Below are 144,179 nucleotides of genomic sequence, written 5' to 3'. Positions count from 1 at the left end.
ATAATTTGACAGATAGTGATGATGAGGATGAACACAATCAAACACCACGTCCCAAGCAATCAATAACTAAATTGTTATGATAGAACTAAAAAAAAACATACAAAATGTGAAAATGCTGTAATACCCAAAAAGTGCTGTAGCATAGAGGCTATCACTGTGTAATAAGCCCAGTAGCAGTCAAGTGGATTTAAGGTGATAAATGCTGCATTTTTAGATTGAAAATGGCCACCATAGGCAGGTATCGTATAATATACAATTTGGGTGGAGACAAATAATGTTCGCAAAAAGGGCATTTGGCAGCCATTTTGAATGTTGAAATACAGTATTTATCACCTAAATTACATAAGATATGATATATTTTGTTATAAATCATGTTTTCAGACAACATTACACTTATACATCACCATTTGACCAAGGAAAGCCGAATTCTGTTGAAATGATTTGTTCCCATTCATATTGTGCATAACACCATAAAGGACTGTAGCGGCCATTTTTACTTTAAAATAACCGTATTTATCACCTAACTGGCAGAATAAATGATATATCTTAATGGAAATTATGCTTTCAGACAATATTTTACTCATAGATCACTATTACGTGCATTTATAGTGCTCACTCCTGTGAATATTGGTTTCCCACTTTGCATTGTACATAATACAGTTAATGTCGATGGCGGCCATTTTGAAAGTCGAAATACAGTATTTAACACAAACATGAAACCTGAATTATATATTTCGTTAGAAAATACGTTTTTAGACAGTATCCAATTAATTCATCAGATATATATGCATTTTAGCGCTCACTCCTTTGATTTCTTTTCTCCCATTTCTCATTGTACATAATACTTTTAGGGCCTTTGGCAGCCATTTTGAATATCAAAATACAAATTCATCACATACATGGCATATTAATAATATATTTCGTTAATAATTATGTTTGTAGTCAGTATTCCACCTGTTTAATCTTCACAATAAGCATTTTAGTGATCACTGTTGTGAATTTTTTGATTGCCATTGTACGCAATACTGTTTTGGCCAGTGGCGGCTATTTTAGATATCAAAATACAGCAATATTCCCATATATGACATTATTAATGATATATCTCGTTACTAATGGTTATTTGCATACATTACTTCGTTCATACATCGCGATTTTTTGCAGTTTAGTGCTCATTTTTGTGAAAATTTGTTTTCATTCATTCATTTCGGTTTATTGTACACAATACTTCCTTGTTAAAACAGTTGGGAGACTGATACAAACAAGGATTACAATGTTAGCATAAATTTCATAGTTACATAAGTGAAATGAAATAGTCAAATAATATAAAGTAACAATTAATTAATTGATGTTGGTATTTTGCACTTACAAGGTAATTCTAGATGAGAGCACGTTACAAAATTATTTCCAAAGATATTTATAAAAAACTACAATATGGTAATGATAACTGAAATACATGCACTAAATTCAATAAACAAATTCATAAGTTGTGGAGAAGGTTGAGATTGGGATATAGAATTGAATTAAATCGCAAAGTGGAAGGTTCACATTGAGAAATAAAAATGGAATTGTGTTTTTGAAATATACCCTATTCATATTGCACATAATAGTGTTTACAATGGCCTATGGCGGCCATTTCGAATATCAGGAAAATAAATATTTTGTTACAAATTACTTTTCAGAGAGTATTTCACTCCTGCCACACAATTTCATGCATTTCACAGCCAATGTGCGGACAATTTTATGATTTTCATTGGTAATTTGCATATTTTGGCGGCCATTTTGGATTTTGCCAATTTGCAGAAAATGCTCAGGGTTACACGAGTGGCATCATTCAGATTCGTAATCAGCACCCTCGAATTGACAAGAAACCATGAAAAAATATTGTAAAAAAACAAGGGAATGCCTCTTCTATCCTGGACTATAGTAGGTTATGTAGACTGGTACTTTATAGTTACATGTAAGTAATATTGACTTTTTAATGTATGTTCCTCTGGCCATGTCATGCATGCTTCCTTTATTTCATCATATTTATTTAATTTTTTTTCACCAATATCATCCAAATGATAATGTTGTTTAATGGTACAGTAACTGTTATCAATTATTATTATTATTATTATTATTATCATTACAAAGCATGACTATGTATTTCGTTTTAATCCTTATTGCTTATAACAACACCCTTTTATTCACCAATTTTGCTAAGCTAATCATATCCTGGTTGGCATCACAGATTATGAATAATATTAGTTTTGCATTAGCTTCTTTTTTTAATACAACATTAAAATATCATAATTCCTCAAATGGATAGGCAATAATGTGCTGGCTTTTGTACACTTTCACACATGCATGCATTATTCTGAGTAGCTAGTGAATACGACAGCATTTTCTCATTCTTACTGGATCCTTAATTGTTTGACCCTTTCCGGTAATTAATGCCATTTAATTTTTTTTTTTCATTATTGGAATTTTATATTTTCTTCATGAACACTTATTTCATTTCCCCTTTTACATTTAGATTAGATTTTGTGCATATATAGCTCTAATAGCCATAGTAGGTTATGTGACTGGTACATTTAGAGGTAAGCAACAGTGACAATTTCATGTATGTTCCTCTGTCATGTCATGCATGCCCTTTTTATTTCATTTTATTTACTTTTTTCCCACCAATATCATTATCTAAATGGTAACGTTATTTGTAACTGTTATTACTCATTACAATGCTTGATTAAATTGTTATTATCTTATTTTCTTTTTAATCCTTATCTTTATTTCAACACCCTTTTATTGACCATTTTTCGCTATGCTAATCATATCCTGGTTGGTATCACAAATTTTATATTGCTACCTCAATATTTTGTCCTAATGAACATAATGAAGTAGTTCACACCATGCATGCATTCTTTTAGTATTTAGCATCCTTTTATTGAACATTAAAATATCATAGCCTCAAACGGATAGACAATAGTGGGCTAGATTATGTACACCTTCATGCATCCATTATTCCTCTATTGTATTATATCTAGTGATCTACTCTAGTTATTTACACGAGTTCCTCTTTGTGTGGCCGAAACCTAGCCTGGTATCATTGCATATATTTTTCACCTTCTCTTCACTCCAAGTTGAATGTTGATTCTATCATGCATGCCCTTTTAATAATTTGAAATGACTGTTTTTGTTTCGTTGTTTCTTTTTTTTCACCTACATTTGCAATACCAATTTTACCCAATTATAAAAATTAGTTAAGTCCTGTGTTCATTAGCTCTTGATCATGCCAAGCATGCTTGCATCATTATTCAACATTTTTTGTTAGCCCTTGCAATAACTATATACCTAATTAGAGAATGAGTAAAAATCTGTGTTTAGTTGTGAGCCCGTGGCCATGCTTGCCAAACATGCTCGCATCACTATTTATTGTCTGTTCTACTATCAATCTCAACAAGTTGAATAATCGACATTTTGTTTTAAATAAAAATAGCTTTCTATAGTAATGTCTACCCTTTTGTGATAATAGCTGCCAATGATTGGTTTAACCAAAATGGCATTTTTTCCCTATTTATTTGTGTTTGAACATGTTGGGCATGATTCTTCTTTCAATTCTTTTGTTCGCTCTCGCCGACCTATAAAATAATTACTGAGAATTTGGTGATTGGTATTCCTGATTGTTTATCAAAATACAAAAAGGACTTTGTGCTTAATAATTATATTCACTTATCATGTCACGCATGCCATATCCCTCACATGTTTTAGTATCTTGCAAGATCATAAAAGAGCGCCAAAGACATGCAAATCATTAATTACAAATGTCTTCAGTTTCGATTAATGCCATACTTGATTTACTCCTTTATTTTTGTACCATTAACATTACCCAATTGTATGAGTGAAGATCTGTGTTATTAGCTCTTGATCATGCCAAACATGCTTGCCTCATTATTCAACATTGGTCTATTTTACTTTCGATTTACTATCGATTTCCAATTAAATAATCAAACTCCTTGTTTAAAAAAAATGCTTGATTATGGTAATGTCTGCCCTTTGTAACAACTTCCACTGGCTAGCTTCACCAAATGGTAATCTTCCTTTTATATTATCCATTTGGTGTTTGAACATGATGGACATGACCCCTTCTTTCGATTCGTTAAGTCCTAACTTTTTGTTAGCTCTTGACACATCTATAAAATAATTACTGAGAATTTGGTGATTTGTATTCCTGATTGTTTGTCAGAATACAAAAAGGACTTGTGCTTAAATAATCTTGTTCACTTATCATGCCATATCCCTCACATCTTTAAGTATCTTTCGAGATCATAAAAGAGCACCAAAGATATGCAAACCATTAATAACAAATGTCTTCAGTTTCGATTAATGCCATGCTTGACTTACCCCTTTGTTCTTGTAACATTTATACCCCCTTTACACCAGACGAAGTTCCCGCTACGTTCTTGAAGTTCAGAAGAAACCCTGGGACGTGGCGCCAACTTTGTTTGAATTTCTCGAAAGATGTGAAATTGTCAAGTGCGTGCTACGTTAATGCGTCCTTTAATCTTTTTTTGAATATAACTAATGAGAAATAAGACCTGCATATACCGTTAAAAAAAGATAAGCGTAATACATACAAAACGATTTCTAAGTCACCATGGATATTGCAATCTATCTTACATTCGATTAATAGAAAAAAATAACTTATTTTATAAATTCAAAATGAAGGGTACAGAACAATAAAAAATAAAATACACATCTTATAAGAATACAAGAATACACTTACTAAAATATTACGCACTGAAAAGAAAAATTACTTTGCGAGGCAGTTGGCTCTATATAAACACGACAAGCAAAACACATGCCAAGGTTCTAAAACAGACCATGAATCGATCCAATGATAAATCAAGTATTTCCAAAATTAGATTTAATAATGTTATTGTTGATGATGGTGACAACCTTTCAAATATTTTTAATAACCATTTCTCTTCCATTGGCGCAAATCTGGCTAAAGATATTCCTCCCGCGACGAAAAGTTTTTCGGACTATCTCGGCCCGCCTAACCCAAATTCAATATTTTTGCTCCAACATAATCAAGAAGTTATTGACATCGTATCTGCTTTGAAAAATAAAAAAGCCCTGGCTTTGATAAATTTTATAATTTTATTTTAAAATCCGTAATGAATTATATTGTTTCCCCGCTGGTGCATGTATTCAACCTTTCCTTAGAAGATGGTACAGTTCCAAATCAAATGAAGATAGCCAAGGAAATTCATTTTAAAAAAGGTGATTAGTTGGATGTTGGTAATTACCGACCTATCTCAATTTTGCCCACATTTTCTAATATCCTTGAAAGAATAGTATACGTTAGAACCGAAATTTTTTTGTCAATGCATAATATTTTATGTGATGTTCAATTTGGGTTTCGCGAAAAGCACAACACCACTCATGCCCTGATAAATTTTGTCAACAAAGTAGTCAATGCTCTAGACAAATCTAGTCACCTTGTGGGTACTTTCCTGGACTACTACAAGGCCTTCGATACCATCAATCCTGAAATCCTACTTTAAAAAATGTCTTACTATGGTGTGCAAGGGAAGTCCTTGGAGTGGTTCAGGAGCTACTTATTCAACAGACAACAATACGCGTTTGTTAAAGAGCACAACTCCAATTTGAAATATGTTAACTGTGGAGTTCCCCAGGGTAGCTTATTGGGCCCACTTCTTTTCACAATTTATATAAATGATTTCTGTAGATCATCCAAAATATTGTTCCTTATTTTGTTTGCAGATGATTCCACCTGAATTTTTTCTCATCAGAATCCACAAACTTTAGTTGATGTTATCAATTCTGAACTTATTAATGTTACTGAATGGATAAGAGCCAATCGATTATCTTTGAACCTTAACAAAACAAAATGCATGTTATTTAGTAATTCCATAGACAAGTTACCGATGAACATTATGTTTGATAGTACCCCATTAGAAATGGTACTTTACACTTAATTTCTTGGAATAACAGTTGACCGTAAACTTTATTGGAAAAATCATATTGAAAATATATCCAAAATAATTTCACGAAATATATAGGTATCATTAATAGGCTAAAACTTTGCATTCCCTCCACATCATTAATCATGCTGTACTCATCCTTAATCTTGCCTTATTTAAACTACGGGATTCTTATTTGGGGTGATACCCATCAATATTTATTAGATAAATTGTTGCTTTTGCAAAAGAAAGCACTTCGTATTATTTATAATACATGTTTCCATTCTCATACGATCCCACTTTTTCTAGAAAGTAAACTGTTGAAAGTCAAAGACCTGTATTTACTACAGTTAGGGCACTTCATGTATAGTTATAATAATAATGCACTTCCCCATATTTTTCATGCCATGTTCCCTAAAAATCAATTTTATCATAACTACCCCCACGAGACACTCTGACGAACTTCACATTCCACTTTACAGAACTTTACTGGCCAAAAATACATTCCTATTCAACGGTCCTAAATTCTGGAACTCACTAGCTAATAATCATTCCTCAATTAAGGAACAAAAAAATTTCAATAACAATAGCTTCATTCAATGAGTACAATCTTCTTCAATATTTTCTTTCTATCCTTAATGATAATACGTTCATTGTCATCATATAATTATTTTATCACACTTTTCGTTTCTAAGACTTCAATAACTGTTCAAAATATTTTTCGGCATTACTCATGTGTTGAAGATCGCATGCTCGATCTGTAATGAAAGTCATAAGTCAGAAAAAACTGAAACCAGTGGGATTCGAACCTCTCATCTACTGCTTGCCGGGCAGCGACTTAACCACCGGGATATTCTGGTGGTTCTGGTGTGTTTCGTGTTCTCCTTCCTCAAACCAAATTGCCCTTAACCGAATTTTTAAACCTCGTTGACTGTAATCGTACAACTTGTTCAAATTAGATTATCATCAATGTTATCAATGATATTTCTCAATGGCTGAGGCAAAAGTTGACTTTCTAATTCTTCTATTTCTTTCTCTATTTCTTTTTAATTTCAACTTTCCTAAGCTTTACCTTTTCTTCCCGCATAAGTATTAATAAACTGTCTCATGTTTATTAATCTTTATCCTTATCTTGGGAATCCACTCTTTTTATCTTTAAATATTCTAAAAAAAACTTTATCTACGCACAAACTGTCATTTGATTTCCAATAAGAATTCACAACGTGAGGAGCATTTACATAGTTCTGTAACTGAAGCAGTACACCTGAGTGATCTGGTGTAATTGATTTGAAAATATCACAACAGTTAAGAGAATCATGTAATGCAAAGAAACGAACCAATAATCCAAGCGACTTTGAACAATTGGCCATTTTTTTAGCTGGACTCTTCTCCATAATCTATCCAGGTCTTCAAACGTTTCATTAAATCGATTTCTAATAAACTTTCGAGGCCCCATAATTCCCCCTTCATTATCATATAAAAATTTCCACCTAAAATAATTGTACCTTCAGAACTGTAAAACTTTGAAATACGATTTTTCAATTCATCTAAAAATTCCATGGCATCTTTCCTTTATCTCTGGTAGGAAACTAGCAATTTACTAGTAAAAAGTAGATTGTTGGTATTCTAATTTCATATAAGTCTTCCATTTTCACCAGTACTCATATATTTCATTTTTCATATTCAAATTTGGAGAAATCGAAACTAAAACACCTTTACTATGATTTGTTCCATTGTGATGACTAAACAATAATTTGCCATTCCACTCTGATTTTCATTTTTCTTCTACCTCTATCGTACTATATATGTTTCCTTAAAATATGTGACTGCCTTTATCTGTGCAAAAATCAAAAAGGCTTTTCCTTTGTATCTCTTAACCCTGTGACATTTAAAGTTAATAAAGTAAAATAGGAACTATCGAATCGGGTATCGAAGTTTCAACGCCCTATCCCGAAAAATATTCAAATGAAACTGACCAAATAACAGATTAAAATGTGAACAGGCATCACCACCCCGAGGGGGGGGGGGGCACTCAGTATATAATGCATAGTGGGTAGTGCCGCGGAGGGGATCCCTATTTTTACACTCAAATTTCCGTTCCAATGCATAGCATTTTTGCCTTGTTGAGAAAAAGAACAAAGAAAGCCGCTCCAAGGCATAGCATTTTCTTCTTATCGAGAAAAAGAAGAGAGAAATCCGCTCCAAAGCCCCCCCCCCGGGGGGGGGGCACTTCCATTCACGAGTGGATACCATGCGCGACCATGGGGTCTCGAAAAGCACCCTAAACACGTAATTTCCATATTCTGAAAATGCACCCCTTAACAAGTATTGGCGTGTGAAACCCAACCCTTAACAAGTATTGGAAACAAAACGATACTCTTGGCAAATATTCCCTGAAATGAACCCCTAAACAAGTACGGGAATGTTTTATTGTTAGGGGTCCTTCGGTCGTCAGCTTTACCTTATTTGGTTTAGTACGACCCGACCTTCTACACCTCGCGCAAATCGGATTCTAAACACGAAGTGTTGGGGCAAAAAGGACATCCTTTATAAAACATTTTAATTTTGTTTTATCGTCCCCGCAAATTCGACCCTAAACACGTAATTTTCCTAGCGAAATAGATACCCTTTTTCATAATTTTTGTGTTTTTGACACACTTATCACGTTACGTACGTAACGTGCCCTATCATGAAAAAGACATCCTTTTTACGTGTTTTTTTTTGGTCGCGAATGGTATCCACTCGTCAATGTAAGTGCCCCCCCCCCCCCCCCCCGGGTCCAAAGCTTCGCATATTTTTCGTTACGCCGCTCCGATCGCGTCGAATGAGCTGCAATTTTGGTGAAAAGCGGCCGCAGAGCTCCCGGCGGACTGGAGGCCGCGCTCACACGCTGGCGATCCGTTCCAAGGACCCCCGTTTTCACAAACATTTGTCGTTCCGAAGCCCGTTCCGAGGACCATCCTTTTTACAATGTGCCCGCTCCAAGGCCCCCGTTTTTTTTGTCTCGCCCGCGGCACACCCCCACCACTTTTTTGGTCGAGTGCCCCCCCCCCCCCCCCGGATCACCACGCTCCAATCACTTTCACTACACCACACGAAAGACACGTCCATTCACCAAACACAATTGCACTACCCATCGAAACGTTGACAGTGCATGTAATAATCCGTGAAACATTTGATAAACCAATTCATAAGGAAATATCTTCCACGTGAAACATAATACGCACACACACACTGTTGCTCTCACTCGCACACACACACATGACTGATTGTCTAATAGAAATGAGCCATTTACGCTCTAAAAGCGATTTCGAATCAAATTCAGAAACATCAACACAATAGAATGCCAAACTTATATATCATTTTCAGGGTGCAAATTTTAATTTCTAACAAATTAATTTAAAAGAACAAATGTAATCATTCTGAAATGACACAAAATTTTCAAGGCAAGATAGAACAAAAACTCCCGCTCTTTAAATTTACTAATCCCGTGGGATTTCTATAATCACATCAAATCAAAAGAAGTAGTATGCACACGCATACATTCTAAATATTCTACATTTAACGCCTTAACTTCATTTCTGAATTGATTGAACAAAATATTTTTAACTTTTACATCAGTCAAGCGGGTATTACGCATTCACGGTCCGGTTAGAAATAGCCTTTGTGTCAAATTCGAGAGTACTAATGGGTGTCAAAGTAAAATTATTGAATTATTTCTATCTCCATGGTAATACACTGTTCAATAAGCATTGGTAAGGCATCAATTAGGCATCGAAGCCGGTGATCGGCCGTGGGTTCCTTCAACAAAAAGTCTAAATATTGTTAACAGTCATGTACTCTGTAAACTGATGTAAAATGATGGCATTTAATAATCGTGATGGCTTCAACTATGATTGCCATTATTTCGAGTGTATGGTTGTGAAGCGGGTGTTCCTGTTTCCTCGTAGTTACATCTTTTCCACATATCTGTGACGTGTTTCTTCACATGCGATTAATAATCCTTAGAGCTTTTGAAATTAGATTACAATGTTTTTACTTGTTTTTACATTTGACAATAGAACCGGAACTGGTAAATAAGAGTTCAGTATATGCTTACAATAATACCTTTCCATCACCTTTCTTTGCTGATGATGCAATATCATGCCTCATATTGCATTTTTTCAATAAAAAGACGGGTAACAGGTGGTCCGTTCTAGCAAAGCTACACCCCTGCCCCGCCTAACCATGCTAACAATAATTTATCTAACAATGTCACCGCAAAAAAATGAGGATGATCTAGAGCTATTTGGGGGATGGAGCTGAGCAAATTTTCTTGAGATATTTGCAAATATATTAAAAAATGTACACTGTTAGAAAAAATAGAAGAAGTTCCCGCAGCAGAGTCTCGAGAACACCTGTAATCTTACCGAATTGCGTAATCTCACAGGAAATTGGTATTTGATGTATGGAATCTTACAAATTTCCTTGAATAAAACACCCTTTTCCCCCTTTTTAAACAGACCTGTTCTGTTAAATTGCAGAAAAATTATTGTTTTATGAATTTACAGAATGATCATTACGCAATTCGGTAAGATTACAGGTGTTCTCGAGACTCTGCTGCAGGAACTTCTTTTATTTTTTCTAACAGTGTAACGAATGCTTGAATAACATAATATATATCTATTATAGGCCTACTAATCAAACTGGAATTTTGGCTGCATGGACCTCAAAAAGATCTTGTGGTGCATCATTCGTACAGCGATTCATTATAAAATGTGACTATGAGCCATAATTGCATTCGTTTCAACCTATATGGAGAAATTATTCATAATTCAATTTGCTTTCAAAACATTCAATGATCTAGAAGATCATGATGAAATATACACGCCTATAAAAAAAATCTTAATCATTCATACAAGTTTTTATTAAATAACTATTTACATCAAATTGAATGATCTTAGAAAGGAGGTCTCTTAGATCTCCTAAAGTTATAAATTCACGCAAACTGGCAAACTATTATTTGAAATCGAAACAGTGCAATAATTCTAATCCTTACGTTATGAATCAAAATCTATAACAATTTTGGACGCAATCTGACTAATTGATTATATGTTAATAGGTTGAGAAGAATGCATGAATTTGCTTTGTTCTGAGTATTGCATCAAGTCGGTGATCCGGATGGCGTTCCTTACAAAGACCTCGTGTATCCGGATCCTTGATAACTTGACATACGCAACTGTATTTTGTTATACCAGAGTAACTGGAATAATATAGAATTTTAGAAAATACATCACTATCGCATGATTGCTAAGTTGACTATTTAAAGGGATGGTCCGGGCTGAAAATATATCTGTAAAAATAAAGTAAAATTCACAGAGCAAAATGCTGAAAAATTTAATCAAAATTGAACAACAAATAACAAAGTTATTTAATTTTAAAGTATATCAATGTTATGTGAAAACAGTTATATGCACACCGTCATGAATATTCATTAGGTGGGCTGATGATGTCACATCCCCACTTTCCTTTTTCTTATGCTATTACATGAAATCATTAATGTTTCATTTTTTTTCATACATGTGTATGTGTAATCTGTCTCCATTATGATGAAATAAGTTCCGGCAATAAAATAACTAATGCACTTAATGAGTTGTCAATACAATTATTTTAGTTCATATCTTAAATACAAAAGATCAAGTGGGGATATGACATCATCAGCACACCTAATGAATATTCATAAAGACATGCCTAGAACCGTTCCACTGGAATAGTGAAAATCTTTGAAATTCAATAACTTTGTTATTTGTTATCCAATTTTGATCAAATTTTCAGCATTTTGCTTTCTGAATTTTACTCTTTTTATTGAGATATGAATATTTCCAGCCTGGACCATCCCTTTGAGGTCAAGTGGGAGTGAACCAATAAAAAAATAAGTAGGCAGGAAGGTCTTTAATTTCTTTTTCAATAATAATAATAATAGCCAATTTTTATAAAGCGCTTTTCCCAGAATTATACATTTATCTCAAACTGATATAATTATCCTGCACACCAATCTAACACCGTCTAAAATTAAACGTAGTATTCGTATGATTTGATAACTCTTTAATATGCCTATTTTTTTTACCGAACAAAATTGAAGAAAATGTTTCACTTTTCAGGAATAGGGAGTCCAGTCACGGTGGAATGGCACGAGTTTGTCCACCATTCATCCCAATCATTGACCAACGGTTTCCTTCCTCTCTTTCCTTTTTGAACCCGATCCATTTCCTCGTCTTTTAATACACGATTGACAACACGATCGCAGAGAGCCTGGGGTTGCATGTTTTCAAACTGCATATTTGTTGTAACAGACCCTTCCTTCTTCCATTCAAAATATTCATTATACAGGGCATCGTTTTCACTGAGCTTCACCAGGTAAGCTGCCAGCGTTTCTATAGATGAAAAATCTGGAACAAATATGAAGGAATTGGGTGGAGCTACTCTGAGATAGTTTTCCTTTGGGGCTCCAAACACGATGGGTATCAAACCGAGAGTAAGCGAAGTGTACCAAAACTTTTCAGTGATGTAATCGTCACATTCCGAATTTTCGAGCGCTAGGTAAAACCTGTACTTCTGCAGACCACAGGTAGCCAGATCCTTACAAGCCATGGTTCCACAAGGGCCGTATTTACCAACTTCGACATGTCGCGCCAATGCATTCACAAACCCCGTGCGATCATAGCCTAATGTTCGAGGGTAGCAATTAGTAGATACCCATGCAACCATTTTGTCTTTATTTGCCGCCCAGTTCGTGTTATCATTCTTCGGAACCAAAGGCGTTATTCTATCAAAATGACCATATCCACCATCAGAGAGATATGCATCTGTCTCCGTTGCCCCTTTCCTATATGTCATGATGTAATCATAAGTTTTATTTCTATATTCTGGTGGCGGAATGACACGGTGGTTGGTGTGGCGTGGGCTCTCCGATGTCCAGAAAACCCACTTCTGTCTGTCCGACTGATGCTTAAGGAGGTCATACCAATTCCATTCTGACTTGTAAAACAAAATTACGACGTCACTGGCAGCAAGTCTGGTCAGGTTGCGACCATGTTCAATCTGAACACCACAAGAAAGTCCAGGACAAGAAAACCTGCCAGTTTCCTTGAATATCAGATTGACATGAAATTTATCACGTTCATCCAGCCAAGTATAAACAACTTTATAGCATAATGGATTTTTCCCTCCTGCAGGCGTGGCTACCTCGGAATCTACCACGCCTGAAAAGCGCCGAGTGAAGTTGCCGTCGAGATCGGAGCGATGACGATGTAAAAGGTTTTTCTGGGGATGCGGAGGTTTGAATGTGCTTAGTGACATGAGTGAAATTACAATCCATATTACCGAAATGTTCAGTCCAAAGATTATGAATATCTTCTTCCAATGCAGCATCGTAGCGATATTATAAGGTTTACATAAAAACAAGTCACATTAGCATGAGATACGTACATGTATATGCACGTTATCAGCAGCAAGTGAAAGTACGTAGATATCAGCTACATTAACCCGTATATTAGTTCCCGCGGATCATTAATATGGTTGGATAAGCAGATTAGAGGGATGCAGGTCAGCAGGGCTGTAAAATACTTTTATCAAAACTCAGTCAAGCTTTTCGCATTGGAATGACAAAACCACGACCTTTCATGGTTGAATAGGGTCCGATTATGGTTGTATTTTAGAGCAAAAGAAGTTAACGAAATTCGATTACAGAGACCAATTACCAAACCAATCGATCACGTTGATTTGTTGTTATTTTTTTTAACTTAACCATGTTGTTGATTTAAATTTTATTCCTTCAAGATTTCATTTACACTGTTAAAAATAATTTAAACAACGCTGTTTACTATGTAAATAGCACAACAGTTTTTTAAACAGTTTTTTAAATCTTAAACAACCATGTTTGCATTATTGATGATTCCATATTTGAATTCAAACTTTGTTGTGAAAGATTATACTTGTTTAATGTTCAAACAAATACTATGTGATTCATTTAGTAAACAGCGTTGTTAAAATTATTTTAACAGTGAAGGGTTCTGACCATTGTCAAATTTCATTTTAGCCATACTGTTCTGTTGTATACCTGCACATGCTTAAATACTCATAAGGGGTAAAATAAGTAAATTTGAAGCAAAGGGTTTATTATTCAACTCATTTAGATGTGTAGCTTTAGAATACTGTTTTGAACTTTACGTTATTGAGTTATCTTCGTTTTTTTTTAATGAGAAGCTTTCAACGTTGACCGAATTGGTATTGTTTGTCCCCACCTAAATTTGAGGTGGGGGTTGCCCCCTAATTGTTATGATGATAACCTTTTTTTCCCCCTTAATTTTAGGTGGACCCTATTAAAATTTTTGTGGTTCCCCCCTAAAATTGGGTCGATGACCTTTTTTTTTGCTTGTTAAACTTTTTAACTGTGGCTGTGTTTATGCGACCTCGACCCAGAATCATGATTTGAATCACAATTTGAATCATGATTCAAAACAGCAGCATGAATCACGATCCGACAGAATCAGCGTTTATACGACCATCTTTCTAACGCTGTTTCTCCCTGAATTAGGGCCGATCCAGTGCGCATCACAGCGCGCAGTTTGACCCAGGAAGTATAGGTCAACATTTTCGCACGTGTTTCTAACTTCACGTCGGCTGCTAGATTTTGGCTGCCGCCGGAGCTAACGAGCAAACGTTTGTGCAAGTGCAACGCTTACTCGGCTTCCGAAAAATAAATCTTTTACTTCCAGAATTCCGTGTATTGTACCTCATATTGTTTTTGATCGGGAACCAGAAGGGGTCATTATCCTCCCTCCCACCTCCCGATCGATTTTTCTTGTCTATGATGGTCCTGTACTGGGCACGAATTCTGTTAATTTTGTCTCGACAGGCGGTGCCACATCTCCGTTGAAATCCCTCCCTCGAAAGCGCCGCTGAAAAGGATCGTCTTATTTCTGTGAATCCCGGTAAGGGATGCTTGTGCTTCAGGCTGAGCCCAAAGCACAAGCAGAGCCCTGAGTTAATTCATCGTCGATCAGTCCAATTTGTGCCTTTGGAACTTGAAGAAATGATTGATGAAAACAATGAAATATACAAATGACGCTACAGTACAACCCCGGGGGTACAGGTACAATACACAGAATGATAATTCCTAAATGCTGGCAATACTGCTACACGAAAATTAACCTGCACGAAACACAGCGCGCGCCTTTGAGTCGAACCCGGAAGAAGCACGACACAATGACGTCATAGAATCATGATTCAAATCACGATATCGTTTATACGACCTTTTTCGTTCGTGATTCTACAGAAACGTCTTTCCAAACGCCCCTTTTTTCGTGTTTCATGTTTGTGATTCTAATCATGATTATATTCAATTTCGACTAAACGCAATCGTGATTCTGCAGAATCGTGATTGGAATCATGATTCTAATCATGATTCTAGGGTAAAAAAGTGTCGAATAAACGCACCCAGTGTGTCCATCCCAAAATTTCAGAGGTACCTGAATTTTTGGCTTCCGCCGCCAATGACCGACGGTAATACTACAGTCACATTTCCCCTATGACGGCCGTACGGCGAGTCGAAAACAGCCGCTTTATTCAAACCACTTATATGTAGCTGATACAAAAAAATAAAAACGGCTGTTTTCGACTTGCCGTAGAGCAAATTTGACTGAGGTATAAACATGGTAATGAGTACTCCATTATGTATAATGCTGCCATTACATTCGGGTCGTCGGGTACTAAAGATGGATATTTCAAAATTTGTTTCATCTATATGATTATTGAAATGTATATACTTTTTTATTACATGATATATTTTGGAAAGTTGTACTACTTATGAGTGCAGAACATACTGACATTTTTCAAGCTAACATGGATTTAGGGTCTTTCGCAACAATTCTTATTTCGGGGAAGACCTGTGGAATATTATGTGTTGTGACATTACGAAGCAATCAGTCATATCAAGTGTCTGAGACATTATTGACAATTTTCATTTAATTTGTGCACCTTGACCCTCTGTACAATATCAAACTTCACAATGGGGGTATGATATGTCCTGATTCCAATTGATATTTTCACTGACCCTATCCATAAATCTGTGGTTTTGGAAGCCAGTTATTCACCTCCAAATGAACTATGCCATTCCCATTGCTCGAATAAAATTCAATTTTTTTTATTCAGAATCGCACATGTCACCTCGAATCAGTGAACTATTGTCCGATTGTTACCACATCCTTTGCTCAATATGGCCAACTTGACCATTCGCTCAAACGGTAGGGGAAAGCGGGGTAAGTTGAGCATAGGTGCAAGTTGAGCCACCAGCCCCAGGCCAATAATGAATGAGTCAGACATTGTGGTGGTGTCATGTATTGATGACCCATTACATAACCCTTAACCCCATCACGGTGTTTTCAACTTTTAAACAAAAAGTACTTTTTAGAGGGTAAAATACAAATTTCTGCCAAAAAAAGGAAAAAAAGTGTGAAGTAAATCAGTGCTTTTTACCCACACACGTCTTTAAATGTAATAAAGCAATAAGATCAACATTGCTAGTCCAGGTATGGATTCTCATTCTTGTCATATTCTTGACATGATGGATGCATAAGAAATGTGTGGATGTGAAAAATGGCATTAAGTTCGGACTGGGGTAATTTGAGCCAGCCAATATGGAGCAAGTTGAGCCATGGTAATTTTTCTGAGAATGTATAAGAAAAAACAAATAAACCTTAAAAAGCCATTGATATGCAGGCAGAAAGGAGCAAATTCATGACAGTTCTTTTACTTTTAGAGGATGTTTAATAGCATTTATAGAAAATTAGTAAGTGAAAAGAATTTAAATAAAAATTCACATGTTGGTTCTTCCCCTATCATACATTTTGTACATAGTTTTTGTGACTCAACTTTCCCCAGAAGGTGGCACAACTTACCCCACAGATGGGGCAAGTTGAGCCATTTGACATCGCTTTTTTCAAAGGTGACAATGACTTTCAGTGTGGGGGTAGAAAATTATATGTAGGTGAAAAATATTTTCCAGGAATTAAATTGAAAGGAAAGGTACTTATTTCTACAAGATTATTAGTATATCAATTCTAACATGCCAAATGCAAAAAGTGTCACAACTTACCCCGCCTTCCCCAATAGTTTACATGACCATTTTTAAATGAGTGTCTCATATTGTTTGCTTGTGTGAGTAAAATTGTGCTTTGATTCCAAAGAGGCAGCTACACTCAATATTCAGTGACGTAACTGTGGTCATTTTTGTCACTTTTGATCCAAAATGAGAAATGTTGTTTGTCACGTTTGGAAGTGTCACGTTCAGAGTCCTGACTTGCGCCTTGTAATCAGAGGGTCGTGGGTTCAAACTTATCTCATCGCGGACTATACAGTGCGTATCAAAAAAGTTTACACTTTGAAAAAGGTATGGGAATTAAACAAATATACAACGTGTGGATAATATTTTCACATACAATCTTGGATTTGGGTCTAATCTATCAAATGAAAGTAAAAGTTTTGACAGAATGTTATACTTGAGTAAGCACTGTCTATTTCTGCAAAGCTCGATGAAATCTGTTTGCGCAGAAATGATCGTTTTCACGCTGTGTTAAAGGAAAAGGGCGAAATCAAACTTAATCTGCGAAATATTTCTCTTACATCTCCCTTGCACTTTAGTCAACTGAAATAAAACGGATTAATTCAAGCATTTTCTAACAATTTTGCCACCCAAATTGAAATTTCAACACTTAGTAATCACAACCTTTATACCCTTTTTGTGCCAGCTGGATCTGAGGACATTACTGAATCTGAACAAAAGTTTATATCAGACATTTCCAGCATCTTTTCACTAAGTTTTTATCATTTAAAGTGGGTTTACATTTCATTTTTCATTTAATACTTGTTTTTCCAAGCTTGACAATGATTAACAAAATGAAAATCAAGCCTAAGCCAATTCATGTAAATCACAGCTCAGTGTATGTCGTCGTTGTATGTCGTCACGATGGCCTCGGTGTGTGAGGGAGTGGGGTGGGGCGCAATGCACTCTTCGAAGTGTTTTGTGCATGGAAACAAGTTTTAAAGAGGTAAATATATCTTCAAATCAATTTTACTAGCTAAATTCCACGTGTTCTTCATGATTAATGTCTACTTTTATTCGCATAACTATTTCAAAGTTCTGCGCAAATCATTTTTCACTAACTTCAAAAGTTAGTGGCGCTAACTCAAGCAGAAATATTTTTCGACAGTTACATCGTCACTTGCTTAAATGGATCTGTACCAATGTGTAAATGTGGAAAAATCTTCAGGATATCATACATGTATAATTTCACAGGATTTTTTCTAAGTGTAAACTTTTATTGATACGCACTGTATAGCGTCCTTTGGTATGACGAGCCATGGCGTCAACCCGGCCATGCGCTCAATTTTCTGACTATTAGTTATTCACCGGGATTGTAAAAACACAAGTGTAATCTATAAATGGTTTATTATCAGATCTCAAATTAAAAGGGAACAGAGCAACAAGACAAAAAAGATGTGCACCGCCAAAATAGACCAAACCACAACTAGTATACAGACTAGAAATATCTAGACATTAAAATAAGGGGGAGGGGTAGTAGGATCTTAAATTGATCCAGTTAGAATAGTAGGCATTATGAATGTGTGTTGGTAATTTATTCCTCTGACCATGTTGAATTGGGGCAGAAACAGAGAAGGCTAGATCAGTGGCGCATGAAGGAAAAAACGGAGCCCGGTCGGGGCAGTGGTAAAATCGTGCCCCTAGAGAGAGAAAGAGGGGGGTACACTTTTAACACATTACCAGTCATTTCCAACTGCATTTAAGCAGTGAAGGTCGGGGAAATCTAATTGTTTCAGTATTTCTATTTCTACTGTAAAGTTGGATGGGGATGAATAATATTTCTTACATACTATATACTCTTTAAAAGAAAGAAGTGCTTATTTAGCATTTGAAGGACAAGTCCACCCCAAATGAAATACAACAAGCATAACACTGACAATTTCATCAAAATCTGATGTAAATAAGAAAGTTATGACATTTTTTTATTTCACAAAACTGTTATATGCATATGCTGGTCCGCTGTATGCAAATGAATAAACTGGGGCCCGTTTCTCAACACCGTCATAAGTCTAACTTCTTGACTAAATCATAGATAGTGAGCTACTTGTTGACTCACCATTTCACGAAGCCCTCTTTTCCAAGATCAGGTACAACAACCTCACTAAATATTTATAAAAAAAAACTGTTGGTAAAACGCCACAAAACCATTCATTTTGAAATAGTAAAATGATTTAATCGATAAAGATTCTACCACGTCAGGCCATAATCTGAACTCGTATTCGTTGTTTTCAGACCCCTATTAACAGTTGGATAAATTATATCTCTAATTTGTGCATCTAATTTGTCGAATATCGTATGTTTTGGTATTAATGATTAAAAATGTTTCGTTAAACTATATTGTGATGACGTTTGGAATCGTAAAATACCGTATAATTATCATCATTTTACAAAGAAAACCGTTATGGTTTACTTTCGTAAAGTAAAAAAAATGGATATTCCGGGGGTCCACAAGACATTTTTTAGTCATGAAATGAATTATTCATAATTTAATTTTCTCTGCAATCGAATGCTCCAGTCTTCATGGTCTATATGCATGATGCATAATTCACCTGTGCTATTATTTTGAAAAGATTTATTTCCCGATTCATCACAATATTTGCAATTTTGTCATCATTTTTCTTTTTGAAAATTATGCTATTTTGTGACTAAGGCTACGTCTCGTCTGCTCTTTTTATCCATAGTATCGACATCAAGATATTCTAGTTAGGAAGCCTTTCGAGAAACAGGTTTAGTAAGATTGGAACTAACTCCGTGGTTGGTGGATAAAGATATGACTAACTTGTCCATGTGTTGAGAAGCGGCCCCTGATGACGCCATCCACTCACTATGTTTTTTGTATTTAATATGTGAAATATGAAATATTCCAGTTCTCCCCTCACTTGTCATGTGAAAGAAAATTTGGTTCCTCTCTGAACATATGGAATTACAATTGTTTTAACATTTTGTGGTTCAATCAAGTTGGCCCTTTTGTCAAATTTGTATAAATTGAAATATTGTATAATTCAAATAACAAAAAATAAAAGAAATAATGAGTCAGGAACATCACTGACTCTCTCATTTACATGTAACTGACTTGTTTAAATATCTATTTCATGAAAAATAAGCAAAACTGAACTTGATGAATTTTTCAGCGTTGTGCTTGTTGGATTTTCCCTATTGATTAAAATAAACATTTATTTTTCTGGAGCTGACTTGATCTTTAAGAAGCATAATGTGACTGCACTTCGGAGTGCTGATTTATTAATGCAAATTTGAACTAGAAAAATATCAGCACTCCCAAGTTCAGTCACTGTACAAGCTCTATAAGTACTTAATTAGCATTTTATTTTTAGAGTACATACATCAGCCACGGTGACCGTAAATTATGTACACGCTAATTACTATCAGAAGCAGTGGCGAATGCAAGGGGGGTGGCACATCTGCGCCCCCCCCCCCTTGAGAGCCATAATCAAAAGTTGACGATGAATGAATAGTATTTATTTCGTATTAATTTATACTCTTCAAAAGAGAAGTGCTAATTAAGCATTTAAGGAGCATTTTATGTAGCGACTACACTTCGGAGTGCTGATTTATTAATGCAAATTTGAACTAGAAAAATATCACCACTCCCAAATACAGTAACTGTACAAGCTTTGTAAGTGCTTAATTGGCACCTCATACATCAGCCATCACCTTAAATTATGTACACTCTAATCTGTCATCGTGATATGATCAGAAGTGGCAGATCCAGGGTGGGGGGCACATCCGGCCCACCCCTCCCCCTTTCAATCGAAATTTTTAATGTAGATATGCCGTTCTTACACAAGTGTGCCCTCCCCCTTTGAAAGTTCGCAGCATGTATTTTTAGTGGGAATATATGTCGTTCACAATAAGGACCCTTTTTTTGGCTTGTCAGATCGTATGTGGACGAAATGAGCTTTAATTAATTTTTGTTGAAAACCTTTTTTTTTACTTGTCAAAGTTTGTGTGGACGAAATGCCCCCCCCCCCTCCCTTTTAGTAAATCCTGGATCCGCCCCTGATCAGAAGGAAGATATATGCAAAACAATCCTTGCATGTGTTCTGATATTAAAAAAATGAAATGCTGACTTCTTCCATTTTCTTTTATATCATTTTAACCACAACATCTCTTTTCATAACAGTATATTTTGTCAGATGGCCTGTCTTGGTGACTGAAAACAGAAATTATGTAAAATGGAATCTACCTTATAAGCTTATCACAGAAAGAGGATTTCCGGCTGAAGACGGTGACTAGATTTTTTTTTACATTTTTCCAAGAGTTATCTTCATTAATTGATTTCATTTTTACGGACGAATAAATAAATCAGGAATTATTATTGAGTATGAAAAAATACGCAAATTGTTTGCATGTCAAGTTGTCAACGTATTACAGAAAATGTTAGTTTGAAACATAATTTCTGTAGCGTATAACATAAAGTAAATACCTCGGAATATCTCAGCGCAAATGTTTGATTATAATACACAAGTGCAATGACTGCTAAGAAAGTTAACTGCAGATGACAGTGATGAAATAGTTACCGTGTATGTCTTCATTAGATCTGAAATTCTCCAGTCTGACAGTCTCAGTTCTTTCCATTTATTTCTTGTTATAGCTGTTGATTGTGCAATAAATTAGGCAATAAAGTTGCAGCGCCCTATTGAGAACGAATATTTTGTTGGTTTATTGCCATTTCGTCTACTGCCATTTTGTCCACTCACCACATGGTCTAGTGTCATTTCGTCTTGTCCACATTGTCCAATTACATTTTGTCAAATAGTAGTTGGTCTAATAACCATTTCGTCTATTATCATTTGGTATAATAGCCATTTGGTCTAATTGCACTTTGTACATTTTCATTACGTCTATTACCATTTAGTCCAATAGCTGACTGGTTAAAGACAAATGGCCTAATGACCAATTGGTCTACTTTAATTTCGTCTATGCTCCATTTGGTCTCACTGCAGTTGGTCCACTGTCACTTAGTCTAAACCCATTTCGTCTAAAAATCACTTGGTCTAATTTCCATTTGGTCTAATCACCAATAGGTCAAATTGCCATCTCGGCATATCATCATTTCGTCCAATATTCATTCCGTCTACAATCGTAAAGTCTATAACTACTAGTAGTTAATTTAGTATTATTATTTAGTGTTTAGTAGTTTTTAATTTACACCTGTTGTTTGGTTAATCTTTTATACAATTGAACACTTTCGTGCTCCATAACAATAATGTCCGTACGCAAGATAATGTATCTCATCGAACAGGCAATGCCAGCGCGGAGCACGATCTAGCGAAAATTTCTGATACGAAAGATTTAATATTTTCCTGGTCTTCACCTCATGTTTTATTTAGTTGTTTTCCTCCTCTTATTTTACCTCTTCCCTTTTCCTACTTTTCTCTCCTCTTTTTTTCCATTTTTTGTACTACTAATGGCTGTAATTATTACTATTATATTATATTACCATCCTTATTTATTACTATTAGTACTATCATAATATAGGGCCTATTATTACTATCATTATTTATCATTATTATCATTGTTATATGATGATGATGAATAATGATTATCATTTTAGGTGTGCAAAAAAGGATGGGAAATTCCAAGTCAAAGGACCCTATTTCAATGTTATAATTTTTAATCACTCCATCCCCCACCCTTGTGTGTGCGCGATGTGATAGAGAGATACAGTGGGGGGGGGGGGCTGTATCGTGGTACCGCATCATTCCATTTCTGATAGTAAGCCAAATTATCATCATGATGTCTTTATCATTTGTTTTATCTTTAATATTTTCCAGGTATAATCAAGAAGTCATTTCGCCGTACCCGCTCGAATAACGCAATGTATTTGTGTTTGACAGAATGGCTGTTGGACCAATTGACTATATTGGACGATTTTGGAATTGGAACAAATGGTTATTAGACGAACTGATTCCTGGACCTAATGGGTGGTGGACGAAATGATAATTAGACGAAATGGCAATTGGACGAATTAATAAGTAGACGATTTGGATATACGACCAACTGATATTAGCCGACATGGCTATTGGACTAAATGAGCATTGGACGAACTGATTAATGGACGAGTAAGCAGCCTAAATGGAATTAGACTAAATGGGTGTTAGACGAAATGGCTATTGGACGAAATGGGTGGTAATCGAAATGTTGGACGAAATGGCATTAGACAAAATGAAGGTAGACCAAGTGGTGAGTGGATGGGATGACAGTAGACGATTTGGCAATTTACCTAGTTTTTATAGCAAACATAAAAGTTTGGCAGCAACATACAGCGAAAAAATACCTTTTGGTGCAAAAGTTCTGCAAGTGGGCAAAGTAACATATTTTGTAGAACTGAATCCTAATTAATAAGAAATTTAAGTAAATTAATTTTCATTTTACTTATTCCTTTACCTGTTCATTTTCCTTTTATGTGCCTTCCCTTGCCATTTCTTTTTTATATATACATTTCCCTTATTATGCCCCCCTGAAAGTGGCGCCCGGGGCACGTGCCCCACATTAGATACGCTACTGTGCTCGATCATCATAAGTGGTATTTGTCCTGGGTCCTAGTGTTAGCTACATGGTTGCTGAAGAACGAAGTGGTGTGAGAGAGCTATAAGATACCCAAAGGATGCGGAAACCAATGTAGAACTATCGGTGAAGGAAGAGAAGTAAATGCATCGTATTTGTGTGTGGAGGTAGGCCCACTGATCTCTCCCCTATCTGGATGGGAACAATAACGCTGATTGGCCTATTCCGTGTTGAAGCACCGGAAGTTGGTACCTCCGCACGCCGAGTTCCCCCAAAAAAGCCAAAATCGGAGTAGAGTCTGGTTCACGGCAATCAGTGGCGGATCCAGAGGGGGGCGCCCCGGGCGCGCGCCCCCCCTATCTTCGCCGGATTTTTTTTTTTTTTTTGATGGTTATATTTACTGGATTGGTACAATGTAGTCAATTTCAAGGGCTAGATCTAGTCAAAACTATATTTTAACTTACGCTCATGGCCTTTGTGTTCGCACAAATGCACCTCTGTCATCATGGGTGTCGATCACGGGGGGGATGGGGGGGATATATCCCCCCCAATATTTCAAGTGGGGGGGATGGCCTGTATTATCATCCCCCTCAATAATTAAGGGTAGAAAAATTATAATAATGATGATGAAAAAAGTTTGATCATAATGATTATAGTATGCCATCAATCAGTGTGTTTTCCTTGCAGTTTGTGTATGTTGTTATTAAATAAAACATTCCTTTTCAGGACTATTAATCAGATGGGTCAGGTTCAAGATGAAAAATAATGAAATGTTTATGTATATGATATTTTTTAACACAAGACATAAGAGGACCCTAACGAAAAACAACTTTTGTTGATAGGATGTTTCATCCCACCAGTGGTGAATAAATTAATTTTGATAAATCAATTAATTCAAAAGGGTGGAAAAATAAACCGGAGTAAAAGGGTGGCAAGATAAATTGTATAAGGAATTACCATATAGCTATTACAGTAATAGCTCTATGGAATGACGGTAAGCCCGATGGCGCACGAGAAGCCACACAGTTTGTAATTTGTGCTAGTCTTAATTGGTCCGAATCTGCATTTTATCATCATACATTAAGAAGAAAAAAGATATTGCCAGTCGGGTTAGATTTAAGATAAGTTGTATACACAGAGGCGTCGATCGGGGGGGGGGGGGGAGGGGGAAAAGATATCGTTTTGCCTCCCCCCCCAATAATTCCGCATGTGCAACCAATGAAAATAGAATAAGATTGTAATGCTACACTGAAATCAGCAGGCGAGATTGAGATACCAACTCGATTTTCATTTAAAATCGTGCTCAAAATGTCTTCTTTTCAGATTGGAATATATAAATTTTCAGCTCGCGCTTCGCGCGCGCATGATTTCTGTACCAAAAACCCATACTTTTCATCATTAAATAGGTGAATAGAATGTCCCGTTTTCAGTTCTAAACCTCAAAAGAACTCCCGCTTCGATTTGCAATAATCTTTTGTTGGATATAATATATCTTGTTCTTTAGTAAAAGCGTCCATTAAACTTTCTTTTTTTCCAGATCGAAATATCAAAATTTTCTTCTAGATACTCATCTTAATCATTGATACCAAAAATGCTTAGAATATCAAGCTTTCAGGTCAGAATATAAAGGAATTTCAGCTCGCTCTCTAGTGAGATTCATACTGATCTATACTCCTCATGAGTTACTAAAAACAAACCTAAACAGGTAAATTTTTCCTGTTTTCATGTCATACTTAAAAATTTCAGCTCGCGCTTCGCGCTCGCATTGTTGGTGAGGGTGATATATATAAATAAATATACATATATGTATATGTGTGTATACATCATGCTCAATAAACAGATCACTATGTACATGGTCCAGACAATTTTTTGTAATTTTTTTCTTTCGTATTAGTTTAGATTAGGCTTACTTGTAACACAAATTGAATTTTCAGTACACTACAACAATGAAGGAATTTCCAAGAACTCCATGCATATCAACCACTCTCAAATTTCGTAACTTGTGATTTTAGTGGGGGTAATGTTGAAAGATCCCCATCCAAATGATCATTTGTGTCAATCATCCCCCAACCAAGAATACCGATCGACACCCATGTCTGTCATACTGCATTGCAATATGTAACAGGGGCGGATCCAGGATTTTGAAATAGGGGGGGCGCCAGCGGCGAGGGAGCGAAGCGACCGAGCGGGGGGAGGGTGTGGGAGGGGGGATACCCCCCTCCCACGGCAAAGACTTTTTCAAAAAATCATGTCCAAAAGTCGTATTTTGAGAGCACCTTTAGAAGAAAAATGCACACTTAAATCACTGTAACTTCATGACTAAAAGACACATACTGACTCATTTAGGAGCTGGTTTCCAGTCACACACCGTATAAGCGGTCATTCAAAACATACATTTGGCAAAGGCTCTTCACTTGCTTGCACGAAAGTATTTTTATTTAAGCTCTGTATTGCAAGCACTTTGTGGAAAAATTGTGAGGTAAAGAAGGATCACAGTTAAAACAGAGCTGATGTTTTCAATTATTGTTACTTTGAGTCTTGACATAGGACCGGGATGTTCTATAAGGACATTATGTCATCATAAGAAAATGATGACTATCTTCCTATTTCTCTTCCTAAGCATGAGAGCGCAAAATCTATTAATATTATGGCCTGAAAATTGGACATTTAAGCACTTTTGTAATTATGCATAAGATGCACGAGTTTAAAATCTAGCAATACGAGCGCAAATCGCGAGCAGAAATTTATGATTAATTGTCATCAAATGGTGATTTTAAGTAGTTTGTTTTAGAATTAATATTGAGATATACATAACTCACTAATCAAAATGCAAGCGTGCAGCGCTAGCTGATACGTTTTGACAATCTGACCTAAATAGGGATATTTTGAGAACTTCATGGAATACAGGAAAATAATAGGTACCTGACAAATCAAATTTTGCGAGCGCGCAGCGCAAGCAGAAATTGTTAATATTCAGACCATAAAACAGAATTTTTTTACACTTTTAAAAATCAATTGTGAATAAAACAAAATAATTAAAATTCAATTTCCCAGCTGAAATATGTTTTGTATATTGACTTCAGAATTTGATATTTTAAGGTCCATATTGAGCAAGATATCACCTAAAAGGCAATGCGAGCGCAAAGCGCGAGCGAAAATTTTATATCCCGACATGAAAGATTGAAAAAAAAAAAATTTCCAAGTCTTAATTCCCCTTATCTTATTTTATTCACTCATCTTCCTCCTCTTATGCTTGCCTTCCTTCTTTTCTCCTCTCTTTTCCTTTTTTCATTTTTCCTTCCTTTTCCCCTTTTTTTCTTTTTTTTGCTCCGCCAATAGGGGGGGGCCGGGCCCCTCGGGCCCCCCCCCCTGGATCCGCCTATGGTTGGGGCGCCCTGGATAATATGCCTCTGAATCTACCAGAAAGTGTAAAAGTTAGTTTACATTAAATACAAATATGTCTGACCTATACATTTCAGTGAAAACGTACATGACCAAGGCAGAATGATAATGCTGCGCACGTGGCGCCCGATACAGGGCTTCATCTTTGAGTGAAGAATAATCTCGGGGATAGACATCATTCGCATCGTTGACACTTTCTCTCGCGATCTGTTACTTACAATTTACATGTATTTGCCATAAAGACGGACAAACGCATGTTACAAAAAACACAAAATTTCGGGAAAAAATGATATCCAATCCAACATCTTCACACTGGTCACTGCACTGCAACTCCCGATTACAAGTGGTGCAACTTTCCAACCAATCGACTTGCGCGCCCTGGAATTCCGGAATTTACATATTGCAATGCAGTATGACAGACATGGGTGTCGATCGGTATTCTTGGTTGGGGGGGATGATTGACACAAATGATCATTTGGATGGGGATCTTTCAACATTACCCCCACTAAAATCACAAGTTACGAAATTTGAGAGTGGTTGATATGCATGGATTTCTTGGAAATTCCTTCATTGTTGTAGTGTACTGAAAATTCAATTTGTGTTACAAGTAAGCCTAATCTAAACTAATACGAAAGAAAAAAATTACAAAAAATTGTCTGGACCATGTACATAGTGATCTGTTTATTGAGCATGATGTATACACACATATACATATATGTATATTTATTTATATATATCACCCTCACCAACAATGCGAGCGCGAAGCGCGAGCTGAAATTTTTAAGTATGACATGAAAACAGGAAAAATTTACCTGTTTAGGTTTGTTTTTAGTAACTCATGAGGAGTATAGATCAGTATGAATCTCACTAGAGAGCGAGCTGAAATTCCTTTATATTCTGACCTGAAAGCTTGATATTCTAAGCATTTTTGGTATCAATGATTAAGATGAGTATCTAGAAGAAAATTTTGATATTTCGATCTGGAAAAAAAGAAAGTTTAATGGACGCTTTTACTAAAGAACAAGATATATTATATCCAACAAAAGATTATTGCAAATCGAAGCGGGAGTTCTTTTGAGGTTTAGAACTGAAAACGGGACATTCTATTCACCTATTTAATGATGAAAAGTATGGGTTTTTGGTACAGAAATCATGCGCGCGCGAAGCGCGAGCTGAAAATTTATATATTCCAATCTGAAAAGAAGACATTTTGAGCACGATTTTAAATGAAAATCGAGTTGGTATCTCAATCTCGCCTGCTGATTTCAGTGTAGCATTACAATCTTATTCTATTTTCATTGGTTGCACATGCGGAATTATTGGGGGGAGGCAAAACGATATCTTTTCCCCCTCCCCCCCCCCCGATCGACGCCTCTGTGTATACAACTGATCTTAAATCTAACCCGACTGGCAATATCTTTTTTCTTCTTAATGTATGATGATAAAATGCAGATTCGGACCAATTAAGACTAGCACAAATTACAAACTGTGTGGCTTCTCGTGCGCCATCGGGCTTACCGTCATTCCATAGAGCTATTACTGTAATAGCTATATGGTAATTCCTTATACAATTTATCTTGCCACCCTTTTACTCCGGTTTATTTTTCCACCCTTTTGAATTAATTGATTTATCAAAATTAATTTATTCACCACTGGTGGGATGAAACATCCTATCAACAAAAGTTGTTTTTCGTTAGGGTCCTCTTATGTCTTGTGTTAAAAAATATCATATACATAAACATTTCATTATTTTTCATCTTGAACCTGACCCATCTGATTAATAGTCCTGAAAAGGAATGTTTTATTTAATAACAACATACACAAACTGCAAGGAAAACACACTGATTGATGGCATACTATAATCATTATGATCAAACTTTTTTCATCATCATTATTATAATTTTTCTACCCTTAATTATTGAGGGGGATGATAATACAGGCCATCCCCCCCACTTGAAATATTGGGGGGGATATATCCCCCCCATCCCCCCCGTGATCGACACCCATGATGACAGAGGTGCATTTGTGCGAACACAAAGGCCATGAGCGTAAGTTAAAATATAGTTTTGACTAGATCTAGCCCTTGAAATTGACTACATTGTACCAATCCAGTAAATATAACCATCAAAAAAAAAAAAAAAATCCGGCGAAGATAGGGGGGGCGCGCGCCCGGGGCGCCCCCCTCTGGATCCGCCACTGTGTAAATTCCGGAATTCCAGGGCGCGCAAGTCGATTGGTTGGAAAGTTGCACCACTTGTAATCGGGAGTTGCAGTGCAGTGACCAGTGTGAAGATGTTGGATTGGATATCATTTTTTCCCGAAATTTTGTGTTTTTTGTAACATGCGTTTGTCCGTCTTTATGGCAAATACATGTAAATTGTAAGTAACAGATCGCGAGAGAAAGTGTCAACGATGCGAATGATGTCTATCCCCGAGATTATTCTTCACTCAAAGATGAAGCCCTGTATCGGGCGCCACGTGCGCAGCATTATCATTCTGCCTTGGTCATGTACGTTTTCACTGAAATGTATAGGTCAGACATATTTGTATTTAATGTAAACTAACTTTTACACTTTCTGGTAGATTCAGAGGCATATTATCCAGGGCGCCCCAACCATAGGCGGATCCAGGGGAAGGGGCCCGAGGGGCCCGGCCCCCCCCCCTATTGGCGGAGCAAAAAAAAGAAAAAAAGGGGAAAAGGAAGGAAAAATGAAAAAAGGAAAAGAGAGGAGAAAAGAAGGAAGGCAAGCATAAGAGGAGGAAGATGAGTGAATAAAATAAGATAAGGGGAATTAAGACTTGGAAATTTTTTTTTTTTCAATCTTTCATGTCGGGATATAAAATTTTCGCTCGCGCTTTGCGCTCGCATTGCCTTTTAGGTGATATCTTGCTCAATATGGACCTTAAAATATCAAATTCTGAAGTCAATATACAAAACATATTTCAGCTGGGAAATTGAATTTTAATTATTTTGTTTTATTCACAATTGATTTTTAAAAGTGTAAAAAAATTCTGTTTTATGGTCTGAATATTAACAATTTCTGCTTGCGCTGCGCGCTCGCAAAATTTGATTTGTCAGGTACCTATTATTTTCCTGTATTCCATGAAGTTCTCAAAATATCCCTATTTAGGTCAGATTGTCAAAACGTATCAGCTAGCGCTGCACGCTTGCATTTTGATTAGTGAGTTATGTATATCTCAATATTAATTCTAAAACAAACTACTTAAAATCACCATTTGATGACAATTAATCATAAATTTCTGCTCGCGATTTGCGCTCGTATTGCTAGATTTTAAACTCGTGCATCTTATGCATAATTACAAAAGTGCTTAAATGTCCAATTTTCAGGCCATAATATTAATAGATTTTGCGCTCTCAAGCTTAGGAAGAGAAATAGGAAGATAGTCATCATTTTCTTATGATGACATAATGTCCTTATAGAACATCCCGGTCCTATGTCAAGACTCAAAGTAACAATAATTGAAAACATCAGCTCTGTTTTAACTGTGATCCTTCTTTACCTCACAATTTTTCCACAAAGTGCTTGCAATACAGAGCTTAAATAAAAATACTTTCGTGCAAGCAAGTGAAGAGCCTTTGCCAAATGTATGTTTTGAATGACCGCTTATACGGTGTGTGACTGGAAACCAGCTCCTAAATGAGTCAGTATGTGTCTTTTAGTCATGAAGTTACAGTGATTTAAGTGTGCATTTTTCTTCTAAAGGTGCTCTCAAAATACGACTTTTGGACATGATTTTTTGAAAAAGTCTTTGCCGTGGGAGGGGGGTATCCCCCCTCCCACACCCTCCCCCCGCTCGGTCGCTTCGCTCCCTCGCCGCTGGCGCCCCCCCTATTTCAAAATCCTGGATCCGCCCCTGGCAATGGTGTCAATTCTTAAAGGGGAATCCAACCCAAATAAAAAATTGTTTTTATAAGGAAAAGAAAAATCAGACAAGTTGATAGGTGAAAGTTTGAACAATATTGGACAAACATCAAGAAAGTTATGAATTTTTAAATGTTGTAAATATTGGTAATCACTATACCCATGGAGACTTCAAATTGGCCGCATATGGGATGTCATTGTGATGTAAGGCAAGGACTATTCCTCCATGTACTCCAATACATATTTTGGCTAAAATGTCATTTTTCCCAAAAGTTTTATTTCAAATTATATTTTTCTTTCATGAGGACATAAAACAATATACCACCTGGGTTATATTTAGATTACTGCCCCAGGGGAATGGGTACTTAGGAGAAAACCACAAATCCCTGATAATAAAGTACATGGCCTATGAGAAAGTTGTCCTTGCCCCTTGTCATAATTTACTTACTGAGTTGCCAATTTGAAATCTACATAGTATTAGTGATCTTAATTTTAAAGCAGCTATAACTTTCTCATTGCTTGTCCGATTTCTTTCAAACTTTCACCATTCTGTTTAATTTATTTTTCTCCTTCCGACACAACATTTTTTGGCCAAGGCTGGATTCCCCTTTAATTATACTTACCAGATCAACTCTCATAACAGCAATTTTCAATGTGAATTTATAACTGATACAAAGTTTAAGATGTCGTCCTGTGCCACGTATAATTGCACTTATCGTGACGACAGTGGAAACAGAGAAAAGAGGATTACTTTTCACAGATAAGTCAATCTGGTGAACTGCATAGTTGTAGACTTTATGTAGTCCCATGTGTGGTAATTCTAATACCATGGTCACATTTGCTCTACGGCGGCCGTACGGCGAGTCGAAAACAGCCGTTTTATTTATGTTTATCCAAACCACCTATATTTAGCTGGTACAAAAATGTTTAAACGGCTGTTTTTGACTCGCCGTACGGCCGCCGTAGAACAAATGTGACCATGGTATTAATTACCAGAGCAAGTTTCCAAAACTTTATAACTCCAGGGGGAGGGGGTTATCGATTGTTGTGATTTCTCTGGAAGCATGATGAATTTAAACCATGATTCAAATAAATATTCAGTGTATTAATATTCACAAATGTTACCAAGTTTTATGAGTTTATCAGTCATGTTTGGACAGAAGAATATGACGAGACACGAAAATACTGACCGTGTAGCCTGTATTCTGAAACTTGACTTAAGTTAGAGACTGAAAATCTGCCGTTTCGGAGGAGTTAAAAAATGATTAATTATTTTATCTTTTATTTGTGAAAGGACAATAAAATTTACAAGCTAAAGGTACATGTACGGTAGAAATAGGACTTTAGGGGGCTTACACTTGTGGCATGTGAATTTGTGATATTTCTCTGTCAACAATAGATCGAATTATTTTTTCCAAGAACTCATTTTTTTAAAAAAGTACGTAAAAAAGACATTAAGCTACAGAGACTGATTTACAGACTTCAGAAATTTCACAGAACTTATTTTGAGATGCCGAATCTCTTCAAAGAAAAAAATGTCTCGGTGGAGCAAAAAAAGGGGGGGGATTATCAACCAGAAATTTAGGGGGAGACGCAAGAAAAATAACCTGACAAGCAAAAAAAAGGATATCAACCCAAAATTTAGGGAGGGATGCAAAAACAAAAGAAATAATCTGACAAGCATCAAAAAAATGTTATCAACCAGAATTTTAGGGCGGACCACAACGATTTTAGGGGGGTCCACCTGAATTTAGGGGCCCGGGATGCAGGAAAAAAAACTGACAAGCAAAAAGAACAAAAAAAGTTGTCAACATAAATTTTGGGGGGTCTGTCCCCCACCTAAAATTTAGGGGAACAGGATCCCCCCCCCCCCGCTTCCGCTGCCTATATGAACAAACTGGGTAGAGGATATTGAAGAGGGCTGGTCGATCGATGTGACAGAAGGAGAGAGAGAGAGAACGGGTCAAATCCACCTCAGAAAAATGTTGATTTGAATCAATAGAGAAAAATCAGACAAGCACAATGCTGAAAATTTCATTAAAATCGGATGTAAAATAAGAAAGTTATGACATTTCAAAGTTTCGCTTATTCAAAAAAAAATAGTGATATAAACGAGCCAGTTACATCCAAATGAGAGAGTCGATGATGTTACTCACTATTTCTTTTGTGTTTTATAGTTTGAATGATACAGTATTTCAATTTTTACGAATCTACAAATTACTAAATTATTAAATTCATCAAAAATGTTACATTTCCATTTATATTGCACATACACTTTACATTCAGTATGCCATAACTTTCATATTACAACCGATTTTGATGAAATTTTCAGTGTTATGCTTGTTGAATTTTTCTCTTTTTATTCAAATCAAGTTTTTGTTGGGGTGGACTTGTTCTTTAAAGGGCGAGTCCACCTCATGGAAACGATTATTTGAATAGAGAGAAAAAACACATAATAATGCTCAAAATTTAATCAAAATCATATGAAAGTTATATTTTTAAGTTTCACTTAAGCGATGAATTTTTCGGTGTTACGCTTGTTTTTTTTTTTTTTTTTTTTTTTTTGGGGGGGGTGGGGTGGACTTAAATTAAAGGGGGTTCAAGCCCAGTGTTATAAGCCTGCATAACCTAGAAAGTCCTCGCCATGTCGATCCTAAGATGTTATTTGGCAAACCTCCAAAATACCTCTAGACAAGTCAAGGATTTCATCCATTCTTCCTTAGGTGAGAAAAACACCAACCCGCCCTTAAAAATTATGTTTCCGAAATGTATACTGGGAAAGTACCATGGTTTCAAGAAAATTACGAATTCTGGCACCTTAAATATTTGAAGTTTTGTATGAAAAGCAATGAGTGCTTCAGTGTGCAGACAGCTAGCGTATCGCTCACAATGCACATGCTAATGGAGCGATCGCGTTCCTTTTGGGGGAACTGGTATGGCGGACAATAGAACTCGCGGGCTTCAAACAAAGGACCCTCCCCGCATATCCAGTTAGGGGAGAGATACTCTGTAGCAGTGGGTAGGCCTGGGTCCCGTCTTACAAAGAGTCGCTATTGGTCCGATCAACCACACCTATGGAAAGCCAGCAGAGACAACGTCTAAAATGCATATTTGCTCAAAATATATTCTAGATATTGATGTATATTCATAGATTTCATTGTTTTCTTGAAAATTCAGTGGGTTTCTATTTGCTTACAAAAGACACGGTCTAAACAATTTTCCTGTAGTAAAATTATGGCATTGGTGGATTTCCATATTACCGATGTGGATCGAGTCAATCGTAACTCTGTTTAAGACGGGTCCTGATTCCGATGATCGAGGTTAAAACGGATTAAATTTACCCCAATAAAGATCGAAAATAGATTAATTATCAATCTCTACTGTTCACGATGGACTAGGATCATTGTGTTGATTGCTATCATTTGGGCCGCTTTGACCATTTTGCTAAGTGTATGTAATTCAAATACGTAAGTAGCCCTATGTTGATATTCCAGCTGGAGATGGGGCTATATTAGAAAAGTTCATCTGATGTATAATTTACCCTGGCTCCAAATTCTGACTTGTTTTTGCAAACATTGCCAAAGTGTTTTATAATTCCGATGTAATTGATACACTGAACATTTTTAACAGTTTACAAAGCCGTGACCAAATTTTATTATGACGATGAGCATGATGAAAGCATAAACCTACACGGAACTTTAAAGACAATGCTTATTTCCAATTATTATTATTATTATTTTATAGACTATCAGACTCTATAACGAAGGCTTATAAACATACACCCTCGCACACACCCTGACACACTCGACTCCGATAAATTAAGATTCAATACTTTTGGACTTTAAATATTAATGTATATTACTACATTAATATACATCGTACATATACATAATAAACTTATATGTTCTATACATTTAAAACAATACGAATATATAATAAAATTGCGTTAGTATTATAGGGTGGTATTCTCATAAATCAAACCAGAGCCGGTCCATACTTGTAAAAATTATTCATCCACACTTTTATATAATGCTGGCGTTCATCATCCTCATTTGATATCAAGAACAAAGAAAACATACCGCTTAAAATTTCTGAATAATCTAATGTATAATCATTTTTTTTCTGATATTATTGAATTGTACTATTATTTTCCTTGAAGAAAAAAGTGTACAAGATTACCGTTCGGAACAGACACTTCATTAAAGCGTGGCAGACTCTACTTGGTTAATGCTTCCCCAAGAATATCGACCGTTGTCCGTCGAAGCATTTAATCCAAGAAGCATTTAATCCAAGAATCATTAAAATTTAAGAATACATATCATGTGAGATAATACAAATTAATGGCATCCAAGCAATATAAGTGGAGTCATTTCCGATATGATGTATTATGACACAAAATCAAGTGAGTATGGGCAGAATATGGAGAATTTTTGGTTAATATATTGCGACAGTTTTAACACATAAAATGTACTACAGGTAACATCATTAAACATTGCTTCCACATTCATGAATTTCATCGAGTATGGTAATAATAAACTATATTTCGAATGTAACATGAAATATCAGAGGATGCTCCATTTGATACTGTATGCTTGATTTATTTGCGTATTGTGAACATTTCACGAAGGCCTTTTCACACAAGTCATTCATCAACAGCTATCGCAATTCCTATCCAAAGTTCAAGGAATATCAGAGAGTCAAAAGGATATTGCAAAGAAGTTATGTCAATAGCAGTTACGGGCAGAGATACATGGCATCATGTTGTTCATGGAGGGGGGGGGGGTGGACCACTGAACTCTTCATTAGTCACATATAGATCACCCCCCACCCCCTTTCTTCCCGAACAAGTTCGATCGGGGCTTGAATCTATAGGCAAGTGAAGCAGTAATCGCGGAGCCTTTATTGCAGTTATGGAAATGATCAGGATATTGATAAATGCTGTCATCATCGCATATTTTTTAAAGCGAATAATGAAGGCTATATTCTACACAAGGTATACTAGTGGAATTTTCCTATGCTGCAAATTGTGTTTTAGAACTACTTGGGTATACAAATTCGCCTGCTTGATTCTTAATACTTATATCGATAAAATTATTGCAAACACATCAGTCGCTCAATGCATTATTGATATAAACCACTCAGAAATTTCGAAATGTAAGGTTTAGTGATGGATGTGTTTGACCATTTTGAAACAAATTATTGAGTGGCGGGGCGCAAAATTATCCGTTTCACCCAATACAATGCAAGTATGCGTGTATCTAGACTTTTCACTGAATTCCAATGGCTATAATCACGTCAACCGCTTAATATGCATTATTGATATAAACCACTCAGAAATTTCGAAATGTAAAGCATGGTGATTGACGAGTTTGACAATTTTGAAACTAATTGAGTGGAGCAAAATTATCCGCTTCACCCATTACAATGCAAGTATGCGTGTATCTAGACTTTTTCACTGAATTCCAATGGCTATAATCACGTCAACCGCTTAATATGCATTATTGATATAAACCACTCAGAAATTTCGAAATGTAAAGCATGGTGATTGACGAGTTTGACAATTTTGAAACAAATTGAGTGGAGCAAAATTACCCGCTTCACCCATTACAATGCAAGTATGCGTGTATCTAGACTTTTTCACTGAATTCCAATGGCTATAATTATAAAATACAGACTCATTTGGATTTTTTTATAGTTTCTTCATCACTATTGTTATCATTTTCATCACTGTTATATTATCATTAACATTTATTATCAGCTTCATCATACATCATCGTTTTTCATGGCGACTTATTCTTCTAAGTATCATCAATGACCAGGATGAATGATATTTATTTCTAAATACCGGCTAGGGTGCGCCCTCACAAGAGGCGCGCAGCCGTGTGCCACTGAGCACACAACTCTATTCTTTACGCTTACTCAAACTTGCGTGACGTTTTTCTTGTCTTAGATCCCATCTCAAAATTAAGTGTATTTGAGAAAAATGGGAACAATATCTTACAAACACAAAACCGTGTACAAAAACGTAAAAATTACTATAGGATTGTATTTTTTTGCATGGTCAACCCCCCCCCCCCCCCTTGAAAACTGTTCCGCGCCCCCTGGATTATCATATCGAAAGCGGAGGTAACTTTAACATAATAATCTATAAATATATGGCATATGACAGTTTGCATAAATTCACAAAAATGATAGCATGTTAATATTTACGGGAAAAATAGGTCATAATTATGACGTCACACACTCAATATTTACTGTGTTTAGGTCACAAAGAAGGTTTCTTATTGGTCATATTTGCCTTTCAAATCATCGTGCAATTTGTCATGATGATGATAAAATACGACACGACCATAAAAAATATGGCGACATCACTACGCTTATTTTTTGTGTATTGAATCGATGCTGTGCAATGCATCAACAACAATAATAAAAATTGTGACATCAATTAATACGACATCGGGATTTAGTGTTATTTGGAAAACAATGAAATGAAATTTTATTACGTCGATTGATATTCTAAATCCCGGTTCCACATGCAAAATGATTTAGTGAGATCCCTAATCAGTTATCATCTTTTATGTTTTTGAAATTGGAAAGTTTTGAGAATGAGAAAAATTCAGTTACATAAGAACGGTCTGAATGGGCTTAACATTTGGAAATCCTGAAAAGTGCAGTCAGAGTATTTGGAATTTACCCTTGTGTGAATTGGAGAATAATGAGCTTACGATGTACGCAACTATCACAATTTCGGACAGTTGATTCAGCTTCAAAACCAGTTGGCAATGGGTCCCGGCAATGGGTGATGAGTGGATGGATAGATATGACGTGACATTGTACCCCTGTACTCTTTTAGCGCACAATAAAAGATATTTTACCGTATATTCATATCTCCTTAAAGAAATCCAGGATAAAGTAGTAATTCCTAATCACATGAGAGCACACACAGAACTTTTCTCACTGTTCGATGAACCCAACGATGGAGACTTTCGCCTCTTAGTCCCTTCACCTGAAGCACCTGATGTCGATGGTTGGCAACCGTCCTCTCCCGACTGAGAATCCCCTGCGCTTCCTGACGCATGACTTCTCCTGACGTATTCCTCGTTCAATCCTTGCTCTTGCACACTGCTGACAGTTTTTGCTGATAATCTACTAGTCGACGGACTTCGCGTTGAAACCCCACTGTCCTTTCCCAACATTTTCCTTCTCAATGCCGCCTCTTGGTTAATACTGAGGTGATCTTTGCCTAACTGGCGTCGTGACGCCCGGTCCCTCTGAAGTTCTTCTATGCGGCTCTCAGCTGATGACGAGGCAACACTGGGACGGTGTCCGTTGATAGGGGGTAGAGAATGCTGGTTGAGATGGTTCTGTTTTGGACTACCTAGTTGACTGAGGGCAATCACTAATTGGTTCTCGAGTTGCTTGATTTTCTTTTCGTGGTTTTGTGTTTGGACCTTAGCCGAGTCAAGCTTAAGAGGCAAGTGTGTGAGATAAAACTGTTATTAGTTTATTATCCTTTATTAAGATAACTAGTATATGGTTCGGGAGCTTCCTGGCAATGATTTACTAGCTACTTATATTCGTATGATTTTTAAATCATGTTTGAGAAACAAAGTAAATATTTCATGATACAAATAACCTGATTATATTATTGACATTTTAAATAAAACATATTGATGCGTAATTTCGCAATGCAACCCTTCTTATTTATTTTCGACCCTTTATTCAAAGAAAGACTTTATGCTATATTTCTCCACAAATCATGTAATAGAAATACAAAATGCATAATACATAAATAATATAATACATGTATAGAAAATTTAAAAAATCAAATAAGCTCGATTTGCCTGGATCCATCAATATCTACAATAAACTTAATTTGTTGCATATTCATAATGCGCACTAATTCGTGTTGATATTTTAATTTCTTTTGTAATTATGAAAACGATAGATAACCTTTTAAACATCGAGTAGAAAATATATAATAATTATCATATAAATATGAAAATTATCAGTAGAATACTTTCCACCTAGTATGCCTAGTACGAAATCATTAAAAGATAACTTTAATTGTACTTTTAACAGTGTTTTTTTTTATGAACTAGAAATCGACGAGTGAAGGCGCATTCCAAAAATAAATGAGGAATAAATTCAGTGTGTTTTTGAACAAAAGGAACACAAAATTTGAATGTAATATACCAACAGTTTAATATACTTTACGGGGAGTGGGCTAGCACAATACCGATCAATAAAGGATAGATAAAGTATGATAAAATTTCACCTCGTCTTATCATCGTAGTTGAAATCAAATCTTCTTGAGTGTATATCTTATTCATATATCGCCCTATCTGTGTTTTATAAGAAAATTACCTGTATCTTCAGTGAATCCAGTTGCTTATGTAGGTTGGCATTTTCATCTTCGGTCCGTGCCAGGTCTGCCTGACATTTCAGTAGATTCTTTTTCAAGATATAGTCCTCTTGATCCGTGGTAGCTTTTGAGTAACTTGCATTCAGTGAAGTATCGGCTCTGTTTACATGAAATGAAAGACATCAAGTAGTGGTACTCATTCCAGACTCAACAAATAGTTTGGAATGCATTTCCATGGAATTCTTCATCCAATGTTCACGACACAATTTGGAACACATTATTTAGTTCAATTCAAATCATTCCAATTTCGTCTTTTTCTTCCCATTTCATTCCAAAATATCATTTGGCCACTTCGATCATAGGCATTTCTTTTAACAGTGCCTAAATGACCATAGTCTACCTATGATTCATTAGTATAATTCGCCCACTCTTATTCTGAATTAGTCAGTTAATAGAGGGCGTAGAAATGGTTTGGCAGCTTTCGATCTCATTTGAGTTTTCTTTGTGGTCCCACAGGCTTATATCTTGATTGAAGCATACAGCCATTTATGTATTATCATATTACCAGCAAAACATAGACAGTCAAGAGAAAATGAAGTTTGTACACTCTTAAAAAATGATATGTTAAATCAACATTTGAAAGGTTAGAGGAGTGACGACTTTGCGTAAAGGCTGAATCCAACATTTTAAGTGTTGCGTCAAATCATTTCAAGTGGTAAATGCAACATTTATAAAAACGTCCGACAAGTCCTTTCATTAAACGCTCGCCAGTACTCGCTGTTGTCATCATATGAAAATAATATCACGGATAGAGCGAAAAATCTGATACGAACAAAGATTGGTGTGATAGGGTCTAAAAGTTTCACCCCCATCCATCACCCCCCACCCAAAAAAAAACTGAATGAATTAATTGAACGTAATACTTTCAACAAATGGGCGTTTACACTTACTTCCGTTTTGAGGTGTCCGCAGTCTCCAATTGCTGCCTTTTTATTTCCAATTCATTCTGCCACGCATCAAGTTCCTTTATTAAGGATGGTAATAAACATGCAGTTCGAGCTATTGGTATTACTAATTCAAATTTGCTTTATTTCATTTTCACAGAACAAATCAAATTGTCGTATTACTATCATAGTCATCATCATCTTTATCCTTGTTATTGAATATAATTACGATTAGTATTATTATTATTTATTATCATTATAGTGGTATTATTACTGTGATTACCACTAATTGAATTTCGTTAATATCATTATTGCCATCATCGTCATTATCATTAACTTCATCATTTATAAGCGACATAATCTTATTATTTTTCTTCAATTTAAGAATCATCATAACAATCATCGTCATCATCATCGTCGTCATCACCCCTACTCTCATTTTTTTTGTACTTCAATATTTATCATACTTACATCATCTAATTTCGTAATGTCTCTCTCTTTGCTCTTACATAGCTCTTCTCGCATGTTGAGAAATCGCTCCGTTTCCTCGATCTATTGTGGACAAAAATAAATTTTAAAAAAGAATAAATCCTCAAACTCATGAGTTTTCTCGGTCCAATCTTCTGAGTTTCGTTCAGGTCTGATTTCCTTTTATAAAGAAAATAATGATCGAATTGCTTTTACTCATTTCTTTTCTACCATGGACAACCGTTTTATGTTCATCAGCGTGATTCATTTGCGTGTATCACATTGTTTTACACTGCAGATTGCGATTTCGGGGCACCATTTACTTTTATTCGTGTGTGTATGTTTCTGAATTAACCACTATAATAAATCGATATTTGTAATGCATTTACCGTACCCATTTGAATGTATTAATACATGTAAGGGGATAGGCTCTACATGTATCAATTAGTTATATCTTGTCTGAAACATTTACTCAATATTTGAAATCATCTACATGTCATTACAAATCTTTCCTTTTCAGTTTCCATGCTTGAGAGCAGTTGATGCACCTAAAGGGTTAGATGCGGTAGTCCCAAACAAACAGAAAAAGGGATACATAAAGAGGGGGTGGAAGAAACAATTAAAATGATAAAGATAATAGATAGTAGAAAAGAGAGGGCTTGGTCCTGGAAATATAAAAGAGAAAGATGCTGATTTTTATTTTACATTACAAAATAGTGTCACCTGTTAGTCTCCCCCATATACTTAGCGCCCTCACTGTTAGAAGGGAGATTGAACAATCAGAGAGGAATATATTGGAAAAGGAGGGAGAGAAATAGGCAGTCACGGAGAGCATAGAGAGGGGTGGGGGAAGGGCGGGGAGAAGATGAAAGAGGTACATATATAAAACATCAAAATGGTCTTACTTCTGTTTGTTGTTCGATGCAGTCTTTGAATCGCCTGTCGAGGTCGTCTTCGAGCTGTCCAAGATCACTGATGCGGGTACTGAGACTCTCATACTGCTCCTGTAGCTTTAGGGAACTCAATTCTTCCAAGTAATCCTTCCGGTGCTCACTCAGGTCTTGCTCATATTTACTTATCTGAAAAAAAAACAATCCACGTTAATCGCCAAATGAAACATTTAAGGGGCACCTTGCACAGATCTAGGGACACATGCCTGCCCCTCCCCCCCGGATTAAAAAAAATCATTTTGAATATAGATATGGAAGGGCTTGAAAAATCGTCTATAACTATGCTCTAAAAATTATTGTGACGCACTGTCGGAACAAACAAAAATACTGGATATAAAATCAATGAACAAAACTTTTTAACAAAATCAGAGCTGTATCAGCTGATAGTTGAGATGTTTCACTAAAATCTATTCTAATCTAAATATGTAAATTATGTACAAAGTAAACCTAAAGCTTTATTGTAGAATGAGACTAAAAATCAAATATACAGAAAACGTACCTCTTCTTGGAATTTAGTCCTGGTTTCATCTAATCTTTTCTTTAGCATCTCTTTTTCAATTCTGTACTGTGATTTTTGCCTCTCCAGTCGCCGATTCATGCGATCTGTCTTCTTGCTGTCACTTGTGTCCTGCTGCTTCTTGATGTTCACAAATTGTCCCTGGACGGCATGACTTTCTTTGGTCTTTGACACATCCAAATCGGTTGTAACCGGATGGTTATTTGAGCTTGTGGATGTAATATCCTTCTTTTCTTCAGTATGAACAGAATGTTTCACTGAGTCACTCTTCTGACTTTCTTCTATGGGAACATTACCATTATATTCAGTTCTACCTTCACTAGGACATTCTGCATGTTTAGTGTCAATTCCAGATGCATGCTGAATGGTCTCGTCAGTTGGGGTTACCTGGGAAACTTCCCCAACGACTGTCGAATCGTTTAAGGAATTGCCCAGGCTAAGTCCCGAATCATCTCCCGAAACAGTGTCTTTGGGTGAATGTTTGTGATGACGGGCCTTCGATCGTTTCTTTCTAATAGAGGAGGATACCACGATGTTTTCATTACATTCAGAGCTGTCCTCTCCGGATCCATCATGCCCTCCGCTGGTGGCTCCATGTTCAGAGTTAGGTTCACCTTCAGGATTGCTTCGACTTCGATGACGATGTCTTTTCTTTTTACGATGTTGACTGTTGTTCCTTTCGCTTTCGGTATTATCTCCGACTGGCATCGCCCTGATAGAACTATTCGTGTCACACACAGAGTCTTGACATGGTTCAGTTGGGTCGTTATTCACTTCATGTTCATTTATAATGGTTTCTGCAGGATTCCCCATCATGATTGTTCCATCAAATCAGCTATAGGACTACAGGGTCAAGAGGAGTGTTGACGGTTTTGCCGAACACCATGATGTCTAGTGTAGAACTTCTTCAAAATGGACCATCTGACATCTCCCGAGATTCCTGCAACAATTCAAAGTACAGTTTAATGTAAATTGTAGTCATGGAAGTGGTGTTGTTGTTGTTTAGGAAAACATGCATATATATATATAGTGATTGTCTTATATTATTGATCGGACTGTTGTGAATGATACTTTATTCGACGAAAATTCGTGAAACAAATTCCAACAATTGTTATTGATAAATGTACTCATTTGACTTCGCACCACATAAAACTGAAGAAACAGGTGTTATTAGTTTATAAGCAATTTGAAAAAGAATGAATTAAGAAGTCTAATGATATCCCCTCAAATCAACTCAGGGAACACATCCTCGGAGCACTTTATATTGACGCAGGCAAAATGTTTCGTTACTTTTTTATTTTTGAGTTGCTAAATTTGTTTATATTGGATGGTTGTATTCCCTTCTCTTTCAGTTTCGACCTTCCAATTTTGAGCAGCCCTTTCTCTTCTCATTCTTATTACCATTCTCACCTTCCTTCTCTCTTCTTTTCCCACCAAGCTCCCCTGTCTTTATGATATCATTCTTTCGTTCCCTCTCTCCTCCTTTCTCTCTCCCTCTCTCACACTTTCTCCCTCTCACTCACTCCAAATCTGTTTTATCGCCAATGTACTACATTTCATGATATGCTTTTATTGTATGAACAATTATATTAACTTAAGTAGCTATCGTGATGAAATAAAACTGGAAATGAATAAATAAAAATAAATAAACAAATATATTAATTCGGACGCGTAATCGTTAGTGACATCAATTCCTTTATATCTCCCAGGGGATTGTGAAATCGTGTGAGGCCACTACTCGGAATGAGGTTTGTTGATGAGAAAAAAATTGATATGAAAACGACCCTTTTTTCATGATACATAATAGATTAATTTACCTCTGTTCGTAAATATGAAACTGGTAAAATATCAAAGGAATTCCTATATGAACCCTTTTTTCAATGCACTGGCCGATGTAGGAGGTAGGGATGGATACGTGAATCTCACAGATGTAGTGACACGCCGAGTGTTCCATGTGGTGCAAATCCATTTAAACCAAAAAAATCATATTGTAACCTTTGATCTTTGTTTATCGAAAATTGTTTCGTTGCTGGTCAAATTTCAAGATCTAATGTCTTATATACAGCAGATATCCAACGTCATATCTAAATGACGTATGGACTGCAAACAAATCCACTGTCATAAACCTGCGTAAACTTGCGTACACGGTGACCTCCACTATCATAATATGTGACTTGTGGAATTAGAATTAACTAGATTAGAATAACAGTCTAGATGCAGGATCAATTCATCAATTAATTTGCCTTTTCAATCAACAGTACATTATGATCATCTTTGTATACATTGCAGATATGATAACAACGAATAAAAACATAATTAAATGGGACACGTACCCTTATAATATTCTATGTTGGTATAGTGAAATATGCATCAGTGGAAAATTCATATATGGATCAGGCCCATTATGATTTTTCGAATCATGAGTTATGAAACATTTGATATCTATATAGATGTATGGTACAGGGTTTTTAGGGTATAATCATGGACTAATTAACAACAAAATCCCTTTACTTCTCTTCCACTGAATGTTATGTATCACAATTACCTTAACTGTAGGATCGAGGCATAAGCTCGAACGAAGAAGAATCAGTATCTATAAATCACACTTTTTGCAACTATACATAAACTCTGTATGGACTTTAATCTTTCAGACAAAATATATATATTTGACGGTGCTTGATTTTTCTGTGTGGGACCTAGCCAATTAGTCAATTATCCGCTTACCTTGCTACATTGGACCACGATTCCGTTCGTTTAATATCAGACAAAACAGAAATATCCCATTTCTCCACATGTCATCTAAAATCAATGCAACATTATCTCTCGAATGAACAGTTTGCGATGGATGTCACTTTTAAATGAAATATAATATGTCATACTGCTTATTGTCCAATGTATTTTTAGGTTCTTCCAAAGCACAATCGATGTTCGTATACACAAACTACACAGCACACGCACTGGTTTTATTTTGTTCCATGCTAATTAGCATGATAAGAGGAGGTTGCTAAGCGTCCCCACAGCTTTTAGAGTCAACGGGGCGTGATCGTGAGGTATAGAAAAGGTTTGCGATCTTGTGCACTGGACTGTGGACGGGGACCGTGCCTTTTCATGCTTTCAATCCTGCATTTTTATATCGGTCATTTAAGTTGACAGGGCAAAAAGAAAATTTTTGGTCGAAAAAGAGAGATGTTTTCGCAGTGCCTATTATCATGATTCTATCATAATTATATGTATGTTTGTTGATATAAGTAATCCGGCGAAATATCAAAGAAATCCATCTGAGTCCGTCAGGGCCCTTGGAAAAATTTTTTGACTGGGGTGCTGAATGTTAATTTGACAAGCAAAAAAAAGATTTCACTACAAATTGGAGGTCATTTTCGTCCCGAGCAATTTCACAAGCATAACAAATTTAAGGGAGGGGCTCTGTTAAAGGAAAAAAAAAACCTTGATGTTGAAATATCTCAATTTGTCACATCTTCAAGAATTCATGGGGGTGTTACCTATGGAATATAATAAACACAGCATCTCCAGCACCCCCCCCCCCCCCGCTTCCCAGGGCCATGGACTCCGTCCGTAAGCATTGGATGCACTTTTTTTTATTTGTTGTTCTTTTTAAACAAATTTAGCGCTATCATTGTCAATCATATAGCTTAAAGCTTATATCAGAGCAAACTTTCTTTTCCTCTCCAGTCACAAAAAATAGCTAGTTTAAAGTCATAAGCATGGGCTTTAAAATTATACTGGAGTTTTGATACTATAGGAACAAAATCACAACATTCGCTGATGTGGTTTACGGTACACCATGTGGAGTGTTATAGAAACAGTGGACAGAAGAAAAGAAATGGATAGGCGAGAAAGTGGAGATTTGAGAGTAGAGTATTCTTTCTTGAAAGTAGTCCTGAAAAGGACTGTAAACCAGGAAAGATTGATGAGTTGAGAATAGCTTGAGTAGTAGAGCTGATGAGGAGATGCTGGCCTGAGTCGGCGAGCAGAGATGATGAGTAGTAGAGAGACTCGACGATTCGGACAGGTTGACTGTCCGTCTTCAAACAGCACCAAATCACAACATTGGTTAGCAATTACTCATCATCGAGTGCTAGTCGAAGAACTCGATTAGATTCAATGACAATTTGTGTTAGTTTTACAAGGGGTTCATAATCTGTCATTCAAAAAAGTGTTAACATTAGTTGTGATTTCAAAACTTTTATTGTCATACATCATTGAAATCCGCATAGGTGTTGCATAGCGAAAAATTGAGAACAAGTCTGACGTCCTTTCTCGTAAAAACCCTTTTGAAAGGTCAAGTCCATCCCCAACAAGCTCAACAAAGAATAGCTATTGCAAGCGTGCCACTGAAAGTGTTGACCCTCAAAATCGAATTTTAAATATGAAATTTTGGGCATATATTTTCTCAAATTACATAAAACAGTTATTGATTGATTTTATTCGTCAAGAATATCACAAGAGATTACAATGAAATTGAAGAATACACAGGATAGCCCATGAAAGCCGAAAGGCTTATTTCCAATGGTCCTATAGTTAGTATAAAACATTAACATATTGTAACAAAACTGGAATATGTTATACACACATCCTAATCGTTATCGGGAACCAATAATATCACCGTCGTTTTTTTCGTATTATTTCATGATATAAAATATCAATATTTGATGATAAAGGGGATCCTCAGCACATCACAGTACATTATAATTATGAAGATAATACATGTTTTCATGAGGAATCAAACCCGGAATCAAGTCAAGTTTTACATTATTCCCTAGTGTGAGTGTGCATAACTATTTATTTAGAGATTCATCGAATGTTATTAATGAGATATGTATTTACACAATTTACCTCCATGTTAAACAGTTCTTAACATTCCATTTTCGGGTCAATATATATTTCAAGAAATAACTCGCGATTCGCGCGGGCATATTCTGTTTCGCATCCCGCTCATCATGATTTAAAAAAAAGCGCTCGAAATGTCCTCTCATTTAGAGAGTTTAGTATCAAATTCCTGAATTTTTACCAACATTCTTTTAGATGCCTCTTTTTCATGTCAATATGAAAATTAAAAATTGGCTCGATCGCGCTTTACGCTCGCTTTGGAAGCGGCTATTACTGTTTTCCTTGGAGGCCCTACAACAATAATACAAACATAGCAAACAACATTATAAAAATGTACAAAGTAAGGTTAGACAAACAAACAAGTAAAGAACACAAAATAATGTTTGAGATATGCAAGCATTTCTTTAGCCGGGGTTTGGTAGAATAATTCTCCTGTGTGAAAAGCGATATACGGGGTCATACCATCAGTGGGTCATACCACTGATCTCTCCCCTACCTGGATGGGAACAATAACGCTGATTGGCCTATTCCGTGTTGAAGCACCGGAAGTTGGTACCTTCGCACGCCGAGTTCCCCCAAAAAAGCCAAAATCGGAGTAGAGTCTGGTACACGGCAATAGTGTCAATTCTTAATTATACTTACCAAATCAACTCTTATAACAGCACTTTTCAATGTGAATTTATACCTGATACAAAGTTTAAGATGTCGTCCTGTGCCACGTATAATTGCACTTATTGTGACGACCGTGGAAACAGAGAAAATGGGATTACTTTTCACAGATAAGACAAGCTGGTGAACTGCATAGTTGTAGACTTTATGTAGTCCCATGTGCTCAAATACATGTGTGGTAATTCTAAATTACCAGAGCAAGTTTCCAAAACTTTAAAACTCCGGGGGGGGGGGGGGGGTTATCGATTGTTGTGATTTCTCTGGAAGCGTGATGAATTCAAACCATGATTCAAATAAATATTCAGTTTATTAATATTCACAAATGTCACCAAGTTTTATGAGTTTATCAATCATGTTTGGACAGAAGAATATCACGACTGAGACACGAAAATACTGACCGTGTACAGCATGTATTGTGAAACTTAAGTTAAGACTGAAAATCTGCCGTTTCGGAGGAGTTAAACAAAAATATTTTTTGCAAAGCATAGATCCTGACCGAAATAGACTGATTTTTGGGACAAGGACTGGATCTACAAGGTATTCTGAAAATTATTTATCTTTTATTTGTGAAAGGACAATAAAATTTACAAGCTATAGGTACATGTATACGGTGTAGGACTAGGACTTTAGGGGGCTTATGTAACTTGTGGCATGTGAATTTGTGATATTTCTCTGTCAACAATAGATCAAATTATTTTTTCCAAGAACTCTTTTTTTAAGTACGTAAAAAAGACATTAAGCTACAGAGACGGATTTACAGACTTCAGAAATTTCACAGAACTTATTTTGAGATGCCGAATGTCTTCAAAGAAAAAATGTCTCGGTGGAGCAATTAAAAGGGGGGGGGGGTTATCAACCAGAAATTTAGGGGGTGACGCAATGAAAATAATCTGACAAGCAAAAAAAGGTTATCAACCCATATTTAGGAAGGGATGCAAAACAAAAGAAATAATCTGACAAGTATCAAAAAAGGGTTATCAACCAGAATTTCAGGGCGGACCACAACGATTTTAGGGGGGTCCACCTGAATTTAGGGGCCGGGATGCAGGAAAAAAATTGACAAGCAAAAAGAACAAAAATAAAGTTGTCAACATAAATTTTGGGGGGTCTGTCCCCCACCTAAAATTTAGGGGACCAGGACCCCCCCCGCTTCCTACAGTGTATATGAACAAACTGGGTAGAGCTGAGGGTCGATCGATGTGACAGAAGGAAAGAGAGAGAGAGAAGGTCAAGTCCACCTCAGAAAAATGTTGATTTGAATCAATAGAGAAAAATCAGACAAGCACAATGCTGAAAATTTCATTAAAATCGGATGTAAAATAAAAAGTTATGACATTTCAAAGTTTCGCTTATTTAAAAAAAAATAGTGATATGAATTAACGAGCCAGTTACATCCAAATGAGTCAATGATTTTACTCACTATTTCTTTTGTGTTTTATAGTTTGAATTATACAATATTTCAATTTTTACGAATTTGACGTTTTGGACCTCCTTGCCGGAAGCACAAAATGTTAAAATAATGGAATACCAACCGAGATGTGCATATAACTGTTTTGTGAAATGAAGCTTTAAAACTTTAAAATGCCATAACTTTCATATTACATCCGATTTTGATGAAATTTTCAGGGTCATGCTTGTTGAATTTTTTTCTTTTTATTCAAATCAAGTTTTTGTTGGGTGGACTTGTTCTTTAAAGGGCGAGTCCACCTCATGAAATGATTATTTGAATAGAGAGAAAAACACACAATAATGCTCAAAATTTAATCAAAATCAGAAATAAAATATGAAAGTTATATTTTTAAAGTTTCACTTAAGCGATGAATTTTTCGGTGTTACACTTGTTTTATTTTTTTTTTTTTGGGGGGGTGGGGTAGACTTAAATTAAAGGGGGGTTCAAGCCCAGTGTTATAAGCCTTCATAACCTAGAAAGTCCTCGCCATATCGATCCTAAGATGGTTATTTGGAAAACCTCCAAAATACCCCTAGACAAATCAAGGATTTCATCCATTCTTCCGTAGGTGAGAAAAACACCAACCCCTTCAAAATTATGTTTCCGAATTGTATACTGGGAAAGTACCATGGTTTCAAGAAAATTGCGAATTCTGGCACCTTAAATATATGAAGTTTTGTATAAAAAGCAATGAGTGCTCCAGTGTGCAGACAGCTAGCATATCGCTCACAATGCACATGCTAATGGGGCGATCGCGTTCCTTTTGGGGGAACTGGTATGGCGGACAATAGAACTCGCGGGCTTCAAACAAAGGACCCTCCCCGCATATCCAGTTAGGGGAGAGATCAGTGGGTCATACCCACGACAGTTTTTCTTTTTCAACTTTTCAAAATGTTCTACCATAGAAAAAACACATGTCATCGGGCAACCTCTGTTAATGTTCCGTAAGTTATACCTGATTTATTTCCCTCTTTTTCAAATTATAGGTTATATATTTTTATGATGTATAAACTGTTTATATTTGAAGTAATAACCATCCACATCACATATAATTCGGCATGCCTATAATTCTCCAAAGCTTGCCGACTGTATTGTAAACCTGACTCGGAACTGAGGTGCAAGTGTCTCGCGACGAGTACCGGTACCAAACATGCCAAAGTTAGTCGTAAATTAAAGGTATAATGTGACATTTGTTTATTTCAAAACTTTTTTTTATATTTCACTCTCCGCTTTTCGTAATATTCATAAACAAGTTCTGAGTCCATACAATGTATTGCATTGGTCAGAAAGAACTGTTTTTGTTCTTAAAAAATATATAAAGAAGAGAAGTTTTGCCGAGTGAGCTTTCATTTGATTCATATATTAGAATTGACATAAAAAATAAAGAGCGCCACCTCGAGACCAAATGACAGCAATACCTCCTCATGAATATTCATATCTATCGCCTTCGCTCGAGTCTCACGTGCCGATCTGTGTGTAAAGTTGTATACCGGCTATGTACAGACGGTATACCGATTGAACGGCGGTCTTTACTTATGCGACTTTTTCATTCATTTTCCGTAGAAGCATGTACAATCGTGCATGAGTCCCTCGAATGCACATACAAATTACTTGGAAACAACCAATTCCAAGGAACTTCTTCAAATGACCATCATGAATATTGGGATGTTATGCACGTTTGTTTTTCAAAATCGCGGAGATTGACATCTGGATATCTGGCAGAGTGCCGAAAGACGGATTTCCTTCCCTTTCCTTGCTTTCATCTTTGCTTCGTTTATCTGTATTTTCTGGAGGGAGGGAGAATTATGGTTGCTTGTGAAAGGGCTATTATTTTTTTCATATTTTCCCCCTATTTTTGTTTCGTTTCCGATTCACTGAATTGTTATCAATTTCTTCAGGTTCTGTATTTTGATTTGTTCATCATTATCACGTGTTGTGATAAAAATAAGATATAGTACATTTTTTAAAGGAAAGGAAAATCACTTTGTATTGAACTAGCTTGGCCGCCATTTTCTTCATTTTGCTTTCTGCGTACTATACTAGGCCTATAAGATCTATTCCACTAATTATTTGTCAATATACTGCCTCAATGTATTTATCAATAAAAAAGGACAAATACAGCGTGGCCTAGTGTTTTCCCCATTTTTTAAACAATATTCTGGGGCGGATCCAGCTTTCATTATAGGGGGGCCGGGGGTGAACAATACTTTCATCCACATTTTCCCCGATCGATCGGCAGCTCAAAGCTAATTTTTGTTGGTATCTATAGTCGTAACAGTACTATAGCCCTACAAAAAATGCGAGCGTGAGGTATTATTTTCGGAAATCGTGTGTTGTGTCCTGAAAATTGATCAGAGAAATATCATTATGATCATTAACAAGATGCACACTGAAGGATCCAGCAGGGACCGGCTGTGCCCCCCCCCCCCCCTTTAGAGGCACAATCAATATTTTTAATGTAAAAAATACCGTTATAACACGTGTGCCCCCTTTTAAAAGGACCATATTTTCGCTTGTCAAATTTGTCCTAGGAAAAATGTGCCCCCCTTGGAAAATCCTAGATCTGCCTCTGAATATATAGAAATAATAAAAGAAAATATTCATAACGGTGTGGCCTACATAGTGCATCGCGAAGCCACTTCAGTTTCGTGTTCCCCAGCGGGCCTTGCTAATATTATTACCCCGGCTTTAGCGTGGCATGTGAATTACATGTAGTAAATGCCTATTTAGTTCCCATGTTCGTTTTACTGTTAGGCCTTCAACAATATTTCTGTGTTTTCTACTGTTTTGATATGAATTGTACCTTGTTATTGTAACTGTTATATGTTTTTACATACAAGGACCAATTAAGATGAAAAAAAGTAATTAATTACTAAAAACTCTGATCTTTTGAACCTGTTTAACTATGACTGAATGAATGAATTAATAAATGAATTGGTATAGATAAATATATATTCCATCGAACAGGCAATGCGAACACAAAGCGCGAGCTAAATTGTTTTTATTATAGTGACATATGATTCCCCCTTCCCAAGTCTGAATTCCCCTCACCTTATTTTATTCATTCTTCCTCCTCTTATATTTGCCCCCCCCCCTGCTTTCGTTTCTATTACTTGTTTCCCTTTCTTTTCCCCTACGTCGCGCCGTCAATATGGGGGTGGGGGGCGTACAATTGGTGTTTATCTTTGTAAGTTTCTCTTTGTAATTTTTTTTTTCAACTTGTAATGGTAGTATATAGTATCATGTGTGACTTTATCCCCCTTTGGGTCATTGCGGGGGTTTGTGATGACGTCTCCTGGGTGCCTCTCCCTCCACCCCACTCCTCCATGGTCCACTGGGCTTGGAGAATAAAATTACGTACTTATCATGGAGACATATATACTGTAAATACATATTCGAGGACATACAGCAAGTTGGAACTATATGGGGAAGGGTCTTCCATTTCTGTGTGATTCCGAAGTTCCGATGATGGTTCAGCGAATGTGCTTCATGCAAAATCTCGTTTTGGCATGACTTCTCAGCGCTGCGCATGTCAACGGACACGCAAACATGTGAGGGAAAGAAATTGTAAAAAATTTGAACCAGTTTGAACTTAGATAAAATTTGTAACCCTATGTTATATTACAACCAGTGCGGCGAAACCGGGGTTAGATATTTTTTTCCTACTGGGATTTTCTGGGGGGGGGGGGGGGCAAGTGCCCCTGCTCCCCCAAGGAAATCCTAGTAGGAAAATGCTTTTTTTATGGAAAGTGCCCTTCTTTCAAAGTGATGTATGTCCCTTTTCAAAATAAAATACATTTTTTGAAGTCAAACAATACATTTTAGGATGGAAATCACAAAATTTTTGGCTCGCGCTTCGCGCTCGCATCATTTATTATTGAGTAAGGCACTCATTCTGTTTTGGTTACATATTGTGTTTACAATGTTCAATATTCAGGTTGGAATGTCACAAATTTTCAGCTCGCATCAAAGGTACACATTATGTTTTTGGTTTCAAACTGCTTAGAAATATCCAGTTTTCAGATTAAAATATCACAAATTTTCGCCCGCCCCCCCCCCCCTCCCAGGTAGGCAAAAGGGGCGCCAAAATAGGGAGAAAAGGAAGGGAAAGAAATAGGGAGGAAAAGGGGAATGAAGAAAAAGAGAAAGGGGACAAGAAAGAGAGGAGGGGAAAAAGGAGAGGGAAAGGTAAGCGCCGAATTGATGTTCGACCTAGGGAGGGGGATGGGGAGGGGCCGAATTGATAATCGACCTAGGTTCAACATAGAAAGGGGAGACGTATAGATGTTCGACATAGGAGGGCGCCGAATCGAAGTTCGACATAGGGGCACCGAGGGGGCGCCGAATCGATATTTTTTTCGTAGGGTTGCAAAATTGCTGTTTGACATGGGGGGAGGGAGGTGCGCCAATTTTTTTTTCACCCTAGGGGGTGCTGAAATTATGTTTTGCTTAGGGCGCCGAATCGATGTTCGACCTAGGGGGTGCCAAATTGCTCTTAAATCTAGGGGGAGGGGGCGAATTGATGTTTTACTTCGGGGCGCCGTATGAGGCGCCGAAAAAATGTTCAACATAGGGGCTGGGGAGCCGAATCAATGTTTTTCCTCGGGTTGCCGAGTTGATGTTTGACATAGGGGCGCCGAATTGATGTTCAACCTAGGGGGTGCCGAATGGATGTTCACCAAGCGCCAATTTGAGTTTTGTCCCGGTGCGCCAAATTCAGGTTCAATTAACCTAGGGAGGGGTGGGGTGCCAAACTCATGTTTGCTCACATCAATTACCGATCCTGTTCATGATTACCAAAAGTGCCTAGAAAGTCCTAATTTTAGATCAGAATATAAAAAAAATCATCCTCTTCGCGATTGCATTGTTTAGTAAGGTGGCGATCCTGTTCATGGTCATGCAGATAAGTGCTTATAATGTCTGACTTTGTATCGAAATTAATATATTTTCAAATGAGCTCGTGCTTCGCGCTCGCATAAATTGTTTTGTTACTGCTCATCCTGTTCATGATAATCGAAAATGCCACTCAAATGTCCAAATGTCAGGTAAGAATATGAAAAATTGTCATCTCGCTCTTTGCGGTCGCATCAATGTTGTTTAGTTAGATGACAATCCTGTTCATGATTACCAAAAGTGCTTAGAATGTCCAAATTTTAGGTCAAAATATCAATCACTTTTAAGCTCGCGATCGCACTCGCACAATTTTTAAATAGATACCCATCGTTTCCATGGTTACAAAATATGCTTAGAATGTCCAGTTTTGGGTCGGAATATCAAAAATTTTAAGCTCGCGCCTCGCATTAAATGATTGGTTAGATACACATCCTGTTCATGATTACTAATAGTACTTATAATGTGCAAATTTTAGGTCAGAATATCAAAAAATTTGAACTCGCGCTTAGCGCTCGCATTAATTTAATTATTTAGATAAATACTCTATACCCATCCTGTTCATGGTTATAAAAAGTGCTTATGATATCCAGTGTTGGATTAGAAATTAAAAAATTGTCAGCTCGCACTTCGTGATCACATAAAATGTTGATAGGTACCCATTTTGTTCTTGATTACCAAAAGCCAAGTGCTCATAGATTTTTTTCCAAATTTGAGGTCAGAATAAAAAAAATATCAGCTCACGTTTCGCTCTCGCATCAATAATAATTGTTTAAATAATTCATATACATATTATGCTCACGGTTGCAAAAAAAATTTAGAATGTTTGATCGGAAAACAGATGCCTGGCTGGGCGGATCGGGGTGTCATTTCCCGAAAAGTTCACAGGGGCGCAAAAATAGTCGCCCCCCCCCCCCTCGTAGTGCAAAATCCTGGATACGCGCATGTCTGTTGGGCATCGTTTCCAACATTGTACCTAGCTCTTTATCTATACCGGCGTGACACTATATAAGTGCATGGTTTACTTCCATTTCGTCTGATGCCAAATCGTCAAATTGCCAACTCGCCTACTATCATTTAGTCTATCATTAGTCCATCCATTATCGTCTAGCAACCAGTTGGTCCAATAGCCATTTAGTCCACATACCATTTGGTCTAATTGGACAACGTGCTATTGTGCAAAATGAATGAAAATGAATTGGATACTGGACCAAATAGTTGTTCGAAGAAATATTGATGGACGGAATGGCTATAGACTAAATGAAATTAGACCATGTGGTGAGTGGACGAGTTGGCACTTGGAAGACGACGAATTGGCAATTTACCAATGGAGCTACTAGGCCACTGAATTGAACTTGTCCGAGTGTGCCATAACACCTAACTGCATTCTTCCTCATATCCAATACACCCCCCCCATCATCCGCCGCCCCAAGAAAGGGAAGGGGGATCACATGGAGGAGATAAGAAAGGAAGAAAGAACGATCAAACATGTCAAAAGGGAATATGAACGCAATATTATAATACTCTGTTTGAATCGCTTCTCTTTCATGGAATTTATAGTATGAATAGATCGTTTCAGTCTTTCTCATTATTTTACTTTCAACCCTCTATTTAATCAGCTTTACTATCAAAAACCTGCGTAGCGAATTACAAACGTCCCATCCTCTTTTCACCACCCATGACATTACGTAAATATCATTTTATTATTATCATGTAATGAAATTCATGCTGTATTCACACGCTGCATCGTCTGTCAGCTTGACTAAGTATACCTCGTAAATATTTATTTACAAGGTAAAGCTTATTTCCAAGGTAATATTTATTTACAAGTTAAATCCTACAATTCCCATTGGGAATAAGCTTTCGAGCTTTTGTGGGTCATCCTGTGTAAGCCTGTTGTTTTTATGGTGACTTGCCAAAAAATCAATCAATCAATCAATATAATGTTTGACGATATTCAGTTGAAATCAGTGACGTTCAACATAATGGGGAAGGATTGGGGCTATATGGATTCCCAAATTTGTCACTGCCAAGACAAAAAGAAAGCGAGAATTGGGAACTATTATCTGAATATTATGTCAAAATCTATCACCGATAAAAAAAAATGATTTGTGCCCGATACGTATATCTAGCCCCTTCATATTTTTTACGTTCATTATTTACACCACTGGTTGAAATTATACGTTCATGCATGGTTCCTAACATCTTTCTGCATTTTTCGATGTTTATACAATTCCTAGCCTTGGGTTGCGTGTATTCCTTATGTTCGCGTTTTCAATGTTATTTTTCTCTATATTTCAATATTATTCTCTCCAACTTTATTATGGTATGACTATTCAAGGAAGTATAATTACTCGTTTGCTTGCATGCCCCACCATGCCCATGGCCGCTTTGCCTTCACTTCAGAATTATAACTGCATCCTCATTGATCCTCCTGGAGTTGTAAAACACCCATAAAGGCAAAATATTATATTTTTATCGGCAGCATATGTGCATTACATCACCATAAATTAAGTACATCAGAACATAGCGTCCATGACCAGAAAAATCGTATACCAATTAAACCTCTCCAGAATGGGCTTGCCAAAAAATTTCAAAAAAAATTATTTTTGTTTTGTTTCGAAAGTCACATCACCACATAGTTTAACTATTTCAACACTTTCTACGATCAATACGACCGCCTCGACTGATCTGATATGATTAATTATTCCGCGATCATATGGCCCTTGGAACGGGGGGGGGGGGGTGTGCAAAGCACCCCAAGCTCTTACAAGGGGATGCGGCGTGTATTGTTTTCCATATAGGCAGCACCCCTGGAATTCTGGTAGGTGTCGAAATTGATAAATGAAGGAAAATTACCAACATTTGTATTGGAACCATTTTTTCATATTTTTCTTTTGCTTTGTCAAATTATCTCAGCACCGCCACCAAAAAAACAAAATCGTGACAGTGTGAACATTGGAACTTCTTTTTCAATCATCAAAAATGATTATTATATCATTTTCCCGCATGAGTTTCGAAATGTTGACACGCCGGGATATCTTTTGTCCCAATATGAAAAATAAATTTCCACTCTATAAAACAACAGTTATCATTCTTTTTTCCTATAGTTATAAAAGGGAAATGGGAGTTACACTTCCATTGCTAAATAAGTCTAAAATGTTATGGCAATCATGATGCAAGTATAAATGTCTTTGTCCTGCTCATGTACGTCACACGTTCATTCACATTTTTTCAACAGTTGAACTGCTCGTGCACATACTGTATGCGTAGGCCTTTCCCGGAGGCCTCCTCTCATTTGTTGCAATAAAAGGTCATCCTTCCATCAGTTTTTTACTTGTTTATTGTCAAGTGGTAGCAACAGTTGATCTCCCATGGGGTGCCCCTATCTATTACTGCATCATTGGTATCCATTTTTCTTTGACCATTCTTTCGTGGGATAATACATCAATTGGATGATCCTATTCATCAATAATTGGATGAGCCTATTCATCCATTCTTTCAGTCATCCACTGGTCGTGTTGATGGTTTGATTATAGCATGGACCAAATAGGTCCATGATTATAGGCTACCCCCACCCTCCCCATACTGCATAAAACCTCGGCAACTCACGGACTGGTCGTATGAGAGTGTGTTCTTCTCTGGAAATGTACACATTTCAATGCAGACGTACTTGAACAATTCCCTTGTACAAGTTGTACATTGCCATGATTGCTGCTTCTCTAAGTTTGCTTAGTCTTCTTTCACATACGTTATTGCACTTTGTCCCACGGTGTGTCTTGTAAAGTTCTGTTGAAAAACTCTTACATGCATGGTCGGCCCTGGAAATCACAACTCTGGATACGTAGAGCGGTTCTAGACCATATAGCACCGCCCGGGGGGGGGGGGGGAATTGACAAGTGGATACCATGCGCGACCAAAAAACACGTAAAAGGATGTCTTTTTTACGATAGGGCACGTTACGTACGTATCGTTATAAGGGTGTCAAAAACACAAAAATAATGAAAAAAGGGTATCTATTTCGCTAGGAAAATTACGTGTTTAGGGTCGAATTTGCGGGGATGATAAAACAAATTTAAAATGTTTTGTAAAGAATGTCCTTTTTGCCCCAACACTTCGTGTGTAGAGTCCGATTTGCGCGAGGTGTAGAAGGTGGGGTCGTACTAAACCAAATAAAGTAAAGCCGACGACCGAAGGACCCGTAACAATGAATATTCTTGTACTTGTTTAGGGTTCATTTCAGGGAATATTTGCCAAGAGTATCGTTTTGTTTCCAATACTTGTTAAGGGTAGGGTTTCACTCGCCAATACTTGTTAAGGGGTGCATTTTCAGAATATGGAAATTACGTGTTTAGGGTGCTTTTCGAGACCCCATGGTCGCGCATGGTATCCACTCTGAATGGAAGTGCCCCCCCCCCCCACCGCGCAATACTCAACTTCTCATTAATTTTACCATATCTTGATGCAAGCTTTCTGTGGCTGCAAAAACAATACTTTTCCAAGAAAACTTGTCCCTGGCGTCATGTCTGCCCCCTCTTTTTTTTTGTGGGGGGGGAGGCTCATGACGCCTCTAGATCTACTCTGCTTGCTCGAAATTTGCAACTTGCAATTTGCGTTGGTCACATTCACACTATCACGGTCTACACAATGTAGACTACACGTACGTACTTCGCATCAACAGGTTTCTCAGCTCACCTTTTGACCTCTAAAGTTCAATCTAAACAAACGAAAAGTGGTCAAGTGTTGCATTTTCGTTTTGTTTTGGTTATATCATGTAGAGCTATCTGTAATAGCTCTATGGTTTTACTATAGGCCTCTATGTAACCCCGTGTTAGACAAGCCCTGCTTTATATCGCAGAACCCAACCCGCCCTGAAAATAATCGTTTTTTTTCTTCGCCCTTTCCCTTTCTTCATGCTTGGCTCTAGACAGAATGGTGGTGGCCGTCTGTTTAGAGTTTTAAAATAGTTTTGTTTTATTTTTTTTTTCAATTTCTCCTCTGTACTTTGTGAGTGGAGACAAATAATATCTGAAACTGACTGAAACATTCAGGAAAGAAAAAAAACACCAAAATATTATATTAGGAAGCTCCTTGGTTGTGTTCAGATCCCTTTATGATCGCTCTCCTGATTCTCTTTTTACATGGGTGTCGATCGATCGGTATTCTTGGTTGGGGGGGGGGATGATTGACACAAATGTTCTTGTGGATGGGGATCTTTCAACATTGACATTTGGGAGTGGAGATATGCACGGTGTTCTTGGAAATTCCTTCATTGTTGCAGTGTACTGTACTTATTTATTTTTTGGAAAATTCGATTTGTGTTACAAGTAAGCCTATTTTAAACTCATACGAAAGAAAAATTACAAAAATTGTCTGGGACATTTTGATTGAGCATGATATATGCAACTCCTATCTGTGAAAAGTTATTTGTACTTTTTCAAGATCTACTCCTCTGGGATTTACGTCCATGGGGTTTTCCCCGTTTATCACCCTTTTACTCCCGTTTATTTGTCCACCCTTTTAAATTAATTGATTTATTAAAATTCATTTATTCACCACTAGAGGATGGAACACCTTTTCAACAAAAGTTGTTTTTCGTTGAGGTCCTTTCATGTCATGTGTTAAAATATCATATAGGACCTACATACATTTCATTCTTTTTCATCTTGAACCTCCACCCATCTGTTTAAAAGTCCTGGAAAAGAATGTTTTTATTTAATAACAATATACACAAATTGCGAGAGAAACAAACTGACTGATGGCATACTATAATCATCATGATCAAATTTTTCATTTTTTCGTCATTATAATTTTTCTACCCAAAATTATTTGGGGGGTGATAATACAGGCCACCCCCTTGAAATATTGGGAAATATATCCCCCTCCCGTGATCGACACCCATGCTCTTTTACCAATCCACTTCTTTCTTTCTTCTCTCAGTCTCCTCCTTCCCCTTTCCTTTGGGGAGGGCCAATGAGTCAGTATACAGTAAGCTGCGCTAGCGCCTCGCTCCTAGTTCCCGTATAAAGCACCCCAAGCTATGAAGGGAAAATGTGCATATAAGAGCTACAATCCACGTCACATGAATAAAAATCAAACTCGGCCCTAATTGCCCTTCTCTGGGATTCTCGTATCTCTTTTAGTCCTGGAGTACTTTCAGATCCATGACATTATAGATTCCGAAAGTAAGCCGTATTGAGCAATCCTTTGCTTCCTCATTCACGTCAGATTGTCAACGTGTCTGAATCCTTATGATCACGTATACGATACAATCATAGCTCAATGTAATATTCTCGTCCTGTGTGTGCTATCGCTAACAGTGGATTATGTGTGAAACCAATGCAGAGAGAAAGCATATCGCTAGCCGGCTAGCATCGGCTCATTGAGCTTGCACGCACCGTTCGATGTTTGCGTTCTACTCAGCTTCACATACTAATACTGCACTTAGTTGATACGAGGATTTCGTATGACGTATTTCATCAATATGCATGAGGTTGTAATGAATATGCATGATCCGAACGGTGTTCTTATCTCAATTTATTTTGTAACCCGAGAGGGCGTCAACAATTAAGCTAGGTTAACCGAGACGAGGTATAATTATGTTTCACCCCTCAATATCATGAAAATAGAAAAGTTATGCAAGTTTCTTTTCCGTGATAAAATAGAGCAATAATATAGGTATTTAATGAATGCAATAATTTCAAAATTGATTCATTGCCCTTGTCTGAGATCAACCAATCATACACTATACCTTTAAGAAGCTCAGTCGCCGCGACTGGCGGCGCATCGTACTTTCCAAGCCTCGCTTGCACTCTGCACTGTTGAAGACCACACTTTATACTAACACTACAGTTTAGTGTGTAACCTCGCGATACGTGTGAGTGATGTAGGCCAGGCCAGATTGTGACTCTCCTATACACAGGACGCGTCAATATCTAGACAGGAATAACCGTCGTTTCTGGGGATTTATTATTCAACAATTTCTGACATTTTACTGTAAATCCCCATTCACCCGGTGAGTGGAGCCAACGTAGTTCAGCGGAACAACCAAAATACAGAGACTGAAGCTTTTGGTCTAGTCAATATCATGCATCAATTGATGATGGTTATTTCGCTTCGTCACTGAAAACTGAAAAGAAAAATGAACAAGGTTATGATCATGATGCTCCTAGTCATGCTAGTCCTAGGTAGTATTAGCAATTTAGCATTACGTATTTCAATCTTAATTTTTTAAATGATGTATAGACCCTATATTATGAAAAAAGAAAATTATTTAAATATTGTTTGTTATTAGTTTTTTGTTGTGATTTATGTTTGTCTTGCTGTTATTTATTCTTGCAGATCTAATGCTTCTTCAATCGTCACAAATTAGTTCAACTCGTCTCATGTAGAAATTTCACCATGGATTTCAAAAGTGATTCCCGATTTGCAGCTGTTGCCAAAGACCCTCGCTATCGGCAGGTTCCGAAACTTGAACGAAAAGTTAAGATTGATAAGCGTTTCCAGGGCATGTTCACAGATAAACGATTCAAGCTGAAATACTCAGTGGACAAACGGGGTCGCCCAGAAAATCAGACCTCCAAGGAGAATCTGAAGAAGTTTTACGAACTGGAGGAAGATGAGGAAGAGGCAATAAAAGATGTGTCAGATGAAGACAGTGAGAGAGGTGAAAGTGCAGGGAGACATTGTCTAAAGAAAAAACAAACAAGGAGGAGAAGTGGTCGAGAAGTTGTTATGGCTTTCAAAAGGAGAAAAGCAAGGTTATCTGCTTCAGAAGACAGAGGTAAAAAAATCAGTGACACATTCACAAAGAAAGCGATGTCCATACCCAGTTCATCCAGAGACCAATGCACATTGAGGAGAGGTGACAGATTAACTAGGAGTGAAGAGGATGATTCTGATAGCGAGGATGACGAAAGTGGGCTTGGCAGTGATGATACTCCTGAAAAGAGATTGAGAGGAACAGGTATGTTCATCAGAATGCTTGTCATCTATTTGCAATGCTGCATGATATTCAGTTTAGTATTTTTTTTTTAAGTTCTATTAAAGATTCTATAGATTTATTTTTTAGTATGCTCCTTCACAACCTCAGCCTGCATGTTTGCAAAGGAGAAGCAAGAAGCATTATCTTTGCTATCATGCATATGACTGGTCAAGTAAAAAGCATGTGTCACATTCAGTAAACTTTGAACGTCTGAGATAAATAGAGGTCAAACAAAAATCTTTGCTATTGCCTGGTTTCTTGCAATGGGTAGGGTATGGTACATCAAACATGTATGTTTTAAAACTGAGAAATAAAACAATAATAGAACCTTGAATAAATTTCAGAATTTTAATATGAGTTTTCAATTACTGCTTGTTACTTGGTGTATTGATATGCTTTCACTCTTAAAAGTCAAGTTTAAATAAACTTGATTGACATTTTATTAATCCGTCCAATCTTTGTGTTCCAGTGCTAGACTCTGAATCAGACTCTGAGTCGGACACAGACTCTAAGCCCTCATGGCAGAAGCAGATGGGCGTCGACTTTGCTCGCGGTGAAGGAAACATAGAGACAAGTTCTTCCGAATCTGACTCGGATGATGAGGTGGCAGTGACTTCTACACAGGGACCTGTCATTGACGAGATCTGCCACAGCTGGGGTGAACTGGATGCAGAAGCTCCAAGGGAAGAAGCTACAAGTTGCAGATTAGCTGTCTGTAACATCGATTGGGACTGCGTTACAGCCAGCGACCTCTTTGTACTTCTTAACTCGTTCAAGCCTTCTGGAGGAGTTCTTCATTCTGTGAAGGTACTGCATTATATGGTTCATTCCTTAAGGATATTCTTGACCTGTGTTATTTATTCTTTACGTTAATCACAGCACACAGTTGCAGGTGATACTACATAGTGTAATTGTATATAGTAGGCTGATGCAGGATTTATGTGAGCCCAGTTAATAGTATTGAATCTAATATGAGGTATCCAGGAAATAGATATTCATGAATATGAAATGAAGCAGGAATTAATTCACACAGACCCTGAACTTTTTTGTAGTTTGTTACTGCTGAATTGTAATCAGAACAAGTAATGCATTTTTAAAATGTATAACTTCAAAAGATTGAAGTTGGTACCTTATTTTCACTAATTGTGCTTTTTGCATAGAAGTTCTAGGTTCATTTTTAAGCTACTGTACGTTAAATCTCCTTGCCCAATTCTCACCAGTACAGTAACCACTAAAATTCATAGCAATAAATATTGCTGACTTGATATTATCTTTTCAATAACTTTCACTGAAAATTAATATTTTCCCTTATTAGTCTTTCCTGAGAACTCTGGACCTTTGCAAAGTCATGATTCATTTGGGAGTGTCTTTGTTCCAATATGTTAGGATTTATCAATATCCTATTACTCAACCTAGCTCACACCTTTGCATTGTTAGCTACATATTGCTTTGTTAGCCAGAATTTTCCTGTAAATGTGGACCAGGGGCCCGAAACACAAAGATTAGCAATGATTGTAGAACATTTTTCTACAATTGATTCCATTGACTACAATGTACAACCAATCCTGAAAATCAAGCGTACAATTGATCACTAACCTTTGTGTTACGGGCCAGAGGAAGGATTTGAAAAGACAATAGAGTGAGAGGCAGTGTTAGCACTCTTTATTGCTTACTCCCCAGAGAGAGGAAAATATGCTAGGAAACTCAAATCTGGTGACAGGAGTAGTAGTACATAGGAATAACTGTCGTTTCTGGGGATTTTTTTTTTACAATTTCTGACATTTTACTGTCATCCCCATTCTGTATTGTATTGGTGAGTGGAGCCCAATGCAGTTCAGCAGAACAACCAAATGCAGAGACTGAAGCTTTTGGTCTAGAGTAGTAGTAGAAGCACATATGAAGATCACTGATAAGAGCTCAATAAATATGAAATACTATGTCCTTGTTTTTATTTTGAATTTCTGTGTATTGTCTGATTTTTGTCTCACCTGCGAAGCAAAGTGAGACTATAGGCGCCGCTTTTCCGACGGCGGCGGCGGCGGCGGCGTCAACATCAAATCTTAACCTGAGGTTAAGTTTTTGAAATGACATCATAACTTAGAAAGTATATGGACCTAGTTCATGAAACTTGGCCATAAGGTTAATCAAGTATTACTGAACATCCTAACAGAGTTTCATGTCACATGACCAAGGTCAAAGGTCATTTAGGGTCAATGAACTTAGACCATGTTGGAGGAATCAACATCGAAATCTTAACCTGTGGTTAAGTTTTTGAAATGTCATCATAACTTAGAAAATATATGGACCTAGTTCATGAAACTTGGACATAAGGTTAATCAAGTATCACTGAACATCCTGCATGAGTTTCACGTCACATGACCAAGGTCAAAGGTCATTTAGGGTCAATGAACTTTGGCCGAACTGGGGATATCTGTTGAATTCCCATCATAACTTTGAAAGTTTATGGATCTGATTCATGAAACTTGGACATAATAGTCATCAAGCATCACTGAAAATTTTGTGCAAGTTTCAGGTCTCATGATTAAGGTCAAAGGTCATTTAGGGTCAATGAACTTTGGCCGAATCAGGGGTATCTGTTGAATTACCATCATAACTTTGATAGTTTATTGGTCTAGTTCATTAAACTTGGACATTAGAGTAATCAAGTATCACTGAATATCCTGTTTGAGTTTCAGGTCACATGATCAAGGTCAAAGGTCATGTAAGGTCAATGAACTTTGGCCATGTTGGGGTTTTTTTGTGAATCTCTGTAAGTTTATTGGTCTAGTTCATAAAAAGTGGACATAAGAGTAACCATGTATCACTGAACATCTTGTGCGAGTTAGAGTAGTATTCAAAGTCAGCACTGCTGCTATATTGAACCGCGTGATGCAGGTGAGACGGCCAGAGGCATTCCACTTGTTTGTTTACCATTTTAGATATACCCCTCCGAGTTTGGCTTGGAGCGGATGCGGGAGGAGGATGCTAAGGGTCCACAGGAGCTGGTAGAGAAGGATAAGAAGAAGGAGAAGTTGAGTGGTATCCAGCAGGAGCGATATCAGAGGGAGAAACTTCGCAAGTATCAGATGCAGAGGTTGGTTAATTTGAGACGTGTAATTCTTGTGTTCTTGCTCTTTAAAAGAAAGGGTCCATGTCATTGGGATTTGACACAGTCAAAATTCTTAAAATGGCTATGCAATTGAACATTCAGAGTGACTATTTTTGAGTTTCACTCTCATGAATAATTTTAAGAAGTTGCAAATTGTGAATGTATCATTATTATTTAGAAGTAGAAACATGCATCAGTAGAAATTGATGTTGCTAGTTTTTTGTCTCACCTGCATAGCAGAGTGAGACTATAGGCGCCGCTTTTCCGACGGCAGCGGCGGCGTCAACATCAAATCTTAACCTAAGGTTAAGTTTTTGAAATGACATCATAACTTAGAAAGAATATGGACCTAGTTCATGAGACTTGGCCATAAGGTTAATCAAGTATTACTGAACATCCTATTAGAGTTTCATGTCACATGACCAAGGTCAAAGGTCATTTAGGGTCAATGAACTTTGGACGATTTGGGGGTATCTGTTGAATTACAATCAAAACTTTAAAAGTTTTTGGATCTGATTCATGAAACTTGGACATAATAGTAATCAAGTATCACTGAACATCCTGTGCAAGTTTCAGGTCACATGATCAAGGTCAAAGGTCATTTAGGGTCAATGAACTTTGGCCTAATTGGGGGTATTTGTTGAATTACCATCATAACTTTAAAAGTATGTTGGTCTAGTTCATAAAACTTGGACATAAGAGTAATCAAGTATCACTGAACATCCTGTGCGCATTTTAGGTCACATGACCAAGGTCAAAGGTCAATGAACTTTGGCAATAATGGGGGTATCTGTTGAATTACCATCATAACTTTGCCAGTTTATTGATCTGACTTTTGAAACTTGGACATTATAAGAGTAATCAAGTATCACTGAATATCCTGTGCAAGTTTCAGGTCACATGATCAAGGTCAAAGGTCATGTGAGGTCATTGAACTTTGGCCACATTGGTTGTATTTGTTGAATTACCATCCTATCTCTGTAAAGTGTATTGGTCTAGTTCATAAAACATGGAAATAAGAGTAACCAAGTATCACTGAACATCTTGTGCGAGTTATAGTAGTTTTCAAAGTCTGCACTGCTGCTATGTTGAATCGCGTGATGCAGGTGAGACAGCCAGAGGCATTCCACTTGTTAACATTTTTAAGTGGTGAAATAGTCTTTAAAAAATATGATACCCTTTCACAATGGTTCAACACTTTTTAAGCTTCAGTTGACTATAGTCAGAATTGTGGAATTGAATTTGACATCATGATTAGATATTGTTTTATTGTTGCTTTTGTTCCAGGGAAATAAAGAAAATATACTTAGTTTGCTTTCTGAAATTTGAAGGTTTTGCATTCATACATGACTGGTGACCTTTGTGTTAAGCGAGATAAAGATCTAGGTATACCCCTAATACCTCCTGTTTTAACATCTAATCATGTCTTGACAATCAAAAAAAGGATGGGAATCAAATTTAGTTGATGGAAATACAAATTTGTGTTGAGAGGTTCTACATATTTTTGCTCCTTCCCCTTTGCTGAATATCTCTAGGTTGAAGTATTACTATGCTGTGGTCGATTGTGACAGTGCTGATACAGCCAATGCTATTTATGACCAGTGCGATGGCATGGAGTATGAAACTAGTGCATCAAAACTAGATCTCAGGTGAGTTCCTGCGTGTTTGGTAAAGGTTATGACTTTCTACTCTATCTTGTTAATAAATTACAAAATCCCTTTTTTGGTCAGTTCTTGAACTACCAGAGTCCTCTTTTGAATTGGTGAAGATTGGCATCTCTGCTGTACTTTCTTGATGGCCATTGAGAATGTCTCATGACATTGACAGCAGTGAGTAAAATGAGACATCCTAGTGAGTGGGTAGTATCAAGAGACCTACATGGAGGGTGAAGCACCATCGAATGGCCAAACAACAAGATTCTTGTATCTTGAAATTGATGAAAGAGCATGAAGTGTTTGTATCCTCGTACATCAGCATTTAATTCGACATCCCACCCTGGGAATGTTGATATTGTGCAACGAAAATGGTTAGAGGAATCTAAACCAGATTATAGACTGATTCAGCATGTTGCTGTTTTCTATGGTAATTTCTAAATGAGGGGGTGGCTTCAGGTATACCTAACAAAAGATAATTTATGCAATGTCATAGCAACGCTTGTGGCTCATTGCATGAGCTATTGAAAGTATGTTGTTCTATAGAAGCCCCCTCCCCCCGCCCTGCTATTGCTGGCATATGTTGCAGTGATCTGAAGTCGGATTCATCTATACTTAAAGCTCTGGGCTGACAGGGTTTCATGTTTTCTCAGGATTTTGTTTGTCCAACCACAATTTTTTCCCCATTCCTAATTTAATGAATGGCTTGAGCCTCAATAAATCAGTCAATATTACACCCTTCATATTACCGGTACCGGTACATGTAATTATAAAACAGATATATCAATTTTTTAGAAATGTCCTCAATATAAGGGGTAAGACACATTATTCCTCGAACTGCATTGTTGATACCTTTATTGATGCTCAGCATGAGGCTAAAGAACACTTCATATCAGATAGAAAGCCATGTCTAGATACTAACTGAATGACAGCTCTGATAAGCTCAATCTTGTAAATGATTCTCAGGTTTGTACCAGATGACACCACCTTTGACCACGAACCTAAGGACACAGCCAGCGAGGCCCCGGACGCCTCTCAGTTCAAACCCCTGGAGTTCCAGACGACTGCCCTGACCCGGTCCAGCGTCCAACTGACATGGGATGAGAATGATAAGAGGAGGGCTAAGGAGACCGATGAACTCTTCAAGAGCAGGAAGAAGATGGAGGAGATGGAGTCTCATATCCAGGCATACCTAGCATCATCTAGTGAGGAAGAGGAGGAGGAGGAGGAGGAGGATGGTCGGAAGGATGGAGATGAAGATGGTACGTGTTTACCATCACCTCTTACATTGACAGAGAATGTAGAATAAAAAATGGAAATATTTTTTTTAGAAATACCGATTGTATAGACTTTACAGGTTGCTGTAATTGTTGAGTCAGGAGTAAGAGGTTAATGATTAGGGTTGGGTTATATGTATGGTCTATATAAAGTCTTGTGGGGAGAAAAAGAGTCAGCAAATTAAATTGGTGATTGCAATATAATTTTAGTGCATTTGCAAACCAAACTTCAGCCATTATACCAACTTGAAATGATATTTGTGCTGTATATTTCATAAGTTTCTGTTTTATTTACAGGAATGAATGTCATTATTTGCAGTATATAAGTTCTGATAAGTCAAAGTAAAGTAGGTTTGATGCATAGAATGAATTTAAAGTAATAACATAAAAAATAATGATTCAAGATCACCATAATTATTGAAACTGTTAAACAGGTAAGGAGTGGTATATTTGTGAAGGTCATTTTTTATGTTGTGCTAGAAATAGCATGTTGTGTATCTTTTTCTGGAATCCAGTCAGTTATAGAGCTTTAGTAGCCTGATTTATGCTCAGCACCTTCACCATGTGGTAATTGAAATCACTCATTATACTTGAGCCTTAGCACATTGCCATCAATGTGGGGGGGGGGGGGGTTCTGTCCTGTTGTCCACTGGCCAAAGGAAGGCAGCAACTCTGATTTTGTTCCCCCAATATTGACCTTTTTTATTGATTTGGGATATGTTTTGTATGCTCAGCATGATGGCATATGAATTGGAGCGGCATACCCTCAAATTTGTTGAATTATAGGCATTTCAAATGCAAGAAACTCTATTTATTTCCACATAAAACAATGACACAATTTCCTCACTTACTAAGAAACTAATTCCATAGAGTTGCTTCCTTTTGTGAGTGGACGGCAGTGTTTATATTATTTTTTTAAAACAAGTTAACACCTAGTTACCAAGAATATGTAAAGCATTTTCATTTATTTGAATGCAGGATAAAAGAGCATTGGTGCCGCGGCCAGGGAGCGAACCCTAGACTTTCCTTGTATAGTCAGGTGCCTTAGACCACTTGGCCACGGCACCTCCATTTAGGTTCATGTTATTGATATTTATGTACTTCTTTGTGCGTCTCAGATTTAAATGAAGAGGATAGTGAAAATGACAACCCTGAGAGCGAGAAGGACCGTATCAACAAATACCGGAATCTCCTGAAAGGCATAGAAGAGAAGGAGAAACAAGATGGAGATAAAGATATGGAGATGGAGATTTCATGGGAACCAGGTAAATTAACATATCAACCATGTAAAACAGATCTGCATTGCCCATCCCACCTTAATCTCTTTCTCAGACCTTCCTGACTTCCTTTTGCCTTGATGTGTGGCAATCTCATGTTGATTCACAGTTTACCTGCTTCAATTTCACACATTTGAACTTTATATGGCAAGAAAATAAGGCAAGAAAAGTTTATGAGATGAGAAGACTCAACTTCCCTGGCAGTTAAACTGACCTTCAGCACTTTTGATGGTCGATGTTAAGACTACCGGGAACATAGTATCTTATTATTTCTTATCCTCATCTTCCTCCAGTTTAAATGAATTGTTTTGGATCTCAAAAGAGCTTACTTGGACTTAACAAGAGATTAGAAAGTAGGTTTCATGATTGTTCAGAAACATATTTAAGACAAAAAAAATGTGTTTTAGTCTGATGGCATAATATGTTTTGCATGATATAATTTTTTTCCTGTTATTGTAGGGCTAAAGGAATCCACACAAGAAATAGTGAAGAAGAAAGCAGAATCCACAGATGCTACTCCATGGGAAAAATACTTGGAGAAGAAGAAGGAGAAAAAGAAAGAACGTAAGCAGGAAAGAAAGAAACTGAGAGCCCAACATGAAAATGTAAGCCATAAAAATTCATTTCAATTGAGCATTTTGAATTAATGAAATATATGTTTGTTATCAAATACTTGCTGAGATGTAACTGAATAATTATACTCTAGGGTAGGGTTTATGTCTTTATGGTATGAGATATACCCAATTGTGACTTGATTATTGAACTACATGTAGTGTTTCTGACTTCAGTTCCACAAAAGTTATTTCACAACCCATTTGGGCAAGTTCCATGACTCAATACATGGCAATAAACAAAAACAAAAGATCACTCACAATTCCTATTTTCCTATTAGTATCGGATAATCGTGTTGCCAGTAAAGGTAAAACTAGCACTCAAGTAGCAGCAAGGGGAAAGGGAAATGTTAATATAAAGTGCATTCCAGATTTGACCCGTACTTCCCAGATCACCCTATCCTGTTAGCCTGTGCAGAGCCAACAAGCACCGGGGTTACCAGCCCATCAGGGATTTCAGGGAAAATTATTTCACTTTTTTCCAGTCAGGGAAAATCAGGGAAGTTGAATTTTGTCTTGATTGATATAAGATTAAATATATTTGTGCTTAATGTGTGCCATTGTTTATTACATAAACCACAAATTTGCAAAATGAAATTCCAAACATGCTGCTTAGTAACAGATAAAAATCTAATATATCGCCTTTTTATTTCTCTCCCTCTTACCTTCTCACTGTTTGCCCTACCTTTCTCTCTGATCTCTCTTTCCCTCTCCCCTCACTCTTTTTCTTTCTAACTTTAGAAGGCTGTTGAAACTGAAGAACCAATGCAGGCTTTCAGTGATGATGAACTCCCAGATGGTGTTGATCTGAATGACTCTTTCTTCAAGGATTCTCTCAAGGAAAGCAAATCAGGTATTATTCCAGACACAAAAAGAAATAGGTTATTGTGAATCATGATCAAAATTTAATATGTAAAGAATCCTAGAACATGAGCAGTCTCTTTGAACTTGACCCTTTCCAAAGAGTGATATAACTCTCAATCTGTATTGTGGGTGAATTAGAAAATGAAGAATAAGTGGAAGATTGAGAGGGAAGTGAGGGGTGGAGAAAGGGGAGAAGAATGTGACTTTTCTGTTTATTTTCCTCTTTAATCAGGTGGAAAAAGCAAAAAGAAGGGAAAGAAGGAAGAAGTCATGAAAACAGATGAAGAATTGAAAGAAGAGAAGCAAAGGAAGGTAAGTCACCATCAACATAACACTTGCTTTGTATATAAATCATAAGGTTTTAATTTAACAGTGATTTGAAAAATATATATCATTGCTACTACACATTCAACAAATGATTGTGAAAATAGAGATTTGAAATTCAATGATTGTTGGGCTGGATAGAGATCACAAAAACCTTTTAAGCCTGCTAGAGGGGGGGTAAGTCCACTGCATGAGTTGTGACTCGTCAGTCGGGGGGGGGGGCCGTCTGCCCCCCCCCCCCCTTGGTTACGCTAGTGATGAGATATATTGGTATTCTCCAAGCATTGTTTTGGCATATGCTAGATGATCTTTTTACTGTTTATCAATTCTAAAAGGTGTCCCTGATGAAGGTTTATATTGCTTTGGTTGTTTTATTGTGATTGATGAGTTAAACAGTCATGTCAAATCGTCTGGGATTGGTAAGATCACATTGACTTTGGTTAATAGTTATGGAATATGCACTGATTAACATGCAATCTTAAAAGAGAGAGATCACGCAAATACCTTTGAGTCATCAGTAGGCAAGTTTTGACTCATCTGGCTGGGAGGAGATATGCCTTGCTTTACTCTTGCAATGTTGGCTAACTATATTTTCTTTGCTGTCGTTTCTTCAACAGGCTGCTCTTGAATTGTTAATGCTGGATGAAGAGGATGATGGCAGGCAGCACTTTAACCTTAAGAACATCATGGAGAATGAGAACATGACAAAAAGCAAACGCAAGAGGCAATTGAAGCAACAGCGCAAGCTTGGCCAGCAGGAGGAAGCCCCAGCTGCCGTCCGAGACAACTTTGAGATCAACACAGCAGACCCTCGATTCGATGCCCTGTTCACATCACACGAGTATGCCATCGACCCGTCAGATCCTCAGTACAAGAAGACCAAAGCGATGGAGACATTGATCAGTGAGAAACAGAAGAGGAGGGAGAAGAGAGAAGTGGAAGATGAAAAGAGAACTGTGGAGAAAAAAGAGAAAAAGATGGACGTAGAGGTTTCACAGCTTGTCAGATCAATCAAGAATAAGACTGAGCAGTTTCATTCAAGAAAGAAACTCAAAACTGATTCATGACAAGGGCAACTCAGACATTGAACATTTCTGTGTGACATAAGTATTAAACCAAGAAATGAAAATGGATTTATTGTACCTTCAGTTTATCAACAGACACATTATTTCACACACATTTTTGAAAGAAAATAGGTGATTTTAAGCCATCAAAAATTTTTAATTATTGCATTTTCATAACATATGGGGGAGCTGCTCATATATGAGGTCACAAGTCAAAACCTCAAACTTCTTATAACTTTCTTAATCTTCACGTTACGGTCTCTTTTATTAATATTTCTGGTATTTTTAAACCAAACTATTCTTCAGGGTGAACTTCCCCTTTAATCATTACTAATGTAATGCATATTTATCTACTACTAGGCTTAAGTAATTCATGCAAATTTTCAACAAATTATAAATGCCCATTGAACAAATTTTTGTATGTTGATACTTTGAGTCTAATGCCCCCAAAATAACTTGGGAATGTGGTATATATGTATCATAATACTGTAATCAAATAATGATCAACATGCTCAACAAAATCATGACCATTTTCATGAACTGTGTTCCATGCGCGGTTCAGCAAACAGAAACCAGTTTCAGATAAATGCATTTAGCTGTCGTGTCTGGTGACTGTGCAAAGTATTAAATTTGATTTTCATTACCATGATGGTACATAATCTAATGATGGAGTATGACTACTAAAGAAACTGATCTTTGGTGAGACAGCTGTACAATAGAATATATTGGGATTTTTTTTTAATCACATCTGACATCTTGGGACGCTTTGTTTAATTATGATTCAGTATGAAATGTGCATAAATTCTGCAAATAATGGTACATGTACAAAATTTTGAAATGTTTTCTTTTTATTTGGTGCATGTAGTTTCCTACAGATGGAAGAATTTCATTGTGATTCAAATAAATTTGCAGAAAGTTTCATCTTTCTTTATTGAAAGTGGAAGCACATATTAGAATACGAATGAGCTTTGTTTATTATATTTTGGAGAGAGGGTGCTAATTTTGAGTTAAAAATTCAAATTTGAATTTCCAAAATGAATCAGTGGCAATTGATAACATATTCACTACAATTGTTAAGATTTGGAAGAAGAAATATTGGATGCACTTGAGTGGGTTATCAGATACATTGCATTCATCAGTATGAAATTTGCACGAGTTGAAGATGGCTGCAATATTTTTTTTGATGAGTGCAAAAGATCTGATATAACACACAAGTGCATCCAATATTATTTTTTAATGTATAAACCACTTCCTATAATATCAGCAATTGCGAATAAAAGGAGAAACAAAATTCAATCTGATCACTGAAGTGCAAATTACATGTAGCTCTTGATGACATCATATGGTATAATTGCACATTACATTGCGCAATGAAGTACGTGAAAAAAAAAAAAAATTTAATACCATTGATTTTTTGTGTGGATTTGATCAGAATCTCTGTCTCAAAACAAAAAATCATAATTTTAGAATAAAAAACACACTTTCGCTAAACAAGTCATTTGACATCATTGACACTGGGAGGCTAAATTTTTTATATCTCGAAGGTGGGCCAGGTTAGCCCCCATGGGATAGTTAGCCATAGGGCCAAATTTACCACGGGCTAAATAGGCCAACCTTTGAGAATTAGGGCCATTAGGGTTGAGAACTCATTTTTTTCATTAATACTTCAACACACACAACACAATCCAAAATCAGATTATTCAAACTATCAAGGCGTAGTTTTATTTGATCAAAGTGCTTTTCACAAAGAAAAACAAATAGCTGAAAAATTTCAGTTGATTATCATTATAGAAACAATAACGTAACACGAGTTGAAATTTAGAACGTTTAGTGTAAGGTCCTCATATAAGTTTGATCTTATACAAAAATTGAAGAGGCTGTAGAACAGATAAATTATTTCATGATGATGGATCTCAGACATTTCTTGTTCAGACATGGTGAGACTAAAATAGAATATGAGGTGTCAAAGAAATATGTTGCAGAGGCAAGAAATTTTGTTTTGTGCAAAGCGAAAAAAAAACTGGACTAATCACATTCTTTTATTTGGAAATGCTGCAAAATAGAAAAGGTTAGCCCAGAATTAGTGTCCAGGGGCGATATTCTGAACATGTCTTTTCTCCATATTTTATCATTTCCCAGAGATATGACAAAATCCGCATTCTGGTGGATGTCGTAACTTTTGTCTCTTCACTTTAGCACACACCAAAAATACGCTGCTTTAAATGTGCGTAATCCTTTTTTTAAAGCAAAATATATGACAAAAGTTATGACTGGGGGGTAGTAGTCATAAATTTTGTCATATCTTTTAGTACCAAATGTACCGATACCCTGCAGACTGAATGTCAAACATATATCGATGTTACTTAGATTAGATTGTGGTATTAGTTTCACTCGTCATCCATGACATTTTTCAGTATATTTTCATGCTAAAATTAGTTAGGCCCTACATATTAATTCCTCCTTTTTTCCGTTTTCCTTCTTTTTCTACTTCTCCTCTAAAACCCTTCACAGCTGTCTCTCTGTAATTAAGCGCATCATAAGCGTAGTTGCACGATGCCAGCAACTGTATTGGGGATACGCCCTACCTGCCATGGGGCCTTCCTATTGGCTAGAAGGGCTCCCACTGGGAACTAAAGTTGATTTTGATTGGTTTGCTTCCGAAAAGATGGGCAGGAACTTAGAGATATATGACAGGGAAAAGATAATGTTCAGAATACCGATTTGTGACAATCATAGTGGTGTCACATCTCGGAGGAAAATGACAAAATTTATGACAAAAGTTATGACAGCGTTCCAGAATACCACATCAGTTACATATAAAATCATTTGATATCATATAACACAATAACAAATTTGTCCGTGCACCTTTGCACCACCTCTGATACCTGAAAGGTATAATGCACATTTGTTGTGCAATGAGAAAGCTTATGATGTCACATCCCCACTAATTATTTTGTATTTTATTATATGAAATTATATTCAAATTTTTTTCCTCTAAGATTAAATAAATGTTGGATTCACTCCTCATTTAATAAGTTTTTAGCACTTTCACTCAAACAGTCTGGATTGCATATGAATTGCCAGGGATTGCTATCATCTGCATGTACACAGAAACTTGTTAATATTACTCTTCTGACACTGACATTTTAGAAAGATCTAGATTTAGACTTTATATTGACTATATCAACTCACTTCAGGGTATAAGTGTACAACTCATTTACAGTAATAATAATAATAATAATTGGCATTTATATAGCGCTTTATCAATCTACGACTGTTCAAAGCGCTTTACAATTATTATTACCCGGTCACTGGATTCATAGCATTCCAAGCAGCCTGTTAGGCGCAAACTTGCTAAACCAACCACAATGACGGTTGTTTCCTACCGGTACCCAATTAGCACCTGGGTGAGAGTGGCAAAGTGCGGATATAGAGATACATGAAAAAGTCACTGAATAAATGAGTACAGATAGAAGCCTAGGATACTCATTTTAATTCATATCACTACCCTAATATTCACTTCAAGCTAAGACAGCAGCTCTGAGACAAAACAGGAGTATCTGGGAAATATGATAAACATACCATATGTATGTTGGGCATAAGTAACTAATATACATCTTAAAACACAGAACACTGATGCAAACATATAAGATAATATTATTGATGTTGATATATCAAACGGTTCTAAAATGGTGGCGAGAACAAAAAACGGATGGTTAATGGAAGATGAAGAAATATCATCACCTGACTCACAAAGGTAATATTGGTACTTGAGCTACATAGTTCGTACAGTGAAACAAACTTATGTTATAAGGTGAAAGTTCTGTTATAAATGAGGAATAGGATTTATCGTCTAAGGTTTGCCGACAGAGGGCGGCTTGGGTGGGGAACAGATATGGCCATTAAAAAGGGTTAGATTTGGCTGTCTTGTTGAGTTGAGTCATATTTTTGCACAAGCCAATGTATTTATGCTTAGATGTCAAATTATTAAATGTTTGAAAAATAATACGAACCAAGACGGCTCAACAAGTTCAAGTGCGGATTTTTGTGGATTAATAGCTTCCATTCTTACACAGATTTTGCTATGCCGTTAGGTAGTGTAATGGAAGACAATATCAATAGCTGTGTAGACAATGTTTAAGTTGAATGTGATTGCTCAAATTCTACAGGGTCAGAAGGATTCTGTGATAGGTATGCTAATATTAGTAATATGTGCTGTATTGTCATGTTGAGAGAATGATGATGAATTCAAAGAATGTCATACGCTGTTGTGGATGATGCCACCCGATTGCGGCCAAACTAGAGCAAAGGAGCTCCTAGCAGAATGGTTTGGAGACAACCATAAGATGAAAGAAGCATGGCTGAGGTGTGTGTCACAGATGGGTTGGCGGTGACTAGTTACAACAAGGAGCTTAGAGATTTTGCAGACGAGCTGCAAACATGCTCAGAAACTACAATTGGTTGGTTAGTACAGTAATTCATCTCCAAATGGGCTCATGCTTTATTCGCCTTTAGATATAAATTGTCGTCCAGAGTTACGGTTTAACTTTGTATGCTACATAAGGTGCTAAATTCATGTTTGTTGCTACCGTTTGAGTAAGCAGTTCATTAATTTATATAAAGGGTGGGCTAATTCATTAAAAAATCTGGGTTCATTGATATTAAGCCTATTCTCAATGAGAGGCTAAATTAAGCTTTCATGAATTCATGAAAACTGTATGACCATGATGTGCACCACAGTTTTAAACCAAATTTGTGAATAATGCATCTGGCATTAATCTTTGGTGGGTAAAGGTATAAAAAAAACTTGGCCCTATTAAATAGGGTTATTGCACTACAATTATTCTATATATTCATTATAATATACTCTTATTCATACATATTGTATATATACAACATAAATCAAGTACTTCCATAGCTGTAAAATTAAATGTCGCCTGGTAAGGCACAACGGCAGTGAGAGTGAAGATAAAACAATGGAAGCATTCAAATGATATCTGGTAGTAAAAAATGCATAAAGATTATATAAAATTTCATCTGAATCCAGCTGGAACATACTGGTTTGGTAGATGAGGTAGGATAGAAAAGAATTTGAATCTCTCGCCCATTTGATCTGGCTGGGTCAGCATCTTGTAGCCGCTGATAAGGTTCTTGTGTTCCTCCGAAGGTGTGCTTTTCAGTAAAGCCTGATGAAAAAAAAAGTTCAAAAGAAATTGATAGGAATGGGCTTTATTGAAATTCATTATAAGTCTTCATAAGTTGACTTTCAATAAGTCAAAACAATTATGTTCAACAGGGCAGTTAGAGCATTTATTTCAGATGGAGATTATACCAAGCATTACCCCTTCTTAGACAAACAGATTTTGTGGTCCCAAGAGAACTTGGTCCAAGAGATTTAGGACCGAGGGATTTGGGACAGTGTCCTAAAAAGCTATACATGAAATAAAGGGTGTCACTTAGCATTGATAAAAAAAAAACAATTGGAAACATAAATGTTTTCATTTTTCCACCACTTTTTGGTAAGACGTGCATGGGCTGAAATCCCAGGGGAGACGAGTCCCCCCTACCCAAAATACTAGGGGGCACAATATCAAATTTCCCCCCCCTACAATTTTGGGTCTTTTATGATGGGAAGAAAGAAATTAAGATAAAACATGTATTATTTATGAGATGACCTTACTTTTTAGATGAAAACCTGCTTGTCAAATTTATTTTGGTCTAAATAACCTTACATTTGTGATAACCTTTTCTTTTGCCAATATAATTTTCTAGCCCCTGGTCCCCCTTTGGGGAGAGATTTCCGCCTTTGAAGATATGCCACATTCTAGAAGCAGTATGAATATAAAATTTCTGTCTTGTGTAGAATTATTAGCATGAAGACTCACTTTTTATAGATGAAAGGTTTGGTGCCCCAACGGCAATACAATATTTCACCATTGCCATAGCAATATCAATTTATAATGTGTCCACTTTAAACTAACCTTTAGTCTTGTGTCTATTCCCATCATCTGCAAGAACAAACCTTGGTGAATGGGGCCATAGGTAGCAGCTGAATGAACAAAAGACAAACACATAATGTCCACCCTTATAAACATGACAAATCCTACAAATTGATATGCAAAATTGCAGGCTTGGTACGTTTGGATTATTTTTAGTGGTGATGAAAATCGCACAGTGATGATGGAGATGGATGATGCATTATAATGATGATGAATACAAGCTTTAGAATGATAAGAATGGTGATGACAATGATGACGACAATGATTATGACGGTGACAATGATGATGATATAAATGATCTGTTGATCAATAGGATATGCTCAAAAGCTTCACCATGACATTCCTGGAGCACATGATATTTTTGTATTACTTGTCGAGCTTGCTGCATAAATGCTATATAAAAGCAAATCAGATATGCAATTGTTGTAATAGAATGACAAGAAGTAGAATATTTTTTCACTGAATTAACTATTGAGTCATCCAGACAAAAGTTAAAACTAATGGTCTTGAGAGGGTGTTGCAATACTCAGGAACTTAACAAGCTGCTATATAGAATGTCACCCTTTCTTTTAAACAAATCTATTCAACACCATCAGAAAAACAAGCAAAATATGTAGGGAATAAGCAACTACCGATACTTGCAAATATGAGCATATGCATTTATTATCTTTACTAAATGGAAGTAAAAATAAATTGTGCTAAATTCCTGAAAATACTGGCCAAAGTTGAGTGACTTTGACTGTCTGGACACTAATCTGACATATTACAGAGTGTATCTGGACATACCTCTATCCCCAACCATACGTCTGAGGTAAGCAAAGTCTACATCAGCTGTAAGGTCTGCTGTACCAGGTTCACTCAGCACATCATGGAGCTGGTGGTTTTTGAAACCCTGAAGAAAAAAAAACACCATCAAAAATAGAGAAAAATAATGATTAAGAAAATGGGACATGTATATAGCATAATTCTTCACAAAGCAACTTTTCATCATATTTCAAAGCTACACAAATACTTAAGAAGTCCATGTTGAAGTTAATGTTTTCACCTTTTTCCAAAACCCAACTTTCTATTAGAGACAGACTGAGCCTTGTGATTAGAACATTGGTCAATATTTGAGAAAAGAATATCTTACCCTGAAAGTATCTGTTTTGGTGCCATCATGTCCGTAGTCAACAATGAGTGCCATGCCGCCATCACTATAGATACGTCCTGCCATCTCTTGGACAATGACCGCAGCAGTCGGGCACACCTCTACATGGTCTCGCGTTTCTGATGCCTGATTAATGAGAATGAATGTTAAATACTCTGAGAAACTCAAAAGACTGATAGTGCAGAGTGCTTTAAACTCCTCATGGAAAATAATAATAACCATTTATAGGCCCTAATTTATTTCTGTTACTAATTTCAGGTTTCCTAAACATCTGTAACAGAACAACTCCCATGGATAAGATTCCCCAACAAACATTCTTGTACAGTTCATTACACCTAGATTACACCTGGAAAACGAGTAATGCAAAGTCACTGGGGAGCTGTCTAAGAACCACTTTATCACAGCTCAAATAATAATAATAGGCATTTATGTAGCGCCATCTGTATGTAAATAATCTATTCCAAGGCGCAGTGTTTTTTATTATTATTATTACCTTGTAATACAGCATTACGGAAGACAGACTAATTTCTGAACACTAACCTGGATGAAGGAATTAGAAGCCGGCGTAGGGGCTGGTGACAGGACAAACCTGAGGTCTTGAGGACTGTTAGAATCATCATCCACATCAATCATTATCTCTCGCCATCCTGAAGAACTTTTCTACAATAGAATATATGAATATGAGCGCTTAATGTGGCTCGGTTTTGATGCAAAGAAGTGTAGCATTATTGAATTCCGCAGACAAGACTAGTAAACAGCACATTCACTAATCTGATTCAGGTGAGCATTACAATATTACCCGGTATATCTGAATTACTGAACCCCATGCAATAAATGATATTGAGACATGTACAATGGTGTTAAAATTCAAACTAGATTAAGGAATCATAGTCTGAAATATGTACCCTCCTTGAAACAATTTAATCCTCAAAAAACTTCATGTTAGGAATCTTTTTCACTGAAAACCCAAATATACATAAATATTTTACATACCTGAAATTTATGAATTGGTAAGGCATCAAAGAATTCATGTGCAAGGAAGCATGTGAAACCTGCAGAAAATAAACACAAAGACAAATTCACAAATTCAGAATCGTATTAATAATCATTACACAATTTTACACAACGTCGTACACATATTGATAAGATTACCAATTACAATAAGGTAGTTTGAATTATGCAAAGTTGGTAATAGTCTAATTGGATCATGGCCATAGGATCAAACTAGATATTTCATATGTTAACCCAGATTATGTATAGACTATGATTAAACAATTTTAGTCTGTACCCCTCTATGGAATGCTAGGATTTATCTTCATTTTTCAATATCAAAGACAAGGTAATGTCCTTGCAAAATGTCAAAGAAATTCATTATATCAATTCTATTTGTCTTACTCTTTTCATTTGACTGCAAAGTCAACTGTTTTACACTTTCCACTGCAAAATGTGGATAAACTGTACTTAATGAGTAACAGGTAATCCATTAAGTATGGTCTAAGTTGACTTAACAGGAACAATCATTGTTAAAGAGAAATTCCAGTAATTGCAGTAAACACTGCTTTCATGAGAAAGTCTGTAAAATAAGGCTTAATTGTCAGTATATCATCGAGGATCTAGATCTGGCACAGTTACATAAACTGAGTTTAGTGAAATCTTGAAATCTACGCTGAAAAACATTCACACTGAAGATCACCAACAAAGACAAGCGCACGTGGGCCAGTGTATAATTACTGCATTGAATGTCGGGCCCGACGCTTGACCTGAATCCTGTGCTTATTTGCTGATTTCTCAGCAGTTACACAATTTCTTCTAGAATCCTTTGGCACATATGTTTTACATGTATCTATACAAACAGACACTTTGGTGGTCATTGCATTGGATTCTGTACGAACTCATTTTGATATCGTTACTAAAACTGGCATTTACCTTTAACAATGCTTTGAGAGTATCAATCCTTGGGATTAACCATTGCTGTGTTAAGACCATCTGGAACCAATTCAACAATTGAAGAACAAGCAGCTAAAATCTGACCAGAATTTAACTGGACTACTCACCACTTGGAATTTGGGAAAGACTTGTGTACCATGAGACTGGAATACCCCCCTTGATTGATGCGGACCTGTATGGTATACCATCGATGACCCCTCCATTGACCTCATCCTTTAACCTCCGTTGGTGACCTGTGAGTGTCTTGTGCTGGACATCACTCATCCCAGGACTCACCTCAATGAGATGGAGGCTCAAGGTGTCCAGGGGAAGCTGAGGAAACTGCTTAAAAACCTGGACACAAGATCCACATAAAAATGAATGAAATCTTTGAAAATAAATGAGAAATTGTTCATGCATTGATTCTAAATGTAAATGTATATTTTAGAAGAAAACAAAAGAAACAAAATCATAGGGAACTAAATCAATTATTAATTAAAAAGGTAAGAAATGATATGTTCCTTTTAATCATTGGAAGAAAAAACTGGTTTAAATATCCTGATTACACTTTTTTAATAATGAATACAAACCCTAAAAAATGATTAGTAAATTCCATTTAGCCTAACAAGGAGTCTGACCATATATATACAAAGTTCTAAATTTATGATAGATATTGATCCATGATGTATTAACCATCAAAATAATTAGTAATATCTGAATCTAGATTGTAAAATCATCTTCATAACAATGGACTGATGCAACAAAAAAAATGTAATAGGATCTACATTTTTCTTATTTTGTATATATATTCTATTTTGCATAGTGACCTTTTGACCTGTATGTCTGAGTTAACTCAGTTTGAAGTCTTATTGAAATAATACCACGTTCAATGGGTGAACTTAAACAATGCAAGAGATTAAACTGAACCGCTTTCACAGACGACTACCATACTTACCCTGAGTACATCATCAGCAAGGGTACCTCTACCAGGACCAAGCTCTACCAGCTGTAGGGGTCTCGGACATCCTAATCTTGACCATTCATGGATGATCCACAGAGCTATCAGCTACAAGTAATGACAATATTCATCTCTTAAGAACAATGGATGTAAGTAGAATATATACAAATGGGTGAAAATAAAGTTACAAATGACTTAACACTGGACTGGTGACCGTTTCTTGTGGTATTCAATGTTAGATGTTGCTGAATAAGGTCCTAAGAACATGTTCCATTTGTGCATGAAGTTGTGCATAACTTCACAAATCCGGGGGGGGGGGGGGGATCTGGTAACTTGTGTATAAAGTCAATCTTCCATTTATAAGTTAAATATTCATCTCAGTCAAAATTCTCTTTTAGACCTTATGCACAAATATGTCTTATAACTCTTCTCGGTCAAATTCATCTTTACTCAAACAGATTTTAGTGGTCCCAAAAGATTTTACTCAGGCAGAGTTACCTGCATTCAACACCCAGGAATGCTAAGAGTGCTCCAATACTACCTAAGCTTTACCTATGGGACCAATTATGGTGTGTGATTAATTTCAACTCCTTGGTATTGGAGGCATGATTTGACAATCTGAGTTAACAAAAATGATCAAAATACCATCATTGATAGGTCAGCACTCAGCATCAAGTGAGTCTTGTCTCAAGATCAGTCTTATTTTTATTTTGGTTATTAAGACATCAACAATAATATTATTCATTTATTCGTTTTGAAGCAATCTCTATTGTTTTGCTTGTAACGTGGAGTGCCGCTTTACACCACACAAGAATAGCAATGATTTTTAAGAGAATAAACAATTACCTCTCCAAACATCTGACTAATCTCTGGGGAAGTAATGAAATCTCCTCTCTCACCAAACACATCTCCCTGCATGTAGTAACCCTAAATAAAAACAGGAACAATCATTGTTAAAGAGAAATTCCAGTAGTTGCAGTAAACACTGATTTCATGAGAAAGTCTGTAAAACAAGGCTTAATTGTCAGTATGTATCATCGAGGATCTAGATCTGGTACAGTTACATTAACTGAACTTTGTGAAATCTTGAAATCTACGCTGAAAAATGTTCACACCGAAGATCCCCAATACAGATAAGCGCACGTGGGACAATGTATAATAATTGCTTAGAGTGTCGGGCCCGACGCCCTACCCGAATCCTGTGCTTATTTGCTGATTTCTTAGCAATTACACAATTTCTTCCAGAATCCTTTGGCACATGCGTTTCATTTAAACAGACACTTTGGTGGTCATTTCATTGGATTCTGTACGAACTCATTTTGATATCGTTACCAAAACTATAAAAAAAAATCATTAGAAATTACAATTTTTTCCCTATGGAGCAAAAGAGTAAATACAATAACCAAAAGCTTTAAAAAAACAGTGTATAATTTCACATAACAACTGCATTACAAAATAAATTTCGACCATAGATACATAGATAGATAGATAAATGGTATTTATTGTGATAAAAATTCAATTAGCAGCCAAAGGCTGAATTGCATGAATTTGTACATAGTAAAATCTTAGTAAACAAACAAGCGAAACAATAAAAAAAATAACAACAAAGTCTACTAATGTATAATACTGGAAAGGGGATACAAAAAGAAAAGTATGGAGAGGGAGAAGTAATGTCAAATACAGGAATGGGGAAAGGTTAGGAGTAGACTAAATGTATATACCTTTAACATAATGCACATTTTAACATAAATATATATTTAACCAATTATGAATGAATAACAATACATGTAGATTGAAGAGAGGATTGTATGAAATTGCTTGCTTTGTAGAAAAGAAAAAAAATAAAGCTATTAATTGGGTGAAACTGAAGGACAATGCCTAACACATCAAATATAATAACACTGTGGCCCGTATTCTGAAGTCGGGTTTACAAACTCGGGTTTAAAGTTGTGGTTTAAGTATAGATAGCCAATTGTTACATAAATCACTAACAATAGAGATATTATATTTCAGCTAATTTGGCTCTCAAATCATTCACAATTGTCTTGGAAGTATAAATAGATGATTGTCTTTAACATCGATGAATCAGGAAAGAGCACAGCAAACACAAGAAACATACAATTTACTAAAATTGTTGACACTTTTGGCTTCCCATAATTTTAGCACCGAGTTAGACCATGGTCTAAGTTAAACCTGACTTCAGAATATGGGCTATTACATAGAGGCAAATGTCTGCAGGAGTAAATATCAGATTATGATACAGAGACTAGTGATATGAGAAAATAGGAGGAAACCATTGCCTGGCTTGAGATTAATACTAGGCACGTTGGGCTCTGATGAAAGTAAGTGAACGAAAACTTGATGAAGAATACCCTCTTGCAGAGATCCAACGTATGAATGAGACTCACTGTATGCCATATGCCAGTGCTAAAAAGGCTACCAGAATGATCAGACCATTAATTATGTTGGAAGCAGCATAATACCCCCCCCCCATGGGCTGACCGTCTGGCACTGATCCAGATGATGATTGATTCACAGCATTTGTATTGCACTGCCTAATGGAATTGGGTCCAATGGTTCATCTTGACATGCTATCCCACAATGTTTTTATTCATGGGGGAAATCCAATATGATGGGCTACATAATGTATTCCTATGGAATAAACTTTTACACGACATTTATAATATTTCCTGCCTCAGCATCTTCAAATCTCACTAAAAACTGGTGATTCAGATATGCTTTCCAGAAATTCCTGTAAATGAACAATGGAGCTATAGCTCTATGATGGAACTTTCAGCTCTCTATATTATGTGTCTATAATTTCCAATTCTTCATTGCCTTGATAGCTCTGCTTCTTTGGCTAATGAACTGAATTAACTGATTTAATTTTCAGTAAACTATGGAAATTTGGTGCTTGCTGGTTATTCAGGTACACAAATAGGCCTACACAAATTAAGCTACCAGTATACAAAAAAAAATGACAATCAATACATCCAATCATAACAGCATGGTTTCCATTAACTTGTAGGAACTCATTCATTCGCCATATATCAATTAATAATTTAACTTAAAATTAATTTAAGAAATAAAAATGAAATAGATATCTAAAAAAAATACAAAAATAGATTAAGAAAAAGAAAACAAAAAATAACAAAGAAAAAATCTATCATCATAAAACCAATTTATCTGAAAAATATATTTAAAATAAATTAAAGTACTGTCTTCATCCATACCCCAACAGGACTTGTAAGGACTTCCTTCATATAGTCTGCTACTGTGATGGGACCTAGAGTACGGATACGCTGTTTCAATCCCTCCATCACGATACTCTCCTTTGCGACTGCTGCACTGCTACCATGGCAACGTGTAGATGCTGTTCTCCATGGATAATGGGGGAGTCGGCTTCCTGAACATCTGATATTACCTGGAAGTGGAATTATTGAAATATTCAAACAAAGAATTATTATACCACCTGCCTCTACAAAAGTTATTCAAGGAGTCAGGAGTGATGGAAAAGCATCACCTGAGAAAAATAAAATGACTTTCATAAAAGCCCCCCCCCCCATCCCCCCAAAAAGACACTGCTTCATTTGTAGAACAGGGATTACCGTCTTGCCACACCAAAAATCAAAAGAAAAATCCTCATGAAAATATGTCCTGGAAAGTTGATAGCATGTCCCCACTTAGCCAGCGCCCAAGCTGATTTAAAAAAAATTTATGATCAAGTAACTCCTGTAAACCTCCATCTCACAACCTGGAGGTTGAGAGTTCCAACCTCGGCCTCGTCAGCAAGACAATAAAACTTTAAAGATGGGAGTTGCTGGAACTTGCTGCTACCATTTTGCGTTCAACAATTCACGGCCAAGCCCAAGGGATAAACGTTGATCCGGCATGGTTGCAGGACTTGCAGGCCCTATGATCAATTGCGCAAAAATAATTTTTCAAGTATTTCTATTTCAGATTTTGTTTCAGGCACTTATATTGTGGGGCAGCTGCTCAGAAAACTTAAATTTTAACATTAGACTTAGAGAGACTAGGCCGTGCCGGCTAGATGTAATTCTTATCTAAATCTATGACAGATTTTCCTCTAACCTTCACCAATTTTGTAAAATCATATTTTCTGCTACCTTTACAACAAACTTTGGCGTTAGGATGAACCCCCCCCCCCTTTTTTTTAAACCCAACATCCAAAATAAGACAGTCATTCCATTTCCGCTGGGTACGAACGCAGGGTGACCAGATTTCACAAAATGAAATACGGGACATCAATCGGCAAACTAATGACAACAAAGAAGGCCACATACAGCGTTAGCCTTGTGAAATAAAATATAAAGCATTGGAAGGGAGGATGAACGAAAGAATGAAGGAGAGAAAGAAAAGAGATTAATTGAGAAGGAAAGAAAATGAAGAAAAAACTGGAAAAAACAGAAAGTTAGAATAAAACAAGGATGAAAGAAAGAATGAAAGAGATTCTTTGAAATGAATATAGAAAGAAATAAAAAGAAAGGAAAGAAAAGAAAGATGAATAACTGTGAAAAGACAAAATAAAGGAGAGAATTAAAGGGAAAAGGTAAATAAAGGGAGGAAGAAAGAAAGAATGAAGGGAGAAATAAGTTTCCTTCATTCTTTGGAAGAAGAAAAACAGGAAGGGAGGAAGGGAAAGAAAGAAAGAAAGAATAAGGGAAAAGAATTAGAAGGAAAAAATAAAATAAATAAAAAAAGAAAGAGGGAGGGAGGGAAGAATGAAGGGAGGAGAGAACGAAATAAGAGAAAATAATGAAAGGGGAGATAGAACGAAAAGAAACAGGAGAGGAAGGGAAAGGGAAGCCAATGAAATTTTAAGGAAAGAAAGAATGAAGGAATAAAAAAGTAAATTTGATAAAGAAGGAAAGTACGAGAAAGAAGGAAAGAAAGAAAAATGAACAGAGAGAGAGAGAAATGCTCAGGAAAGAAAGATAGGAAATAAAGATCTAACAAAAAAGGGCAAGCAGGAAGGATAGGGTAGAAAAGAAAGAAAGAGGACGAAATTTCAAACTTCAAGCAAACAAAAAAATCCAATCATCTAACAGAAATCATGTTATTTGGTGTTTTTTTAAATGTGTTTTAAAAATTTATTAGATGAAACATCGCGGCATTGTACACACCAAGACTCAAAACGAAAGCTGAAACAACTAGATCTAGTTATGAAATCTCAATAACTTGTTCCTCCGATTACATCTCCAAAATTAATCTGAGAATCCATAACAATTAGTAAAATTTCCCGCCGATTTTGTGATTATTTTGGTGGAAAAATTGTTTATCAAGTGAGATTGTTTGCACCATTGAGAATTTGGTCCTATCCTACATGCCTATCTAGTAGCCTGCCACACACAGGCAGGAGACCAGTCGAGGCCACATCTTTTGGAATGTATTGGGTTAGCAAGAAATTCACCGCAGAACTTGCAAAGGTTGACAGTTATCGGTTTAATTGTTGTCTCTGCTTCGTCATCTGTTGGTTAATTATTTAATAAAAATTCGTCACTTTTGAGTGTATTAACTACATTTTGTTCAATATTCTGAAATACGGGACAAACAGGCGTCCCGGGAAGGGTTTGTCGGGACGCCGGGACAAAGGAGAAATATACGGGACAATCCCGGGAAATACGGGACGTCTGGTCACCCTGTACGAAAGTGCATCCGGTACGCCTTCCCTTGTACTGTACAGCCGAGCCTAGCCCTCATACCGCAATGAGAATTGAGATTCACTCCGCAGTGCCAGAGCCCAGAGCAGCATGAGCAGAGATACGGTCCCGATTCCCGATTACACACCCTGGCCGTGCACGCTTGATTTTACGAAAACCTAAGCTTGACTGCATAATATTACCACATCTAAGGATGCAATTCTTAAAATTGCAAATACTGATGATCTTTTGTCGCAAAATAGTAGAACGCAACATGATTCTTTCTTTCCTTGGCCTTGGTACGGTGTGCGATGCCGCAACTGTTTGTCAACAACAAATAACGGCTTTTAGCTAGTCTTATTCTGTACGGTTTATGAATACCGATATGAATATGATTTTCTTTTTAACACATTTCAGTATGAATGTACCTTATCTTGAATATATCTAATTTTAAATCAATATCTTGATCATGCCAAAATTCTTCCAGTAATTAGTAATGACCTCCCAATGGCCTATCGTCGATGGGTCTGACAGTACAGGGAGGTATTTAATAAAAAAGACTTGATGACAGACTGAGAGGGGGAAAATGGCTGCGCCCGGTTGTGGACCGTGGAACTCGAGAGATTTGATTCCTCCACCCACTAATTTCTTGAAGATCAACCTAGCAAGATTATCAGGTGTCATTTCCATATATTCTCTGGTTACTTACGATGTTTATTTCTCGATAATTCCCATCTCTCAAGCGCTTGCTAGTACGCTAATTTCGCACCGTCCATGCCCAATACGAAAGTTACTTAACAGACAAGACCAATCCAGGACAGAGGCAGAGATCAGCGCAGCCCGGCCCGGTGGTGGTGGCGTCACGGAGCGGAGGGCGGGTGGTTGCATTTTTCGCTGTAGAACACCAATCGGGTTCGGGGATGCGAAAGCGCACTAGTGCCCCCTTTCTCATTTGTTTGAAACGTTCCGGTAGTTGATTGAATTCTTTGCCAGTGGCATTGCCAGACCAATTGACCATAAATCCATGAATTTCATGAAAGCAATGGCAGCCATCTGCTTTGACTTTGAGAAGTCATTTTCCTTTTTTTTCTTGTACTCAGACGGCTCGTTATCGTGCAGCCGCCAATAGGAATTTAAAAATGTAAAAATCCGGCCACCTGTGGGGCTCATCGAATTTTTTCTTTATTTCATAAAAATATATGATTATGAAAAGAACTGGACCAAAATAAGGATTATAAGTTAAGAAATGGACACACACAAATCTAAATTTTTAGCTTCTGGAGCTGTTATAAATTTATCCTTGATGCCAAAACTTGTCCTTAAAGTGAAGTGCCTAATAGGAATTTTGATGCTCTTAATGGTATGACTTTTTAAAAGATTTGGAAATCAGATCACCATGAAAAATTGCAACAAAGTGAAAAAATTTGTGCCAAACAGAAATTTCATTTTCCCAAAGTAAACGCATGAGGAAATGGCAGTCTCAACACACACACAAATAAGGGTTTGCAATTTATCTCTAAATCCTTATTTAAAATGATCATATAAATTTGTCCTTAATGTCAAAAGAAGTCCCTGAATTTTCCTTTTCCATACATCCCAAACATTAGAATCAATTCAGATCATGTTTTTTAGCAGCCTGAATTTCCTGAAAAATGTGCCATATTTTCCCCTAAATCAGCCTTTTTATGCTGACACTTTTCAGTGTGGCTTCAGACACCCTACCAATAAAACAGAGTCCAAAGCTTTGGTCTAGAAATGACCAAGCCAGGGCAAGGAGCAAGAGTCCAAGTGCGGGGGAGGGGGGGGGCATTCAACCACAAAAGTGGTACGTGCCATGGCCGAGACAAGAAACCGGGAGCTTTGGATGGTATGCTTTTTCACTGCATGTTTCTACAAAAAAGTGAAACAGATAAACACGGCAACAACCACCTCCTAGAGGTGGTTATGAGAAACCATATTTTGCGCGACGGATTTGGGCCTATCAAACCACATCACGTTTGTTTCTACAGAGAAGTTTTCCGGAATTCTGGATACTTACACGGGTAATACTAGCCTTTAACGATTCTCTGTAGAAACACGCTGTTAGACTAAGTCTTAATCTAGATGTCTAGAGTCTTCTCATGATATTGGCTAACATTTTTAGTTATGAATCGATAGTTATTAATGTTCATTTCTGTGAACTGACAACAATAAAGTGATAAGAAACTTAACCATGTAGTAGAATTAGATCTAGATCTAAGTAAATAAAATTACTTAGATTGGTCTGGCAGATTGAATGGTGACTGGACATGTCACATGGTATGATAACTAACATGGCCTGAAACAAAAAATGTGTTAAATTGAATAAATTTTCAAATTTTTCCCCGGAATGTATTTTAATTGTGTGCCTGGTCATGATTTCCACCTTGTAATTATGCCCCTCCCCCCCCCCGCACTTATCTAATGTACCCTTGTCTTCAGATAGAACTCCATTTGGCTTTGTGCACTCATCCAATGTACAAGATTATGATGCGTTCTGTGTTAGGACTCCCTGTGTGGTGAAATATGGTTGGCAATGTTTGGCTTATTTTCTCTTGTTCTTGAGGATAAATGCTTGATTTTTAGCTGTCTGTTTCCATTACAGCTATTCATCATATAACTTTGGCTCTAAAGTCAATTGAGATCATTTAATTATTTTTTTATCTAAATTGAAATAGAGATTGTTTTGTGACATTTCAAACCAACTTTACTTTCCACCAATAGAGGGCCCCACAAAAATATGAAAAATGAAGTTTTTGAGTGCTTTGGTTAATATAAAAAATGATCCAAAACTTCATAATGAAAACAAATCGTAACTGAATGGAACTGAGTACGGTACATTTGCTATATGAGTGATACCTTTTTGAATGTATATTGTAGCCTATGTTACATAGAGTTGCCCCAGACGGTGGTTTCAGAGTGCAAGTGCCCCCCCTCCCTGTTTATTTGTTTTAGTGTCATAGTCTAAACAGTTAACTTGAAATATTTTGTATTGATAATGAACTCCCCATAAAGTGCTATTATTGATAGGACCCAATACGAAATGAAACATTTATCAAGCTTTCCAAATTATAACAAAATTTGTAATCACTACTGGAATTCTTGATGACGAAAGTGAAATCAGGAGAAATTGCATTATAATCTCATCATCCATAATGCATAGGGGCTATTCCACGGTTACTCACGTTACATTTGGAGACACCTTGACTCATACTTGGAGCTGTAACTCCATTATTATTGATAGGAACTAAACATCTCCTTATCACAACAAAGTACACAGTCTGACTATCCTTTGTATAAAAACAAAACTTTGGAAATTTTATTATGCTCCTGGCAAATCTTTGGAATGTGTCGGTTACTCACGTTACATGATTTGGACATGCATAAAATGAAAAGTCGACATAGGTGAAAAGTCTCCTCATACGAGGCTTTTATGAAAGTTGATTATATCCTTTTCAAAGAAGTATATTAGGGAGACAAACTTTGTATATAATTAAAAAAATAAAGAACACATGGTTTTTACTTGGGGTGCAGATAATATGGTTACTCACGTTACAGTTACGTTACATTTTGTCCATGTATGGTTAACAACACACATGTCATTAAAAATTCAATAATGTGTGTAAAATTCATTGCTAGGAACATCAAAAAGAGATTTTATACCAAAAATTGGAACAATTGGAGCTTTATTAGGGATTAAGAGGGAAAAGTATGATTTCGCTTACTAATTATGCATAAATTAGCATAATCGCTGAATACCAATTTGCATGAAATAAATTACTGTATAGTATTGTAGATTATGTCCAAGACAACCTGCGCGCAAATTTTTGGCGTGATCGTGCGGCCAATGGCCTAGATCTCAAGGGGGGCCTGGGAGCCCCCCCTCTCCCCCACCCCCCGGGCCATATCAACTCCCAAAATACCCCGGCCTAGATAGGGTTACAGGTGTAAAGGACATTCAATGTGTTGTTCGAACACTCTTTAAAGTTTGGTTAATCGAAACCAAGTCTTACTAATGCACTCTCGCATTGTGAATACTTCTACTAATATTCAATTTTTTGTGTGATTGTATGACCACTGATATTTTGATGAACAAAGAGTCACATCAAAGAGGTGTACCCTCATTTTGCTATTAATTAATCAAAAATAACTTCACAACTCACCATGAGACTTAAAACTTGACATCCCACAGAAAATGTTACCTAACTGAATAATTTTTACTGGTTACTCACATTACATGATGGTTACTCACGTTACAGTTTTTCTTCATCATTTTTATAAAAAATTTGTACTTTTTAATGATTTTGATAGTCATCACTGTGTCAAAGATTGTTTGAAGGAAGAGAATTTAAAATCCCACCAATTAACTGTGAAGATTTTTTCTCTCAGAAAACAAAGTCAGTTTTTTCGGTTACTCACGTTACATCACCTGAGCAGGTTGCAATATTCAATTTTGAATGAGTTCTACAAATTTACTTGAAAAGCTGTTGTGTATTTTAAGTAATTTGACTCTTCTAAACTTCAGAAATATATAAATTGGTATGTTGTTGCAATAACAAAATGGTAATTAGGCATATTTCATTTTTCACCATTTTTCTTGTATTTTGGTACAGAATGGAAGACACAACTTTTGACCATTTTTTTCCAAAGTATACATATGAAAATAAACTTTTTATTTCTTGTTCCTGAAACTATCATGTATGAAGGACTTAAAGTATTAAAAAATTCAAGAAAATATTGAATTTGAATTTTTAAGCTCATGTCCACCAACCTGTGGAATTGCCCATAGACTAAAATCATTGCAAGAATCTGAAAGAATACAATTTCACTGGGTGTAGCTCATGTTTCACCTTGTTCACTGTATGTTCATGAGCTTCAGATCATAAACATATTAAACACCAAAACTTAACTAGAATTAATCATGATTTCTATCCTGGAGGTTGTTGTTGAATGGGGAAATTACAAGTAGATCTAGTGAGCATGAAAAAATATACCTTCATGTATCTTTGGATGCATTCAATGATTGAATTCAAATGCCTTGTCATGAAAATGTATATTTTATTTTTATTATTTTTCACTGTCTAGATGAAGAGTCTCATTCTCATGATGATTTGAAATCAGCCTTGTACTCTATTCAAAATGGCAGAGATCTCAATGGTTCATTGCTGAAAAGGGAGCTAGTAACCCTCTCTCGCTTTCTCTACAAAAATAAGAATTCCCAAAGAAACTGGAAACTTTATGGACTACTTGTGAAGGTAAATTATGACAGCGTGAAAATGTGAAATTAGATTTGTTATATAGTAATAGAAACTTGAAATGGAAGACAGTTCTATGAGCAGAATTCATGGACAATTATTTGAAATACAAATTTGAAATGCAAATTTGCAGTTTAATAGCATTTTTGAAGTGTTTTATAATGGGCTGTGTAAATTTTTGAAGTGCTTTTATCTTAATTGTATGCATGACTCTATAAATGACTTGAATGTAAAGTGCCAAAATAAGAAAAAGAAAAAAGTTAGTCTTACATTTCATATAATATAATTTCAATTAAATTGTGGCAGCAGATACAGTAGTGCTGTATGAACATTACACTCTACCTGTATTATTAAACCAGGGGATTATGTCATGTACAGGTATGTGTATGTGGGGATGATTTACCAGGAGAGTTGTTCTTTTGGTCTGATTTAATAGTTTTCTTGCATAGAATTTATGCCAATCTACTGCTGAGTGGAGACTATTTTAGGGTAGAGCAAAATTTGAAAAAAATACTGAAAGTGGAATTACAAAATTGAAATTTAAGAAAGTAAATCAGACCACTAAATATACCAGTAATACAATCTGGACCCTTTTTTAATAAAGAATTGTGATTTGGGTAATTTGGCATTTATGGTATCTACCAAAGTAAAAGGCTCGTATTTAGTTAAAATCAAGATTTCATGAACATTAGTCTCCTTGTCGTGATTCAGTCAGTTGGGAGATCATTTCGAAACCAAGTTGCAGCTGCATCATAGTCAGTGATGTGAGTTTTATGTGCAATTCTAGACTTGTGAAGTGGATTCAAAATCAGATTTTTCATTGATACCATGGCTATGTTCATTTTTATTTCAGTTAAAAAAATGTTTGGAGAGGTTAGCTAACACAGCAATACACTCCTATGCAGAGACGATGCTATCAGCCTGGGATGGGTAAGTTCATCTAGTATGGTATGGGGTTAGCTGACAGTTAATATGACAGCAGAGGGATGGTTTATGAACATTGAGAATGACTACCCCCCCCCCCTCCATGATGCCAATAGGCCTATCGATATGTGAATATAAAGACTTGACACCATGTCATGGTATGCCTAAGATCTTTTGGCATGTTGAAAGCTGATCAATGTTTCTTTCATAATATCTTGCTTTTTTATATCCTAGTTTGGACTCGTGTACAAGTTCCCTTTTTCTGTTTTCACTTGTGTTTGCTCTTTTAATCTGTAAATCCATACAAATCAAACCTTCTTTGATCTCTGTTTCCGTTGTGCTTTCATTCCCATCTTCCGTTTTCTTCCTCTCTCTCTCTCCCTCTTTATATATACCTCTGTCTCTCACTTCAAATATGAAATTTTAGCTTTATTACTTGCCAAGTCATACACTTTACAAAAAACTACAAAGTGTAGCATTGTGGCCAATTCATATGTTAAATGAGAAAAATGTAACATGACATAATATGCTTCACTAAGAAATTGATCCACATAGTGCTACACTCAACTCATGTGAGGTAAAGGTTAACCCGGTAAGATCAATTCCTTTAATGCACTGAGCGCTGCTGATAGAGTGGTAGCTCGAGCTAAAGTCGGGTAATAATAATTGTGTTTTTTCTATCAAGAATTCAGCTAATATAATGTTATTAGTATGAGTATGCCTGGATGACCACAGTCAAGCACAATAATGGCCTGTAAGAACATGATGGCCGCTCTTACAAATAGTTATAGCAAATACCAGATGGTTGAAAATAAGTGTTTTTCAATAACTCCATTATGACTTTCTCTCTTATAGATTTCCTGATTTATCCACCCCTGTAATCAGTCTTCCTAGTCGACAGATGCTAGAGTACCTCTGTGTTGGACTACAAGGATGCACCAAACTTTGTGCATACATAGCTTCTCAGTGTGAACAAGCTGCACTGTATCCTTTAAAATTATTGTGATAGTTTTCTTTTGTAGCTCATCTAGCCTGAATGGGCAGGTGAGCTTCTGCCATGGCAAAGTGTCTGTTGTCGATTTATTTTGTATATAGGGTAGAGCTTACACTTGTCAGTACCTCATTGCATTGGGTTACCTGACTTGTAATCGACACCCCCTCACACAATTTATGCATATACCTGTATGTAAATAAATATATGTTTGGATACACATGTATTCATTACAAATTTAATCTAATCGTAATTGAAACTTACCTAAATTTCTTAACCCTATCTAGGCGGGGGGAGGGCCTCCGAGGCCCCTCTCAACGAATCGCGCAATATTTTTATACCGTGCCGCTCGCTGACTTTTTACTTTCAAGTCTTGCGCAACTTTTGAGACCAATTATGCATCACCCGGGTATGTGGTTCCGAAATAAGGCAACATTATGTAAGTGCATGTCAGACCGAAAGTTGCTCAAAAACGTTATTTTGTGTACAAAGTCAATGCAAATCGTGTTTTCAACCAAAATTCATAAATGTATGATTATTTTTTGTTTTGCTGGTCTAAATGTATTTATTTTATGCTTTTTATGATCACAGGAGAGTCCCCAACAAATTTCATTGAAAAAACAATGAAAAACATAGGTCAAAAAACAAAGAAATACATACAAATTGCAAAATAAACATGATAATACATAAGAAAATGATTTGATATCGCAATTTTTTTTATGTACACTTGCTAAGAACACCACACTTTCTATACCAAAAATTAGTACATTTGGAGCTTTATTCAGGGAGTTAGAGGAAAAAGTATGATTTTGCATACTAATTACGCATAAATTAGCATAATCACTTAATAGTGATTCGCATGAAATAAATTACTATACAATCTTGTAGATTGTGTCCAAGGCAACCCGCGTGCCAATTTTCGGCGCGGTTGACAGCTGAGATCTTAAGGGGGGGCTCCCAGGCCCCCCCCCTGGCCATATGAACTCCCAAAATACCCCGGCCTCGATAGGGTTTAAGTAAATTGCCTGATGAGCACTATTATTGATGTGCTATTTTTGAAAATATGCTACAATGACTCCATGGGTTAAGAGAAGTTATGGCATTGGTGATAATGAAAGTGATCTTGATACATATATTAGTACTAAGAAAAATGAATTATAACATCTAGATAATCATAGTAATAACAATAATTCAAATAATTTTAATATGATATAAATCAATTAAAAAAATAGACATTGATTAATGATGAAGAAAAAAAGAAGAAGATACTGTTGGAGGAAAAAGAAGATTGGTAATAGTAGTAATTGTTCTTAAGTGATACATACATGTAGTACATGTACCTGGTATGACATTATTATTTGATTGATAGGAAAGTTGAAAGAAGGAAGTTTATTTTGCCATGGATGCGAAATTAACATGAAGTGATTTGAAAGGTCATACATATCTGACCTGTCTTTGACATTAATTTTCTTGACCTTATGATTGGCAAACAGCCTCATGATAGAGACAATACACAATGGGATGTTCCTGAGCAGCTCTCTTGTCTTTCTTGCCATTGTCAGTCGTATCAGGTGGGTGAAACAATGTATGCTCTTACAAGTTTGTCAGATCAGCAACATTATGTGTTCGAAGTATATTTAATATGAGGTGTCAACAAATTTTGCAGTGGCAAGAGCTTTTTTTTTCAAAAATGAAATGCAGAGTTGAATGAATATATAGAGTTGAATAATGAATCACACCATTAACAAAGATGTACCTTTTATATAACGGTACTACCTGTGAATTACTTACTCTTGTGTATGCTGTGTGAATTCTACTTCGTTTCTTGACATAAAGCCATCTCACTCTCTTTTTTGTTGTCTCTTTTCAGAGTTTTAATTTGTAATTTCTTCAAATCAGCAGTTGGATGGTATGATAATCTTGTAACTGTGAGGTCTTTTTTGCCCTCAACAAGTTCTGAATGGGTAAGTATATATTGTAAATGGAAATGCATCCTCTTATTCTGATTTTTCTTAAATGCAATGATTTTACTTAGCCTCTATGTGGATGTTGGATATCAAATATCACCCATATCAGACATCTGAGCAGGTCATTTACAAAACCGTATTGCCCTACATTTTCTGAATATCGGGAAGGGTAGGTATATTGTTTGTATTTTCCTCGGTCTCAGTGCGCATATTTACTTTGCATGCACAGACGAAGCAAAATATACCTTTGTGTTTTCCCTGGTCTCACATCCGGGCATTTGTGGATGCATATAAAGAGATACGCTTCATATAGATCCGCCCACCAACAATATACGTCATAATAAAGACAACGCTGAATCCGAGCGCTTGCAAGTACATCATAATGGTTAAGTGCAGAGCCTAGACCGATATTAACATGACACAATAGAACTCTATTTTTAAAAGAAATATCCCCGTTATCATGATTTTTGCTCTAGATATCTGATTTGGATGATAATAAAAATATTGACTGGCTCTTCTTTCGGGGAACATCAAATATATTGCCCTTAAATGACCCATATTGCCCTCGTCTAAAGACTCGGGCCAATATGATTCATTTGCTGGCAATATATTTGATGTTCCCCTCAAGGCCAGTCAATATTATATAATTGTTACACACTGGCTTACAGATGGGGGCTGAGGAGGGCCCCCCCCCCAATTTTTAACAACCAAGAAAACAAAGAAAATAAAAAAAGGGAAGAGAGAAGAGTGAAATATATTATTTTCTGATTATTATGTCGGAATTGAACACAAACTTGGACTTTCGTAGTAAAATTACAAAATTTTTGCTTACTCAATTGCAACTTTTATGATTTTTGTCTCACCTGCATAGCAGAGTGAGACTATAGGCGCCGCTTTTCCGACGGCGGCGGCGGCGTCAACATCAAATCTTAACCTGAGGTTAAGTTTTTGAAATGACATCATAACTTAGAAAGTATATGGACCTAGTTCATGAAACTTGGCCATAAGGTTAATCAAGTATTACTAAACATCCTATTAGAGTTTCATGTCACATGACCAAGGTCAAAGGTCATTTAGGGTCAATGAACTTAGACCATGTTGGAGGAATCAACATCAAAATCTTAACCTGAGGTTAAGTTTTTGAAATGACGTCATAACTTAGAAAGTGTATGAACCTAGTTCATGAAACTTGGACATAAGGTTAATCAAGTATCACTGAACATCCTGCATGAGTTTTATGTCACATGACCAAGGTCAAAGGTCATTTAGGGTCAATGAACTTTGGCCGAATTGGGGGTATCTGTTGAATTCCCATCATAACTTTGAAAGTTTATGGATCTGATTCATGAAACTTGGACGTAATAGTAATCAAGCATCACTGAACATTTTGTGCAAGTTTCAGGTCTCATGATTAAGGTCAAAGGTCATTTGGGGTCAATGAACTTTGGCCGAATCGGGGGTATCTGTTGAATTACCATCATAACTTTGAAAGTTTATGGATCTGATTCATGAAACTTGGACATAAGAGTAATTAAGTATCACTGAACATCCTGTGCGAGTTTCAGGTCACATGATCAAGGTCAAAGGTCATGTAAGGTCAATGAACTTTGGCCATGTTGGGGTTTTTTGTTGAATAACCATCATATCTCTGTAAGTTTATTGGTCTAGTTCATAAAAAGTGGACATATAGTAACCATGTATCACTGAACATCTTGTGCGAGTTAGAGTAGTTTTCAAAGTCAGCACTGCTGCTAACTGCGTGATGCAGGTGAGACGGCCAGAGGCATTCCACTTGTTATGCAATACGCTCCATCTAGCCCTCTCAAATTTATTGGCTCATTATGCCACTACTGTCACACACAGTAGCATTAGATATAATGTTTGTTCAACTGATTTCTGTGTTGTTTGCCAAAGTGACTTTCAAATTGACAACTCTATTTGACATACCCCCATCAGACTAAAAATAAGGTACCATTAACAACTCCAGGTCCACCCCCTTGGGACAGCTTTATGACTAAATTGTCAACTCTTACAATTTCAGTAAATTCCTTTGCTTTCGATTGACTGAGAAGCATTAGTCTCCGCCTTTTACTATGACAACTGTCAGAAAATGATGGTTTGTCATTGGTGACAACTTTGATGAAATGTTCTTGAATGCTGCAGTCAAATTTATTTTTACATATATTACGCAGCTTCCCAAAGGCACGGAGCTTCCTGGAACACTGCTGGAATGGCTTGGAGATGAGGCTTCAAGACTCACATTAGATGTCACAAGGTATCACAATCTATTTCTCCTCAGTCATACACAGGAGTAGGGATGGTGCTAAGGATATTTTGTGGGGGGGGGGGTCAATACAACCTCAAGGGGACATCATTTTGTTTCAAATGAGTAACATGGGTAATACAAGAGTTACATGGCTTAGACCTCTTATTTTTATACTCTTTCTTCCTTCTTGCTTACTCAGAAAATCAGGAAAAAGGGGTATACTTTTCAACCCTGTCATGAATATGAAACATTTCATTTATTATTAAGAGTAGGGAAAACATGAAAAATACTTTTTAGGTTAATCCAAGATCTGAGAACAATGCCTTATTTAGGATCCATTTTGAAAGTCCATGTACAAGTATTGTGTCCAACCTATAACGACAGTGCAACCAACCTCCCTCTGCCAGGGTTGTTAGACCAATGTGGTTTGCCATATTCCAGTCCAGTAATAAGTCAACCGTAACTTTACTAACATGTTTATGAAACAGCCTATTCAAGGTTTTCCCCTCCAATAGGAATAGTGGATTTTTTTTTCATACATGTGCAAGGGTGGTAGCTCTTTTATACAGGACCTCCATTTAACATCATGGTGAATGGGGAATTACTACACTTTACATTAATTGTGAAATTCACATTATTTTCAAATTAACAGCTCAAAGAATGCTTCTGAATTGAGTCTGCTGGACAGGCTCTTCAATACCAGTCTAGAGGTCAGTTTGGACATGACTGAAGGTGGAGAGCGGGAGGTCACTGCAATCAGTCAGCTACTAATGAGTACTGGTCTGGAGGTCAAGAGGGACATGAAAGATGGGGAAGAGCGGGCAGTCACTGCGGTCAGTCAGCAACCATCAGGAACTGGGCTAGAGATCAGGATGGATGCTGGAGACGTAGGAGAGCAAGACGTCACCAAGGACGGTCAGCAAACAACTGGATTTGGTCTTGAGGTCAAGATGGACATGAGAGATGCAGGAGAGCGTGAGGTCACTAAGGTCGGTCAGCAACCAACAGGAACTGGTCTAGAGATCAGGATGGACATGAGAGACGGAGGAGGTCGGGAGGTCACTGCCGTTGTTCAGCAACCAACAGATAATAATCTCATGGTCAGGATGGACACGAAAGCTAAAGGAGAGCGGGAGGTCACTGTAAGCTGTCAGCAATCAAAGAGAATGCCTGCAACATTACCAGATCTAGGAGGTAAACTTGGGTCCATATGTAAATGTTGTGAATGTATAGTTGTGAAAACTATATTTCATTATTCATATTCTGGATTCTCTACTTCATTGCTTGAACTTAACAGCTGGTAACATAGTTTTCTGTGTGGATGCTACCATTTCTGTTGGCTTGACTGGCAAGGAGCAAAGAAGTGGCTGTAATTGTGAAAGAAGATTACAGAAATCTGGTTTGTAAAATACAGGGTTGGCGGATTTAAATCACGTTGATTTAAATCGTGATTTAAATCGCGATTTAAATCACCATGATTTTTTTTTTAAATCATTGATTTAAATCACTTCCATTGAAAAATGTACAAATCATGGACAAAGTATTTGTTCAATGCAGTTTTAATTCTTCAAGTCAACTGAAAAACTTTAAATTAACTTTATATCAACAAAAGATCAACAAAGTCTTCATATCTACTTAAAACAAATTAAAATCAAATTAATAAAATCAGGTAATTCCTTAAAAACTACAGATGTATGTTGTCAATAGGTACTCATTTTTTGTAAATTATGTCGAGTTTTTCTTCTGAAATTTTACATTCTTTGTCAGTTATTATTAGTCAATTTCTTTCTTAACATAAAGTTTTCACATAATCCAAAGACTTTTCAGAGAGCAGTTTGTAAAAAAAAATATAATATATAAAAGTCAATGAGAAAAGGTTTGTTGGCAGTTTTCCAGTTTTGATCCTTCGCCTACACATAACTACTTCTGTCATGTAAAATAAAAAATGATACCTGCATGTAATCAACATATTTAACATGCCTCTTATTTCGTATTGTTACATTTATCATACATTTGATGTTTTAAATAACATAATTATAAAAATCACATTAACATAATGTAGTACAGTCATAATTTGACTGTTGAGAAAAGCTTTCTCTTATTAAACCTATTAAGTCACTGCAGCCCATTTTATGTTCAGTGCTACAAATAATGGAAGTTTTGTATCTGCATGTAATAATGGAAAGAGCTCTATAACAACAATTTGCATCTAAACATTTAACACTGCATTTAAATGTTAAGATGCAGGTACTTCAGTTACAATCATTGGCAGTTGTAAGCTCTGTCTCATTTAAAATAAAATACTTCTTTTTGTAATACATATGTTGTAATTTAAGCAGTTTTGCAGTTTTTATCCTTTAAGTTAAAAGTAAGTAGATTTTTTTTCATACTTCATGGATCAAACAGATTTTTTTGTAGAGAATATGGGAATAAAAATTGTAGATTAATGTAAAAAATCACAGTAACATAATGTAGTATAGTCACTCTTGACTAAGCTATCTCTTATATTGTTCTCCAAAACTGAGAGTTTTGCATCTATATCTGTAGCAAGAGAAGAGCTTTTTATCAAACTAAAAAGATTCTAAACATATACAGTTGTAGTCTCTCCTTGACTATTGTAAAGCTGTGACTAATTGAAAAAAAATCATTGATTTGAATTATTTCTCTTACAATATACATGAATACTAGTAATTGGCAGTTTTGATAAGGGATTTTTTCTCTTGGATTTTTTAAATATTTGAATGAAAAATCCCAGAGGGGAATTTTCTCTACTCACTGGGAATTCCATATGGAATATTCCTTCATAGGCCTATGTATGATAGAATTAAGTTCAGATACATGATTCCTCAAATTTATTTTTAATTGTCCATTTTTACTGGATTTTAATTACAAAATATGTGGTTAAGAACAATATTAGGGGTGAAATGTATAACATCAATATTGATGTCATTGTAAGAGTAAGGGGGGGATAATTACCCTTTTTTTTCGAAGGAACTTTAAAAAAATAAAAAAAATCTGATTTAAATAAAAAAAATCAGATTTTAATGCAGTTTTAAATCTGATTTAAATAAAAAAAATCCGATTTAAATAAAAAATCCGATTTTTTTTTTAAATCAAAAAAATCGCCAACCCTGGTAAAATAAGATGAACCAGCACTAACTTACAATATTGGTTTTATCGTCAAGAGTGAGTTTAGGCAATTAATGCAGTTTGATCAAGGAGATCAAATGCCATAACCTGATCAAAGATGAAAACTTAACCTTATACTTCTATTCATTGATTCATTTTTTAAAGATGAAGATAAATAAAAGCTCATGAACAGCATTTGTTGGTTGGTAGGAAACAAAACAACATGAATGAAGGTTCAACATTCTATTGAAAAATCTCAGCATTTAATAAAAAGGGGTAAAAAACAAAACCCTCATAATTTAGGTATTTATTGATATTACAGTGTGTTTTGTTGGGGGCACTTAAGAAGCACCAATAAATCACATCTGCTCTTTTAGGGTTAAATTCATTGTTTATTCTAGAGAGTAGAATGGTTGAAAATATAACAAGATATTGATGATATTATCACTCAGCCATATGAAGGATAGCAGTAAACATCCTTTTCATTATGAATTTATGATAAAATCATGAGAATGTCAATATCACATTCTCTTCCTGTTGATAATGATAATAACATTTCTAGAGTGGCTAATAATGTATTAATGACTTCCTGAATTGGATCAAAGTCCCTATGACCTGCAGTCAAATTAAGCACTATCATTTGTGTGTGAACAATTTGTATAACTGGTATATACCAGTCACAAAAAAATTAACACATCACAAATCCCCAATTTAAGAAAAAAATATGTCATGAACGCATAATCACTATATACAAAAACATGTATGGCTGGAAAGAGTATCTTCTCACAAATAATTTGATACCATATTTATGTGGTATATGGTTTGCGCCAAAGTAAGGTATGGATGCAACGAACCCCAGATACCAATGATGTCATAATCCTATATGAGTTAGTAAAACATATTTGCAAATCTCTTTTCAATGAAATTATCATGAGAATTGATAATAAAAAGTGTTATTAAACAATTATAATGTATATGACTGAAAAAGTGTTTGAAAGATTTAAATGCAACCCTTGTAGGATTATGACATCATTGACATCTGGATTCATTCATTCCAGTAGTGCCTTACTTTGGCGCAAATCCAAATTCACATCACTTCAAAGAATACCTCTTGATCCAGGCATCAACACAATTCACATAAATATAGTATCAAATTATTTGGGAGAACATAGTCTTCAGGCTATATATAATAATTATGGGTTCATGACATATAGTGTTGTTAAATTGAGGATAACTTATGAGGCGGCAGGTTTCTTTTTTTTTTGGTTGGTCGGTCGGTCAGGTGGGTTGGTTGGTTGGTAACAGATAGAAAGGTGGATAGATGCATGTAAATAGATACATACATACATATATACACACACACACAGACAGATAGATGTTTTTATGAAGAGATTTAATGGAGTCCATAGTTTATTTGAATGTAATTGTATACCAATGATATCAAAGCAAAGCATGAATTCAGTGCCCTTTGACAAAAGCACACAGTCATTATTGGACCTTTTTCAATAAAGAGATATTATTACCAGTACCTATAAGCCCTTCCTAAAGCCTTGGCAAATATTCACCAATATGATTTATATTGGAGTTTAATCTAACATTCCAATTTCACAAATGTGTAGTGGCAATTTTCTCTTTTTCATCTGTTTATTCTTTGTGAGAATGCAAATTTTACTGTTTATTAATGTCTCTTTTTTCTATAAATTAGTGAAGTCCTGCATATCCAAAAGCTGCCAACAAGTACTAAATTATGAAAATTTAGCCTGTTCCATGATTAAGAGTAGTATTATACCTACACAAATTTTTCGTATTTTTTTTTGAGGGGGGGGGGAAGTATCCTGAGTCTGACCAAATTGATTTCCATGTATTTCACATCCACATTCCATTTAATAAAATATTTCAAGGATATACACATTCAACCATACATTACAGTTTATCCGTATTTCATTCTCATAACCTCCATTAAACCAAAAAATACACCTTTGTGAATTTGGATTTATGAATCCTGGTTCCTGCAGTACCCAGATATTAGAAAGGTTGCATGAAAAAAGTGCAATGATCTTTGTTTTAATCAAATGTGATTAAAAGGTCCCATGTCCTTGATGTATGTTGTGAATATCATTGTTGCTTGTTTTTTCCAACCTTATGGTTTCCCATGGATATAAAATCAAGTACCTCAATATTAGTTTTGAGGAAGGCCAACTGTCATGTGTATAAAGCATGAGTGAAACTACTTTATATCTGAATGACAAACATTAATCAAGTTAATAAAGTTAACATGCACAAAAAATTGTGGGAGTGGGTGAATTAGTACACTAAAGATCACATATTCTCAAGAGAGATTATTTGAGGATGAAATAATAATTTCTTCCTTTTCCCCATTTCCTTTTTTCCCCCATTTCCTTCCTTTGTTTCATTTCTTCTGTTTGTTTTGAGTTTTGTTTACTTAATGAATGACAGGAAAGGACATTGTTTATTAAATCATGAGATCCAAAAAGGTTATATGATTTGAAAAATACACGTCCACTTGGAGTGGATAAACCATTAAAGCAGATGATGTAGATTGGATTTTATAATATTTTTATGTGGTATAGACTAGTATCTTGATTTTTTTTATTGTACCATTTAAAGTTATGATTGTTGTTCTCTCTCATTGTTGGTGATATCATGGCCTCATATTGTATACCCCACGTCCTTAGTTTACATTCGACTCTATTTGATTTTTTTTTAATATTTTGATTAATCACAATATTTTGTAGCAGATTGATTGACTCTTGTCATCTTTATCTTGAAATATACAGCGCGTCCCCAAAAAATGTCCCTCTGTCATAGGACTGGATTAATTCTAAAATGTGGAAGGATTCTCAAATAAATGTTCATGAGTAGAAAGCTCATTTCATGATCTAACTTCTATGAAAATTTCATTGGTCGCGCTTCAGCGGTTTTGAATACACACTCTGTTACGTAACAGTGGTGCATTTTAGCCCATTCCAAGTTTGCAGTATTGATGCATTTCTTCATTTGTCTATGGCATGTTAACCCCCATTCTTACATCCAGGATCTTAGCAGGGATATTTCCCTAATCATATCCAGGCTCATTAAATCATAAACTTGAGCATGTTCAGAAGGACAAGAAACATAAAAATTAAGTTTGTTTGATGATTGATAAGGGGAATCAGTGCACCAATTTGAAAGAAAATGTGAATGATGGATGGGTAAAATAAGCTGAAAAAAGGGGGAATCCACAAGTTAATCACCCTTTGCGTAAAGGATTTTTACCATAGAAAATTTTGACTTTTTCTTTTAAAAAGTTACATTGAATTATTAAACTTGACCTCAGTAGCTTATTAACAAAAAAAATAAATTAAAACAAAGATGCAGTATTGTTGGAATTATGCATGAAACAGACATGACCTGTTGTCTCAATCATTGTGCATCTCCCGTTTATCAAACATGAAATGTACTGTCAAATACTGTTTTCGCCCTTCTGAACATGCTCCAGGTTGTGATTTGACGAGCTTGGTTAGATCATGGAGATTTCCCTGGTCAGATCAGGGAATTCCTTGGTCAGAACAAGGAGATAGAGTTAATATCTCCTTGGTCAGAATGGTCAAAGGGGGTTGATATGCAAGAAAATGCAGAACACAGAGCAGTGCTGCATGCATGCAAACTTGGAATGGGCTGAAAAGCACCACTGTTACATAATAGGCTGTGTATTCAAAACCACTGAAGCGAGACCAATGAAATTTTTATAGAAGTTAGAACAAGAGATTGGCTTCCTATATCCATACATTTCATTGAGAATAATTTTTATTTTTGGAAGTTATTTAGCCGCATATCAGAGGGACATTTTCTTGGGGACGCGCTGTATTCTTCTTTTCTATCATAGTTGAGGATCAGAACACCCATTGCATAGCTTTAGCGATGTCTTAATGCTCCCTGTTTATGTTTTTTTAATCTCTGTTATGCAGAAAAATTGAGTCAAGCAGAGGTGGCCTTCTTGATGCGGGATAGGAGGAAGCAGGGATACCATCAACTCAATCCAGATGTTGTCTCAACAAAAGAAAATGAAAACGCCATTAGAAAGAATGATAATGGAAGGATGAACTCCCCACCCAGAAAAAGAAGGAAAACAAAATTGAACACATCAGAGTTTAAGTCAGAAGAAGGGCAATTTCCGAAGGTGTTTAAGCAGAAGGTCATGGCTAAAGGAGTCAGCTCGAGAAAGGGATGGCCCATGAAGAAGTTGGGTGTGGGCTCTGTTCCGAAATATAGTAGTTTGGGAAGTAACACACCATCTATCAGCACAGAGACAAAGAGAACTAAGAAGAGAAGCAAAGGAAAGGGATTGGCAAGTTCTATTCTAACTACTGTGTCAGTTCAGAGAGGTAAAGTGCATAGAAGAACTTCAACTAGCCGAAGGGTAGGGGTCCCTTCTATTCGACGTAGTGTTTCTCAAGAGAGCTCATCAGACGGTCAATCACGTGTGTCTAGAAACACTAAGAGAGGGGTAAAGCTTCAGCATTGTATAGCAAAGATGAAGCACAGAAAGAAGAGTAGGTCTGATAATAGCAGTAGTGACTCAAACAGTCTAGTTATCAAGAATAGTGCTTTGTCATGTACTCCTAGCTCAGCATTCTCTATTCCAAGAGGATATTCCAAAAACAATAGGTCTGGTGATAAAACCTTCAACCCGAACAGTCTGCCTATCAGGAATACTGCTGCACCCCACGTAGCCAGCTCAACATACGATATAGATGCAGATAGATCTTCACATTCTCTTAGAAATTGTAGAAATCATCCAGAACTGTTCATGTCATCACCCACTAATGGAGCAAGATCTTATGAAGGAAAGAAAAGTAGAACAAGCATGTCTTCTGCTACTCAGAAACCTACATTGGATACTTCTGGATACAGCCACAAAACACGAAGTACTGGTACCAAAGAAAAAGGTCTTCCATGTGCCATATTGCCTCACAGCAGGTATGAACCATCCAGGGCTAGCACAAAACAATCATCTCTAGTAAATCCAGGAGGAACAGTAAGCAGTCTTGGATTTAAGAAAAAGAAACTTGTGAAGAGATTGAAGAAACTGAAACAGAAATTGATAGGCAAAGGCAGAACTGCTCCGGACAGTTCACTGCACTATACAAATCAAATGAGCATCTCAAGAAGCACTCCATTACAGATCCAGCAACAACAGCATTTCAACCTTCAACCTCCTAGGAATCAGTGTGAACATCATGGAGAATCCAGTGAGCCTAGGTATCATCATCATGGTAACAAACATCCTCAATCTCATCATTATCATGGAAGCAGAACACAGCCACACTATCACCAGGGCAACCGGCAACAAAAAGACATTCCTCACAAGAAGCACCCCAGCAAAAAAATGCAACAACCACATCCATTGCCACCCTCAAATCATAATTTGAGTCAAAGGACTTCCAAAAAGAAGAGACAGAAGAGTCATGCACAGCAAGGATTAGTACTAAATCAGAAAAGGGAAAATCATAAAAGAAAAACAAGAGATACTGACCATGATATGGATTCTATATTTGCAAGCTTACTTTGATTGTGGTCCATGAGGGGTTGTTCTATGAAGTTATTTGTAAAGCTAAAATATGATGTACTCACATTTCCAGATATTTTTACTGAGAATGCCTCTTTTAAAATTATTTTACTTAGACAGTTGCAAACAAACAAGTACGATTTTGCACCAATAGGACGTTTAAACATGTACTCATGGTACTCTCAATATTTTGCCTGATGCATTTTTTGATTGATTGATTGATTGATCGATCTGTCGATCAGTCGATTGATTGATCTGTCAATTGATTGATGGATTCGATCTATCGCTTGGTTGATCGATTGGCTTGATATGAGTAAGAAAGCAGTGCATGTAAAATGACTTGGGAATCGAACCTCAACATTTGCGCGTCTACCAGTTACTTTAGATCCCTCAACCGGCACCACCACATAATAATTATATGCAACAATGTTTCTATGTCCTGCATATTATTACCCCATCTTTAGCATACAGTAGCTGCCAAGAAGACATTTTTTATCATTATGTGTGATGTTTGAATATTTACATGGTAATACAGGCAATTTGGAAGGGATTTATGATAAACTGTGTTGTTATTGCTGATAAAGATAACATAAGCTTTTCTCAACTTTAGTCGATTAATAAAAAATCAGAAAGAAATGTGTCTAACTTACATTCATGTCTAACATTATAAACAACATTGAGAAATACCCTCTGGGCCCCATTCCTAAAAATTTACTATTATGGTAAATTTACCATTCAGTGGTAACTACCATGATAACAGTGTACATCAGCAAATCAAAATCAAGGATTCCATGCAAGATGCAATTGGATGACAAACACATCTCAAAATATTCATTCATTCATTCACCACTAAATTTAACTTCCGATGAAATCAATAAAAACAAAAGTGAGAATTCACCTTGTTGGGTTTTATTGTTTTCCAAAGTTTGAGGTAATTAAATGTAATTGTTTTATTTGTTTTTTCCTGATTAAATGCCAAGCCCACCCCAACATTAAAGGAATGATCCCAGTTGAAAATGTTTATATCTTATTACATAGAGTAAAATTGCAGTGAGCAAAATACCAAAAATTTCATCAAAATTGGATGATAAACAATAAAGTTATTTAAGTTAAAAGATAAACAAAGTTATTTAAGTTAAAACTTAAGCAATATTTTGTGAAAACAGTCGTCATGAATATTCATTAGGTGGGCTGATGATGTCACATCTCCACTTTCCGTTTTCTTATGTTATTACATGAAATCAATTTTTTTTATTATTCATATTGTGTGAATAATATGTCTCCCTTATAATGAAATAAGTTGCAGCAATAAATATCTAATGCACTAAATCAGTTGTCAATCCAATTTTTCTAGTTCTTGGAGGAAAAAAAATTGAATAAACCTAATTTCATGTAATAGAATACAAAAGAACAAGTGGGGATGTGACATCATTAGCCCACCTAATGAATATTCATGATGACTGATTTCACAAAATATTGCTAAACTTTGAAATTCAATAACTTTGTTATTTGTGATCTGATTTCGATGACATTTTTGGCATTTTGCTCAGTGAATTCTACTGTATTTATTAAGCTATAAATACATTCAGCCTGGACCAATAGATATGGAGATATCAAACAAGCTTAACACTGAAGTTTCATAAAAATTTGATGAAAAATTAAATATTAAATTACTTAGGCTTTGCTTGATTTAACAAAAAAAATTGGGATTTGGTTGATTTTACACAACAGATGTGCACATCACAAGCGAATTGCAAAATAGTTTACATGATGATGTCATGTATTCAATCTTTTTACACTCTGTTTCTTCCTTGTTACGTCATCCCCTCCCCCTTTCTTTTCTTTATTGCACCCACCCTCTTTTCTGGTCAATAAAAAATGACGAATTTCATCACTCTAACACTATTATGTGCTGATTGCTAAGAATCTATGGTTTTCTATTAAGCACCATGGCAGTGATCAAAATACAACCTAGATAGAATCACATTCTATATAAAAGAAAAGATTTTTTAAAATTGATTCTTTAAGTGTCATTTTTGTAGCCGCCCCCCCCCCCCCTATTTCAATATAAAAAGTATAATAATTTTTCTTTGGTTTATATGATAAACTTTGACCCACCTACTTCTCATTTCATTCCATACAACTATTGGGATGGAATGGGGCCCTGTTGCATTTTTTATTGTGGTAACTTCCATTGTAACGATAATTAGCAGCCAATAAGAATCAAGAATTCCAGGCAAGATACACTTGGATGGTAAAGTTAATTGTTACTTCTATGCAACAAGGCCTAGGCCTTGCTTAGTAGCAAGTACAAGCTGCATTAAAAAAAATGAATGAATAAAAACATGCCAATTGCATTGATTTTTATGTTGTTAGAATTAACATAAGCAGTTTGGAAAAATATCTTCTGGGGAGGACCCATGCCAGCAGCCCTTAAGTGGGCCCTGGACCTTTATAGGACTATTTCAACACACATGATCAACTCTTTTTTGTGTGTTACACTGTAAAAACTGTGGTGTTAAAACTGACACCAACTGGTGTTAATAGAGGACCACACCCTGAGGTGTTAAAATTACACCCTAAATATTGAACCTAACACCAAAGAGTGTAAATGTAACAACCAAAGGTTTTATAATAACACCTATAGGTGTAAAACCCGGGGGGCCACTTCCATTCACGAGTGGATACCATGCGCGATCATGGGGTCTCGAAAAGCACCCTAAACACGTAATTTCTATATTCTGAAAATGCACCCCTTAACAAGTATTGGCGTGTGAAACCCTACCCTTAACAAGTATTGGAAACAAAACGATACTCTTGGCAAATATTCCCTGAAATGAACCCCTAAACAAGTACAGGAATGTTTTATTGTTACGGGTCCTTCGGTCGTCGGCTTTACGTTATTTGGTTTAGTACGACCCCACCTTCAACACCTCGCGCAAATCGGACTCTAAACACGAAGTGTTGGGGCAAAAAGGACATCCTTTATAAAACATTTTAATTTGGTTTTATAATCCCGGCAAATTCGACCCTAAACACGTAATTTTCCTAGCGAAATAGATACCCTTTTTTCATTATTTTTGTATTTTTGACAACCTTATCACGTTACGTACGTAACGTGCCCTATCGTGAAAAAGACATCCTTTTTACGTGTTTTTTTGGTCGCGCATGGTATCCACTCGTCAATGTAAGTGGCCCCCCGGGGTGTAAAACTAACACCACCAATTTAACACCGGTGTAAAATAAGTGGTGTGATCCTCTATGTACACCGGTTAACACCACTGTTTTTGCTGTGTACCATAGTAATGCAATAGTTGTATACCATTTATTATAAAATCTAAGTGAAGTTTACTCTTCATATTTTCTGGGGAACAAATCCTGATTCATTTGATCAATACCAACTGTTTGCTTCTCATCCTATAAAAAAAGCCATGGAAATTTTACAGATTCAGACTAAACTGATGAAGAGAATGAAAAGGGAAATTCAAATAATTTCCAATTACTTGTAAATATTGTGATTGGATGTGGTTGAATACTAATAAAAACGCATAATGTAAAAGGAAGGGGAGCGGGCAAAATAGAGAGAATGAAAGCTGAGCTGAGCAGCTCGATGGAAGCATGTTTAATTACAAATCGTTGATCATGTAATGTCTCGTTCTGAACAATAAAAAAAGAGTCTCATCCTATTATGTAATGTCTCGTTTTAATTATGTAATGACCTGTTCTCAACAATAAAAAGAGGGATTGGTATCAATTCGGCTTACAACCTTGGCCCGTGAGCATGTTCAAATGTAAATTGTTAATTATGTACATGTAATGTCGTCTTGTGAACAATGAAAAAAGACTCGTTCTAATTATGTAATATCTCGTTCTAAACAATAAAAAAGAGGTATTGGTATCAATTCGGTCTCACAACCTTGGCCCGTGAGCATGTTCAAATATAAATTGTTAATTATGTACATGTAATGTCGTCTTCTGAACAAGGAAAAAAAAAGAGTCTCGTTCTACTTATGTAATATCTCGTTCTGAACAATGAAAAGAGGGATTGGTATCAATTCGGTCTCACAACCTTGGCCCGTGAGCATGTTCAAATATAAATCGTTAATTATGTACATGTAATGTCGTCTTCTGAACAATGAAAAAAAAGAGTCTCGTTCTAAAATATGTAATATCTCGTTCTAAACAATAAAAAAAGAGGGATTGGTATCAATTCGGTCTCACAACCTTGACCCGTGAGCATGTTCAAATATAAATCGTTAATTGTGTACATGTCGTCTTCTGAACAATGGAAAAAAAAGAGTCTCGTTCTAAAATATGTAATATATTGTTATGAACAATAAAAAAGAGGGATTGGTATACTATCATATAAGTTTGCAACCATGAATTTAATAGATCTATGTCTCGTTCTTATCTAGTTAAAAGTGGAATGGCATTCAATTCACAGCGTTGGCTTGTTGCCAGCTACTGTATAGTAGTGTCAGTCTCTGACAAGTCTTATGTCACCTAATCAATGTCAAATGTTATTTAGGTTCAATAAACGTAGAATTATGTTATACTAGTAATATGAATTGTGTTTTTGTGAATAATTTCTATAGCCGTTTTCAAAGTCGGCATACACTGCTGCTATTTTGAATAACGTATTGCAAGCAGACTATACCAGAGTCCAGAGGCGCCCCACTTGTAAATTACTAGTATTAGCCCCCAACTTAATAATAGAACCTGCCTATGGCATATTGATCTGAATTAAATAATTTTGAGATAGATTAAAAACTGAGATTGATTTAAATTCTTATCTCTGAACTGTACAATTTGAGATCAATCTCATGGTTTATCTTATTCACAATTGCGAATCAAAGTAATTGGAGCTTGGCCTTATATCGTCACAGGTTGTATTAGATACGTAGAAAACAAAGGAAGAAAGGGAGTTCGAGCATGGTCGTTAAGAGATATAAAAATGAAATGAAAATAGAGGGAAGCGAGATGATGGTATGAAAGGGATTTTTCTGTTCAGATCGAATAGCTTGAACCGTGGTTTGTTTGCTCCTAGAACGCGTGGATTCACCATTATTTATCGTGATCAAGAGTTTCTTTATTTCATTCAAATCAACGAAAGGTAGAAATACTTCACATAATAGATTAAAAATGTCACTTGTATGTGGCATCATCGACTTTCTCATTTGCAAAATGATAATATAATTATGTATGATCTACAGCTAATTGTTTGTTCAATGCTGTACATAGGATCTTCATCGGAAGGGGGGCAGAGATAAAATGAAAGAAAAAATAAAGTGTGATATATATTGTTTTATGTCAAAATCCATCACAAAATAAAAAAAAATAAATTAAACAAAATTGCACATTTTCGCTCGCTCTCGACCTTTTATTATTATGAATTTGGGTTGTAATGCTTGTGTAAAGTCTTAAAGCGTCGCGACGCTCTTGAAATGACTTTTGACAACTGTCATGAACCCGTCTCACTTCCTTAACTAATGAGGCCAGACCATAACGAATCTATTATATTGACCATGAATTTGTGTGCAATGAAAACCAGTCATAGTTTGAAATCTTAATTTTGTTGACCTGAGATTGGTTATCGATGCCTCTTGTTTGAAGACCCAAACTTTTTGAGATAACGAATGTACTTTTATCATTTAAGATGTTTACAGTCCATACTGCAGAAAGGCGATAGACATTGTAAAGATATAGTCCTCGCTCACTGATATGAAATGTCGACTAGACAACCCAAAATACCGTTCTGAGAACAAGGGGCTAATTTATTGCCCCAAAGTTGTGCATAATTTTCTTATTAACAATTCGAAAGAGTTTTTATCACGAGAAAGTGAATTCCTTTCCAGTTGATATCACTTTTGTTAACTTGATTTGAATATCATTCTTCATTTCAAAAGATACACAAAAGATATCGTGTATTTTTTTCTACAAATTTCAATCAGTAGCGTACGTACGGGAGTTGGGCTCTGGACAATTTTCACTCATTATTTTGTACGCCACTTACATTCCTTCTTGAATCAGCTAATGTATTACACCCCGGGATCACAATTCAGTTCAAGAAAATAATGATTTATCTGGTAACCCTCTCATGAAATTTTCTCAGACTCAAGCATCAAATCCAGAGACTCGCATTCTGTAAAGTAACATTATGGTTGGACCAAGGAGATTTCACTTTACTTTTAAAACACAATAGAATACGTAAAAACAAAATGGAACTCATCATTGAAGATCCATTCCATTTAATAACCTTTATGATAATTTTCAAATAGTCATCAGAGTGACAAGTGGTGGATCTAAACACGGACGATCATCTGAGTATAGTATGGAAAGAAACTTGCAATCAGCTGTTGGTCAACTTATTGATCCAAAAATCAATCATAACATCTTCAATTGATTGTAAATTCGCGATTGATTGATACGCTGTTTACTTCAACAGAAAGTATAAATGATTTGCTATCCATGTACTTAAATTTGATTTTGCGATTTAACTTTAAATAGTTTCTTGCAGCATCCGCTAGCATGCATAAATTCAGAATGGATGCCACTTTGTAGCACCTATTTTATCTTCGGAATTAACATTGCATGATTTTGTTAGTTTTCGATATCATTTTAATTGCATAAACATGCATGTGCTGCTATTTTATAAATTCGTGTCAGCAATTCGGCATTTGTTTGAACTAAATTATTTCCTCCTTTGCTTGTTTTGAAGTGCTTCGTCATAAAATCCGCAGTAAAACGATAGCAATAAACTATAGCTGGCTTCAAGGTTATTGAATAGACAAATGTGAAGCTAATGAAGAAAAATGTTATGATAATGATAAAATTTATTACAATCAAAGGTTAACGGGTAAAATATTTCAGATAAAAAAATGAATTAGCAAAAAATTATTATAAAACATTAAAATATAAATTGCATTATCATAATTATATATATATATATGATGAAGAGAAAACATATGTTACTGTGTCAATTAACTTAACATTTGGTTCTGTACCTTAACTCTCAAAATAGGATACTAATTCTAATTTAGGAGAAATTCATCTGCCAATTACAGTTAATAAAATGAACCACTTTTATTCTGGCAAATTCATCTGTGGAGCCACTTGCTACTGTGCAAGAGATATTCAGTTGAATTTAATCATTCCTTTTGTCAAATAGAATACATGAATGACAAATATATATTTCGGAGTTCTCAAACCATCATGAGTAGTATAGTTCGCATATCTAGAAAATATGAAAAAGAAAGCGTACTCTCAAATTAACGACACCCCCACTCATCGTCGTGATCATCTCTTTTCTCTCTCTCTCTCTCTCCCACCCCCCTCTGTCCTTTCGTTGTCTGCCTTTTGATATCTGCTTTCTTTCTCTTTTAACTTCATTTGTTCTTTCTCCGTCTCTCCCTTTCTTTCGTTCCCTTTATACCTCGTGTTAGAATTTTATAATGTGTGTTTTTCTTTGAATTACAACCGATAGTAGCTCTTTAAGTCAACCCAAAGGTTTAATTTTCTGTTTTGTCCTTTGCAGACAGAAAATTAACTTCTTGTACACGACAATTTTCGATTAATCAAACGTCTGTCTTTCATTGTTGAAAACAATGTAAATATTCTATTTGGCCCTTCATTTGGTGTCCTTTATGTCGGCATTGACCCTTGTCCTCCAGCTTTTCGACCTTTAACTTTGATCGCCACGATATTTTATTTACATATTGGGATAAAGGATCAGTTTTGTAGCAGTTTTTTTTTCTTAATTGGAATTTTATGTGATCACAAAATCAATTGAAGTTCACTATAGAACACCCAAAATAAGGGGCATACGGGAAGTCGGGGGAGTGGAAGGCACCTCTTATTTCCCATTGCATTTTCTTCAAGAGATTGGGAGAAGGAAAGGAGGTTAACAGAACATGTGATCCATGTATTTTCCTCATATGAATGTTATGTTTGATGATTGTAATTGTGAATATTTCCACTGCTTTTGTTTATTTTTAGCGCCTTGTGCATTAGAAATACTGTTATTAACATTATTTCAAACTTTGCATGCAAGTAAATTATTTCATTGCATTTGGTTGGTTGGTTGGTTGGTTGGTCGGTCGGTCGGTCGGTCGGTCGGTAATTTATTTCATTTTAAATTTTCAAAACTAGTTATTATGACAAAGGCTCTCCATCGAAATAAGCCTACTTTGGCCCCGTCAACAAACTGCTCGATAATGACCCCTGCGTCCCCTACTTCCCTTTGATAGCGTCAAAAACACTGACGTGGCAAAGTGCTTGTACCACATTTTGCTTTTTTTTTCTAGTCCATAATTTATTACCAAAATCATAAACATTTCTAACCACTTCTTCGCTCTTGGTTAAAAGAGGGGTATGATAGTAATGGAGCACATTGACGCTATCATGATTTCACAAATAATTGGTAAACGATAACCACGGAAATTAATACAATAATTACGCAAAGTGCCTCAATTATTTATCATCCCGATAGGACAAGATGGCTTGTGGAACTAAAACAAGCAAAGAAAAAACCTTTTCCCCCAATAAGCAGCGAAATTGATTATTTCACGAATTTTGATGCGAGTCTCGACACCGCCCCATTTCTAGCTGCCACTACCTGCCCTGTTATGTTACCTTTACAAAGATAAAGATCATTTAGTAAACAAAATAATCGGGATATATATACTACTACCCTGACCAATTATTGTTTAAATCACAGGTTGTACTACGTTTCACCACACGAACGAATCGGTGCTCTTTCGATTTTATATATATATACTAGTATATATATTTCCATCGCGAAATCGACGATTATCAAAGATGAGCGACAACGTCGTAGGGCTGGGCGCCTGGGACTACGTCCTCTTCGCGATTATGTTGGTGGTTTCGGCTGCCATCGGGATTTATTCGGCATGTTCCGGGGGACGGCAGCGAACAGCCGACGAGTACTTACTGGGTAATCGTGAGATGAGCATCATACCTGTTGCTCTTTCAATGATGGTTAGCTATATATCGGCCATCTCTGTCCTGGGTTTACCTGCCGAGATTTATATGTTCAATACCATGTTCATTTGGAACACCGTTGGTTATGCAATAGGAGCATTGGTTGCCGCCCAGATGTTTGTACCAATGTTCTTTGAATTGAAACTAACCAGTATATATGAGGTATGGTTAATGAATTTTTTTAGTCCTTCGCAAATGAAAAAATGTATAATATACAAAACTAAATCATCTTAGTACTCCAACATGTCCAATGTCGTTAAAGTTTTTTTTTTACTTTAAACAAGAATGAAGATCTTGAGCGACTAACAAACCAATGAATCATTGTGTTTACAGAGAATTACTTATTTAGAATTATTCAAATTGATAGTTTTAACAACAATAATTGCTAATCATCGAATAAATAAAACTATGTGAAGATTTTTTTTTGTAACATAACAAAACTTGTTAAGGAAGAATGAGAGTGCTGTGATCAATATAATTAGAAGAAGAATTTTTAATCCATGAGAGATTTTACTATTTTTTTCTTAATGGCAGTACTTGGAGCTTCGTTTCAACAAATGCATTCGTGTGATAAACATTTGTATTTTCTTCTTTCAAATGGTATGTACTGTTTATTCTTTCTATCCATTTTTCTTTCTGATACCACCCCCTACTTAAAGTTTGTCGTAAATCTATGTAAAATATTGTAAATGATTGGGTATATCATCTAAAATTCAAATCATATAAAAGAGTATATTATTTACCATTTTTATTCATTGATCATTTTTTCGTGAACACATTTCCATAAACACTGATAAAGGATATTTTAACCCGTTCACGGTAATGTCATTTTTCTTTAAAATGTGCTCTTTGATCTGAATATTTGTCTAACATGTTTGCTGAGTCAGGAAGCTATAAAAAATATATCCTCTGTAAACTATACATTCTTTACTTGAAATATGACCCGTGACCAAAATTTATTTTAATGTATAATTGTAATAAACAATTTTATTCCATATCATCTACACAATTCTTGTATACTTTCAGATTATGTAGTCATAAAATTCTTGGGGTTGTAAAGTACTTATGTCATTTTTATACAGATGTATATACTAATATGTAAAAGATAAACTTATTATCAACATGATACAGATCAACAAGATTTGTTATTTGTGGTTTTACATTTCCAAACCATTTGCCAATTTTTTCTTTCTTTCCTCGTTTTACAAATTCTAAAGTATATTATTTTCATTTTGTTGTTAGATGTAACCTATTCTGATGGTGATATTAATTTCGTTTCTATTGTTTGAAGGGATGGTCCGGGCTGAAAGTAATTATATCTAAATAAATAAAGTAAAATTCACAAAGCAAAATGTTGAAAAATTTATCAAAATTGGATGACAAATAGCGAAGTTATTGAATTTTAAAGTTTATCAATATTTTGTAAAAACAGTTAGATGCACATCGTCATGAATATTCATTGGGTGGGCTGATGATGACACATCCGCACTTTCCTTTTTTCTTTAAGCTGCATGAAACATAATTCATTTTTTCATACTTGTATAAATGATGTGTCTCCATTATGATGAAACAAGTTGCGGCAATAAATAACTAATGTATCTAATCAGTTGTCAATCCAATTATTTTAGTTCTTGGTAGAAATTTTTTAATAAACCTAATTTCATATACATGTAATAAAATAGATAAGAACAAGTGGGGATATGACATCATCAGTCGACCTAATGAATACTCATAAAGACATGCCTAGAATTGTTTCACCGGAATAATGCAAATTTTTCAAATTCAATATTTGTTATCCGATTTTGATCAAATTTTCAGCATTTGCTTTGTGAATTTTACTCTATTTATTGAGATGAAAATATCTCCAGCCTGGACCATCCTTTTTTAACAAACACGAAGTCTCGTTCTATTTATACATTTACACACAATGAATGATAGACAAAACATTTGTACCTTTTTTCTGAAATTATCACAATTCTGCTCAAGCAAAATTGTAGGATCAATTAATAAGTTTTGCGGTACCCGGCCTTCGGGTGAAGTGCACAACAACTAATCGTTATGATTTTACTTAATGTTATCTTTCAGTTTTTTTACATGGGAATCGTAATCTACACACCAGCTCTTGCATTAAACGCAGGTAAGGCAAGCAAAACTAAATGTTATAGTAGGAGGAGGAGTAATAGTGGGAGAGGTAAAAGTAGAACTGGTAGTAGTAGAAGTGCTATATAGTAGTAGTAGTAGTAGTAGTAGTAGTATTCGAAGAAGAAGTAGTAGTATAGTAGTAGTAGTAGTAGTAGTAGTAGTAGTAGTAGTAGTAGTAGTAGTAGTAGTAGTAGTAGTAGTAGTAGTAGTAGTATGAGTAGTAGTAGTAGTAGTAGTAGTAGTAGTAGTAGTAGTAGTAGTAGTAGTAGTAGCAGTAGTAGTAGTAGTAGTAGAAGAAGAAGAAGTAGTAGTAGTAGAAGAAGAAGTAGTAGTAGTAGTAGTAGTAGTAGTAGTAGTTAGTAGTAGTAGTAGTAGTAGTAGTAGTAGTAGTAGTAGTAGTAGTAGTAGTAGTAGTAGTAGTAGTAGTAGTAGTAGTAGTAGTAGTAGTAGTAGTAGTAGTAGTTGTAGACGCAGTAGTATATGGTTGATTCTAATGGTGATATTAATTTCGTTTCTATTTACACACAATGAATGGTAGACCAAACATTTGTAACTTTATTCTGAAAGTATACATCACAACATTAGTAATTACATTATTTGATTATATTTATTGATATCAAGGATAATAATCATAACAGCAATTGTAATACTATCAATACCTTTACTGGTACCCAGTGTACTTCACCTGGGTGGTGACCGTACAAAATATCTCAAACATACGTCTATCGAGATATATGTTATTGTTTCTTGTAAGTTTACTTTTAATTAGACTGGGTATGAAAATGCAGAAAGCTTTCTAAGTAACTGACCGCATGTGAGGTTTACCCGTCATTTTTTCGAGCAAAATGTAAATAGAATATTCAAACTTTACAACAAAGTACAAATCTCAGTTGATCATTAAGTAATCAGCATACAGACATGACATACGTGCAATTAAGTGTTTGTTTTTAAACGCACGGTTCAGATGGAGGCCAAATTGAAACGTTTTGCAATTGATTGCTCTATGAGGTTCAACTTAATATTTAGATCTAGTTGAGAACGATTGGGGAGATGGGATGATGGGGAGCGGAAAATTAGGGAGAGATAGGAGGAGGTGGATATACTTAGAAATTTGAATATAGAAATGGGTCATTAATGTCTTTTTAATCATTTCAACCCCAATACGTATAGCAACCGGAATGAGTCTATCTGTAAGCATCATCTCAACGGGATTCGTGTGCATCTTTTATACAACGATAGTAAGTGAACGTGACTACTCCCCCACCATTTCTCTTTCTTTCCCTCTCTCTCTCTCCCTCTTTCTGTCCCCCTAACCCCTTTCCTTTATCTACATATCGTGTATAGATAGATAGATACATACATACATACATACATACATACACACATACATACATACATAGATAGATAGATAGATGCGTTTACAAATGCATACTTTTTTTATTGCAAATTCGCTTAATCTACTACAAACCTTATTAAAAAATAAAATACGTATATCAAAAGATTATGTTCATTGTTTTACATCCAGGGAGGAATGAAAGCAGTTCTGTGGACCGATACGTTCCAGACCTTTGTGATGGTTGCAGGGGTCATAGCCATCATCATCGCGGGGACAGCCAAAGTTGGTGGATTCGATGAAGTTTGGAAAAGAGCTGAAGATGGCGGTAGAATAGTTTTCTTTGAGTGAGTATAGTTTCTTCAGATATGGGTTGTATTTGATCACCTTCATCAATCATCTTAATCTTAAAAGGGCATCTGGCTGAGGAAGGAATGGAAAGGGGTAAGTTAATAGAGAGGAGAGAGCGTGACTTTCTTCAAGATGCAAGATTATTCAATTGATCTCTTAAAACAAAAAAAAATCTTATTTCTCCACCCTGGTTCTCATAAGATTCAGACATATTCAGAATAAACAAGGGTTAGGGTTAAAATAATCAGAGAAAACATCTAAAACATAATCAGGGAACACATCTAACAAAATTTAGAAGATTGATCATTGGGGATCATTTACCAGTGTTTCAGGACTATTAATAATTTTCTTGATTTATGTACTTACTTTATTGATAGTCTTAACGTCGACATTTTTTATTTGCGAAATTTATTAAACCATGTTTGACATCTGTTAGTATTGAGATCTGACTTGATTGGAAAATCAATTCTTAAGAATAGGATTGAAAAAGCAAATGAAAAAAGGCATCGAAATATAAGGACAATAGCGCCCTCAACAGAATATCAAGTTTTTATCCTCATAAAATATCAAGTTTTTATCCTCCTTTTAAGAAATTATCTAACTAGTCATGCTAGTAGCCGATTGGTTAGCTGTTGTGCCCTTTTTCACGAACAATGATTTAGCACGCGCGATATTTCATTTCTCTATTTGTATTAAAATGTTTATTCCTCGAAGAAGTTTAATTTGGTAGGACCTACTAATATAATAGGTGGACGGGTGACTAATCTATATTAATACGTCATATAATCGTCACCAATGGTTAGACGTCGAATGGATTGCCTTTGCCGACGACGTCCTACTTACGAAAGCGACTGGCGCGTATAATCTGGAGAGATTGAAGAGCGCCATCATATTCAACAACAACAACATATCCTCTTTATATATAAAGGAGCATTTACAAGAATAAGAGCCATATGCATACATTATATATATATATATATATATATACATATATATATATATATATATATATATATATATATATATACATGTGTGTGTGTGTGTGTGTGTGTGAAGTTATACATTATACACATTATACATGCACAACAGCTGGCGGCTTGTCATTGTTCAAAACCCACCTTCATCCGACAAAGGAAATTATAATTGGTATAGTGTCGAAAATCTGTCTATCTGACAGTCAATCGGATCAGGGTCGCCCTAGCCACTCCCGTCTCTGTGGTCTAGTGGTTAAGGCACCGGCGTTCAAAGCTGGGGGCCTTGGTTCGATTCCCAGCAGAGACATTTTTTCGGCATCACCAATTATTTTTCCAAAAGGGTTGATAGCTCTGGGAACCTTGATTTATGCTACGCCTACCTTTGTTCTCTTCATTCATTTCTTTACAATATATATATATATATTAAATGTGTGTGTGTATGTGTGTGTGAGGGTGTGAGTGTGTGTGTGTTTGATAAAAGAGGCAAAGAGGTAATGCGTTGCAGTTATTATCAAAGTTTATTTCCAAGTAACCAAACGCTGCCACGATATGAACATAAAGGCGTATGTGAGATGCAGATGCTGATGTTAATTGTGACATTATGCAATTGTTTGTTTATATATTTTTTTATTCAGTTACGCATTTTGAATTTTTCAGCATGAGGCCAGATTTGACGATAAGAAACTCGTTTTGGTCAGTCAACATCGGAGCCACAATAATCACCTTTGCGACCTACGGTATGAACCAGGCCATTGTACAGAGATGCCTCAGTCTTGGATCCATCAGAAAGGCAAAATGGTAAAAGATTAGTGAAAATAAAATCATGAATCGAAGATGATCGTTGCTTATGCGCTTGCTGAAACGTGACAGAGAGATGCAAAGTTTATCCAAATAGCTTTTACTCACAAACTTTCCAGATTATGCCTTAATTTGAAAGAATTTTTTTAAAAATACCGTTTGGAAATCAATATTATTCAACCCTCCCCCAGAACAATCATTTTCTTAATCTTGTTTTTTGTACATAGCAAGCATGGTGTCTATGTTTATTATCTCTGAACTAACAGACTAAAGGTGCATTGGATCCCGAGGAAGAATAAGAGCAATGATATCAATGGCTCTTAAGAAAATAATCTTTTTTAATTATCATGAAGATATTCGCAGATATTTCTTCATAATTATTTGATGCGAAAACTTTTAAACTTGGCAGATCATGATCAGGATTGATGTATACCACAACCGATCAATTACACTTTTTGACAGGAACTGACAAAGAGCTGACGTCAGATTAAAATTATCACCATAACCCTTTATGTGTATTTTATTGGTTTATATTCCATTTACTTCCGGTCTGTTGCTTGTGCACACAATAAAGGTGATAGCAATGTCACCGCATTGCTATATCTTGTCCATTGATACCAAATACAACATAGGTTATAGCAGAAAAATTTGAGATAATCCGATTTGATCAAGTGGCAATACCTTACAATGCACACTTAATCAGCAACAGATTTATATACAGATTTACCCTCATATAAATGCAATCTAGGGAGACAGGAAACTGTACTCCATCGTCTTCGTTTTGGAGTCGCTGGTCTTAACCAAGATCTACATAGATTAGGGATCCATCAAACAGGGTTTTGTGATACATGTCGTGAGGTAGAAACTGTCAGACATCTTTTACATTGTCCAAAATATATAATTGAAAGATCAATGCTCCTTGTAGATTTGAATGAATCACAGCCTGGACAAATAATGGAGTATTTAAAAAAAGATGATCCAGGGATACAGAAAGCACTTTTACGTTTCGTTTCAAGAACGAAACGTTTTAGTAAGGAGTGATGTACTATTTTTTATATTGTATTGTTTATTAAGAAATATGAAAGGATATGATTGTACAAGTCTAATGTGAAAAGAAAAAAATATATATATATATATATATAATAATGTATGATATAATATATACAATATGTTCTGCACATATAACTAACAAAGCCCACAAGTGTTTTCGCCTTGTTGTTGTTGTTTAAAAAAGAAGAAATAAATTATTTTAATGTTTAACCCATCTGTAAGCACAGGTACACTAGCGCCCCCTCGTCTATGCATGGGTGACCTAGGCATTTACGTCCGAAAAATCGGCACAATGTACCGTGCTGACCGGTATGATTGCATCTTGAAAGGACAGGGCAAGCGCAACTAGTTGGAACTGAGCTGAAGCTAGCGGTTTGTTTTTGGCGAAGATTTGTTTATATGCCATTTTGATTAGAGTTACGGCAAACTGTACCATAATCATCCCTTTTTCATATTAGAAGGATGCACATGAAAAATATTTCACATATGTATAAATAATTATTGGTAATAATTTTATTATGTGAGAAGTGAGATTTTTATTAATAGAGTAAATGGCGACAATAGTCAAATATGACTAATCGCCACTCAAACCAATATAAGAAGAAGAAGAAGCTCACACGCGGAAACCTTATTCACCCATGGATTGTCATGCAAATGAGTATTATAAATCATCATCAAGAGTTTTTTTTTTTCTCTCTCTCTCTCTCTTTCTCCTTCTGTTGTGTTTCTTGCCATCTATTTAATCACAGACGTGAATGCATGTACATCGTTCTGATACGATTGCAGTTCTGGTTATTATTATTAATTATATATTATTTTTTTTATTATTTCTGGCTCTCGCTTTTCACATTCATGTCAAGTAGAGTCAAAAGGTTTCATAAGCCATCTCCCCCCTCCCCCACCCCCTTCTCTCTCTCCCTTTCTTTTAATTCCATTTCTTTATATCCTAAGGGCTATATCACTGGCTGTGCTGTCACAATGGACGGTTCTCATCCTCATGTCTTTGTCTGGTGTGGTTATGTACGCCTATTACTTTAACTGTGACCCTCACACCCAGGGCAAGGTCTTCAGCCCGGATCAGGTGAGAATGCTTTCATAACTTGCATCTTACACCATGATGTAACCACAGATTCCATGATGTAACCACAGATTCCATGATGATGTCACTTAATTTCTGGGCACCATCTCACAAAGAGTTGTGATTGATCAGATCAAACTCAAATTATAATGGAAATTTCACAATTTTTGTTTCTTTAGGAAATTTGCTCAATGTCCTTCGTAAACCAAAAGAAGGATACTAAATTGTCAAGAAAATAGTGAATATGTAAATTTACGTTATTTCTAGAAAATATTTTGATCAAACATGTATTTTAGATTTTGATGTTGCTGGCTTTTCATAGTTGAGATTGATCGGATCAATCACAAGATGTACTTACCTCCTAATTAAATCAGTTGCGTAATTAGCCCAAAAAAAATTGAGGGGGACAAGATATGACGTATCGTGCATAATATATAATAAGTTGCGAGCGAGCAAAAGTTTTGACCTGTTTATATATACAAAAATCCAGATTTTTGATAGATTTGACATATGTTAAACAAATAATCTCATTATTTCACCCTTCTCTCTTTTCTTTCCTCTTCTATTTTTTTCTCGGTCGTGATTTTCTTCTTTTTTGGGGGGGTGAACGCCCCAAGCCTCCTATTTCAATTCCTTCTTTTCATCCTCTATTTTCAAATGTTGTTCCCCTACTCCCTACAACACTGTCCCTGTTTTTAGACGATTTACAAATATTTTCACGTGTACCTTAACTCCTGTATTCACCATGTTTACAGTCCTTTGTTAGTGTCTGTATATAATTTATAGTTTTTTCAATGTGTTTTATCTTAAAACTTCAGATCATGCCATACATGGTGATGGAGGTATTCGCTAAGATGCCAGGAATCCCTGGAATATTCTTGTCTTCAGTTCTTAGTGCCTCCCTTAGGTAACATAAAGTAGATCACAATTAATTTGCTGCATGTGAATACGTATTGCATAGTTTATTGAAATGTAACATTTTGACATTTTAAAAATCGCAGCGCGTGTTACACTAAAGGCCTGGTCACACGAGCGTTGTTGGAGCGGTCGTGGAGCGGAGAGAAAAATCATCACCGCTCGCTACCGTTCACCATTTTCGATTTCGATTGTGTTTTGTTTTTTGTTTTCGATTTTTTTTCTCCCAATTTTGTGAGCGAAATTCGGCTCTCTTTCCCTTCCGCTCCACGACCGCTCCAACAACGCTTAGGCGGTGTGACAAGGCCTTAATATGCATGCAATTTGTTAAATCTTTTGCATAATTGGTTACTTAAGTCTTTCTAAATCGTTTCGTTTGTCGCACATGTTTTGTTACAATCTGTTACATAATCTTGTATTTGTTACATTTTAATAAAATTTCGTTACTTTTGTCAGAATTCTAAATGATATATATTCGACCCCAGTCTCCCCTCCCATATCCCTCCCCTTATTCTTTCTCCCCTCCCCCCCCCCCCTCTCTCTCTCTCTCCCTCTCTCTTCTTATCCTGTCATTGCATCGTCTTCAAGTCATCAGCAGACTTTGGCCTTTACAATTCGTGGGTCACCCCCTCTCTCTATTATATAACCCCAGAACAAACTTATTTAATTGTTTCCCCTGAAACCAATAATCATCTATTGTTTGGTTTCAACCTGTTTATTGTAGTACATTGTCATCCGGATTGAACGCTTTGGCAGCGGTAGCTGGAGAGGATATATTCAAGGCTATATGGCCAAATCTAAATGGAAGAACCTACACCATTATTACGAAATTATTATGTAAGTTGTGTAATGAGCAGACGAAACCAAATTCAGTTCGATCGAAGCTTTAGGTGGCTTGGCTGCAGTATCAGCGAGGTTTTCAAAATAATGTACATGATGTAGTATTTACATTATGATGCAACAAAATGTTCTTACTTGATAAAACAAAATTATATTCCTTTACCCAATTATCTTTATTTCGACGAAACTTTCGCGAGTTCAGGCAAATCTGAAGACGATTTATTTTCGATTTTCAGATCAAATGAAATATGTGTTATAATGTTGTTTGATGGATGCGATTAAAAATCAATCATTTATGGGTAAAATTTACAATGACAATGCGAGTGCTCTTATAGTGTTTGTTACTTAATCGATTCCATTATGATATTGTCGTCACAGCTTTTTTCTTCGGCTTAGTCGCGATTGGAGTGGCCTTTCTTGCCATGGTGATGGGGGATCAAGTGCTCATGGTTGGTATCCATTTTTTTTTATTTCCATTTTCGAGTTTCACTGAATATCTGAGAGAAGAAAGATTGGCCAGTATTCTGAAGTCAGGTTTAACCAGAGATACGTTATTAGGCCTCGGTCTAACTCTGTGCTAAAATTAAGGGGAGCCAAAAATTCAAAAGTTATGTTTGTATTGTATATTTCTTATGTTTACTTTTTTGTTTCCTTTTGCTTTCATAATGAAGAAAATTACTTAAGTTAATAATAATAATAAGTATTAATTTATATAGCGCAGCTTTTATATGGATATATTCAGCTGCGCTTGTTCAGGGCTCTTTTTACTTATGTCTACACAGCATATTTTCTTAACTAAAAAGATATGTTTTTAATTTTTATTTGAAGAGAGCCAAGGATGGAGAGCTTCTTATATCAATTCCCAGACAATTATGAACAATTTGGGTGTCATTTGAGTTGATAAATTTAATGTTGACTGGCTGTTAGGGATTTGTGCCCCTATTGGCTCTTCATAGTCGAACCACAACTTTCAACCAGGGTTCAATCTAAAATCCCGAGTTCAGAATACGGCCATTGTATTTTAAGAAAGTTGCATGTTCATAGAACCGTAACTCGGGGGTTTCAAATCGGTCACAAAGGTGAAATGACCAACAAGACAATTGCCGAACTTTCCAATAACCCTACCCACTAGTCACAATCACTTCAATCAATAGACAGCTTTTGTGTTCCAGTGGCACTGTCTTAACCCTATTATTTTCCTTTACAAGTGACCTTCTGATTCTATATAGATTTTTAAAGAAAAGACCCGGTCAGGACGTCGCTGTAATTATCGAGATTTCGAGATACACAAATTTATCTTTTATCTCTATGGCATTATCACCTCGTTAAAATCCATTAATCCATAAAGCGACCACATTCTCTCCACATCCTCAATACATGACTGACATTTAAGTAGCCTGTCGATAAGATGACATGAATATTTGCCAATTTAACCCCGCTAGTAAGCCCCCAACTCACACTACCAGCGAGAAGAATTTAATAATTGAAGAAAGGGGCGGATTCATCACTCCTGGCAATGGCATACACATAGGGGCTTGGTGCGCTTGCCACCCCCCCCCCCATTTTTCACCACCAAGAAAAAAGAGAAATTAAAGGAAAGAGAGCAGGGTGAAATATATTTATTTTGCTGATTATTATGTCAAAATCTATCACAAAATTTGATTTTGATTTTTGTAATATAAATGTCGAAAATTGTGCTCGCTCGCAACTTTTTTTGTATAAATTTTGCCCAATACACCATATCTGCCCCTAAAACCTTTGCCTCATTTTGCCACTGACTCCTTACATGGAACTAAGTGGATCAAACACCCTCAGATGCTTATTTGAATGATATATTATTGAAATTCAGATGGGCTTGTCTATCTATGGTCTTACATACGGGGCTGTCGTCGCAACATTCACCCTTGGATTTTGCTGCCCGAGAATTAATTATAAAGTAAGTTAGTATTTTCTTCATTAAGAAAAATAAATGTGTTATATTGTCTCTCCGGATCGATTTCTTGTATACCCGTAGTCCCGGACGCCAATATGAATATTCATGACTTGCGTCTTCGGAATAAGAGTACGCATACGCGTTGATTGGATCGAGATATTATCTAGGCCTGAGGCCTAATTATGTCCAAGCGCATGCGTTCTTTTTCGATAGATCCAAAACAAATTTACGAAGACGAATGTCATGAACATTGGTGTCCGGAACTTCGGTGGGAAAAATAATTTCGCCCCGCCTCCTTGTCTTTATGTGTCTCTCTTTCATAGAAATATTCCCTCATCAACATTTTGCCATTCGCTATTTGTGCTATGAATATGAATGATATATGTTTGAATTCCACACAATATTTGAACTTTTCATTTAGGATTTAAGGATTTAAGATGATATGAACTTCATTTCCAGATCTCGACCCAATTAACAATATCTTCTACAAAACTAGATATTACTTTATTTTTCTCTTCCCCTTTTTCAGACTTAAACACATCATATTATGAAGCCTGGTTAGATCCATTTTAATTAAATGTAGTATTTCTCATGATAATAATGATGATAATAATTATCATTATCATTATTATTGGTAGTAGTAGTAGTATAGTAATAGTAGTAGTGGTGGTAGTGGTAGTAGTAGTTGTATAGTAAAAGTAGTAATAGTATAGTAGTAGTAGTAGTAGTAGTAGTAGTAGTAGTAGTAGTAGTAGTATAGTAGTAGTAGTAGTAGTAGTAGTAGTAGTAGTCATAGTAGTAGTAGTAGAAGTATTAGCATAGGCGGATCCAGGGGGCGAGGGCCTCCCTAAAAAAAATGAAAAAAGGGAGAAAGAAAGAAAAAAGAAAAAATGGGAAAGAAATAAGGAAAATAAGAGGAGGAAGACGAGTGAATGAAATAAGGTTAGGGGAAGACTTGGATTTTTTTTTATATTTCATGTCACTATATTAAATTTTCGCTCGCGCTTCGCGCTCGCATTACCTGTTCGGTGAGATACATATCTTGCTCAATAGGCTGATATGTAGCTTAAAATATCAAATTTTGGAGTCAATATACAAAACATAATTAAACTCGGACATCAAGCTTTCGTTATTTTGTTTATTTAACATTTTTTTATGTGCTTTTTAAAATGTCTGTTTTAAGGTGTGAATATCAACATTTTGCAGCTTGCGTTGTGCGCTCGCATTATTTGATTTGCAAAGTAGGCCTACCTATTGTGTTTGTGTATTCCACAAGATTCTCAAACTATCGCTTTTCAGGTGTCTGATTGTGAAAATGAAGGCCTGATGACAAAATGTACTTAGATCGAGGCCTAGAATGTGCCGATCCTAGGTCAAAATGATAATAAAATATCACCTCGCGCTTCGCTCTCGCGTCATTTATTGAGTGCTCATTATCCACCTTACAGTTTCCCTATACTGTGCTTTAGATAGTGCTTAAATTGACCCTTTACATATTGGAATATCAAATATTTTCAGCTCGCGCTACGCACTCGCATTATTGGTTTTTATGAGAAAAAATGAAATGTATTTAGAATCTGTCTAACTCTTAAACACGCGCACCAATGTTTATGAGAATACGCAGCTTGATCTTTATTCAAAATGTGCTCAAATCAGAATATCAAAAAATTTCTGCTCGCTCTTTGCGCTCGCATTATTAATGTAGGAAGATACCAAATTATACCCATCCTTTTTCATGATTTACAAAACATGAATTAGAGTGCCGTTTTTAGGCTTGAAATCTCTTTTTTTTTCTCTCGCGCTTTGCGCTCTCATCAATTGTTAGGTTATACCTATACCATTCATGATTACAATAGTGCATAGAACGTCATTTTTAAGGTCGGAATGTCAAATTTTTTTCAGCTTGCGCTTCGCGCTTGCATTATTTAATCATTGAAGTGTGTATCGCCCTAATGGCTAACTGCAAAACGTCCTTAACAGGTCCCTTCTTGACAAGGCCAGAACGCATTATAAAATATTTCTGCTCGCAATAATTATTTATTGACATACGCATCTTGCTCAGGTTCACAAAACATTGCCCAGAATATTCAATTTTCAGGACAAAATACATGAAATTTCAAAATTGTGTAGCTCGCGCTCATACTATTAAAATAGTACTTATGAAATTATTACACAGTTTTGTTGTTTATAAGAATAAAACTAAGAAATGACTGTTAAGACATATTCGTGTTGCCCCCCCCCCCCCTCCCCCCAAAAAAAAAAAAATAAATAAATAAAAAATGGAATAAATAATAAAAAAATAAATTAAATCACGACCAAGAAAAAGAAGAGAAAAGGGAAAGGTATTAGGGTGAAATATAATACTATTTTTGAAATATTATGTCGAACGCGATCATGAACTTGAATTTTTGTAATAAATATATCAAAATTTTGGTCTCGCTTGCTCGCATATTCTTATTAATTTTACGCAATACGCCATATCGAGCCCCTTCAAACTGTGGGCTCATTACGCCACTGGGACGACCCCTTCAAAGAAACAAACAAAAATCAGCTTTGAGTGGACATTTGGGGATAATATGGGTGGAAAATTTTTTCGCCCCTCCCCCTATTGGCGGAGGCTGGATCCGCCCCTGATTAGTAGCAGCAGTAGCAATAGTAGTAGTAGTAGTAGTAGTAGTAGTAGTAGTAGTAGTATAGTAGTAGTAGGCCTAGTATCATCATCATGTTTGCTCAGCAAGATCCTGAGGGAAATTATACATTAACATGATCAACTATCCTTACCTAAGTAAAATATTTTTAAAAACCACATTATTCCAACATGATCATAAATGAATGCAAAGTGCAAATAATTTTAAAAGTGAGTAATGGATTTTATGGCCTTTTCTCACGATAATCTTGAATCATCATTGTAAATCGTCTTTAGAATCATCGTACCATTTACACGTTCACTCGAAATATGTGCTTTGAATTCGAATATCTGAGCGAAGGCGGTATTGTGTCATTGGTGACATGTCAATCAAAGCACTGCACATCGCAAATAAAGTAATACAATGAGTAGATGACAATTGTATTATCTACGGAAGTGCTTGGAAGGTCACGTGAGCTTCGACGCCCCCCAAAAGATGTTTTGGAGGTCAAGCCGTAATTTGAGTGATACTTAAAGGTCAAGTCAACCTCAGAAAAATGTTGATTTGAATTAATATAGAAGAATCAGACAAACACATTGCTGAAAATTTCATCAAATTCGGATGTAAAATAAGAAAGTTATGAAATTTCAAAGTTTCACTTATTTTTAACAAAATATTTAAATGAACGAGCCAGTTACATCCAAATGAGAGAGTCGATGATGTCACTCACTCACTATTTCTTTTGTTTTTTATTGTTTGAATTATACAATATTTCAATTTTTAGGAATTTGACGATTAGGACCTCCTTGCCTGAAGCACAAAATGTTTAAATTATGGAATTCCACGTGTTCTGGGAGGAATGAAACTTCATTTCACATAACAATGACGAGAAAATAAAAATATTTCATTTAATAAAATAAAAAAGAAATAGTTAGTGAGTGATGTCATCAGTTCCTCATTTGCATACTGACTGAGATGTGCATATAATTGTTTTGTGAAATGAAGCGAAACTTAAAAATGCCATAACTTTCTTATTTTACACCCGATTTTGATGAAATTTTCAGTGTTATGCTTGTTAAATTTTTCTCGTTTTAATCAAATCAAGTTTTTGGGGGGTGGACTTGTCATTTAATATTCACCTCCAGAGTAGAATCTGAATTCGTGACTGTGATTCGCGTTCGTGATTCTAGTTTGGTTTCACACGTGCTAAAAATTCGTCGTTAGAATGATTTTTCACTGGAATCATCATTCAAATCACGAATATGATAGCGTGTGAAAGGGCGGTTAGACTGCTGCTCACATCGCTATTTCCTATAAAATTGGCAGCATTTACTCAAGCATCATTAATTTCTTTTGTGTCAGTTAAAAGAGAAGACATTTGAGCATCTATCTAAACTAAAAAAATATTTCACATATTAAATTATTTTTGACAGATATTTGTTGTAATTGTTTTATATGAATTGTTTAATATTGTTATTTATCTAGACCAGAACTATGTCGTGAAATGGCACGATTTCAATATTTTATTAAACCAATATATTTCAAATTTTGTTTCAAAAAGGATTGTCATTGATGGTTAATTATTTATTCCAGACTTTTGCTTATACCTGCATGGAAGTGCATATTTGAAATCGCAATCATTTTTTAAATTTCACTTGATTCTTTCCTTCAGAACATCGTTATCAGTGGCGTAACTACGGGGGGCATGGGGACACGTGCCCCCCCCCCCATTGGCTGGCGAAAAAAACGGGGAAAAGGAGAAAAAGTGGGAGAAAGGAAGAGAAGCATAGTGGGGAAAGAATAAATTATTGTTCATTATGATGTTATATTACAAAGAAACATTTTTTCATAACTTTATGAAATATTATTTGCTAATGGCATATGTCTTCATTGTTCCCGGTGCTCGCATTGACTGTTTAACGAGATACCTCCCGCTTTCAAATCAATATACATCAAATATATTTCCTCACAATTCGAGTTATTGTTATGTAGTGACATTTGCTTCTTTTAAATTACTACTTAAAGTGATTGCCCTATTTTAAGGTCTAAAACATTTCCTGTCCGTGCTAACGTTCGCAATAGTTGATTGATGAGATGTCTGCTCTTCATAAATTCCTTAAATCGGTCAATGTTAATTTTTCTGATCTGAATATAGAAAATTTTCAGCTCGCGCTTCGCGCTCGCATAATTTGGTTAGAGAAATACGTACGGTCTTAGTGAATTCATACAAACAAGTCGTAGAATGCCTATCTTCAGTTCTGAATTTCCTAAATTTTCAGCTCGCGCTTCGCGCTCGCAATATTTAAGTGCTTCATGTGTTTAGATGTAATTCTAACAAAATCAGCAAAGGATGGCACAAGCATCAGATGACTATGCCGAGATATTTATACTCTTAATGGATTCCAAAGATATAGTCCTTGAAATGTCCCTGTTTGGGGTTAATATATTATACAAAAATTTCAGCTCGCGCTTCGCGCTCGCATTGTTTGTTTGTCGAGAAAGGTACATATCATGATTACAAAAAAAGTGATTGTAATGTCCCTTTTTAGGTCTGAATATCAAAAGTTTTCAGCTCGCGCTTCGCGCTCGCATTATTTAATAAGTGAGATGCATATCCGTTTAATGGCACAGCATGTCATTAAAATTAACCATTATTAGGTCAGTATACCTGTCAACTCAGCACGCTTCGCGTGCTTCCTAAATGACTCGAAATTTTTGCTGGTACCCCCCCCCATGCTGTGACCCACTGTACGCCACTGATCGTTATATCTCTTCGTATTTTAACGATTTTTTTTATACATGCTTTTATGCTTATGTGGTCTTTTTACAATATAATGAATTGCTAAGAAATACTGAAGCAGGTTTAATAATAAGTTGTGCTCTGTATTCTATGGTAACAAACGCTATATGCCAGCTATCATTACCGCTGTCACGTAGCAGAAATTACTTTTACGAATGCCGAACAAGTGAACGATACATTTTATTCATAACTATTTTGCTTTCTCATGAAAGGGTGTTTTGGTTGGTACTATAGTGAGCATTGGTATAATGACATGGCTGAAAGTTGGAAAGATGTATGCAGATAATATCAGATCAGACGTTCTACCGCTCTCTGTAGAAGGCTGTACTGTTGAGCAGAACTCCACTAACTTAACATATTATACCACCATGGTCACCGAGGTCGAGACATGGACATCGATCACGGAATCATCGACCAACGAGACACAGACTGATGATGAAAGGTACAAAATAGCTCAAACTAACCCACAAACGTATAAAATACTTTGAATGAATTTTAGCTAACACCTCAAATCTGCATAAAAACGACATGAGGTGATACAGTTTCAATGGCCAATATTATAATTGATCAATTTTTGACAATCATTTTTCATTTCAAGTTTATTTTATACAAATAATAAGGGGAAACACTAAATATAAATAGGAATTTAAGATGATTTCAGTTGAAGTAGAATTAAAATTCGCCAGTCAATGCAAGATGAGAGCAGATCCCAGTTATTAATTCGAATAAAACACCCGTATTCAAGAAGTTCTGCTCTTTATCATTACATTCAAAGGCCATTCTCTTCTCGCTTTCGGCCTTCTATTCAATACTTTGTCTATTTGTATACTCTTTTTGGTATTGTCTGTCTGTATTTTAAACTGCAGGGCGCCTTTGTAAAGCAGTTTTAAGAACTGAACAGGCCTACCCTGCAGTATAAAATAAATAAACAAAATAAATAAATAACACTAAAGCCAACAAAAAGGTGTAATACGTGATATTACATGAAAACATTTCAAAATGATTCTTTGGCACACTCTTTCGTGATGACGTATGAATATTCATTGTTGACTGATTTGATTTTGAAATAAAGCAATACATCTCTTTGTATTAGTCACCCGTATAAGCAGGACAAAGTTTGCGACTGTTTACTGTTTTTAATTTTTTAAGCTAGTTTAATTAAATTTTAGAACTAATGAATAGCATTATTTTTATTCATTGTAGGGTGGATTTTTTTTTAAGAAAAAAAATCATAAAAAGCATGATTTGTGACACGCGATCTAGATATGCTGGTAAAATTTACAATTAACATGTAAAAAGGGTTCGATCTTTTTCTTTTTTTTCATGTACAGTAATGAAGTCTATATTACAGAGACCATGGACCTACTTGGATAGTGTAGGTCGGACTAGGTCCATGCCGTGATAAAGCAAGTGATAAGCGCTTGACATCATCTTCTGTGATGAACCGGCTCCATGCAGGATGCACCTCTGTTGTCGGTCAAATCAGAACAATTACAAGAAACCAATATAATGACCACTACGTCATATTTTGATTTCCGAATGACAGTCCAATATATTTCACAGTTGATTAAACTTTTCCAAAGATAAGCCAGACTTTAATCAAAATATTTTCTATATTCAGAGGGTTTATTAGATACTTACTTTGCCAAAGTTTTGGAATAAAAATATACGTTGAAGCTTCCTGACAAATCTTAGAACTGCACCCCTTTCTTTAAAGATAATAATTTCAGAATTTTGAATTGTCTTTTCCGTTATATAGAACAGCGTTAGAAAATTTCTACTCGTTGTCTTATCACCTGTACGGTTCTCTTGGATTTCTCATCACAATAGCTGTAGCTTTCATTGTCAGTGCCGTGACAGGTCAGTCATTTCTCCATATTTATTTTAATTCATATTCAATATGAGGTATTTGTGCATGGTTATGAACAAATTTCATTAATTCAAACATTTTTGACATGGGTTTTAAAGAATTTTCATGTACATTCCCCATACCACCTTAGTCAAAAGGCGGAAAAGTAATGATCCGAATGTGGATTTTTATATAGGAAAACGTGAAATGTAATTTGAAATATATAAAAGCAGAAAGTTTCTGTATGAAAATAGACCCACTTTGATTTGCGATAGAAATTGAATGAATGCAAAAATGGCATCCGAAAAATGAAATTTTCCCAGAATGGCCACTTTCAATGAGAAGTGGATATCATGCGTGTAAAAAAAGGAGGAAAAAGAGCAAACAGACGCGTAAAAATGCAATGAGAAGAAGATATCATGCGTGCAAAAAAGGGCAAGCAGACGCGTAAAATGCAATGGGAAGTGGCAGTGGCGTAACTACGGGGGGCATGGGAGGGCACGTGCCCCCAATCGGCTGGCCAAAAAAAAAAAAAAAAAAAAAAAACGGGGAAAAGGAGAAAAAGAGGGAAAAAGGAAGAGAAACGTCGTGGGGGAAAGAAGAAATTGTTGTTTATCATAGTGTTATATCATATTATGTTATATAACATAAGAAGCATTTTTTCACAAATTTATGAAACATTATTTGCTTAATTGTGTCTTCATTGTTCCTGGTGCTCGCATAGACTTTTTAACGAGATATATAGACCTGCTGTACTAAAGCCTCTCATTTTCAAATCAGTATACAACAAAATAATATATTTCCTCACAATTAGAGTTATTATTGTTTTAAGTAGTGATATATTCTTCTTTTTCATGACTACTGAAAGTTATTGCCCTATTTTAAGGTCTTAATATAAAACATTTCCTGTCCGTGCTAACGTTCGCATTAGTGGATTGGTGAGATTTCTGCTCTTCATGAACTCCTAAAATCAGTCCTTAAAATGTCAATTTTTCTGATCTGAATATCAAAAAATTTTAGCTCGCGCTCGCATCATTTGGTTAGTGAAATACGTGGGGTCTTAGTGAATTCCTACAAACAAGCCTTGGAATGCCCCTCTTCATGTCTGAATTTCCTAGATTTTCAGCTCGCGCTTGCAGTATTTCATTAGTGAGATGCGTATAATAATCATGATTACAATGACTTCAAAAAGTGCTCCATGTGTTTAGATGTAATTCTAACAAAATCAGCAAGCGCTTGGCACTCGCATTAGATGACTATGGTGAGATATGTATACTCTGACTTAATGGATTCGTAGCTATAGTCCTTAAAATATCCATGTTTGTGATCAATTATACAAAAATTTCAGCTCGCGCTCGCATCATTTGGTTAGTCAATACGTAGGGTCTTAGAGAATTCCTACAAACAACCCTTAGAATGCCCCTCTTCAGGTCTATATTTCCTAAATTTTCAGCTCGCGCTTTTGCGCTTGCAGTATTTGATTAGTAAGATGCGTATGACAATCATGATTACATGACTACAAAAGGTGCTTCATGACTGTGTTTAGATGTAATTCTAACAAAATCAGCAAAGGATGGCAATAGCATTAGATGAATATGGTGAGATATTTATACTCTTAATGGATTCTAAAATATAATCCTTAAAATTTCCTTGTTTAGGGTCAGTATATACAAAAATTTTAGCTCGCGCTTCGCGCTCGCATTGTTTGTTTAGCGAGACAGTTAAGTATCATGATTACAAAACAATTCGCTTATAATGTCAATTTTCGCGCTTCGCGCTCGCATTATTTAATCAGTGAGATACATATCCGTTTGATGGCACTGCATGTCCTTAAAATATCTCTATTAGGTCAGTATACCTGACAACTGAGCGCGCTTCGCGCGCTCCCTAAGTGACCCGAAATTTTTGCTGGTGCCCCCCCCCCCCCAATGCCGTGACTCACGGTACGCCACTGGGAAGTGGATATCACGCGTGTAAAAAAAGTGAACAGACGCGTAAGGATTTTTTTTTCAAGATACGGCACATTAACGTCGTAATACTCATTGACGACTGAAATGGTATATGGGAAAACTTGTTAAGGGTACCACGTCTCGTATCCAATTCTAGTCAAAGATTTTATTTTGTACCACAGTCCAGACTGAAAATAATATGATTTAAACAGCCAGAGAAATAAAACAAACAAAACACTGAATCTTGAAAAAATCAGGCGAGGAATAACAAAGTTATGACATTTGAAATATTTGCATTATTTTGGTGAAACAGTTCTAAACATCTCAATGGGAAAATAGATGATCTCACATCTCCGCTTGGTTTTTTCTTTTGTGTATTTTACTATAAATTTGTATGTCTATTCAAATTATGTCACATCTCCGCTTGTTTTTTGGTATTTTACTATAAATTTATATGTTAATTCAAATTTTGTCTCAAGAACTAAAAAATTTGTTAAAACTGATTTAATGCATAAGATAATCATCACTGTAACTTATTTTATCATACGGGGAACATATAAACATATATATAAAATCGTTATGATTTCATGCAAAAACATAAGAAAAATGAAATTAGGGATGTAACATCAGCCCACCTAATGGATATTCACGGCGATGTGCATATAAATGTTTTCACAAATACTGTAAACTTTAAAATTCAATAACCTCGTTATTTTGTCGTCAGAGTGTGATGGAATTTTCAGCATTGTGCTCGGTGAATTTTACTTTATTTATTTAGATATAATTCTTTTCAGACCGGAATGCCCCTTTAAGGGCAGGATTCCGTACCTATCCGTACCCCCGGTCCGTACCTAATGCTTTCAACTATAGTTGAAAGCATTAGGTACGGAATCCTGCCCTTAAAGGGGCATTCCGGTCTGAAAAGAATTATATCTAAATAAATAAAGTAAAATTCACCGAGCACAATGCTGAAAATTCCATCACACACTGACGACAAAATAACGAGGTTATTGAATTTTAAAGTGACTTCTTAAGGGTTTGTCTTCGTATCAATGAAAATACGTGTTGAGGGTGCATTGTGAAACTTCATGGACACCCAAGATATCCACTGGTAATTGGATATCTGTTTGGAACATTGTTGGAAAATTATTGGAACATTGTTTACCCAGAAATTAATATCACACATTTAAAAGCTGCAATGAACAATTCAACTTTTCTCTTTTTAATGATCCAATACACTTTCAGAGGTGATGAATTGATAGTAATGATAACTTGGCTGTAAATGAATGCAGAAAATATTAGTGATAAAATGTCTTCCATTAAACAATTGCTGATGATTAACATCTAAACAGATTAAGGGCCTTTTCACACTTGAATCTTGAATCATCATTGTATTGATGATTGCAATTCGTCTTTAGAGTCATCGGACCTTTCACACGTTCACTCGATAACTGGGATTAAATTCGAATTCCCGAGCAAAGGCGGAATGTGTCCTTGGTGACTTGTGACTAATCAATAATAATAATAATTAACATCATTTATATAGCGCTTATCATAAAGAATATCTCAAAGCATTGATACGATGAGTGCATGTTTAGTATCTACGGAAGTGCTTGAAAAAAAAAAACACGTTAGCTCCGCCCTTAAAGACGTTTTGGAGGCCAAGCCTTTCATACGTAAAATTCGTACCGTAATTTGAGTGAAACTTAATTGAAATTCACCTCCAGAGTAGAATTTGAATTCGTGATTGTGATTAGCGTTCGTGATTCTAGTTTGGGTTACACGTGCTAAAAATTCGTCATTAGCCTTATTTTTTACTGGAATCATCATTCAAATAACTATTTTTTTTTACCGTGTGAAAGGGCGGTAAATTATCCCGGGTAAGAATTACTCCAAAACCGCGTTTGTTAGAGCCACAACCCGTTCCGGTTTTTAACAACTGGTGATGGGTTGTGGATTCATCATACTCGGTTTAAGGGTCAGTCTTGAGGGCACTAACCGCCTTTTCACATTTTAAAAAAAATCGTAATTTGAATGATGATTCCAGTGAAAAATAAGGCTAAATGACGAAATTTAGCACGTGTGAAACCAAACGAAAACCTGATTAGAATCACGGACCCGTTCACGTGTGAAAGAGCCGTAAATTGCAATACGATCATCATAATGAATTATGTTTTCATATAATTTAGGTTTTAATGATCCAGAGACGATAGATCGAAAATTACTTATCAACGTCGGAGATGCTTTTTGTTGTTGTCTCCCTGCGAAATGGCAGAGAAAGTTCAATATCACAAGTAATTATGACGTTACCGATGACAAATATCCAGATACCAAGGTCAGTGCCATTTATGTTTTTGTGTTTGACATGGCTTTTATCGAAATGCCTACTAGAAATTGAAAATACAGATATAATTACTTGCAGAGTATACGCCTATGTGTAAACCAAAGTGCTATTTCACACTTCAATTTGCGCATGAGCAGTGTGTGTGAAGAGTAGATGATGGCCAATAATGATGTCTAGTGGTTAAGGCACCGGCGTTCGAAGCTGGGAGCCCTGGTTCGATTCGCGGCAGAGACAATTTTTCGGCATCACCAATTTTTCAAAGGGTAGATAGCTCTGGGGAACCTTGATTTAAGCTACGCCTACCTTTGTTCTCTTCATCCATTTCTGTCACACACTATATATATGTATATATATATATATATATATATATATATATAGTAACAAAATATGCTGAAGATAAATGGTAATGCTTTCAAAGCCAATATAGTTTTTATTTCCTCGAATTTTCGACGGACCTCCGTCTTCTTCAGGAGTATATACAATGTGTGGTATCAATCAAAATATCCATGAATATATATATATATATATATATATATATATATATATATATATATATATATATATATATATATATATATATATATATATTCATGGATATTTAATGTGGGAATTGAAATAATAAAATCTGTAGTAGATGAGCACCATTCCAACATTTGAGAATGAGAAAAAAATAGCACGCATTACTACATATTTTTTTTTTTTATCACGCTCTTTAGACAATTCAACCCATCAATGGAACGGCGTACACCAAAATTCCCGTGGATGAAACGTCAAAGGAAAATGAGTTCTTGCCATCTTATCTCGATGTCACACACAGACCATCAAAACCTGAGTCAATAACAACAACTGTGTAAGGTCTAATGTAGCAAGCAACATCAGAGATGTGAACTACATGTATATATAAAAAACATCATTCGATGGATTGTAGATTGTTCGAACGTTGTATGGGAGTTTGATCAATATTATGCGAATGTTTTCAGAACGTGATCTTTAATTTAAAAAAAATTAATGTGCGGTACAATCAAGTTACGATTGTTGATGGTATTTGCCAATAACCAAGCCCTGATCGTTTTTGTGACCGAGTTCTATTCAAATCACATCAATGTTCACCATATACCGTATACTGTATGATATCCAGTATGCCTAACATAATCGTGTCCCGTTCTAAAAGTGTCGATCCACGTTCATATTGGGGCAAAAGTAAATTGCAAAATTTTCGGCGCGTTCTGTTGTAAATTTTGAATGGTTAAAGGACGAGTCTACCCCAATAAACAGTTGATTTGAATGAAAGGAGAAAAATCCAAGAAGCATAACACTGCAAATTTCTTTAAATTCGGATGTAAAATAAGAAAGTTACGACATTTCAAAGTTTCGCTTAATTTCACAAAACACTTACATGCACATCCTGGTCGGTATGCAAATGAGCAGACTGATGACGTCATCCACTCACTATTTCTTTTGTATTTTATATATGAAATATGAAAAATTCTAATTTTCTCCTCATTGTCAGTGAACAAAATATTATTCCTGCCTGAGCATGTGGAATTGCCATTATTTTAAGATAATGGTTGATTCAAGTTGGTCCTAATTGTCAAATCTGTAAAAAATTAAATATTGTATAATTTAAACAAAAAACAAAGAAATAGTGAATAAGGGATATCATCGATTCTCTCATTTGCATCTCAACGAGTTGTGCAAATAACTGTTTTGTGAAAATATGCGAAACTTCAAAATGTCATTTTTCTTTCTTATTTTACAACCGATTCTGATGAAACTTTCAGCGTTATACTAGTCAGATTTTCCTTTATTGATTCAAATCAACAATTTTCTGGGAAAAAATTGACCTTGAATAGTTTTTTTGCAAATTTTAATTGTTTTTTAGTGCTTTACAATATCTTCGATATGCATTAAAAAAGTTTGTATTGCATTTCACCATTTTTGTTCAGTTGTCAAGCTCATTTGGGGCAAATCGATATGATCCCCCAGTAATTTCATTAGCCCCCCCCCCCCCCCCCTCCTGTTCCCCGGATCTACACTTACTCGTAAAACTAGTTGTGGGCCTGTAAAGTTGAGACAGAGATGGTGCCTAAAGATACAACGTAATTCACGTTATCAAACATATAGAAAAGCTTTAAACAGACTAAAAATAAGTTATTGACTTCATACAGTGGCGGAGCGTGACCCGGAGGAGACAAAGCATTGGAGGGGCACAGCATTGTTCACAAACAATACAGTTCCCCCTCCAATCAATTGTCTCCTCCGGGTCACGGTCCGCTACTGAACCCAAATCACCCAACCATTTTTATAATTCTGTTTGTGGTTGTGTACATGCTTCCCATCTTTTTCATCAGTCTATTGCAGAAAGTTGTCTTCCATGTGATTGAACATTTACAAGCAGAAAAGCCCCCTCTTAAATGGATGGCCCAGGTTGGAGATATTCATATCTCCATATATATAAAATTCGCAGATCAAAGTGATGAAAATTTGATCAAAATTGGATAACAAATTTATTTATTTATTTATTTATGTATTCATTTATCTACAGTGCGTCCCAGAAAAAACGAAACCGAGATTTAGCGATGATTTATCATAACTTAATCATAAATAAAATAGACAAATGACCTATCAATGTAAAGCTTAGAATCTCCTCTTTCATCTGGTATTACTTAGATTATTTCTCATTCACGCATGAGTGAGCAAAAACAATTTGAAAAGGGGATACCAAAAAGTCACTTGGCGGGCCGTATCTGTGTTTTAAAAAGAAAACCACATTTTTAAAAAGTTCAATATCTGCTCTTTAATTTGATACCTCAATTACAGAAAATAGTCAAGAAATAACAAAGTTCTGGTTATTTGAAATAAGGCTTGAATTTCAATAATTTCAGAAAATGAAGAGGTTTTACAGGCTAGCGTTCAAACTCACCCGACACTCCGTTTTGTTAACGATCAGCCATGCATGAAGTCTTTTGTTACCGTGCGATAGCTTCTGTGGGAAACCGGTGAAAACAAGTTTATTTAATGAAATTAGGGAAATACAAGCATTATTTTGAGGGATCATAACTTTTTTAATTCTCTACCATTTTCTGTGATTGAGGTATCAAAGAAAAGAGCAGATATTGAACTTTTTAGTCATGTGATTTTCTTTTTGAAATTCAGATACTCCCCGCCAAGTGAGTTTTTGGCATCCTCTCTTCGAATTGTTTTTACTCACTCATGCGTGAATGAGGAATAATCTAACTAATACCAGATGAAAGAGGAGATTCTAAGCTTTACATTGATAGGTCATTTGTCTATTTTATTTATGATTAAGTCATGATAAATCATCACTAAATCTCGGTTTCGTTTTTTCTGGGACGCACTGTATATATATATTTATTTATTTATTCATTTATTTATTAGAACATATTTAATCAGGTACAAAAGATCAGCATAAAACTGTTTTTCACCAATGACCTGATGAAAACATAAAGAAAAATATAAATCATCATGTCATACATGAAAATAAAGTAAAAATCTAAATCAAAGACAACCATACTTAGTAACATAAATAAACACATATTGTTACTTAATGATAATATGAATCAATAACGAAGTTATTGGATTTTAAAGAATTGCATTATTCCGGTGAAACAGTTCTGAACATGCATGTCTTTATGGATCCCCACTCGTTCTTTTGTATTTTATTGTATGAAATGAGGTTTATTCAAAAGATTTCTACCAAGAACTAAAACAGTTGGATTGACAACTGATTAAGTACATAATTATTTATTGCTGCAACTTTTTTCATCATAATGGAGTCACATCATTTACGCAGAAAAATGAATCATGTATGATTTCATGTAATAACATAAGAAAAAAGGAAAGTTGGTGTGTGACATCATCAGCCCACCTAATGAATATTCATGACGACGTGCATGTAACTGTTTTCACAAAATATTGATAAACTTTAAAATTCAATAACTTCGTTATTTGTAATCCGATTTTGAAATTTCAGCATTTTGCTCTGTGAATTTTACTCTATTCAGATATGAATAATAATAATAACAAAGAATAGTTTCAGCTCGAACTATCCCTTTAATAGACAACGCCCTGGCGGAATAAAGGGGGATTGAAATCCTCATTCTACATCGTTATACGGTCGATACGGTTGATTGATAAGAAGCATCGCGCAATTTTTTTTTATCAATCTTAAATTTACCTT

The 144,179-nt window shown here is 35.9% G+C and overlaps 6 protein-coding genes across 8 annotated transcripts; 3 read left to right on the top strand and 3 right to left on the bottom strand.

Annotated features, from left to right (window-relative positions):
* Nucleotides 1-11,918: 11,918 nt before the first annotated feature.
* LOC121418845 (alpha-(1,3)-fucosyltransferase 7-like) lies at nt 11,919-13,521 on the bottom strand. The gene has a single exon (XM_041613027.1). It carries the CDS (start codon nt 13,374-13,376, stop codon nt 12,096-12,098), a length of 1,281 nt encoding a protein of 426 aa, XP_041468961.1. The 5' UTR covers nt 13,377-13,521; the 3' UTR covers nt 11,919-12,095.
* Nucleotides 13,522-36,109: 22,588 nt separating this feature from the next.
* Nucleotides 36,110-45,141, bottom strand: LOC121418844 (myosin-2 heavy chain-like). Its single transcript, XM_041613026.1, has 7 exons — nt 44,889-45,141; nt 42,147-43,104; nt 41,603-41,776; nt 40,701-40,781; nt 40,236-40,309; nt 39,288-39,444; nt 36,110-38,386 (listed from the first exon to the last, which is right to left on the bottom strand). The coding sequence occupies exons 2-7, from the start codon at nt 42,978-42,980 to the stop codon at nt 37,847-37,849; spliced, it is 1,860 nt and encodes a 619-aa protein (XP_041468960.1). The 5' UTR covers nt 42,981-43,104; nt 44,889-45,141; the 3' UTR covers nt 36,110-37,846.
* Nucleotides 45,142-50,035: 4,894 nt separating this feature from the next.
* On the top strand, nt 50,036-73,105 carry LOC121418843 (ESF1 homolog). 2 transcript variants are annotated; one of them, XM_041613024.1, is made up of 11 exons: nt 50,036-50,075; nt 61,363-61,987; nt 62,475-62,812; nt 64,945-65,099; nt 66,650-66,763; nt 67,733-68,028; nt 69,162-69,308; nt 69,780-69,925; nt 70,676-70,784; nt 71,028-71,107; nt 71,737-73,105. In XM_041613024.1, exons 2-11 carry the CDS (start codon nt 61,423-61,425, stop codon nt 72,184-72,186), a joined length of 2,400 nt encoding a protein of 799 aa, XP_041468958.1. In that variant the 5' UTR covers nt 50,036-50,075; nt 61,363-61,422; the 3' UTR covers nt 72,187-73,105. The 2 variants fall into 2 exon arrangements, with proteins under 2 accessions (XP_041468958.1, XP_041468957.1); XM_041613023.1 differs by having other exon boundaries at nt 70,673-70,784.
* A 2,510-nt stretch (nt 73,106-75,615) lies between these two features.
* LOC121418842 (protein arginine methyltransferase NDUFAF7, mitochondrial-like) lies at nt 75,616-88,978 on the bottom strand. Of its 2 annotated transcripts, none has more exons than XM_041613022.1 (11): nt 88,586-88,978; nt 85,450-85,640; nt 83,063-83,143; nt 82,214-82,324; nt 81,387-81,612; nt 80,326-80,384; nt 79,873-79,992; nt 79,315-79,458; nt 78,969-79,074; nt 78,165-78,232; nt 75,616-77,369 (listed from the first exon to the last, which is right to left on the bottom strand). In XM_041613022.1, exons 2-11 carry the CDS (start codon nt 85,534-85,536, stop codon nt 77,217-77,219), a joined length of 1,155 nt encoding a protein of 384 aa, XP_041468956.1. In that variant the 5' UTR covers nt 85,537-85,640; nt 88,586-88,978; the 3' UTR covers nt 75,616-77,216. The 2 variants fall into 2 exon arrangements, with proteins under 2 accessions (XP_041468956.1, XP_041468955.1); XM_041613021.1 differs by lacking the exon at nt 88,586-88,978 and adding an exon at nt 88,080-88,248.
* Nucleotides 88,339-109,078, top strand: LOC121418841. Its single transcript, XM_041613020.1, has 9 exons — nt 88,339-88,553; nt 92,980-93,149; nt 94,003-94,079; nt 94,929-95,057; nt 96,558-96,635; nt 96,935-97,028; nt 99,224-99,306; nt 99,950-100,491; nt 106,395-109,078. Exons 1-9 carry the CDS (start codon nt 88,463-88,465, stop codon nt 107,996-107,998), a joined length of 2,868 nt encoding a protein of 955 aa, XP_041468954.1. The 5' UTR covers nt 88,339-88,462; the 3' UTR covers nt 107,999-109,078.
* A 7,610-nt stretch (nt 109,079-116,688) lies between these two features.
* On the top strand, nt 116,689-141,323 carry LOC121418840 (sodium-coupled monocarboxylate transporter 1-like). Its single transcript, XM_041613019.1, has 15 exons — nt 116,689-117,157; nt 117,530-117,595; nt 119,081-119,132; nt 120,308-120,375; nt 120,663-120,817; nt 122,453-122,593; nt 124,595-124,724; nt 125,540-125,628; nt 126,361-126,473; nt 126,855-126,925; nt 128,326-128,412; nt 134,049-134,278; nt 135,596-135,696; nt 139,824-139,969; nt 140,695-141,323. Exons 1-15 carry the CDS (start codon nt 116,813-116,815, stop codon nt 140,830-140,832), a joined length of 1,932 nt encoding a protein of 643 aa, XP_041468953.1. The 5' UTR covers nt 116,689-116,812; the 3' UTR covers nt 140,833-141,323.
* The last annotated feature ends 2,856 nt before the right edge of the window (nt 141,324-144,179 follow it).

Source organism: Lytechinus variegatus, chromosome 7 (genome assembly GCF_018143015.1).
Source record: "Lytechinus variegatus isolate NC3 chromosome 7, Lvar_3.0, whole genome shotgun sequence".
Lineage (NCBI taxonomy): Eukaryota > Metazoa > Echinodermata > Echinoidea > Temnopleuroida > Toxopneustidae > Lytechinus > Lytechinus variegatus.
The sequence above is the reverse complement of the archived record's forward strand: the minus strand, read 5'-3'. Positions and strand labels throughout refer to the sequence as shown.

Coding starts and splice junctions, on each gene's coding strand:
- LOC121418845 (XM_041613027.1), bottom strand. CDS start 13,376: ATGCTGCATTGGAAGAAGATATTCATAATCTTTGGACTGAACATTTCG.
- LOC121418844 (XM_041613026.1), bottom strand. CDS start 42,980: ATGATGGGGAATCCTGCAGAAACCATTATAAATGAACATGAAGTGAAT. Junction 40,782..41,602: donor GCATCGAACAACAAACAGAA/GTAAGACCATTT, acceptor TGTCCACAATAG/ATCGAGGAAACGGAGCGATT. Junction 38,387..39,287: donor TGGATTCACTGAAGATACAG/GTAATTTTCTTA, acceptor TTGCCTCTTAAG/CTTGACTCGGCTAAGGTCCA.
- LOC121418843 (XM_041613023.1), top strand. CDS start 61,423: ATGGATTTCAAAAGTGATTCCCGATTTGCAGCTGTTGCCAAAGACCCT. Junction 62,813..64,944: donor GAGTTCTTCATTCTGTGAAG/GTACTGCATTAT, acceptor TTACCATTTTAG/ATATACCCCTCCGAGTTTGG. Junction 70,785..71,027: donor TCTCAAGGAAAGCAAATCAG/GTATTATTCCAG, acceptor CTCTTTAATCAG/GTGGAAAAAGCAAAAAGAAG.
- LOC121418842 (XM_041613021.1), bottom strand. CDS start 88,152: ATGTTGCGTTCTACTATTTTGCGACAAAAGATCATCAGTATTTGCAAT. Junction 83,144..85,449: donor TCCTTACAAGTCCTGTTGGG/GTATGGATGAAG, acceptor GTTTTTATTTAG/GGTTACTACATGCAGGGAGA. Junction 79,459..79,872: donor CTTCTAATTCCTTCATCCAG/GTTAGTGTTCAG, acceptor CTCATTAATCAG/GCATCAGAAACGCGAGACCA.
- LOC121418841 (XM_041613020.1), top strand. CDS start 88,463: ATGGCTGCGCCCGGTTGTGGACCGTGGAACTCGAGAGATTTGATTCCT. Junction 88,554..92,979: donor CAACCTAGCAAGATTATCAG/GTGTCATTTCCA, acceptor TTCACTGTCTAG/ATGAAGAGTCTCATTCTCAT. Junction 97,029..99,223: donor CCTCAACAAGTTCTGAATGG/GTAAGTATATAT, acceptor TATATTACGCAG/CTTCCCAAAGGCACGGAGCT.
- LOC121418840 (XM_041613019.1), top strand. CDS start 116,813: ATGAGCGACAACGTCGTAGGGCTGGGCGCCTGGGACTACGTCCTCTTC. Junction 117,596..119,080: donor GTATTTTCTTCTTTCAAATG/GTATGTACTGTT, acceptor GTTATCTTTCAG/TTTTTTTACATGGGAATCGT. Junction 122,594..124,594: donor TCCATCAGAAAGGCAAAATG/GTAAAAGATTAG, acceptor TTATATCCTAAG/GGCTATATCACTGGCTGTGC.